The sequence below is a fragment of the Chelonia mydas genome, chromosome 1 (genome assembly GCF_015237465.2).
Source record: "Chelonia mydas isolate rCheMyd1 chromosome 1, rCheMyd1.pri.v2, whole genome shotgun sequence".
Taxonomy (NCBI): Eukaryota; Metazoa; Chordata; order Testudines; family Cheloniidae; genus Chelonia; species Chelonia mydas.
In genome coordinates, this window is record NC_057849.1 from 150052869 (window position 1) to 150197047 (window position 144179).

Consider the following 144179-nt stretch of genomic DNA (forward strand, 5'->3'; position numbering starts at 1 on the left):
TTTTGCAAACTGGAAACATTTGCAAGTGGTGATATTTTCCTCCTCTATGGTGAAAGAGCTAAACCTGTTCTGGCAGCGTTCAACTCCTAGAAATATATATGCATAAATTGTTTCTAATGAGACCATCTGCCTTTTATAGCCCCTTTGGAACTAAATAGTACCCAAAGACCACTCTGTCTTTTAGATAGCTGTGGTCAGAAAGCCTGCTGATGCCAGTAAAAGTATATAGGATTTTACAGATAAAGTAGCTTTTTTTTATTCCTACAGTTCAAGAAGGTTTGTGTGTGTCATACTACTCATGTTTATTAAAATTATTAGAAATCACTGGCCCAGATCTCTTCAGAGACAGTATCTAGTTACTACTCTGCTAAATTAGGTAGTATCTCAAAGCTTGCACACATTCTGATAGTTCAGTTATGGGAGGGGGAAGCTTTGTAAGGCTTCTTTATCATCTCAATATGTCTCTTTATAAATGAAAAGCTTTGTTTTAAAGGGACACTCCATTTAAAAATCATGGCCCAAATTTTCAAAGTGGGCACCTAAAATTAGGTGCTTAAGTCTAGGCACCAAAATAAAAGTGGCCTGATTTTCAGAGGTGCTGCTTATCTGCAGGGCCCCTAGAAGTCTATGCCTTTCCCCAGCAGTCAATGGAAGCTCGCAGGTGCTCAATATCTCTGAAAATCAGAGGTGCCTAAATATGGCTTGAGGCACCTAACTTTAGGGAACCAAGTTTGAAAATTTTGAACAAGATTTTTTTTTTAAAAAAAAGAAGCTTTTCTTGACTTGTGTTCAGAACTGTCTACCTGTGAAGACAGAAATAATTTCAGAGCTTACAATTACCACTCACACTGTTTGTCTTGTTTCTGCATTTCTCTTGGCTTGAGCAATTAAACTAGACGAGTCAGCTTTACTTTTGCTCACGGTTAATTTTTAGTGAGTTTCACGTGGAAGTTCTTACGCAGTAACAGTGCTGTAATGTTACCAAAAAAAGGGTGTTTATTTGTAAAAAGCTTCCACTGGATATTTTTGTTTTTCAATTGCGTAAATGTTTGTATTGATCTTAGCTTTTACAAAAGGTTAGTTTAAAAAAACTTAAATTTTGGTCTAAATTATACTTGGACAATGTCTCCCTTTCAACATGCTTTGCAGGGTTCCTTGGAGAAGATATCCATTATATGTTGGCTGTACCCTAGAGAGGTGATCTGGTAAGTAGAAAGTAAACATGGTGCACATTTTTTCAGAAGCTCTGAGAGAAGTTAATGAAGCCCACCAAGGGCAAAACACCGTACTTTCACTTAGACGCTTAAAACAATGCATTATCCTGGTTATTTGAAGAACCATGGCATCTGGTTTACGTGTAGCAGAATGCAAGTATCTTTGATTGGTTGGTTAGATGCCGTATACTGTGTCTGGTATTTTTCTTAAATCTCCTTTCCTCACATTTCCCCACATTGTCTTACCATTGCTTCTGTTCCACTGGTGGTAGCAAAATTGGAAGCATCAGTGGCTGGATTACTGTAATTTGCTGCATCTGAAGCTGAATGTGAAGAAAATGCACTGGCTCCAGCTGATACCGAATGCAGCTGCCCACCTCCTCCCTGGCCTAGGACCATAGTGAGCAGGTCAGGCCTGTGCTCAAATCCCTCCACTGGCTCCCTGTCCGCTTCTGATGCCAGTTTAAGGCCTTGGTCCCAATCTTCAAAAGCTATTAATGGCTCAAACCCCAGCTACATTAAAAATGGCATTTCAAGCAACAGACCACTGAAACAGTTGTGTTCCTCTAGGACAAGATCACAAAGCCCAGGACACAGCACGTGAGAGCTGGGGACAACGCATTCTCTGTTGAGGGGATCTGGCTATTAAACAAACTTCCACAAGAGATTAGGCAAATCCAGAGTCTGACCATCTTTAGAAAATGCTGCCAAACCTTCCTCCGAAAAAGCCTTTTCACCATTGCAAGTATGACACTCGCAACACTGACAGGCCCTTTTACCCAGACACTGTCCCACCGAAAAAAAAAATTACCCTTGAAACAAATACATTAACCAATCCACAAATAAATGCATAAATAGAAACCGGGCAGAGTTTGGTTTTTTACCCCAAAAAGAGAGAAGTTCCAAAGACTCCATGACGTCCACTAAGGACTTCACTATTGCTATCCATTTTATATGTAAAGAGCTCAAATACAATGGTGACGAGTGCAATATAAACCCCCAAAATAGATAGCATAGATAGACCATCATCAGTCTAACCACTGTGTCATCTAACTGCTCAGATCATGTATAGTGGTTAAACATTGGTGGCCTGTCTACACTAGTGCTACCACCAGTGACACTGTAATTAGAGGGACATTTTTAGAAAAATGGTAGCATAGACAAAGCCATAAAGTCCATTTCTGGATTATCTCTATTATAAGAGAGATGCAGACACTGGTAGGTATGGAAATGCACAAAAGTGGGTTTTAGGCAGATGATTAGTAGGTGATCTTCCTTGAGTAAGTCAGATAGTTCTGTGATACTCTGTGTTGTATTAAATATTACCTGCCAGGTCATGTTCATTAACATTCCATCTGTCATAACACAGCAGGATAGCTAACTGAGGGTGGAAAGATAAACACTTTTCATATTCACTGCCTGCTGCTAATTAGCGTCATTTAAAAAAAAAAGAAAGCTGTGTGTGTTTTGTGTGTTTGTGTGTATTGGTGCTGGGGTGGAGAGAAGGAGCTTAGCAGTAACTGAGCTTCCCTGAGCGAGTCGTGTATTTCTAGAACACCCATGATTAATTCAAAACTTTAGACACTGACCCTGGTGTGTGTCTAGTCTTACTTATGTAATGTGGTAGCCATTCTGTAGTTGAGGCTGACGCTAGCTCCCATCATAAGTGTGAATTTTCAGTCCTCCCCCCACCTCAGAAAGAAATGGCTCTCCTTGAAATTTCACTTGCCATATTTCATTCCAGAGTAGAATTTTACTGGGAAGTTTGGTAAAAGCCAAATAAAGGAGTTTTAAAGTTACAGTGTTTTAAAAAATTACCTCACCAACTTTTTTTTGGCTGATATTAACTCTAGAACAGCTTGGCCTAGGTGTGCGGGGGCGGAAGGAGAGCAAATGCTAATTAAGGTTTATGATTCCCAGTTCACATAGACATACCTGCTGTAGCTCTGCTGGAGCTAGTGTGCTGAAAATAGCAGTGTAGCTGGCATAGCATGGGCAGCAGGTAGGTACTTGGACAGCTAGCCCGAGCCGCTGCCCATGCTGCTCTGGCTACACTGCTATTTTTAGCACACTAACTCCAGCAGAGCTGGCCTGGGTACACCTATGAGAGCTGGGAAACACACCTCCCAGCTCAAAAGTAGACATACTCCAAATTATATTTGAGTGGCGCTACAAGGTATACTGGTCTACACTACGAGTTTAGGTCAAATTTAGCAGTGTTAGATCGATTTAACCCTGCACCCGTTCACACAACGAAGCCATTTTTGTTGACTTAATGGGCTCTTAAAATCAATTTCTGTACTCTTCCCCGAGGAGGGGATTAGCGCTGAAATCAACATCGCCAGGTCGAATTTGGGGTAGTGTGGATGCAACTGGACGGTATTGGCTTCCAGGAGTAATCCCAGAGTGCTCCATTGTGACCGCTCTGGACAGCACTCTCAACTCAGATGCACTGGCCAGGTAGACAGGAAACGCCCTGCAAACTTTTGATTTCATTTCCTGTTTGGCCACCTTGGCAAGCTGATCAGCACAGGTGACCGTGCAGATCTCATCAGCAGAGGTGACCATGGAGTCCCAGAATCGCAAAAAAGCTCCAGCATGGACCGAACAGGAGGTACTGGACCTGATCACTGTGTGGGGAAACGAATCCGTGCTATCAGAACTCCGTTCCAAAAGATGAAATGCCAAAATATTTGCAAAAATCTCCAAGGGCATGAAGGACAGAGGCTATAACAGGGACCCTCAGGCAAGCCTACCCTTAAGGAGCTCAGGCAAGCCTACCAAAAAACCAAAGAGGTAAACACCCACTCAGGGTCAGAACCCCAGACATGCCGCTTCTATGATGAACTGCATGGAATTCTAGGGGTGCCCCTACAACTACCCCACACCTGTACGTGGACTCCTGCAAGGGAGTCTCATGCAAAGGAGATGAGGATTTTGGGGATGAGGAAGATGATGAGGATGGAGGGAGGTTGAAGATAGTGCACATCAGGCAAGCTGGGAAACCATTCTCCCTGACAGCCAGGAACTGTTTATCACCCTGGAGCCAATACCCTCCCAACCCTCCCAACCTGGGCTCCTGGACCTTGAAGGTGGAGAAGGCACCTCTGGTGAGAGTACCTTTGTAAATATAATACATGCTTTAAAAGCCAGCGTGTTTAATGACAAATTTGCCCTGAAGACTTGGGATGCATTTGCGGCCGGTACAGCTACTAGAAAAGTCTGTTAACATGTCTGGGGATGGAGCGGAAATCCTCCAGGGACATCTCAATGAAGCTCTCCTGGAGGAACTCCCAAAGCCTTTGCAAAAGGTTTCTGGGGAGGGCAGCCTTATTGCGTCCTCCATGGTAGGACACTTTACCACGCCAGGCCAGTTGCACGTAGTCTGGAATCATTGCACAACAAAGCATGGCAGCGTATGGTCCTGGTGTTTGCTGGCATTTAAGCAACATCCGTTTTTTATCTCTCTGTGTTCTCAGGAGAGTGATATCATTCATGGCCACCTGGTTGACATAGGGAAATTTTATTAAGGGGACATTCAGAGGTGGCCATTCCTGCTGGGCTGTTTGCCTGTGGCTGAAAAGAAATCATCCCTGCTGTTAGCCACGTGGTGTGGGGAGGGGTGAAGCAATCATCCCAGAGAACTGGGGTGGGGGGTGTTAGTTGGGATTGTGCTGCACCTTAACCCGAAAATATCAGCCCCTCCTTTTAATTGGCCAATGTGTCTTTTTCAATTTTACTCTCCCTTTTTTTCCTTCTGCAGCTGCAAATGTTTCAATGCTGCCACTAGCATCTCCGTCCCAGAGGCTAGCACAGATAAGAAGGCGAAAAAAACGTACTCACAATGAAATGTTCTCTGAGCTCATGCAGTCCTCCCGCACTGAAAGAGCCCAGCAGAATGCGTGGAGGCAGACAACATCAGAGTTCAGGAAAGCACAAAATGAGCGCAAGGACAGGAGGGATGCGCGAGAGGATAGATGGCTGGAGCAACAGGAGAGGTGGCGGCAGCGTGATGATAGGAGGCAGGTTGCAATGCTGAGGCTACTGGAGGATCAAACTGATATGCTCCGGCATATGGTTGAGGGGCAGAAAAGGCACAGCCCGCCACTGCAGCCCCTGTGTAATCAACAGCCCTCCTCCCCAAGTTCCATAGCCTCTTCACCCAGATGCCCAAGAACATGGGGGGGGGGGTTGGCCCCGAGCACCCAACCACTCCACCCCAGAGGGCTACCCAAGCAACAGAAGGCTGGCATTCGATAAGTTTTGAAGTGCAGTGTGGCCTTGTCCTTCCCTCCTCCCCTCCTCCCCCACCCCTCCTGGGCTACTTTGGCAGTTATCCCCCTATTTGTGTGACGAATTAATAAAGAATCAATGAATTTGAAACAACAATGACTTTATTGCCTCTGCAAGCGGTGATCGAAGGGGGGAGGGGAGGGCGGTTGGCTTACCGGGAAGTAGAGTGAACCAAGGGGGCGGGTTTTCATCAAGGAGAAACAAACAAAACTGTCACACCGTAGCCTGGTCAGCCATAAAACTGGTTTTCAAAGCTTCTCTGATACGCAGTGCTCCCTGCTGTTCTCTTCTAATCGCCCTGGTGTCTGGCTGCACGTAATCAGCAGCCAGGTGATTTGCCTCAACTTCCCATAAACGTCTCCCCCTTACTCTCACAGATATTGTGGAGCACACAGCAAGCAGTAATAACAATGGGAATATTGGTTTCGCTGAGGTCTAAACAAGTCAGTAAACTCCGCCAGCGCTCTTTTAAACGTCCAAATGCACATTCTACCACCATTCTGCACTTGCTCAGCCTATAGTTGAACAGCTCCTGACTACTGTCCAGGGTGCCTATGTGTGGCTTCATGAGCCATGGCATTAAGGGGAAGGCTGGGTCCCCAAGGATAACTATAGGCATTTCAACATCCCCAGTGGTTATTTTCTGGTCTGGGAAGAAAGTCCCTTCCTGCAGCTTTTGAAACAGACCAGAGTTCCTGAACATGCGAGCGTCATGTACCTTTCCCGGCCATCCCACGCTGATGTCGGTGAAACTTCCCTTGTGATCCACCAGTGCTTGCAGCACTATTAAAAAGTACCCCTTTCAGTTTGTGTACTGGCTGCCTTGGTGCTCCGGTCCCAAGATAGGGATATGCGTTCCATCTATCGTCCCACCACAGTTAGGGAATCCCATTGCAGTAAAGCCATCCACTATAACCTGCACATTTCCCAGAGTACTACCCTTGATAGCAGCAGCTCAGTGATTGAGTTGGCTACTTGGATCACAGCAGCCCCCAGAGTAGATTTGCCCATTCCAAATTGATTCCCGACTGACCAGTAGCTGTCTGGCATTACAAGCTTCCAGAGGGCTATCGCCACTCGCTTGTGAACTGTGAGGGCTGCTCTCATCTTGGTATTCTTGCACTTCAGGGCAGGAGAAAAGAAGTCACAAAGTTGCATGAAAGTGCCCTTACGCATGCAAAAGTTTTGCAGCCACTGGGAATCATCCCAGACCTGCAACACTATGTGGTCCCACCAGTCTACTGCTTGTTTCCCGGGTTGAGAATCAGTGTTCCATGGCCTGAGCTTTCCCCATTGCCACCAGGATGGCTAAATTGCCGGGGCCCGTGCTTTGAGAGAAGTCTGTGTCCATGTCCTCATCACTCTCGTCACCGCGCTGCCGTTGCCTCCTCACCTGCTTTTGCAGTTCTGGTTCTGCATATACTGCATGATAATGCATGAGGTGTTTACAATGCTCATAACTGCTGCAGTGAACTGAGCGGGCGCCATGCTTGCCATGGTATGGCGTCTGCAGGCGAGCAGGAGAGCAGAGTTGCAGGGGAATCGGTGGTTGGATGACCAGTTTTGCAGACCTACTGCACCGTCTGCTGCCAGGACACAACAGCTGAGCAGGCTGCACGCTTGCCGTGGTATGGCGAGACAAGAGCAGCCGAGCAGAGTTGCAGCGGAAGCGGTGGATGATGACAGTCATATAGAGGACCTGCGAGGTGGATTCATAGCACCAGGAGAGCAGGAGAGCAGAGTGGCAGCAGAAGTGGTCATTCGATGACGACGGTTTGCAGCCCTACTGCACCATCTGCTGAAAGCAGTATGGCGCCCGCACGGAAAAAAGGCACAAAACGATTGTCTGCCGTTGCTTTCACGGAGGGAGGGGCAACTGACGACATGTACCCAAAACCACCCGCGACAATATTTTTGCCCCATCAGGCATTGGGAGCTCAACCCAGAATTCCAATGAGCGGCAGAGACTGTGTAAACTGTGGGATAGCTTCCCACAGCGCAACACTCCGAAAGTCGACACTACCCTCGGTACTGTGGACGCACTCCGCCAACTTAATGCACTTAGTGGGGACACACACAATTGACTGTATAAAATCGCTTTCTAAAAAATCAACTTCTATACATTCGACCTAATTTCGTAGCATAGACATAAGAGCGAGTGATAAAAGATTGGCAGTGGGAAACAGGCTGGATCCCTTAGCTGTTCATTTCCAGACAACAGGATTTTTTAAAGGGGCAGTATTGTTTAAAAAATGGAGCATACTGATGGTGGTTGTAGTTGCTACCCGAATTCCATCACAACACACTTTCAGTGTAATTCTTTTTTTAAAGTATTTTTTGTTTCTGAACACACTGTAAATATCAACATGGTAGGCCTGCTGCAGAAATGTACCTTAATGCGTCTGAAGGCCATCCATACACATGCACAATGCCACAAATATTGCCATCCGGTTTGGAAACCGTAACTGCTGGGATCAGAGAGAAACTTCCCTTGCAGCTTTTGCCTTGGTTCCAGATTGACTTTGCTACAACACAAAACGGCAGTAATTTTGTTTTGCACCTTTTATTTTTAAATTAGAGAGGGGAGGAATTCACGCTTTGATCAAGAAAAGAGGCTAACTCTCAAAATAAATCAACCTGTGCAAATTGTTTCATTTACATTTAGCACATTATGGGCAATGTAACTGTTATAGACACTAATGAAATACGGGCACCCAGAAGCTGTGGGGAAGAATTAAAAATAAAAGCTCATGAGAAAACCCCAGTAAATAGATTTGAAGGCCAGAAGGTGTTAGCCCTAGACAGCTGGAACTAGGTTTTCCTTTACAGAAGATGAGCCATCTGCAGTGTTCTACCCCCTCCGCATCTATCATCAATAATTGTGTAGTTAAGACAAAGGCAGACTGAGGTTGCAAACAGTCAGGTGGTATTTTTATTAAGAGTAACAATAACAGGCTAGGACTCCTTGCAAACTAAGATAATATAATAACAGCTCGGTTGTTAACACCAATGATGTAAATGGGGGTGAACCCCAGAGCCCCAAACCCTATACAAAATGGGGAACACAGTCAAAAATGTGACTGGGGGAGGCGTAATGATGGTGCATCTTTATTATTCATTCATTCTAACTGGGATTTGTGCATGTTAAGAGGGGCTTTTCCTTTTAAAGACTGCTAAAGCAGGTGAACATCAGATAATAAACACCGGGTGAAATTCTAGCCCCATTAAAGTCAATGGCAACATTCCCATTGAGTTTAGTGGGGCCAGGATTTCACCCAAGGGAACATTATCAATGGACAAGAGACACTTGCCATCAGAGAAAGTGTTTAGCACTCTTTTCAAAAAGAAGGAAGAAATGTGAGCGCTCCCTTCCAGACAAACCATTTCACTCACTTCAGTAGGTTTAGGCACTGAACAGTGGACTCCAAATTTGGGGGTAATGGCTATCTCTTGGTATTTCAGTATTTCAGAGGTATACACTGCAAGTATTAATTTTGACTTCCTACCATCTCTACTGCCTACCAGAAAATATTTACTGGAGTGTCAGTGACATCGTATATTCTGGGAAGTGAATAATATAAAAATGTTTTAAAAAATATTTCTCTCTTATATGGTGCTACAGACAGGTTGGCAGTCTTACACTGAAAGAAGTATAACGAATACTTCTAAGTAACAGGATGGCTGTGGCTGTATACTTCTGGCAGGTAATATGATGCAAGATTACAATTCTACACTTCAGCAAGCACTGGACACTCATTGTCTTAGTGAATCCCATACAGTGTCATCTGAATACCAGAAGGTGAATTCCTGAAATTAAACAGACATCATGGAATGTTAAAATTGTCTTCATCTAATACCTTTTGTATTAAGTCCTGTTTTCCAGGCACTAGATAAACCAAAATGGCCAATGTACTTAAAGTTCTACTTAAATAGTCATCAAGCTGTGGACAGATAAAGCAAAGCAATCACAGTCTGGCTAGCAGTATTAATGGGTGAGCGTCCTTAGAATCAGCCTTTTTAAACCTTTCACTAATAATTTTGACTTATATTCAACCAAAGACATGGTGTAAGAGCATTGTGTATAGTGTGCTTCATTTCCCCTCCTTCACCCAAGCCTCTTCTGCGTATGTGCAATACATATGGGTCAACTTTTCCAAAAGAAAATTATGTTCCTCTCTAGCATCCCTGGTCTGTTCAAAGCTGGAGAGTGTGTGTCATGGCCCCTCACCTGCCAATGCTGGCAACATTTGCAGATTTATTTTTAAATCCTAAAAACAGCCAAGCCCCCATTAAATCATAGCATCAAAATATTGCATAAAACAAACCCTCTATAAAATGAAGTACCCTCTATAAAATGAAGTAGAAGAATGTCTCTCCTCCATACATTTCCTTTTCCCTTTCTCTTCCTATTCTTCACTTTTATCTCCATCGTGATATCTTCAGTGTTTTCAGTGTCTCTCCTACAAATTCTTCAAGAATTTTTCATCCTCTTTAAAATGTTTGTCTTTGTTCAAAGACTCTTTTCTTTTCTCATTTGTCCCTTCTCCCCTAAATATTTTTACCTTTGGTGTTTTCTCTGTTTTGCACTTTCCCCTGTGAGGGAGTTTCTCCTTCCCCAGACCAGTGTTGCCTCCAGAGTCTCACAAGCACCCTGGGCCTCTTGTGATGGAGGTCAGAGTGTGATCAGCTTCTATAAGCAGGTAGTGAGTATTTTGGAGAGTGAATGGCTGACAGTGGATTTGAGAGTGTCATCCTCCAAATGCTGATCTGTGCAGCCCTTAGTATGGGAAGTACTGACCCGAACATCTCATAATTTGCGACAGCCTTACAGCTTCCATGTTTGGTGGGAGATGTGTCCTTAGCTTTTTCTCTTGCTCCAACTGCACTGTCCCTCTGAAGCTAGCAGTCTACCAAAATGGACTGGGCACCAAGCTCGACCTGACACGTTATTGACTGCTACTTGTCCAAAGGCAGGTCAATGGCTTCTCCCTGGTTCTAAGGTGGAACTTTATTCTTCTCCATGTTCCTTTTACCATTGTAGATATAGAGAATTCACAATTGCTTTCCCCATTGTGCTAATAAAAGAGCACCAAATCTGTTCATTTAATAATTCACTATTATCTGAACAGATTCCAGTTGGCTCTTTAGACTCTCAGTTTCCCCTGGGACTTTGTGGACAGCAAAGAATCTATAAAACACATTATTTTAAAACATACATGCTCACACCTGCCATCAGCCTTGGTAACTGTCCCATAACTGCTCTTTTGCTTGTTTTGCTCAGACTGCCTGTCAGCACCCCTGCTTCTGAAGCAGTGTAGCTGGTGCAGCTACCCCTTTAAGAGCTGCAGCCTCTTACGGCTGCCTCCTCTTTGAGGCTATACTCTCCCTCCTCGAGGCCTTAGATTCTCTCTCTGCAGGATGTCAGCTGTCCTCCTTGTCTCCTCTCTTCAGTGGGATGGCCTCCTTTGCTCTAACTGTGATAAGAGATTTTGGTTTTTCTTTCTAATATACCCTCTAAGAGGCTGTTACTGCTCTCTGCATTTTTCTGATTTATATCTGCATTTCTTTTATTTCTCTTAAGGTCACACTGCCTTTCTTTCTTCACCCAAAGCAGGCCAGAAGAGCTCTGCTGTAATACAGTTACAACTAATAATATTCTGCTGGCTAAATGAAGCAGTGCTCAGTCTACCCCTTACAGTACAGGAACTAACTGGTATTTAGCATAGGCAAAAAAATGCTAGCCTAAGATTTACTTGTGACTTTATTTGTTTAAGTGGCTTCCTTAATTCATTATTTCCAGGGAACTGTCAAACTAAAGAAGTGCATGCCCTGTCTGACACTAATTCTGATTCCATTAGCAAGCACTTTTCACATGTTACATTGACAGGTAGATCCTAGAATGGAGTTTGTTATACTAAATGTGTTCTAGCTGACCCTTGAGCCCTGTGGTTGTACTGTGTTTGGTTCTGTTTCAGAGTTGAGGGAGAAACGATGGACCATCAGGTTTGTAATGCCTCACTTCTCCAGTCTGAACAGAGGTAGCTCTTTTTGCTCCAAAACAGAGTACAGCAGCAGCAGATTCACATGGCTGTGATGTAGTTATGGTGGTGCACAGAACGGACTTCTATCTTGAACAATCCCTTGCAAATCTTCTTCCTTTGGCAAGGGTCAGTATGGGAGGATTTAGGTTTCATAAATCTGTCAAAATTGCATCTTCCAGCCTCAGTCATGCTTGGCCTTGTGCTCTACTTCCTTGGACCCCTTCTGCACAGGGGGCATGACCCCACCACGGCAGTCATCTTGTTCAGGATCATCTAAATATCTTCTCATTTGTGACAAAATCAAACCAACAGATGGTGAGACTACGCCATAACTGTTGACAGTGAACATTGTTTAGTTTACTCTCCTCAGCTGTTTTTAATGGCCATGTTTCTGCTCTGCTCCATATAACAGAGTTGTCATCACTACTGCACTGAACTCTCATATCTTATACACACTCATATCTTAGTTGTCACATAGACATCCCGCCACCCAGAGGCCTTTGAAGAGTCTGAAATATTATTGATGCAAGACCAATCTGATGTGTGACTTCTTCAAATATAGAACCTCCTGCTGTCAGCCGGCTACCCAGATAAATAAAACTATTCATCCACTCAGTGTCATTGCCAGCTACATGCAGTGTTGGCAGGTCATTCAGTTCCATTTTGTCGGGGGCTTGCATAGCTTTGGTTTGATCACCATTGATCTTAAGTCCCATAGATTCTGCAGTTTTCGCAGCTCTTCCAGCATTAGCTGTAGTTGGCCTCTTCAAATAAGGCAATACTCAAGATCCTCTAAATTATAAATGTCACACCTCCTACTTTGGCCTCAATCAGATTTGTCATCAGTTAGTTTATTAGAACATGAAATAACGTAAGTGAAAGCACGCATCCCAGGCGTACTCATGATCCTACTGAGAACCTGTCTGTAATACATCCCTTGACCCTGAGCCAGCTAAGTGTACTGTGAGCGAGTTCCACTCCACTCCTCACATGAAATCCTCTGGCACACCAGACTGGCATAGCAGTTTCCAAAGTCCTGGTCAATGCACTGTACCAAAAGTGGCTGCACAGTGTATAGAAGCTTCCTTTTGTCACTCTAGTCCCTTTTCAGTAGCATTCTGCAGCGCATACATAGCATGGACTGGTTGTGGAAACCGCACTGGTTGTCTCTCAGTTTTGGGTTGAGACAGTATTTCAGTCAGTTCAGTAGTCTGAGCATAAACCCCTTCCCTGGGACTGACAGTAGTACTGTTCCTCTATAATTTGAGCAAGATGATCACTCTCCATTTTTTTAAAAAGGGATGATGCAGTCCCTTATCCAATCTTCTGGAGCGTGAGCTGTTTCCCATACTTTTAAGACAGCTCTATGAAGCCAGTGAACTAAATTCAGACCTCCACTCTCATTACCAGGCGCTTTATCATTTTGTAACTGTTTGGCTGCAAGCATCACTTCCTCTGATATCACTGGTCTATTTTCCACTGGATTCATTTTTGGATTAACTTGTGAGTTTACATCTTGGTGGGGATCTGTTCATTAATTCACAGAAATGTTCATCCAATGCTTAAGTTGTGCATCAACAGCCTGGCAGAATTCTTCGTTTTTGTCCTTAACTGGCAGAAATTGTGAGAATGGATGCCCAATTAGCATCTTCAGAGTCTCAAATACACATTTCTGATTATGTCTTTCAGAGACTTCTTCCATCATACTATTTCGCCATTGATTACGGTCATTCCAACAGGCCCTCTTGGCTGCTTATTCAAGACATTTATTTTCTTCTACTGCCCATTCTCTCCTTTTTTCACTGACTCAACTCTGAGCTTGTTGTGCATCTATTCTGCACCACACTTCTTTTTCTTCTGCCACAGTTAGATGGTCTCATCCGTAATCCAGCATTGCTTTTTCAGTCTTCTTTGCCCCAGCTGACCTCCAGCAATCTCTGTGATAGAGTCCTGAAATAAAGTCTACTCTTCCTCTGGCATGGACAGCTAGTCATCCGCTATAGAATATTTGTTGGAAATCTCTACTGCATAACTATTAGCAATCATCTAATCATGAAGCATATCAACACTGAAGTGTTTCTATGCAACTGATACCCATCTCTGAAACTTTATTAAACAGAATATCATTGTTTCTATTCGGAGTCGACCAGATTCCAGAGCAAGGTCAGCACTACTAAACACATGTACATCCCACATGACTTTAATCAAGGGCTTCCAAACTAGAATGTGAGCCAAGGTTGCAGTTTGTCACCCAATGGATATCAGAATGTATTCTTATGGCAATTCTTGTGCTGGAACCAGGCAGCCATTAAAAATAGTCCATCTGTGAAAGCAAATTCTGTAGATGCACACTACTATGTGATCTCAGACGCACAGACTTTTAGGTCAGAAGGGACCATCATGATCGTCTAGTCTGACCTCCTGCACATTGCAGGCCACACAGCCTCACCCACCCACTACTATAACAGACCCCTAACCTCTGGCTGAGTTACTGAAGTGCTCAAATCATGATCCAAAGACTTCAAGTTACAGACAATCCACCATTTACACTGGTTTAACCCTGCAAGGGACCCGTGCCCCGTGCTCTCTTCTATGCAGCTCTGTGATCCCAGGACCAGTTCATATCTAGTTCTGTTATGGCCAGTTCTTGCATTCACATCTCCTCAAGGCTTAAATGACAATACGAAGTTGGGAAGACGTCCTAGTTACGCCACCTAACATGGCACAAAAAGTATCTTTTTCAGCATCAAGCCTTGCATCATGTGGCACATATGTGCTAATAACTACCTCACATCCTATTTTCAACCTGAAAATGGCAGCTATTATGCGTGGAGAATAAGCCTGACAAGCCAGTTGTGCAGGTTGCGCCCTCAGGGACAAAACCAGAGCAACTGCAATGTGTCCATCAGCTGTATCACAGGCAAGCAGCAATCAAAAGTTCTGACCACTATGAGTCGGAGTTGTGCTCTCAGTGTTCAAATTCCACCATGTCTCCTGCACACCACGTATATCAACGTTCAGTCATTTTCCCACAGCTCTTAATGATTGAACATTCCACAATCCCATCTTCAGATACTGACATTGCTGAAGACGTAGACAGACGCTCTTTATAGCAGGCATTTTCCCTCCTCCCGCATCACCATCATATAGTCCAACTCCTCTACATATCACAGAATAGATGAATCTTGGAGCTTAGTGCTGCTGTGAGTAGCAGATGAAACTGCCAAAGCAGATGAAACCGCTGAAGTTTTATGTCCATTTTTTCCAACGTTGTCTGGGCTTGGAACCAGCACTAGGAATATGGAACCCAGTGGTGTGGTTCCAGACCACATGGATTTTGTGCAGGAGTAATACAGCAGTGAGCCACAGACACACTGAGATTCTTGTAAAACAAAGCTCCATTAGAAACAAATCCACTTTTATGCCTAAAAGTTAGATATTTTGAAATGTGTACAAAAGCTTTTGTGGCCTGCAGCCAATAAGTGAAATAGCCCTGGATTTTACTGTGCATATATTCATATATTCATATTAAAGGATACATTCAAAATAATGAAAAATAGACTTGCCTTTATAAGAGTTCTATAACAAAATTAATTGAGGGGAATGTGTTAACTTTTGTTGTATTTAACTTTGCCAACTTTCAAGTCAAAACTCAAGCACCCAGAAGGTTTTAGAAAATGTTTAATCTAGCTCAGACAATTTCCTGTACTCCCTTACTAGACCACCCCATTTTCTGAAATGTTGCCAAATCGTCTTACTTACTTGATGGTTCCAGCTTGCTATTCTTTCACAACTTCTTGTGTCCTCTAACCTCCACTCTTAAACTGTTGTGTGTTCCTTAATATAGGCCAGAAAGAGGAACCTCCTACAGTTCTCTGTAAAAGCCTGATTAAACAAACCACTAGCAATAGCCACCAGTTGTCACACAAGGTGTATCTGCTAAAGAATTGTACCAGCATAATAGCATGACAGTCTGATTAAACTGGTGCAGGTCTGTCAGTGTAGTGTATCCACACTAGCCATCCTGTTTCAGGTAAACACAATGCAGCATGGCCACCCACAGCTCTCTCTGCCAACACTGTAGGCCTGTGAATTGTTGCATCTATCCCATAATGCTTGGCAAAGCTCCCTTGAGCATGTGCATAGTGTCTGGTTCAGCAGTCCTTATTTGCACTTGTTCACTTTCGTGGTTTTTTCCAACGGATGCTTTGAATGGTTCTGTCCTGTACCAGAAGCCACGCATGTGCTGTGACAGACAGAGGCTACACCTGTCTACCTCACAGTTTTAGCACAGATACTCTGGTGAAGAACCACTTGTCTGGCCTGTGGGCCACTGCAGGCCTGGGATATATAATGAGGAGCACTACTCTTTTGGGTAGCCGGGGTCAAGGAGAGAAGGGGCCTGGTTTCATTCTTTTTGCTCTTTTAATCAGTAATCCTTATCATTGTGTTTGGTATGCTGTTGTTTGTTTTGCAGTTAAATTAAAAGCTTCCTTCCTTCCCCCTCCCCTCCCATCCTTCCTATTAGCCCAGGTAGGTCCACTTAACTCCCCAGGTGTGTTACCACCCATTTGTCATCCCAAGTCCCCCCTGCATTACATGTGGGCTGGAAGAAACGGGGAGAGTTCTGGAAGGCGGGACTCCCTCCAAACGTGGGCCTGGCTCACTCCCCCCTTTGGAGCTTAGAAGGAATTACCAGAGGGGAGGAGGGATAGCTCAGTGGTTTGAGCATTGGCCTGCTAAACCCTTGAGGGGGCCATTTAGGGATCTGGGGCAAAAATTGGGGATTGGTCCTGCTTTGAGCAGGGGGTTGGACTAGATGATCTCCGGAGGCCCCTTCCAACCCTGATATTCTATGATTCTATGGAAGGGCAGTTGGTTCAGCTGCAAACCAAACTAAAAACTTGAAAACACACCGTTACAATTAAAAGAATTACTGAAGAGATGAATTAAAAGAATGAAATTAAGGCCCATACCTCTGCAATCCCTGCCACCCAAACCTGCTAGCCTCCCTTCATCATAGCAGGTCTCCAGGCTCAGAGCCAGTGCAGCAGGGTGTCCAGTGACCCTCTACCAAGGTGTCCGCAGAGGGTGTAACTCCTGCCCTGCATGGCACATTCACAGCTCCTCATGCAGAACAGAAATAAGCACTGAACCAGTGCAGTTTGCACCAGTTCATTCCCCAGTACAGGCAGGAAATGGTGCATTTCTATAGTGAGATGCAGCCAGAGGAGGACAATGGCAAGGTGGGGTCCTAATGGTGAGCTGCCCTGCGGGGGCAAGGAAGCCACTGGCAGCATGTGGATTTGTGGCCTCATATTCAAATACTCAAAATCCATAGATTTCCCTTTGGAGCTATGGACACATGCACTATAAGATGACCACAGCCCCGCCTCTTCCATTCATCAGCAAACCTCTCCCCTGAAAAGGCTGGTAGATTGGATTTGCAAAGCCTTGTGGGCTTTTTTAAATGTTTATTTTCTCATTCTGCACAAAATTTGCATGAAAGGAGATTAGCAGATCTATACTTTATGAATATAAATATAAATAGGCTTGGCAGAATTCAAGTTTCTGTTTTCAACATTTTGAAAGAGTATATTGCTGTTTATTTGTAAGCATTTTTTCAATTTTTATTGATACACATTTTCATAATTATGAGAAATTATGAAGAAGGTCAGACAATAATTATTTAATGACAGAAGCTGTTGAGATTTAAAAAGTTGAAGCTTTATAACCGTTAAAACACAAACTGTCAACATTGCATGTCAAAAGATACAAAATAAATGTCCTTCCTTCAACCTCTGATAAGCAGCATTATTCTTCTTTTTGCCCAGCTCTAAATTTTGATCATTATCGGCTGAAATGTTTTTTCATTGGTTTGTATGTTGTATGTGCGGTGAAATAGATGTTTATTAGCGTTTACCAGTAAAAATTTAATCCTTCCCAGCCTATTTATAAAGCATGTTTGGATGAAGGCTATGGTAGATGATATTACTGTATTATTACTAATCAAGCTATGAGATATCTTTAAAAGAAATTAGCATATTTAATAAATAAGGAACTACCTTCCTCCTTTAATGGATTAAGGTGCACTATTCACGAGGTTTCCACATTGATACTACATAATCATAGTCTAAGTCATTTAATGCCTATCCCTAGTTTGTAAATAAATCTGATTTTAATTACATGGATTTTTGATTTAGGTCTTTGTATTTGATCAGTCAACAATGTTGCAAAACTGATGGCATGGTAAATAAGACACTTTATCCATTGTATGTGTTCCTAACGCTCCCATCCCGAGGAGCCACATGTGAACATTCTTTTTTTAACTCCACAGTATCCAGAAAACCCTAAGCCCATCCCCAGTTCCCGCTTCTGACTTCAGAAAACAGTCTAAATTGTATTCGCACAAAGAACAGGAGGACTTGTGGCACCTTAGAGACTAGCAAATTTATTCGGGCATAAGCTTCAGCTCACTTCATCGGACGCATTCAGCCGACTAACCAACTTATTTGAGCATAAGCTTTCGTGAGCTGCAGCTCACTTCATCGGATGCTGTAGCTCACGAAAGCTTATGCTCAAATAAATTGGTTAGTCTCTAAGGTGCCACAAGTCCTCCTGTTCTTTTTGTGACTACAGACTAACACGGCTGCTACTCTGAAACCTAAAATGTATGTTAGTGAAGAGCTAATGTGGACCTGTTTACAATCGCATTATTGTCAACTTTTACTTTCACAGGTCTTGTATATCATGCCAGCCCACAGAGATATGTGTAAAATGCACTGTTAAAATGAATACCTGGAATCTGTAGCTGTTGCCTTGAAGTTACCCGGGATACATCATTAAACCTGTAGCACTGGGGTTAGGATTTGCGGACTCTGTCTGCTATGGTTAGTAACTCTGAGAGTCTACATTTTAAGGTTAGTACCAGGAAATCAACTCTCCTGGTGTCATGGGGTTAAACAAATACCTGATAAGTAAATTTATTTGACAGGTTTATTTCTTTTACAGAGAGGCCTGGCACTGGAGGAGTCTTCACTGTGTATTTTAAAAGTATATCTTCCATGTTCACTCACAGAAACCGACTGAGATGCTGAATCACTTTGGGGGTTTGAGTGAATAGTGACAAAAAAGGTGAAGAATTAAGATAAGTAATAAACTAGCCCTTTTTGTGATTAAATAATAACTATTGGGCAGGGTCTATCTTTTGCACTATGGCAGCAGTGCCTAACACACTTTGGGTGTTTCTGAAGTATCAGTAATAACATTGCAAATGTTGTGCTGCAACACACCATAACCTTGTTAAAAAGCAACTTGCCCCCTCAAAACTCCACTGAATTTATATATATTACACACATATACATACACACAAACACACACCTGGAAAGGGCAGATTAGTGTATTTTAGCCATGAACACTCATCTCAGAAGTAAGCCCATGCTGGAACTGGGCTTTTTTTGGGGCTCAGTCTTGTTTTGTTTTCATTGAAACTCCTTATATATTCTGGAAATAATGAAAATATGAACATTTCAACAGCCTGATGCCCAAATGGGTAGATTTTCTTTACTTCAAACAGCAGTTGTGTGCTATGAAATAACCTTGGTGACAGATAAACTGTTTTGTCTACATCAAGATAAGATCTGTTCTGAATCGCCAGTGTCTCCCAAATAACACACCCTTTCCTTTTCTGTGCTTTCCAGCACCAACAATCACTGCTTGCCTCGAGGAAGGGCATTTACTTTGAAAATAACAATGTGCCTTTATAATGCATTGTATTGACATCTATGTATTGACTTTGCTAATCAAACTTACTTTTAAGGCTTTGAAAGCAATGATAATCAAAGGCCCTTTGTTCTCTGGACACAGCTGCCATTTCAGTCACTGTAGAGACTGCACACCTTACACCACTGGAACTCTGACAATTTACACCAGCTGTAATTTACACCAGCTCAGGTCCCTGCAACACTCAATGTCTAGAGTCACTTGTGACATGGTTCTGTTTTGATCCCTTGGTGTTGACAATGGCCATCCCCTGGTAAATTGCCTTTAATGGTGAGGAAAACGACGTGAAGCCAGCTAGTGTTTGATGTCACTGGTGAAGTGGCTGTGCTTAACTCTATCCCTAGAGTTAAGGATGTGAATTTTGAAATGGTTCTAATAACATCCAGGGTAAGGCTGAACTGTAATTGTAGTTCTCCACCATGATGAGTAGGTTAATGAGACCAGCTGACAACTTGCCAACTCCACCTACATAAAGAACTCAAATAAGACCCCCACACCACAGTTTACCAGGAACTTAGAGATATCATCAAATCCTTCCCCAAACAACTGGAAGAGAAACTCTACAAACTCATCCCCCACGAACCCACCCCAGGGACTTTCTACATGCTTCCCAAGATACACAAACAAGGGAACCCAGGCTGACCCATCATATCGGCCATGACACTCTTACTGAAGGAATATCAGGACTCGTAGAAATCATCCTCAAACCACTCACCACACAAAGGGTCAGTTTCCCCAGGACACAACTGACTTCCTCCACAAACTCCTCAACATTAACAACCTCCCTCAGAACACCAGCCACACCACCATGGATGTCACCTCCCTATACACCGACATCCCTCACAATGACGGCATAGCTGCCAGCTTCAAATATTTACAAGACAATGGACAATCTTCAGATATCCATCCCAAACACATCACCAAACTCATCCATTTCATCCTCACCCATAACAATTTTACATTCAAGAACAAACACTTTGTCCAAACCCTGGGAACAGCCATGGGTACTAAGATGGCTCCCCAATATGCCAACCTCTTCATAGGTCACCTTGAAGAAGAATCTCTGGACAAATGCACCATAAAACCAATGATCTACCTGAGATACATGGATGATATTTTTATCTTCTGGATGGACGGCTTAAACGCTCTCATAGATTTCCACCACAATCAGCTCCCACAATGGAGCCCTACAAACAACTGTATAAAAGAAACCCACAGATCACCACATCTACATGGATAGATTCAGTAACCACCCCAAGCACACTGAGAAATCTGTGATATACAGCCAGGCACTCAGATACCATACCACAGAATATGCTTCAAGGAGAAAGTCTGGGCTATACACCTTAACACATGTAAAACTGTCTTCACCAAACAGGGGCACGCCACCAGAGAAGTAGATCACACCATGGAATGGGCCACTCAAATACTCTGCTTCAACACAGAAATAAAACCTTTTCCGATTGCATACCCCTAGTTGTCACCTATCACCCCACACTGGAACCCCCACGGAGTAGCATCAAACAACTACCTACCCAATGGGGGCCCCATCCTGAAATAAATCTTTCCTGAATCCCCTCCTCTGGCCTTCAAACAATCCTCCCCCCTCCCCTAGCCCCCTAACCTCTCCAAGCTCATCCTCAGAGGCAAGCTCCACACAGCCCAGGATGCACCAACTCAGAAATGCACCAGCTCCTGCCAGAACAACAGATGCGAAACCTGCAGACATCTCTCCACTGCTACAACAGCCCCCACAACACACCTTTCAGGACCCATGAGTCCTACACATACCTGTCACAACATGTAGGGTACCGCATCCAGTGCGCCAAATGCCCCAATAACAACTATGTGGGTAAAACCAGACAATCACAACGCTCTTGAATGAACTCACAGTAAAATGATAAAAGACAAAAACCCTCTGGCCTGTCTTTGAACACTAATCACAATGCGATCATGCTATATGTGACCCATTATTCCTCAGCCTCAAAGGAAACCTGCACAGCATTTTTGAAAGATGAACCTGGGAGTTTAAATTCATAACTTTGCTAGACACTAGAAATCATGGGCTGCACATGGACACTGGATTTATGGCTTATTACAACAATCTGTCACCCCAACCCCTGCTTTTTGTCCTAGAATTGCAGTGGTGTTAATGGGCCCCTCTACCTTGAATGGGCTCTTAGGCTATGTGCTATCTACTTACACTAAACAATCTGCTACACCTTGCATTTGGCTGTGACACTGTCTTGAAGAAAGAGTTGTGTGTGGCTCAGAAGTTTGTCTCTCTCACCAACAGAAGGTGATCCAGTAAAACATATTACCGCCTGGATCTTTGTTTCTCTAATATCCTGGGACTGACACAGCTCCAACGGCACTGCATACTGTAATCACATAAGGCAGTGTCAATCATCTGCTGAAACCTTGCGGCTGTATCTACAAACTCATCACTGGCATTGTGACTGAGAAGAATAAATAAATATGAATAACTCAAAGCCTCACTTTAGGTTCAATTTTTGTACTTGACTGTACAGTGTCCTGTGGTAATATGGCCAGGTGCAATATAGGAGGGGTGAAGTGGTACGCGTAGCTATGGTCTTGGACCTAGCCATTGGTGGACCAAGTGTTGAGAAGCAGGATTTTGGGGGCTAAACACAAAAGTATTTGGAACTGATAATCTCAGGGCGGGAGGAGGGAGGGAAAGGGGTGTCATGTGATGTCTCAAACAGTTTAAAGCCAGGTTTATGCCTTTGTAATGTTATAGCGATTGCCAGCCACTGATCTCAATGCAAACCATCATCATCACCATTTTACAGAAGGGGTATCGGCAGGACAGAGAGGTTACATGATTTGCCCAAGATCACACAACAAATCTGTGGCAAAGTTAGGCTTAGCAACTAGGTCTCCTGACTCCCAACACCATGCTATATCAATAAAAACATAGATGCCCTTTACTCAGACTATTTAAGAGCTATTCAAGACTAAGCCAGACTATTTAAGAGCCTCATCTTTTGAGCATTCTAGCTATGGAGTTACATTTGCATAGTATATTTGCCAAGGGTTATTAATGTTGATGAGTTGTTAAATAATCTGCCGTTTTCATTTCAGAAGGCTCTCAGGACAGGCCTTCATGTAAATTGTACATCAACAACGGTTTTACGGCACACAGGCACAGGGCTTTCATTACAGAGCCTTTTCCCTGAAATGTCTACAGCTACAAACGCTGAACTGTAGCTCTGAGACCATGAGTGTCTGGTCCCTGTGTTGACTAGCTCTACATCGACACCCACAGTACATTAAAATGGCTCCAACCAAGAAGCCCAGGAATCAGCCCTTAGAACCACTGACACTGAACAGTCCCGAGGAAGAGCTCTGTGTCAGCTCGAAAGCTTGTCTCTCTCATCAACAGAAGTTGGTCCAATAAAAGCTATTACCTCACCCACCTTGTCTTTCTAATAAACAAGCTGGAATTCCTACCTCTACTGGAGAAAAACCTAACAGATTAGATGAAGATAAAACCATCTGCACTTGAAAACAAAATTATTCTCCGTTAGAGAAAGAGCATGGAGATGTAAAGGTTGAAAATGTTCTTTAAAACTGTCCCACCTTGCACCATGCCCCCGGGGATACAACCTCTGAGGGAATGCCTGCACTGCAACAGCATACTAGACACTTCCTACATAGATGGAAGGGTTTTTTTCCATCAGCGTAGTTAATCCATGTCTCTGAAAGGTGGTAGCTAGATCAATGAAAGCATTCTTCCATTGCCCTGGCCTCATCTACACTGCAGGTTAGGTTAACTCAAATACAGTGATTAGTATGTACAATTTTTCACAGCCCTGAGTGATGTAGCTAAATAGATCTAATTTTTAAGTGTAGGAGAGACCTGAGATTACAGTTCTAGTATATGTTCTTCACAGAGGGTGAAACTACATCCCACCAAGGCCATAAAGTCCTTGGGTATCTTGAGATTAGTCAGCAATAGAAAACCTCAAGCTTGAAAGATTTGGGAGTGCAGACTGGGCTTGGTTTCATGTCCAAAAGAGACTTCACTTCAGCCTTTGACCTGTGACCGGTACAAAAATGGTGGGGGCTAAGCCAGAGGGCACCAGAAAAAGGAAGAGCTGTAGGGACCAGTTTCCAGTCGAATAGTTGGATAGCTCTGCAAAATCATCTGGAAATTCTAAAGACAGAAAAACAACATGTGACAATTGAGCAGAACTTTGCAGTAACCGATGTGTTCCCATGTGCCCAGTAATATTCATTACCTTATCAAAGTCACAAAGCCAGAAAGAAACTCAAATACAGGTTTAATGAGGCAATGGTGAATTTAGAGTTAGTGGGGCCCTGTGCTCAGCTTCACTTTTGGGGCCCCTCCTTGGGACCTAGCCAAGAAAAAGAACATTCTCTCATCTCTCCCCAGCCCCCGTTTTTCATTTTTTTTTTCTTCATCCTCCTCCTATAAGTAATAGCAAATAATTTAAAATAAAGTGAGGTACCTCGATTGTTCTTGTAGTCTAACTTATTTTTCCACAGACCACTTGAAAATCGCGGAGGGTCTCGATGGACCACTTAATGATCTTTCCAAATATTGTTTGTACAGTTAGCTAACGATTGTAAAGCGCTTTGGATAAGAGTACTTGATAAAAACAATGTAAAAAGACACTGGGGTCTGGGGTCTGGCCAGGAGTTAGGGTGCAGGAGGGGGCTCAGGACTGGGGGTTGGGGTGTGGAGCACTTATCTGGGGCAGCTCCCATTTGGTGTGAGGGATGCAGGTTGGGATGGGGGTGTGGGCTGGGGTCTTCGGGGTGCTCCCAGCTCTCTGCCCAGAGTGGCTCACGGCAGAGGGTGGGGGGGTATGTGTAGGGGGTACGTGGAGGCCCCGCCTTTGCTCTGCCCTGTCCCGATTCCGCCTCCTTCCCCAAGGCCCCGCCCCCGCTTCTTCCCTGCCTCCTTCCCTGAGAGCGCTATGACCCCGCTCCTCCCTCTCCCTCCCAGAGTGACCTGAGCACTGGCAAACAGCTGTTCGGCAGTGGGGGAAGTGTGGGGAGGGAACGCGGCATGCTCTGGGGAGGAGGCGGGGAGCTTGGCTGTCGGTGGGGGCAGAGCCTGCAGCAGGAGCCCCAGGACCAAGCTTCTGTCCCCGCAGCTGCCCGGCCCTGGGGCCTCCTGTCATTGGGGGGGGACATGCCAGGGCACCCTGTGTTTTACTGTAAATCCGCCTCTGTAATGAGGTATTTAAGAGGGATTTCAACATGCACCGGGGCAATGAAGGAACCATCCCATCACCCTCATTTCTCAACCTCAGCTGAGTCAATTTTGTTCTTCTTTCTCTGCTTCTAAAATGCTGGCCATGCTCAGGGGAAAAGAAAGCTGGTGTTTTTCTGTGTTTAAATCGGCCCACAGACAAAGAAAGTGTGAGTAAGCTGAAAGTGACTACCACAGATTACTAGCTGATGAACCACAATACAACTATTCAATACATAGCCCTTCATACGCATCCCATCTCCTCTCCCCCAGCATGGGCCAGTAGAGTTCAAGTGGCTATTGAATTTCTGAGTTTTTAAATTGATTTTCTGCAGAGCATAAAATAATAATGGTGCTTTAATAGCATATTCTTTGCACATGGGCATTTTCCCTTATTTCGCTCACCTCCCTGCTTGGCATGTTATCGATGGTCAGGGATGAAACACAATTACCCAGCGCCCTGCGAGTTAGATGGGACACTGCAGCTAGCACCATCTCCCCAGTCCTGACTGGTGTATAGGCCTAAGATCCTACCTTTGGCTGAACCTTAGATTTCCGAATGGCCAGCCACTCTAAAAAGCGGAGCTTTATTTTACACTGAATACATGGCCACCACCATAATGGTGGTCTAGTCATATGTACCGCTCTCCCTATGTGGGACTGACTTAACAGAACAATAGTAAATGTCAACAGGTTCCGTGGGGGGAGTGCCTGACTGCAGAGATACGGGTGAGTGGTGCAGGTCCCTGCATAGCTGTGAGTGAAACGGTTCCCCATGCCAGCAAAGGACAGGCTATGGTGAAGCGAGAGTAAGATGAAACTGCGGAAACACACAGTGCCTGCTGAGCCAGTCAGTTCAGTGGTGAGTAGCTTCTCATCAGCGGCGCTGCGTGCTTCAGTCAGGCTCCTGGATGGGTGTAGCTGTCTCTCTCCATTTTAAAAACAGACACCACACTGAACATCTGTGAGAACCCTGACAATTGTTTGACAAGCGAGATGGACGTGTTACACTTCTCTTCCTCTACCCTCCCAGCACTGATGTACATTTTAACCACCCTGGACAGGGCAAAAGCAGTACCAAACTTTTGATAGTAAGTTCAGTTTGCTTGTCTGAACCATACAGTCCAGTAGCAACTAATCTGCCTATTGCTCACCCCACTGTTGAAGAAATTCTGCTGTACTCTTGCTGATGTTGCCTGTATAATATTCATTAGCCAAAGTTAAAAGGTATAAATTGATTCTTGTATTAAATAGATATTCCTGTTCAATTACTGACAATTTTGTGAATGGCTTAGTATTTCAGTTATTTTGATTTTTTAATATTACATTGTTTTATAAATGCATATTTACTTTAAAAAAACTGCACACAACTGCATCTATTAACATATTTAAGAGAAAATAAACCATCCAGGCTGGTGTAATGTACTGTGTAGCATTACTTTGGGTGCTTCCTAAGCTAGGAAAATCTTGTTTAATAATAATTTCCTCATGAATATGTAAATCTGCATCAGTGCAATACTTCACTTCTGTCACTATTAATGAGTTGCAAATTAATGTGACAACAAAAGGAAAATCTATTTAGTGGCAGAACTGTACTGCATACCTGGTGAAAGAGAGCAGCCGATTCCCATCACTTCAATCTCATGGAGTGTATGTGTGTGGGTGGGTGGGGAAAGTTAACATCTAGACTAACACCATACTACACTATTTACCCAACTGTGAGTTAACACTTGTATAGCACTTTTCACCATTTTCAGAGCCCTTTACAAAGCATTATCATTCCCATTTTACAGATCAGGGAAACTGAGGCACAGACATTGCTGGGAGGAGAACAAAGAAATGTACCATGTAGAATGAGGTAAGAATTGTAGCCGTATAAAGCATCAGAAGTAGCAAAAGGTTTCTAAGAGACTTCTGAGTGAAATCAAAGTTGAAAGGCAATGCTTCTTGTACCAGTTCATCAAGGTTGTTACTTGCAAGAAGATACAATCTCTCCACTCTGCAGTCAAAGTGAACCAGTTTGGAAAACAAAACTAGCATGATTAACCTAGGAGTGAACATATACACATATACACACACATATATACACATATACACACACACACAAACACACTGAGAAGCATTACATGCAACAATTCTTTTAGATCTGTTGGGGTGTTTTTCATCACCTAATGAGCCAACCTAATCTCATGGTGTGTGTCCAGTCTGATTCCTCCCCGAAGCAGGCGTATCTCCAGAATATGTAGAAATGAAATAGTGTAAATACAAATCTGTTCCAATAAAATATCAAATATTATATCAACATATTTGTGGCATCAAATCTTTTACCATAAATTCCCCTTTTCTGCCTGTGAATCAACACTGACATAAAAAGATAGTGCTCACAGACATAATTTTAAACAGACACTTTTAAAAACTACTTTACATTGTACAAGTTAAAAATAGTAATGCCTTCAGTTTTCTTTTATAAACTGAAATAATCTGAGTGTTTAAAGACTGTTTCATCAAGTATTACAGAATCTGTAGGGGACTAGAGCTACTGCTGTCTATATTTACCTTAGTCTGACTTGCTGATCAGTTCACATTAATGCTTCGTCCACAGATCAGTTCTCAAGTACATCTTGTGCTTGGCAAAGAAATGAAGGGGGGTAGCCATCTTCATACTTTCTCTATTGTAGGATCAGCATGGCCCCTAGTAATGGTTAGAGCAGACTCAGGGCTGCTCTGTTTTACCCTCTGCTTCCTGTGGCTCTGTTTCCTACACTGGGAGCTACTACAGGACTGCTTCAATAGCTGTGTTGTGTGGGTACTCCCTTACATGGAGTGCACTCCCCAAGGGCCATTTTCACCACCACGAAAGGTATCTGGTGGCTTAGATCTCAGATTCTTTTGTGCCAGTTACTATGTCTATAGCTAGAAGTGTTGCTTTCAAAGCTCTTTGGAACAGGGCTTCCTTCAGCCAGGTGGCAGGATTCTGGAGTGTGTACGGATGAAACAAAACCCCAAGCCAGCACTCTTTTAGGGGGGGAAGGCCCCAAATGGAAGATTGCATGTCTATCTGGGGACCTAAATAAATATTCAGCCCTGTTGGGAATCGGAGGAAGCAAAAGGTAGGTTTAAGCATCACAGAGCTGAGCTTTTTGCATCACTCAAAGGAACCATTTCCAAGATCAGGCTTGCTCCCCACCTAGCCTGGAGCAGGGTGTTTTCTAGACTTCCTCAGCTATCACCAAGTAAATGCCAACCCAAATAGACTGTACATTGAGAGAGCTGTGAGAGCAAAAGTAGCCACAGGCACCACCACAGTTCCCACCTGGTTTGTAAGCAGCTGAATCTGACTAATTACTGATGGGAATTGAGGGAAACTGTCATGGGCAATGCCAGATTCTGAGCAACATGATTCCAGACAAGCCGGTGGGCAGACTCGCAACTAGAGAGCAGCTCCACTGCCTCCGAAAGATGTTGATCGAAGACAACTGGGCCAGCAAGGTCACCACAGCACATTCTGGCAGGTGTTTGGAAAGGAAGTAGTCCTACATGCTGCATCATAAAAGAGAACAACTATTTTTTTTTAAACCGCATCAGGGGATAAGTGTTGTAAGGAACTCCCCTACCACTGCTGTATTTACATAGCTTAGACAGGTCCTTAATGTGCACAAAACACTTTGTTACAACAGTGCAGGTTTCTAACTGAAATTGAAAAAGTCCTGATGTGGACAAGGCGTGGGTGTATATGAGCATTATGAAAGGACCCCATTGGCTGATGCTGAAGGTTCTGACTAGGCAGATATTTATTCTGAGCACATTTCAGACCATTCCGAAGGAGGTGGTTCAGAAAAGGAAATATACTTCCATTTCCTGTTTACCCACTGAACATGAAACCCACAGAGGTTTCCCTCCTTTACGCTCCATGCCCAGAGATGTGGTCTCTGCCAATACACCATAAAGTGGTATACTGCTGATACATACCCAGAAATCACCAGCCAATCAGCAAGCAGCTGACCAGAGAAAACAGGTCCAAGAAACATGTGTTTTAATACTTGCACACAACTTAATTTCTATGCTTAAACCCTACTCTTGCCATGGAAATGAGAAGAAATGTAACCAGCAATTAAGAACAAGAACTTGCCACTTTCAGTTGCTGGCAGACAGCTGAGCAAAGCAAAATGCCTGTTTCCAAAATCCAGCTGCAGACTATGCATTCAAAAGAGGAGCTCTAAAACGTGTACTTTTTTTTTTTTTTTTTAATTAAACAGGGGAACTTGCATTTTAAATTTAATTTGCTTTGGTGCAAATACTGTAAAACTGCTTCAGTGAGTGCGTTTCTGCTCTGACCTTCTACAAGCATCTTGGCTTCCGCCACATGTGGGTGTTGGGCCTATTTCTGATCTCACATTGTCATAACTCCTCTGGCGGGAGGTAGTCTAGATTTAAATTCGTGCCCAGATCAGAACCTGCCCATTATGAGTAACACCACTCCTCGTTGGGGGGAGGAGTCAATGGGGGAAGGTGCCAGAAGACACTTTAACCCTAATGCTTCATGTATTCTGGGCCCTTTTAGGAGTCAGCCAACCTCTAGCATCAGTTAGTGCAACCTCACAGATGCACTAACTTCACTGCTTCTCAGGGACCAGTGGGCCCTGGGAAGCAGATTTCACTTGCACACAGTGAGCCAGTCACAGCCCCTGCATGCCCCTAGTCCTTCTTCCCTGTAGATCTGGGGCTGACACTGAGCTCTGTGGCAATTGGAGAGAACACTCAAGGGCATAGGAGGTATTCTCAGGGATCCATTTCTGACCCCCTTTACAGTCCTCATGCATTTGGAGAAATTTAGGTATTCTTTTACAGGAAAAACACTCAGTTATAACTTGCAGCTGGCACAATATGAATCTTTGCTGTATTTCCCCAAATCTTAATACAATGGAGGAAGTGTCACAGTGCAAAAGAGAGAAAACAACCCAAGAAAAAATAAAAACCTGTGTCTATAGAAAGTCAGATGTTTGTATGACAGCCCTCTACAGTTCCTTTAGATTTCAGTCCTGTAGGCATTTTACTTTGGCTAACTGCATTGCTTCTAAATCTATTTAAGCACATGATGGTAGTACTGGTCAGAGAGAACATCCAATATATTGCAAAACTGACGTATAAGGAGGTTTAAGTGTTTGGTTTTCAAACAGGGCACACTTTAATATTAGAGATGGATCTGAAACAAAAAACTCAGGATCTGGTTCACAATGGGAACCTGTTCATCTAATGTACCAAACTTGAACACTGAATCAAAAGACCTAGACAATTAGGAAGGTTAGATCCACATTTGGAGGCCAAAACCCCCGGATCTGGAAGGATTTGGTTTCAGGATATTTTGGTAAGGCACTTTATAAAGGTATGAAGTTTAAAACCAGGAATTTGGTTCAAGGCTGTCTCTTATGTAACAGGAGAGCACACATGAAGTGCCCACAGTGTGCCCACATACTCGATGCCTCTATACAGAAATTATCTAACAGAACATCTACCCTCTCTCTTATTTTTTTCCCCATTAGGAACCACTGAGAAAAAAAAATTCAAGTCAGTCCAACTTTAAAGATGACAAGTCGGAAAAACATAGTAAATGGATTCACCATTCTTTAACGAAAATGTACTCCAGAAAGTCTTGTGACTACTGTTTTTTTAAACGTCTGTCCCTGTAAAAGGCTCATGAGATATTTTTCTTTTGACCTTGATCGTAGAAGGCTAATATAGATTCAACATCATATTTTATAAATGGCTCCCCAGCACCTGCGCCATTCCTGCTTGGCTCCAGTAAATGATATCAGATCCTCCTTTTACAAACTTTAATAAGCTAGTTTGTTTTATAATCGTGCACAGAATAAAACTCATTTCAACATCTTCATTTTCTCAACAGTTTTATTGCCTTTAAGAAAATTTTTGTAAAATATAAATACAAAGGCAGGAGAATTTACTTACAAAGTTAAAACACAGATTTCAAACGTAAACACACAATTCAGAAAATTTTAGTTTATGTACAGTTTCAAGCAACTTCAACATATGTTAGTTTTTCAATATTTTACAAGATACAGAAAAAATAGTTCAAAGTCTTCTTTAAATAAAGAGCATAAAATGTTTAAACATATATAAACAATCCGGTTTGATGTGTGAAAACTAAATTTCACAGCTTTTAAATTAGGATATAAAAGTTCATACAATTAGTTGGTGTATATGGATATGGTTTTAATTTATATTACAAGCTATTGAATTATATTCAATAGTGCTTACCTGGCCGAAGCAGGTAATTCTGTAAACAAAAATAATATCATGAAGTGCCTTACCAAATTCTATCTCCCAAACAAGCCACATGACTTTGATCACATCACCTATAAAAGTATGTTCTGTGTAATCAGTGCTTTGTATGAAACAAAGTCAATGTGTGGGTGTGTTATATTTTTTAAATGTGTTCCAAGTAAAAACAAAAAGTATCCCAAAGCCTGTGTGCATTTAAAGAAACATTATATAACAATTTTGTAAAAACTGATTAAAGTTCTTAAAAAAAAAAAAAAAAGTCCCAAAGTCCATCAAAATGGAATTCAAATCTCTTATATAAAGGAAAGATATTTTAATATTTAATAGTGTCCTTTCTTTACAGAAACAATTGCATTTTTAACACATATACATAAAGAATTAACTTTATATGGTACTATACATTAAATGTCCTGGTGGCTCACCAATGGATATCAGAGAGATTATCATCATCTGGATGCAACCACTCAAGTGAAGATCCAAGTAAAGTCTGAAGTTCACTTGTAAACTCTACTAAGTCCAGGAGTTCCTTGCTTTCTGGATTAAAAGCTTCAAGGTCCTTAGCACAAGAGAACAACTGACTCAAAGACGTCTGTTTGTAAAACTCTGCTTCGGTGATCGTGACAACTTCTACATTAGGGAAGTTGCAACGGAATATGCGGGATGACATTTTCAGCCTCTTTACTATGTCCGACAGCAACAGCCAGTTTCGTGGTCTGCAGAACAAAAAAAAGGGCTTAAATAATTGACATGAAGTTATAATCATCCTGGTTATGTAAGCAGTAGCTTTACATCGTATGTCAAATCCTGCTCACCATACTCCTGCAAACACTTTTATTTGCATCAATGAGACTAGCTGTGGGATTAGAATTTAGCAGTGTCCAGCTGCATGTAGATAGACATACACGAATACTAATGTCATCCACGGCTTTTGGGCGACAGGCTGGTCATATGATATATCAACATAGGCCCTGACCCCGTAAATTGTGGTTCATAATTTTACACAGGTGAACAGTCACACTGACCACTACTCACATGTGTAAATGTTTACACAATGAAGCCTTGCTTTTTATTTAGCAATCAAGAGTTAGCTTACAGTTAAATAATCAGTATCTTGGGCAGCTATGAATTCTAAAAAAGCAATTAATGGGAAAAAACAGTGGATTTTTCAGATTAATATTAAATACTAAATATTAAATTCAATTTTTATATTTGTCAAATTTTGATTAATGAGCATTATTTAACCACAGTCAAAAAAAGCTAGTCCGACATGGCTTATAAACTCTTCAGAAATAATAGGTTCTGAAGAAACACTGTAGGTTTTAAGTTCTGCAACTGTTGCAAACTATGAACAGTTGTTTACTGAGCTGATTCACATTTAGGAGATACTACACAACTAAAACAAGTCCAGGTTTCTGCTTCTGATTAACAGTGTTCCTATATCTGTATACAACCAACATGCTATAAGCCATTTCTCGATGTGTTTGATCCAATGCATTATTCATGGGTCAAATCCAGCTTTGCACTGGAGCATTAAAACTGTAGTAACGCTGCCATGTTGTCACGCATGAAGTGTCTATTAAGTGATAAAGAGATGCAAATTCACAAGGAAAAATTTCAAGATAAAATGTTAAATTACTTAATATTAATCTGCCAGAAGCAAATGTGTTATTTTGGGACCGTCAAGATCCTTTTTTGGGTGGTGGGAGGACGTTTGATATGTCTTGGGTTAAAACAGTAATTCACTCTTTTCTGGGATGTAAAACCAGCTATCTATGCTAACAGCATTTTGTAAAGCACTTTATACTATGGCAAATACAGTCAGCACAAGCAGAATGTTTAGACTGCAATTTCTTTGCGTACCCTTACACTTTTGGAACTCCATCCTAGAACTGACATATCAGCTTTCTTCCCTACCACCTCACACAGTGGCACATGGTATGAATAACTCGACAGAAATACAACGTAGAGTTTAAATTGTGCTATTCTTAAAGCAGCATTCAGGCATCGACTCCTGCTACCCCAAACAGATTATTTCATAAATCGGTATCAGTTCTTACCCCTGAGAGAGACACACTTGGATATTGTAACATGGCAAGAGAGGCCCATCTGAAAATTCAAATTCAAACACATCGCTATAGCCATCTTCATCCTCATCACTTGGGCCAGGGGGATTTGCCAGGATGTCAAAACCAGATTCATCTTTTGGATCTAGTTTAAAAAAAAAAAAAAAGGCGGGTCCAATCAGCATTAGGTGTATATTGCAAGTCTTGCTTGATCATCCTGTAACTGACTCAGTAAATAAAACTAGACACTTCCCTTCAAAACTTCCTCTGGCATATAGCAAAAGAAACCCCCCCACATGCTAGATAATGTTTTGAAACTTCTTCACATACAAAAAATAAAGGATAACATTTGCTCACCACACACAGAGCTGCCACAGAAATCCCAGTACAAACCAGGGTCATCCACACTTCGACCTTGTAGGTCAGTTAAATACTCTAGAGAGGGAAACAACAACAAAAACAAACTAATCAGAATGGAAAGCTGTATGATACACTGCCTGCTAAGCTTGCCAGAGTCACAATATGCATTCTTCATACCTCCCATCTAAAATCCACAACATATTCTTGATGCACATACTATGAAGAATACCATTCTTGTGACTATTCCTGGAATACACTTTTCTCATCTCCCCCCAAGCCCCAGGGGTCCTTTCCACCCCCCTCAAAATCCTCAACAAAACCCAACTCTTTGCAGAGACAAATTTTGACCCATGAATTCCTGAGCTTTACACTGCAGCACCTTAATTTTCTGAGAGATGCAATCTTGAGCCCTTGAAAAAAAATCAGATTTTTCCATTCTCCACAATTTTCAAAGATAAGGAATTTGGGAGGTGAGTAGCAGACATGAGAAGGGAAAAGGTTTTCACACTACAGGCTGGTCTTCACTGGGGATCCAGGCTGCTGCGATCGATGCAGCGGAGGTTGATTTAGCAAGTCTAGTGAAGACCCCCTAAATCGATGGCAGAGCGCTCCCCGGTCAACTCCAGTACTCCAGCTCCCAGAGAAGAGTAAGGTAGGTCGATGGGAGAGTATCTCCCATCGACGCAGTGCAGTGAAAACACCAGGGTAAGACGACCTAGGCTATGTTGACTCCAGCTATGTTATTCAGATAGCTGGAGTAGCGTAACTTAGATCGACTTACACCGATAGAGAACAGAAGCCCTAAGGTTACATAACTGTGAGGCAGTATTTAGTTTGTGAATAGCCTTAATTCTGGGGCATTTACCAGTGAATAAGACAGAAGTACATTAGGATTAATTTGGGAACGCCAACCCATTGGACTCCAATACAGTCCTAAAGCAACTAATGATTCCGCAAACAGTACCATTTTGTATTTATACACAAGTACTTAAACTTGTTTGTTACAAACAATAAAAGAATAGGATATTTTTCAGTTGTGAGCCAATGAAATGACCAAAGGATTTTCAATTATGTTTACCTTAACAGGGAAAGGTATTAAAGGTGAAGGTATTAAAATAATTCCACACACCCCCACTCCATTTACATATTCAACTCCTTCATATCATAGTTTTTTAAAAAATAAAATGTTAGGTTGAACTTTTATAAAGGTGAAAACTAAGGGGAGGAATAAAAAAAATTCTCTAAAACTTGACACTAAAAGGTAAAAAATCTGTATCACCTGAATAGCTGTAACTAATTATACTTAACATATTGCTATAACATTTGGTAATTTTATTTTAGTTTCAAGCAAAATTTTATGTACCAATAGAAACTACACTGATCAATGTCCAATTAGCTGGTCTCCAAACCATAAAATCTGATGGCAGCATATCTCACATCCCACGCAGCATATAAGACGACAGTATCCATAGACATGCTTCTAATTTCTACCACTCAGTGTTTTCTTGGCAGGCAAAATATAAAGTCACTTAAGTGTGTTCTAGTAATTGTTATTTACATTGAACAATAAAACTTTGGTTGTTTGGCGCCTAGGAGGCAGAGACAGGAAATGTCACATTACATTCACAATAGCAGACAGAGTATAGAGTTACTCACCGGTTAGAAACGTTTCCATCAGTTCACTGTGTGTCATTTTCACAATAGTTCTACCTGAGTAGGTAGCAAGCGTTGGATCGGCGCCATAAGAAAGTAACAAGCGGACAATTTCTAAGTGATCGTTTTCTACTGCATCATGGATCGGCCTAGAAAAAGATGTCTTAGTGTTAAAATTTTAGAAATAGTGGGCCAAGTTTACCCCCTTTACCCAGTGTAAATAAGGAGCGACTCCACTGACTTCAGATTATATATGGTATACACACAAGACAAATTAAAAAATCAACATAGAACTATCAAGAGATCTACCAGTCACTACCTTGCACCGTTTGCTTGTGCATCATCATTTCATCTTTCCCCACAGTTTCTTTTCAGAGCAAAAGCAATTTGGAAAAAGGCACTTTTGCTATATGCCTGTACATTGCCTAGCACCTCTCAGTTGTTACTGTAATAATTACACTGATATAATGGAGTGCAGAATTTGAACAAATTTGTATCACCACAATATACTTCACTATAGGCAAAGCACAATAACACTCCAAATTTCAGCCAATTTAACTTAATTGGATGTGCTGGGGAGGACACACTTACATATCTACCCAGAGGATAGCTGAAAGTCAAAGTTACCCAAAGGTTCTAACTTAAGTACATAGGAGCCATCTGTGAAAACTTGCCATGAATTAAAATGTCACAGTATATTTATTTAAGTGGTAGTTTATATATATTCACAGCATGATTAATAAATTCCACTTGCAGAATACTATTAATCTAAAAATCAAAAATGCTGCATTAAGATTAATATATAGTGTAAAGTTAAAGTTAGAAGTTTTACAGCAACAAACATTAAGAATGTGAAAAAAAATTTAAAAGTATCCTTTGAGCCTACAGAAGCAGTAAACTATTGTGCATGCCTATAATTCTAAGTTAAGACACCCCCGCCCCAAATTGTAATTAATATTTGTCTTTAAAAATACCGAGTCAATGTAACTGGAGTTATTTGAAAGTCAACATACTACACCATTGATCTAATGAGCAATAGGTCTTAAAATCCCAGCTTTTAGAAGGAAGTGAGTAGAGGAGGCATGTAGATCCAGAAGAGGTGTTTACATTCAACAGACTCTAAAGCAGAGTAAATTCACTTTCTCCAAGAGGTAAGAGTCCTTTTACAGACTTCCACTTTTAGGCTACCAAATAGGAGCATTGTTACCGCTAAACATGACACACAAGGGAACTTAAGCTTTCAAACTCAAGTATTTCCAGACACAAGAAAAAGTAAGATACCGTTTACAATTACAGGTTTCAGAGTAGCAGCCGTGTTAGTCTGTATTCGCAAAAAGAAAAGGAGTACTTGTAGCACCTTAGAGACTAACCAATTTATTTGAGCATAAGCTTTCGTGAGCTATAGCTCACTTCATCGGATGCATTTAGAGTGTAACTATCAAAACTGTGCGTGCTTTTTATTCAATTCTACCCTATACAGTGTCTTATACTGCCCTCATCACGGTAGCATCCAAGTACCTTCTAGAAGCAAACGATGCAATGTGACTAACATCCGTCATATGTGATTCCATCTTGGTCTCATTCCCCAAATAGAAAATCGCGTTAGCGTGGTGTCTTACTTTTATAAATTTTATGAACACTATTTTGTGTGTTGATATTAGACACGCAAGTGGAAGATGTGCACCTTGCACTTTTGTAGAAGTTGGTGAGGTTTGAGGTGGTTCTTGGTTCCTGTGGAAGCTTGTCCCCCAGTTTTTCCACAGGCCACTGAGAAAACTCTGCCTCTACTATACAAACGAATTTACCCTTTCAATGGACAGCTCGATTGTGCCGGAGGAATGGAGTTGTCACGTCTGGTCCTCATCCCACAGCTTTATGAGAACTTTTAGATATCCTGGCCCCAAACCAATGAATGCCTTGAAAATGAGGATTAAGACCATGAAGTTGATATGGTATTTTAAGTCATATCATAGATTTTTAAAGCCAGAAGGGACCATTATGATCATCAACTCTGACCTGCATAACAAAGAACACAGAACATCACCCAGTAATTCCTGCTTCAAGCCCGTAGTGTAGTGAGCAGAGAACCAGTCCAATCTGCTTCTGGTGGCCCATGCAGCTGAGGCGGTTATGGACAAGAAGAAATTTTGGAGTTCCTTGCTTCTACACTCCTCTGGCACAACAGAACTCTGTACAATAAGGGCAAAGCCTGTCTGTGCTGGAGACAGAACTTTCTCAAGGGCTGGTCTGAGACAGTGGAGTGAACTCCCCCAGAAAGCAAGGATCACCACAAACCTCACCACTTTCCACTCCAAACACAAGGCGCATTTCTTTGACCTTGCCTTCTCCAACACAAAACACATAGCAACATGCATTAAAAAGAGACAACCAAATATAAAACCCTACCAAAACAAGACACTCCACTACCCACGCTTTTCCTGCTGGGGAGGACAAGAGAAAAAACAACATGTGAAAGATGTGTAGCCAAGTGGCTTAATGTATTACTGGAAGGCATTCCAATACTATGGTGATGAACATGGTGTAAGAACGTACATAGAAAGAAGAGAAGCTGAAGTCTGAGTCACTGGCCGATATGTGATTGCTGAGCTATTGTATATATTTGTATTGATAATAGCAGAAGGAACAACCTCTGAACTATGTTGAAAATGCACACAAGGTCTGGTACCTGTAGGGGACTAAAGCAGATATTTGCTGGCTAGAGGGGATGAACACGATAGCAGGTCAGAGTTAGACTGTTTGCAGACATTAAGTACAAATTTTCTATTAGTGACATTTATTGGAGCCTTAAACTTTGAATTCTTTGGCTTTCAGTGTCTTATCATTATGATTTTCTAACAATTATTTTTATTGATATTTATTTACAATCTTAACTATGTTTTAAAGAAGTGGTTTGTCTGAGATGTTCCTCAAAGCCTCTCTACACAAGGAACATTGTGCAGAAGTTGCACTAGTGTTACTAAATCAATGTAGTTGCCCTGAGGGGGCCTCCGCAGGGGAAGCAGTATCAGATCTGCTGTACTCTTCTATGGAGGCGTGCTGCTCCTGCTCCATGGGTCACCCAGATTGTGAAGAGGTCTGTCACAGCAGGTCTGACTGAGCATAGGACAGAGATCAGAACACCTGCTGCATTCAGTGTCACTCCTCTGGGGGCAGGCTTGGCTGAGGCTATGAGCGATGGGCTCAGAGGGCCATCCCTGCTCCTCTATCTCCTCCCCCCTACTGGCCTGTGATGATTGCAGCTTGCTGTGCAGAGCAGCTGTCTAACTCCCCTCCCCTCCCCCCAGCAGCAAGTGACCTGGAGGAACTGCTTCCCCTACTTTAGTGCAGCAGGAAGCCTGCACAGGAAGCAGCTGCTCTTCAGGGCCTCAGAACCCTATCTTCTTTACGCGCACACACCCCAGTGGCAAGCAGAACTGTCTGAGCTTCCTTACCCACCCTCCATCCCTCCCTGCCACGGAGAAGCGCCCCTTTTTTGTCTCCCTCGGCTGTCCGCAGTTGGGTGAGAGAGGGGGAGGTGAGGAGGCTGCTTTTTTCAAAAAATAAAATAAAATAAAATAAGTAGCAGGAGTGACAAGTTAAGGTGGCTTGAGAAAAAAAATGGGAGATACAAGACCATGAGGAAGGGGAGGGAACAACACAGGGAAAGGTTGAGAGAGACACAGGAGGAGGAGGAAATGAGAAAAGGAAAGAGTACACCACTCAGAACAAGAGGAAAATATATCTAGAGATAGGGTAGATAAAGAGGAGGAAAGATGGGAGAATAAAACAGACAGTCGTCGCACTGTAAGCATACGGGGTTAGCAAATGAAGTCCCTACCAAAACAGTGTAAAGGCACAAGCAGGTACTAATATTTATACTGATGAAGGGGAGATATAAGGAGATTTCCTGTTTCAAGTGGCGTTTATTGCCCTCTCTGTACGCTGCTAAAGTACTTCTGCCAGGGATGACAAATTTTACCTCTGGTCCATAAAGATACACCAGAATGCATGAAATAATAGTTATTTTACAAAAAGTTCCCTTGGAATCCCCATACAGGGCTTTATTCACTACCACCTCCCACAAAGTATTTATTTTATGGGAATTTCAAAAGGAATTGCTACTTATACCTACGGGTACAATTAAAGTGGTACAACCTGTGTGTAGACAAGCCCTTACAAAGGCAGGAGGCCCCTCCTTGGGAACAGTGGTGGGCTGCCAAAGCAGTAGCATCCTACACAAAAGCATGGATTCAGATTCTCTCCCATGTATCACCTCTTCTTATCTCCTCTTAAATTAGGAAAATTTGCAAGCAGGGGTTTATAATTCCATCACTGGGTGCTAGCAATACACATGCCATTCAAGTTTTGTGCTCAGTCTTTATGACGCCATCAGAATTCCCTTGCTGCAACGGTAGCCCTGTAATTTAGTAGTTTGTTATTTTATTAGGCACTGTAATGTCTCCATGCCAGATTTTTATTTAAATACATACCTTTATATAAGGGGCTACCCTATAAGAGCATATGAGGTGCAACCTGCTTGGAGGGTGGCTACTCCAGTTGAAGTTCCTCTAGTAAAATTAGCTGTTACAGGAGATCATCTTGTCAAGATTAACACAGGAAAAAACATAGGAGGACACCAGTTTTGGCTTGGTCCTTAGGAAGAGGACTGACTAAATTCAGCTGCTAAAAGAACAAAAAACTGACCGTGAAGAGTGAGTCTAGTGTCCTAGAGAACTGACCACAGAATCTGTGACAAGAGAGAGAGCCTGGTAATAGAAATGTATGGTTGCAATGTGCATCAGACTTCAGCATCCCCAGCGTAAAAACTTTTAGGTTTAAAACAGCCTGCATCTCAGCTGAAGAATGTCTGCTCATCATGAAAAAATGGAATAGTGCACATTCGTTGTTACAAATAAGAAGGAAGAGATAAGGCCCAACATGCCAATAATGGTACTTGCAAATATCAGATGGCTGTCTTACACCCGTTGTTGAGCAAATACATCTCTATCTGGGAAAGAAAATGTTTATCAGAACCCCTTACGCACAGTCTATCTACTACTAGTATTTAAATGGAATACAGTTAAGAGCATCTTTGAGACACAACTTAAAGATCTCAATCTTTTCTACAATAATCTTTGATTAGCCAATAATTTAGCAACAAAATAGACATGTATTCGCAAAGGCTGACACTACAGCAATAACTAAGTATTCTAGTGAACATTCACCTAGCACTGGATTTCTAAAACCACATTTGACACCCAAGATCACTGTATTCAATACCGGCTGGATTCTGCCACCTTTGTTGTCACTGAATTAAACTTTAATCCACAAGTAGTATCACTGGTTTAAATTATTACTCAGTGGGAGTATGGGTAACATGACTGTGCCCTACTCATGACGCCAAAATGCAGTTGCACCCTCTAATTTCTTCTGTTACTCAGGTTTTTTTTTTTTAGTTCAGCAATATTTCATAGGATTTGGACCCTTCAAAAAATATAAAGGTAAGTAATAAACAAGAACACCCAAGTATTACTCAGGAAACTTTCTTCCATTCATGTACTTTGCCTTATTTTCTATCTTAAATATGCATATCTAAAAACGCCAGAGACAAGAGGAGACCGCCCAGTGACTTATCAAACCAAAGTTATTTTTTGAAGTACACATCACTACAGTACCCAGGCACTCAACATGAGGAAAATTATATGCATGACAATTATACATAGCAGACTTTACAGTGATTTCATAAAACCCTCAGATTTCAGGAAGCCACAAAGACAGTGTCGTATCGTTCAGACTCCAGCAATAACCTCAGCTGTCACATCTTTTCATTGACAGAGCCAACCAACAGAGCTGACCAAAGGTAGAAGGCAATATAATTCAGATCCTAAATTTGGTTAACTGGGATCAATTTGAAAGCCAAGACAGGCAGACCAGAGAAACAGATAGTGCACGTAGATGTGTCACTGTGGGTTGGCTTTAAACTCACTTCAGCAATCTGATGGAACTCTGAGAATCATTGGTTGGCAACATCAGCGTTCCCCATCAGAGGGCAATAATGTATATTTAGTTCAGTAAAAAATAAGGCAGTCAACATTTTGTATTTGACTGCTGTTCCTTTGATCTGATAAGTGGAGAACATACTCGGTAGCAGAAGAGATGAAAAACACAAGGTGGCTGAGAAAACCCCTCCCCCCCTCCTTTTTTTTTGGGGGGGGGGGGGGCACATACAAGCTTACAGGAGAAAATACAGTTCAGGCTCCAAGGGAGAAACGGTATTTGTCTTATGACCAGCACTATCTTATACTCAGATACAGGCTTGGCTATAGAAGCCAAAACGGAGGAGGAGATGATCCTCCTTAAGGAATCCTTCACAGAAATTTGTGCTCTGTATCCTGCTGAACTCCAAGAAACAACCCAGGCAGATCTGATTTGGAATACGCTGTCCTACTCAGAAGCCTTTGAAACAGCTAAGAGAATCTGCCACCAGGAAGCAAAGGGAACCACAGGATGATTTCTGAGGGCAACACCTATGAGTGAGCTGTTGAACAGACAAGATGATCATAAATTGTATTTTAAGACACATTTTTTCCAAAACACGTCAAAGAAATATGACTAGCTCCTGAGTGCATACGTACTAATATTTCTTCCCTGGCATGATTGGAATAATCTCCATTTGTGAATTTGAACTTATACATACTAACAACTGTTTGGAAACTTTCTTAACTCATTTTTCTATACGGATTATTCTGGCAAGTGAGCTAGAAGCCATTTAGGATTCTTTTTTATGGCAACCTTACTTATGCGTGACTGATTTAGGGAGTCCCAGAGATAGCAGAAAACAGTTTGGTGGAGGGTTTTTTGTTTGGATGTTTAAGATCTCTCCCTTTCTCTCCCCTTTGTATTTTTAAGAGGTGGGTCATGGGAAAGGAATTTTTTACTATTCAGCCCTAGATTAAATGTTTCTCCAGAAACATCTTTCCAAACTGATGGGCTGGTAATGACAGACCATCATGGACTTCTAATGGACCATCTCTAGCAGGACTCTTGGAGCTTTGTTTTTCTGAATCCTCCCACCAACTATTTCAAGCTGATATGCAAAAACTTTTAAAACAAAAAAGAGACAGAGTCACAGTTATGCTAATTTTATGTCCTGGGTAGAAGGTGGGATCTGATAAAACATTCAAGTTAACTAACTGCAGGAGCACCTTCCCCCTAGGGATTTTTAAAAGAAGTAGAATATAAAATAACCTGCCCCCAAGAAATCATGTTCCTTAATATATTTAAGAAAAGTTGTCACCAGATCAGAGGATGAACCATTTATGATTAAATTAGATAAAGAACTTTCTTAGCACAAAGAGATATACATTCAAAGCTTGAGAAATCATGCATGGCAACTTCCTCAACCCCCACTTACAGAAAAAGGCTCAGCATCTTACTCAAAACAGGAACTAAATGCATATGGGGATTCTGAGGAAGGCAAAATATGCCAGCAGAGGAACCATCAACTCAAAACACCAAAGGAACAGACCTACTTTAAAAATAATCTTGTTTGCTGAATTAAAAGGAATTTGTTTTAAATTAAAAATAAATCAAATTAGCGTATCAAGACACACAAATATAGCTAATGCAAGAGGGGCTCTCAAATAGAGTGTTGCTGGGCACAAATTTTAATGGAGCAAAAACACAACTTTAGCAAAAATAAAGGATGTGGAACGTATAAAGAGGATCATAGCCTTCAGGTATCGTTTCCTCTGGCTGTTCAATAAGAAACGTCATAAAACTCCAGAGAGCCAAGTATACTATTTCCTAGAAAAATACCAGTATATCAAACACTTAAAATTCATAGGTAAAACAAGCGGTAAATCAAACAAGCCACAATACAAAAATGTGTCTCCCACAGTGGAAAAGAAAGTGACAGGAGTGTGAAGATTCTCTCACATCAGTTTTGGACAACAGAAAAAAAAAAATGAATTGGCAGTTAGAGGCCAGATGTGCTAAAGAAACATGAAAAGGAGTACTTGTGGCACCTGTAGCTCACGAAAGCTTATGCTCAAATAAATTTGTTAGTCTCTAAGGTGCCACAAGTACTCCTTTTCTTTTTGCGAATACAGACTAACACGGCTGCTACTCTAAAGAAACATGGTGTAACTACTTCACAGGAGTTCTAAATTTTCCAGTGTATAAACTTTGGTCTTGTAAATTCTGGAGTTAGCTAAAGAGTGATAGATCTAGAAAGGACACCAACTTTTGGAGAAATTAATTTTCTTTAATCATTCTTTCAAAACAGCTAATACCATGTATGTGATATTTATCCCATCATGTGTTATTTCATTAATGTGCCACAAAGCACTAGTTATTTTATCTTAGTAACTATAACATTGCTAACCTGGTTCCATCCTGAGCGCTGCAGTTAACATCAGCCCCATACTCTAGGAGATGTCGCACAATGCTCAGCCAGCCTCTGGCACAGGCCTCATGGAGGGCACAATAACCTGCATTGTCACGATGATTTACATCACAGACCTTGTTTTCCAAACAATACAGAACCACTTCCTGAAAATAGAGAAGGGGGGGGAGAATAGATAGGTCATGTTATTTGTTGCTGTGGAGATGTGCATACCTTTAACATGTTTGGGTTATCTCTCTTTGAATGGGCTGTCTCAGGTTGGAAAGAAGTGGGTGGGGGGAAGAATCATGTGGTTCTCAACCCCATAGAAGTAAAATTTTAAAAGTCAAAGACCGCTGTTTTTTCACAAGCAAGGCAGCATTGTATTGCGCAGCACTAACATCTCTATGCACACCAGTGGGATTTTCTGCATTAACTAATGGTAGAAAACACAGAGAAAGGATGTACCCATTTCACACTAAATTATGGCTTCTGTTTCCTCAGAATTTGCTTGATGTAAACTGTTAGAAAGGTTATTAATCTTATCCCCGTGTATTAAAATATGTATATGAAAATGTTCCAAGCACAGCAGCTATGTATTCAATGTTAGCTTGATAAAGAAAGTTTGTAAAGACATGAAGGACAATGGTTTCCATTAGAAAACTAATCATAAGAAAATCCTAGCTCCAATGAAGTCAATGGAGCCAGAATTTCACCCATAGTGATTTTCTTCATTCAGAACTAGAGCCAGATGCTCGTTTCCAATAAATAACCTATCACTGTGGGAAGCCATGTGGATTTAACACAATTCATCTTGCAGTCAAATGTACCATGGTTGAAGGCCTAGGCCATCCTCAGCTCTGTGCTCTCATGCAACCTTGAAACAATGACTGCTCCATCAGTCAACCAAAAATTTGGGAACAGTGCAAGTTTCATTTATTTTTGTGGGAGGCACAAACAAATGATGCAGTAAGTAAAACAGCTCATGTGCTCTAAGATTAGCTGCAATCCATTAATTTTGCATTCTCTACCTTTAAAGGTCAAGCAGTGAACTACCCGCATGTTTATTTGGAAGCAATGTGAGGTAGTTTCCTTTCTCAGCCAGGAAGAAATAAAATGCTGGGCTCAATGCATAATATTCTTTCAGTTTCAAAATCTACCAGAAACCCTACAATAATCTGTGCTCTTGGTATACCTGACCTGAGAATTGGTATCTAGGATACAGCATGAAGCTGTTCTTTTAGCAGACCCTCACTAACCAAACTAAAGTGGATAGCAGTAAGCTAATGAGCTGTCTATCCCAGCCAAGGAAAGAAACCCAGTCACATGACATTGGGATCAAGTGCATCAGCCACTTACTGCTGGTGCACTGATCAATTTACCTCGATCTCAGCAGTCTGGTCTCTCACCAACCAAAAGCTTTATTGTTCCTATTAATAATTCTGAAGGCCAAAATCAAAGAACTATGGTCTTTACCTGAATTCCCCCACGCCTACCTGAAAGGGTCTGTATAATTAATTCTGGAACCTGAATTTGCTTTAAACATAAAAAATGTTGATTGAAAATTTTCAGACTAAGGGATTTTTACTTTGGTAGAAATTCATGTGTGCGTGCAGACACACATTTTAAGGGACATCATAAAAGGGACTGATAAATGCTACAACAAACCATTTTCTTTTATAGTAATTTTTCACTGCAACAGGAAAATAGTTAGTAATGTTGGTTTCAAATATAGTACTGCTCAACTGTATATAGTTAAACACAATGGGCCAAATTATGCACTCAGATTTGCATGTGCTTATTCGAAGGTGGAATGTGGCACAATCCTCTTTAAAAGATGAGTAGCATGTAGCCCACTTACTGGACTAAGCATGAAGCCCTTATTGGTTGCAAACTAGCTGACTTTTAGCTAACAGCAGTTCCTATAATATTGAGCTGTAGTTTTAAAATGCAGTTACCCTTTAAAACAATTTTAAGCCTCCAAATTTAGTTTTTATTAATTTTATTTTTATTTTTGTAAAAAGGAAAGACTTTCTAGGACAAAACATTTACTGGACCAAAAGCTAATTTTGTTGGACAAGTTCATCTTAAGAGGCAACAAGAAGAAGGTTATTAACCACAAAATGTAAGCATGAAGACCATAAAACTCTACATTGTTAATTAATTATATGCCTCATTAACATTTTTTTTTTAAAGATGATTTACTCAACTCGTAGAAAATTTAACCATCACTGCGGAATGTATGAACGTGTGGCAGCACAAACATTTTGGATTCATAAGCCTCCTTCTCTTTAACCTTAGAGAAAGGTTGTGAAGCTCACATGGGCTAATTTAGATATATTCATGTGGCCCATTTAAACCAGTCTGAACATCACAAGCTTAATAAATCCAAAGAACCAGCTAGCTTGCCACCAGCAAAAGCTATACCATAGCTGTTTTCACTGCCTGCAGTTTCTTTAGCTAAATAGTAAATAGTAATGTTAAGGAAAACACCACATATTTAAAAAGCTTTAAGTTTTAATTCTATCCTCATTATAAAATGTAAGATGCCCGCCACAACTTTAACATATTTAAAATAAAGAGGGCAGATCTTCCCCCCACTCCCAGATCTTAATGGGAATCTCTCCCTTTCCACATGAAAATGCAGGTCAGCTTTCTCTGTGCAACATGTTCTCTCGCCCTAGACCCACAGATGGCTATATGGATTATCCTCCACCCAATCCGGTGTGGAAACCACTGGATAAGATAAGATAACACAGCTGAAGTCTGTATTCCCTTTTCTGCTGAGCCACTCTGCACCATGGAGGTAGCCTCTTCTCGACCTTACGGGGGGAAACCCAGGGGAAGCGGCCAGTGCAGCTCCAATGCAGCCTCGTGGAAAGGGGTCTAGGGAAGAACAACATGTGGCTGGGAGGTGGCACAGAAGCACAAGGCTCTGGGAAGATGGTCCTAGCCTGCAGGGCATCCTGGGGATCCATGGATTGTTCAGGCCAAGCCTCCTGCATGATCCATAATGAGGCAAACCCCATCCTCGATCTCCACTGAAACAATGGGGAGAGTCCCTGAGGGGAATTTCAGTCCTCTTCTCCCAGGCTCCTCCTGCATTTATTGCTCTCCCCTCATCAGCTATCAGGGGTCTCCCTAATGCCGCTGCCTTTCCTGGCATGATGTAATCCTGAATTGACTTAGGGCAAAGACTGTTGAAAACTTTCAGGTACAAACACTAACTAAAAGCACCAAGCAGAATGAAAAGGAGTATTTAAACTCAAATCAAATACAGTACGTAAGCCTTTAGTGTGTGGCTTTCTGCTCCCTACAGGCAACAACAAACGAGTGTACTTAAATATTTATTTAAATGACTTAAGTACAATTTTATTTAATGGATCCGGTACAGAATGTACTTATAATACTAATATCCTAGTTAACTAAGGGCCTGATCCAAACCGCCTTGAAGTCAATGGAAAGACTCCCATCAGTGTGCTTTGGATCAGACCCTAAAGACATAGGGCCAAAGCCTACTCCACCCTACTTGCTTACGTAGCCCTATTGGCTGCAGCCAGGCTACACATCTGCCCAAATGAGAGCCAGATTTATCACTAGATACTTTATCCCTGTTTCACGCACACTCACATACACAAACAAATACTCCAATCTAGGGTAAGTGACAGTCAGTCATCTACACTGTACTACGCAAGAATTAGAACTGAAAATGTTCAAATATGGTCAAGGAGGTAAAGTAAGCCTTCATTTGAAGACAAGTAAGTGGACAATCTGGGTAGGGGCTTGCAGAGATTCTAGAGCTTCCAGTGCTACTCAGCCCTATTGCAAAAAGAGACCCCTTTGCTGCCTAACATAAACCACTAAACTTTCTGAAATTCCAGGCATGTTCTTTATACTAGTCATCTACAACAGGGTCTGATGGCAGGATTATAAATCATCATTCAGAATGGCAAGGTGTTGTGGGAGAGAAGAGACAAAAGCACATTACCTGCTAAGAAAGCATAGAGGGAGAGAATAGTTTTATCAAAGGCTTGTAAGCAGTGTCAGATACATTGCCTTCATTTAAAACACTGCATCAGTGTTGTACCCCCCTTCAGTATTATTTGGATGTGTCTACACTGCAGTAAAAAAACCCTACCACATGGCCACGGCTGGCCTGGGTCAGGTGAATTGGGCTTGTGAAGCTCAGGCTGTGGGGCTATAAAACTGGACATTTGGATTTGGGCTGAAGCCTGGGCTCAGAGACCCTACGAGGGGAAGAGGGTCTCTGGACTCAGGCTGGAGCCCAGGCACTAATGTCTGCACTTCTATTTTTAGCCCTGAAACCCAAGACCGAGTCAGCTGACCCAGGCTCTGAGATCCGATGCCACAGGTTTATCATCGCAGTGTAGACATACCATTATAAACCTGAAGAAGTCCTCCCCACTTTCAATGTCATGTGGCTGTGCAGAACTGGCAATGGAATGAGTAATGACAACTGAGAGCCTCTATCTACAAGGACACTGAAAAGGGAGTTCCAGTAATTTTTCTGGATGAAGCTAAATTCCGATTTTCCAATGAGCCTCTCCCACTGTTTCACTGAGTACAAAGAGCAAATTAGAGTTAGATGCAACATAAACATAATGGGGTTCTTAGACTTATGCTATGCATCATTCAACTATATGTCTACTAAAGGCTCCCTGCATGCACATATAATTTATTTCAGCAGACGCAGCCCCAGAACATGGACTACAAAAGGAGGACCTGGTCCTAGGTGGAGAGGAAGCTAAAAAAGGGCCTCATTGTCTTGCTTTGCACAGAGCTCTGCAAATCACAGAGCTAGTCCTGCATAGAGAGACAGATGAAGTGTCTTTTAAATATATATTTGGAGTTATTTGCTGGGGACCTACAGAATGATATACTGAGAGAGCTCAGTGTACTTGGATATATGCTCTCTAGATCAGGGGTGGGCAAACTACAGCCCGCAGGCCAGATCGTGCCCGCCAGCCATTTTAATCTGGCCCTCGAGCTCCAGCTGGGGAGCGGGGCCTGGGGCTTGCCCCGCTCTGGCACTTCAGCCGGGAGCAGGGTCGGGGGCTGCTCCGCGCAGCTCCCTGAAGCAGCAGCATGTCCCCCCTTCAGCTGCTATGCATAGGGGCAGCCAGGGGGCTCCACTCCACATACTACCCCTGCCCCAGCGCCGCCCCCACAGCTCCCATTGGCCGAGAACCATCTGGCCTCGCCTCCACACAGGAGCTGGAAGCGGCGGGACATGCCACTGCTTCCGGGAGCCACTTGAGAAAAGCGCTACCCGGAGCCTGTTCACCTTACTATGGGAGAGAGTTTTAGGCTCTGATTCAGGGCCATCCTTACCCATACGCAAAGTATGTAGCTGTGTAGGGCACTAGGAAATTTGGTGCACCAAATTTCCTGGTGCCTTGCGCAGCTGCGTATTGCTCCAGCCCCTACTCTGGCCCAGCCCCCCTCCCCTGAGCTCGGCAGCTGGGCTAGGCCAGCACTCACCGGCAGCCAGAGTGCAGCGACCCGGCCTCAGCCGCACTGCCAGTGAGTGCTGGGGGGTGGTTCCTCCCTGCCCCCCAAGCCAGCCCCGCTGCACCCCCCGCTCCGCAGAGACCTGGAGCCAGCCCCCTCACTTCCACCCCCCCTCACCCCCCCGCGGCAGCCTGGAGCCCCAACCCCGCAGCTGGGCTGCATAGGGCCCCAGAATTGCTAGGGACGGCCCTGCCCTGATTCTACCCAGACTTATGCATTTGCTTAACCTTATGCACTGTGTGTAGTCCCATTGGCTTCAATGAGACGACTCAGAGCGCTCACGAGCATCACACAGCAGTCTGACATGGGAACTGTGGTTCAGACACTCAGCTACTCCAAGAGCAAGAAAGACTCTGGAGCATTAAAAAAAACCCTATGTTTAAATTTCAGGTCCCATGGGAACAGAAGTAATGCAAATTATGAAGATTCCCACAGCAACTTCATAATAATATAACTTCTAGCTAAAGTAAGAAAACCCAGAACTAGAATAAGTGTTTGTCTAGGCTAAACGAAAGATTTTCCAGACTAAATTCAGCCTTCCAAAGTTGGAACAGGCTTCTGCCTAAATAAAGGTTCCAAACAAGACAAAATCTTTATGGGCTAGAGCAAATCTTTCAAGCTGGACAGGCCTCTGCTGAAACCTGGCTTCCAGGCTGACTCAATCTTCAAAACTGGAGCAAGCCTCTGTCTAACCCAAGCTCCCAGGCCAAACTGCCTCTTTCAAAGCGAGGGCAAGTTTTATAGCTCCTTATCCCTGCTCTGACGAATACCATCAAATCAGTAATCACACTTGTGATGAACCACTTTTGTCACAGCAATACTTTGTAAGATTGAGACCCTAATAGGCTATTACAAAATGCCACTATATTTTCCCCTCCCCCAATAAATAAAACCATGTTTCTGAGACCTCAGAGATGGTGGATTCAGCAACTGATTTTTGTAGAAGCCAGGTCTGTTTGTTTAGAGACGTATAGATGCTGAGAAGCGTCCAACTCTAAAAACATTCAGAACACTTTCTGCAATATATCCAAACACGCAAGTAGACACACCAAACATTACGTTCTGGCTCAAACATCAAAACTGTCCATTTTCTTTTGTAAATTACATGTCCTTAATATAAAAGGAAAGCAAAACCACAGCTCATTAAAGCTCTCCATACACCACACGGAACATTAATTTGTGATTTTATACAGTGTCAGACAATATAGTGATGGGGTTTCAACCCCTTATAAAACCTTCCTATGAAGAAGTCCAGTTCTCAAGGCACTGCATGCCCTCCACTCCCAGCAGCTATGACAGGAGTTCAGGGTGCACAGCACCACAGGTTTAGGCCTGTCTTGAACACCCTATAACCAAGAGAGTTATCCAGTTTTGCCCCTCACCATCACTGTAAACATTCAAATTAAATGATGCTTTAATGCACAATAATAACAACAACAACCACCACCCCCCAAAGAGTAGAAATGCATAAACTACAAATCTGTTTGTAGCTACCTCATCAGTGCACCAGGATTACATAAACTAGAATCACAAAGTGACTTTAGTCCTGTGTACAAAAAAGAGGTTTTTTTAAAAACAAAGCAAACAGCTCCCGCATCTCAATTCAGAGTATTTAAAAGGGATTCTTGCCTCATATCCCAGACGAGCTGCCCTTTGCAGAAGAGTTTCGCCAGCATTCTTATTGACAATAAGTCTTCGTGCTTCAGGCGGCATGGGACGACTTGGGGTGGTCTCCTGAGGGGTGCTTGCAATCTGCAACTGCGAGGGCTGAGAGACAGGTAATAATGAGGAAGTCTGCTGCAGGCGATCATACAGCTTCTGCTCATATGATTTGGCTGGTGAAGAGTCACAGTCTGAAGTAGGCTCTGGTCGCTTTCTGAATCTTCTTGTTACTGTGACCTGTCAAAATCATTATTGGATTTTTTCCCCCCTTTTTTTAACAATACACTGATGGGAATATATTTGGCCAGTTAAGAATTACATTTCTGTTCTCATTACAAAAATCTACTACTGTTACTAAATGTACAACTGCTCAGTCTTTATGCCCGCACTAGGCTTTATCTCAGATAGACAAAGAGAACAAATTCATAATATGCAAAAAGTAAAAAGGGGGAGGAGTTTGAATAAAATTACAGTCCACCTTCGCTAGAACATCCTTCATAATAATGACCCTTTGGCTAGAACGACCCCAATCCCTAGATCCACCTCGACCCCTGCCGCTGCGGCGAGGGCTGACAGCATAGCTGGAGGAAATGTCAGCCGCCCTCCTGCCCCGGAGGCAGGACTTTTTCGCTATAAAGAACGCCTAGCTCTAATGAACAAATGATTTGGATCCCAATGGGTTTGTTACAGTGAGGGTGTCCTATATTTGTACATGGCACCATAACATGTTAGCTTGAGTAGGCTGGCTCTGTTGTACACTCAATGTGGTTAGTGGATGATTAAGTCTAAATAAAGATACCTTATCTTCAGCGTTTTCAATATCTGTGGTGTCATCGCCTGTCAGGGATGACCTCCTTCTCCTCTCCTGTAGTGCCAAGTGTTTTGTTTTACACTGACGTTTCCCTGATGGCTTCTCGCACTCAGAATATCTCTGCAGCAGGGATGTAGCTTGGAAATCCTCCTCTTCATCTGTGCACAGCACATCTGTATTCCGGATCTCTTTAATTTTCTGCTGTTTGGCAGCCAACCTCGAGGCTGGAGTACAGCTTGACTGAGTCTGCCTTTTGCTGTTTGCATTGGTGGATGAAAGGCTCTTCACTGGCGGAGAGACCATGAATAAAGGCAGTCCTAAATGGGAGGAAAGGCATTACATGTTGCATGGTGTGTTGAGAGGAAAATGCATAGTTAACACTTAACACTAACTCCTTTCCTGTTTAAGAGATTCACCAATTACATTTTCAAGTCATTTTAAATTTCCACATTCAAAATGTAAAAATGCTAAGTTTAAAATAGTTGTAATTGTCTGATAAAACCACTACAGGAAATTCTCTATCACTATTGTGCCTAGGTACTGCAGAGGTCTATCAGAGCACTGATATGCAACCTACACACTGGAACCTCTAGCCCGAAGGGCAAAACAAGGAGCAGAAAGTCTCAGCTGTGAATTTCCTGGCTTTGGTGGGTGTAAATGACAAAATTAGTTTCCTTACCTGTAATTGTCTTATCTGAATGGGAACTCACCTTCTTCATCAGGCTGGGAACTGCTGGGCTTTTCTGCCTTTTCCAAGTTTAAGTGGCAGGCAAGAGGTTTGTTGTTTGGTTGGGGTTTGGTGTTTTTTTTTTTTGGGGGGGGGGGGGGGAGGTTGGGAGGGGAAGATATTTTGTGTTCTAGTTAAAGAAAATAAGAATGGGCATACTTGGTCAGACCAATGGTCCATCTAGCCCAGTACCAATACCAGATGCTTGAAAAGGAATGAACAGAACAATTATCAAGCGATACATCCCATCATCTAGTCCAAGCATCTGACAGTCAGAGAGGGTCTTTGGCGTAGACCATTGAGGGAAGACTCAAAGGACTCTATCCTCAAAGACAACAAAGGATGAAGAAAGCAGCATGTCAGTGTTTTAGCGCTTTCCAAATAATTCTGAAATAGGCTTGCTGTGACTTTCTGCCTACAAAGTAGATGGATTCCTAGTGGAGTGAGCAACTAGATCTTCAAGACAACTTCGATTAGATGCCCTGTAAAACTGGAAGATGAATTAAATAAACTATCTACATACAAAATATCATGATGCTTTATCCCCTTTCTACATTTCCCAGAGCATTGGGCTTCCTCAGGCTTTAGTTCTACAGAAGTAGAATTTCACATGTAAAGTCTGTAGTTTTTATAGGGTGCAAGGGGGTCTAGGATAAAGTGAGGGCAAAGAACATGATAATTTTAAACAGAAATCTGAATTTCTCTTAGGAACAGAATTGGGGCTGACCTCTGAACCACCTTCTTTGGGAAAAATTAAAGCAAAGCTGTCTGATGAAAGGGGACAAAAGTTTCCCATCCTAATGGCTACAAAGAAGGAAAACTTCAGTCAGATTTTATTGAACCACTTTCTGAATCACTGGGGGAAGTGAGAGAGATTGCCGTTTTTCTTCCTAGATCCACAGGTTCTAATACCAGAAATGACCATCGTGATCATCTAGTCTGACCAACTGTTTAGCACCGGGCACAGAACTTCCCCAAAATAATCCCTATAGCATCTCTTTTAGAAAAACATCTAACCTTGAATTAAAATTTTTCCGTGACAGAGAAGCCACCACAGCCCTTGGTATATTGTTCCAATGGTTAATTTCTCTCACAATTAAAAATTTACACCTTATTTCCAGTCTGAATTTGCTTAGTTTAAACTTCCAGCCATTGGATTGTGTTATAACTTTCTCTGCTAGTCTGAAGAGTCCATTATTAAATGTTTGTTCCCCATGCAGGTACTTACAGACTGTAATCAAGTCACCCCTTCTCTTTGTAAACTAAATAGATTGAGCTCTGAGCTCTATCACTATAAGGCATGTTTTCTAATCCTTTAATCATTCTTGTGGCTCATCTCTGAACCGTCTCCAATTTATCAACAAACTTCTTGAATTGTGAACACCAGAACTGGACACAATATTCCAGCAGCGGTCACACCAGTGCCAAATACAGAGGCAAAATAACCTCGCTACTCCTACTCAAGATTCCTGTTTATGCATTCCAGGTCTGCATTAGCTCTTTTGGCCATGGCATCACACTGGGAGCTCGTGTTCAGCTGTATCTTCCATGACCCCCAAATCTTTTTCAGAGTCACTGCTTCCCAGGATAGAATCCCCCATCCCGTAAGTATGGCCTGTGTTCTTTGTTCCTAGATACATTTATCCATATTAAAAACATGTTTGCCTGCACCCAGTTTACCAAGTGATCCAGATGGTTCTGAATTAGCGACCTGTCCTCTTCATTATTTACCACTTCCCCAATTTTTGGGTCATCTACAAACATTATGAGTGATGATTTTATATTTTCTTCCGAGCCATTGATAAAAACATTAAATAGCATAGGGCCTAGAACCGATCCCTGAAGGTGCCCACTGGAAACAGACCCACTGGATGATGATTAGGGCCCTACCAAATTCACGGCCATGAAAAACATGTCATGGACAGTGAAATCTGGTCTCCCCCTATGAAAGCTGGTCTTTTGTGTGCTTTTACCCTATACTATACAGATTTCACAGGGGAGACCAGCATTTCTCAAATTGGGCATCCTAACCCAAAAGGGAGTTGCCCGGGGAAGGGGAGTGGGAGGGAGGGGAGTGTCCCGCAAGGTTATTTTAGGGGGGTTGTGGTATTGCCCCCATTACTTCTGCGCTGCCTTCAGAGCTGGGTGGCCGAAGAGTGACGGCTGCTGACTGAAGCCCCAGCTTTGCAGGCAGCAGCGCAGAAGTAAGGGGGGCAATACCATACCATGCCATCCTTACTTCTGTGCTGCTGCTGACTCCGGTTCTGCCTTCGGAGCTGGGCTCCCAGGCAGCAGCCGCCGCTCTCCAGCTGCCCAGCTCTGAAGAAAGAGGAGCACAGAAGTAAGGGTGGCAGTACTGCAAAGCCCTAGCACCACAGCTCCTTTTTGGATCAAGCTCCCTACAATTACAACACTGTGAAATTTCAGACTGAAATCATGAAATTTACGATTGTTAAAATCCTATGACTGTGAAATTGACCAAAACGGACCCTGAATTTGGTAGGGCCCTAATGAGGAGTCCCCATTTACAGTTACATTTTGAGACCTAACAGCTAGCCAGTTTTTAATCCATATATGCCATGTTAATTTTATATTGTTCTGGGGTATTCTTCTAATAAAAATGTCATGCGGTATCAAGTCAAACGCCTTACAGAAGGCTCAGTCTATTGCATCAACATTAATACCTTTATTAACCAAACTTGTAACCTCATCTAAAAAAGATATCCTGTCAAACTAACAATGTTGATTAGCATCAATTACATTGCTCTTGTTTAGTTCTCTATTAAAACAAATCTTGTATCAACATAATGGAGGGGCTGTCTGGGTTCAATGTTATTATTATTACTGGGTCATCCAATGACTGAGGCTCTGTTGTTCCCAAGGGCCTCAGATCAGGGCTCTCTGAAGTGATGATGCTTTCAGAAAGGGAAATGTGGATGAAGCAAGCTGGAACTAGAAGAGAGAGGACATGTGGCACCCAGGACAGAGACCTGCACTTCAATCTAGAGTCTCAGGAGAGCCATCTAATAGGATGTTCAGAATCTCTTTTGGGATTTGTCTTCCTTCAGTTACCCATATAAGATCAATTTGCACAGGGCTTTCTGGATTTGAGAAAAGTCAACCAGCTCTTTAGAGTAAATGGCCAAACATGTGTGTCAAACATATGGCCCGGGGCCAGATCTGGCCTACCTGATGTATTTATTGGCCCATATGATGCAAAAATCTATGCTTTTAAAAAAAAAAAAAAAAAAAAATCATCCAAGTTTCTAGGTTTCTGGGCCATGAAAACCTTCCAAACATGAACAGCACATAACCGATGTGGTGGTGTCTTCCTGAATTTGCAGACAGACTGAAACAGTAACTTAGGTACAAACTCACCTTCCCCTAAATAGTCTCATTGGTGTAACGTGTAAAGCCCAATAACATCCTTCAATGTTGTCATTATCTATTTAATCACCAGTTGTTTTAATAGGGGAAAGAGGGTGAGAATAAAACTGAATGGGGATGCAGTGGGAAGATGGTGGAATTAGGAGTTGCTGCAGATAAATAAATAGAGATAGAAGAATAGAGAAGACTCTAAGAGATGGGGAAGAAGGAGAGAAACACAAAAAGGGAGGACAAGAAAGGAAAAAAGAGACAGAGGCTGAAAAAGCAGTGGTCCCAAAGAACAGAAGGTCTTCCCACTGAGTGATGCTGAATGCAACAATAAGGTGCTGATCAAATAAAGTTTAGTTACTACATAAAGGCTAGGTTCTACTCTTTAACTTGCTTGAGATCTATGAATCATGAGAAAAGTTGGGGGACTATTGGATCAGAAGAGCTAAGGCCGACTTCCTCCTCATGCAACTTCTGAACATGGAGAAGCCTATCTAGATAATGATGGGGAAGAATTTCCAAGCCCTGGTAAATGGAGAAAAACAAATCAAAGAATTTACAGTTCAGTGGGGATGGAAGTAACAGTTACAACAAAACGACTTGAAAGCCCTTAAATGTCTCTTGAGAATGGGTGGGCCGGGCATAATTTAAATCATGTCTAAGGTGCTATTAAGGGCTTATTCTTGTTTCACATTGTCAAAGGGTGCCAGGATGCCTCTGGAAATAGCACTGGAATCTAAAACCACATATTTCTTCAAGCCAAAATGTTAAAAAGAGAAGAGAAGATCTGGCAATATCATATCAGGCATTGCAAAGGAAAGCTAGCATCAACATTACAGAATCCAGCTTTCTGGCCTCCCCTCTTTGGGGTCCTACAAGACCTCTTCTTCTGAGAGCACAAGAAGGAGCAGAAGATGGACAGGTCTGTCTGAGCCAGTGCCACACACACCATGGTAGCTCACAAAGTAATAGAAAAGAGGTTTTGACTCTTCTAAGACAGCTGTCGATCTTTAGGTCCACTAAAACCTACCCCATCGATTAACATCAAGATCTCCATCCCCACCGTGAACAATCCTGACTGAGATGAACGATAGACAAGATAATTTTTGGGACAATTTGGTAATTTTATCCAATCGGACTGGATACCATTTTAGAGATCATATTGACTGGACTTCTTTTTGTTGGGGTTGGACCACCTGGCCTCAGCAATTCTCAAGAGATTCGGTATGGGGCAAGTGGAGCAGCTTTTCCTATGCCTCATCGTGACGGGGTCCTGGCTGAAGGTTGGATGAGTTGCAGGTTTGGCTATCTTGAGGGTGAAATGTATCAAATCAACCAAGTCTGTTAGTGAACAAGCAACCTGGGACATCTGATTCAGAGTGCTCAGAGCAGGTGGGAAGCTCCTCTTCATCCTCCAAGAACTGGGGCAAATATTAGAGCTTGTCTACGTTTAAAACACTGCAGCTGTAGCACTTCTGTGAAGACTCTACTGACGGCAATGGCAGGGATTCTCCCATCGCCGTAGGTAATCTGCCTCCTGAGAGGCAGTAAGTACTTAGGTCAGTGGCAGAATTCTCCCGTCGACATAGTGCTGTCTACACTAGAGGTTAGGCCAGTTTAACTACGTCACTCAGGGGTGTGAAAAATCCACACCCCTGAGCAACGTAGTTATATCGACCTAGTTTCCTCATGTAGACCAGGCCTTAGTTACATCTAGGAGAGTCCTCAAAAAAACAGACTAGATTTGCTTGGGGGCGGGAGGAGGAAGGAGACAATACTTACAGCCTTTGATCTGCATATCGTGAAAGGGAGAAGGAGAGCTTCATCCTCTGCTTTTAAGAGTGGGATGGAGGGAGAAGGAAGATGTGGAGGGTCTGTGAGCAGAAATAGCCACATGGTTTGGGTTTGCAGGATGCCAGTCAAGACAGCACAAAGCATGTTGAGGATATCTAAGTGCAGCTGAGATTTTAAGTTGTTTAGGTTTGTGGGAGCAATGCCTCCTCAAATTACTGAGGTAACTAATCACCTGAGGTTTGACAGCCAGGGAAGGGGAGAGAGAAGACAAAAATGAAGCAGCAGGTGAATGGTGGGAGGGAGGGGCAGTAAAACAGGGAAAGAGCCGTAGTGCTTGCCCCTCCCTGGAATACTGTGGGCAGCTGGAGCTGGCCACTGTGACAGTTCAGGGGAGGTCTCTGGGAGCACACCTCTTCCACCCATTGGCTCAACACTTGCTGGCTGCCATGGTGATGGAGCAGAAATAACAGAAGCGAGCAAGCTCCAGACTGGAGTAAGTGGGGAGACAGTCCTGCTTAGGAGAAGCCCCCAGAATGAAGTAATAGAACATCAGTAGAAGACTGCCAGCATGTGGAGCTAAATACAGGAACAGGAGCCTTTGATGCTGCTGGTTGGGCCTTGCTCAGCTATTGAAGCAGTTGTGGGGGTGGGGAGGAATCATACTGTTAGTCAAGGGGAATCCCTAGATTCGCTCAACCCCCCCCCCCCCCCACCACCTCCCGGGAGCCCTCTGACGGCAGGTCTACACTTAAAATGCTTCAGTGATACAGATGTAGCGCTTCAGTGAAGAGCTTCTCCCGCCGGCGTACTTAATCCACCTCCCTGAGAGGCCAGTAGCTATGTCGACAGGAAAAGCCCTCCCATCAACATAGCGCTGAGGTCAATATAATTGCGTCACTCAGGGGTGTGGATTTGCCACACCCTGAGTGACATAGTTATGCCGATGTAAGTTTACAGCATGGACCTGGCCTGAGATGCACAGTGAACTAGAGGAGCAGGAGAGAGAGAGAGAGAACCTAGCAAAATATCCTGAAGAACAGAGCCCTCAGCGCGTGCGCATGGAAGAATACTGGGGAGCAACGTCAGGGCAGTTCATCAGGCGTGTCTGTAGAGAAAGCAGACAGGCAGACTGCACTAAGGGAAAAAAACAGGGGTAACCTCTTGACAGCCTCTAAGCCTTTGAGAAAGCAGAAAAACTCAGCAGTTCTTAACCGGATGGAACAGCAGATTCCCAAGATAGAGAATCAGAGTCTTCATGGTACTCATACTGGACTTCTTGTTTGTTTTTAATTATACCCAAAAAGCACTAATCCATTTAGCTATACATGCAGTAAGTATTTTTACATGGACTAACAACCTGAGATTTTTTTTTTTCTAAATCAGAACTATTCCTGAATTATAAGAATGCCAAAAGATCTGCAGACACAAAGCTTCAATTTTAAAGTCATTTAAACCACAATTTAAAAACAAACAAACACACACATACCACATACGCACCCCCGCCTGACAAATTTTAGCTAGTGATTTTTTTTTTTTTATAGTGGAGCTGTAAGTCCTTATACATGTGGACTTCTATAAAAACTGCTGACGATTCCTTAACAGTGGTGGCAGCATGCATCACTACTAATGCTATGCCAGCTGATGTTTCCCTAGTAGTCTCTGCATACCTTGTTCATTGTCACTTGTTTTGAGGGACTCTTCAGACCAACTTCTATTGCTTTTGACCTCTGACCTTTTCCTGGTGTGCCTTTCTTCTGTGCAGTCTTTGACCTTTGCAGTGGCCTCTGGCTGAACAGCCTCAGCTAAATCTTTCCTGCTTTGCCGGCCCAACTTGCCGGACGGGGATCTCTCTGGTGACACCTGCTGCTCCCATAGTTCCCTAAGATGCTGCAGGTGACGCTGCTTTTTGGGATGGAGCCCTGTTAATTCAATGCACACCTTCAGGTTGGTCACCTCATTACAATTGGGCTCTTCTAAGTGGTTAGAGGAATTGTTTGTCATTTCCCTCTCAGGCCAGTCATCTAATGGAAAAATAACTAAAAATTAATCAAAAAGCCCCCTCAACTTAAAACAAAAGCTACATTTCACTTGCGGGGCATATAGTCTCAGCTTTACCACCACACTATGCATTTTAAAAGGTTTGGTCATTAAGGATCACATGCACTAGGGTCATTTGCATTGCTATGGCTACAGTGTCCAATCACTAGTGCTTTACCCTCAGATACCAAGAGATTATTTTAAGTGAAATGACAGTGCTCAGATTGGTAACTATCAAGTTCATAAATGGAGACGTTAATTCATAGGGATGCTCCTTTCACAAGAAATTCCTTAAGGGAGACCAAAGCAATGGGGTTACCTTTGGAGCTCCTCCTCTTTTTTGCCTTTGACACAGCTTCATCCTGCAGTTCATCCACATAGTTTTCGTTTTGGCTGGCCCCATTCTGTACTTTCTCGCCAGAGGGTTTACGCTTTCTATCCAGACGTGGGCATGGATGCTGACCGATATCGTCTGTTGACTGGTCCCCTATATTTTCATAGAGAGAATGTCTCTCCAGATAATATTTCTCAGTTGGAGGGTCTCTTTCCTCTGAGGTTTCAAGAAAACGATCTTGGTTGTTTTCTGCACTATTAAAATCACCTAAAAATAATTTAAAAACAAAACTGAGTCTATTGTGAAATAACTCATTTCTGATCTCTTCAATTTCAATCTCCTAATAATACATCCTTATGATTTCTGAACCAAAACAAGAAATAGTTTATTTTAGATCTAATTTTGCTACAGTCAGCTGTAAAACAGCAACTTTCCCAGCAGTCAAGTTGAAAACCAAGCACGTCTTCAAATTTTCGGCCTTCAATTTTTAGCCAGCATCCAATCAGGCACTTCACCATATAAATAGCCATAGAAATGCCACAGTATACTTACCTTTCTCTTTAATTCAGGGTTTTTCCAGGACTTTAAAGAATCACCTTTAGATATCAAAAGCACATACTCTTTTGAAAGAGTAACCTTAAAAATCAGATAGCAATGCAAGCTTCATTTCTGCAATGGCTTTTATAAAATTAATTTCAGCAGCTCTGATACTTTAAGTCAATGCAAGACTAATCACGCCAAACTGCAGGGCCTGATTACAAGAATTCAACCCCGCTACTGTGTGTCCTTGGATGTACAAATGGAAAACACAAGTGAATGCACATTCTAGCACTCACTCTTTGATAGGAAAAACACTTCAAGAATAGCTGTGAAATGATAAGACACTACCTGAATTTATTTTAAGGCTATATGAAGCCCTGTACACCCGTAATAATCTCCCAGTCACCGTATAGCAAGTTCCCTCCATCTCTTCCTTCAAAAAAATCCAGCACTCACTTATTCCATGAAACTTTGCAGCTACAGTGACCATATAAGCCTTGAAAAATTTACCTGATTCTACTTGGGTAAGCAAAGAGTCCTGTGGCACCTTCTAGACTAACAGTCTGTTAGTCTAGAAGATGCCACAGGACTCTTTGCCGCTTTTACAGATCCAGACTAACATGGCTACCCCTCTGATACTTGAGTAAGATTACTAGCCAAGGAGAAAAACCCTATGCTACCATGTCCCTTCAAATTTAAGAACCTGATTCAGGATCTTAAGCGCATGCTTAATTTCAAGGGGACTTAAACATTGTACAGGGATTCTTTGACTAGAGATTATTTCCTGAAACAGAACCTAAACAAACAAAATAGGTGCGTACTACTTATTATGCACTATAGAATCATAGAAGGTTAGGGTTGGAAGGGACCTCAGGAGGTCATCTAGTCCAACGCCCTGCTTGAAGCAAGACCAATCCCCAATTTTTGCCCCAGATGGCCACCTCAAGGATTGAACTCACAACCCTGGGTTTAACAGGCCAATGCTCAAACCACTGAGCTATCCCTCACTTAAGTAACACATCAATCAACTTTGAATTTTTAATATTATATATATACACACTTTTATATATTAGAGTTTACATCTCTCATAAGTCTTACCCTTCCTGGCTCGCTCTTCTGTTGTCTTTCCCCCCTGCCCAAGTATTGTTTACAGTCCATTTCCTCTTTTCTTTCTCCCCATCTCCCAACATTTCAAATCCCTTTTGCTTCCATATACATTGTCGTGTCTTCCTCAGTCCCTCTCCCCTCAAAACTGCTCTCACGCACACACACAAAGTCCACTTAGTTTCTCATTTATCCCATCAATCTCTTCTCTTCAACCACATCTGCTCACCCACTACCCTCTTCCTTTCACTCACCCTGGCCCCATTTACTCATCTCCACCCATCCCATCTACTTAGTCATGCTTGTCCCTTCTTACACAGGGCTCGACACATTTTCCAGAACCCCAACTATCTGTGAACTAGATTAAGGGTCCCCACTCTCCTTTTGGCAATGCCCAGGCAAGAAGCAAAGCCAATCTCCATTGACTGGGAAAGGCAGAGGGTAAATTGAGCTGGCTCACCACCATTCCATTTGCCAGTACTTCTCCTCGGTGCCTGCCTCCTCTGCTCCTTGAACTTAAAGACAACCTTCAAAATGTGAATCAGCTACAAACCAATGCAATTACGTCTGCGTGAATCTGCAGACAGAATGAAATAATTATGTGTAGTGCACAGTATTTCCTTAAATAGGTGCTGGTTCTGAAGTCTCTTGTTGACATTTACATTGTCCTCATTATTTTCTATTTTACTGCTGTTCAAAGCTCACAAAAGGAGGACTATCCTATTATGAAAATCTCAAAGGTCTTCTACAAGCAGCATCTCATTGTTCCGGGGTAGTCAATTTGTGTGTGTCAAGGTCCAAATTTCTTGGTCAACATATAGTCAAGGTCCAGATTCCAGAAAAAAAATAATAAAAAAAACCCAACAATGATAATAAATAAATAAATAAATAAATAAAATAATAAATGAGTAAATAAGGATTTCAGGGTCCGTTCAATCTGGGGGTCTGGACTTTGCCCACGGTCTACCTATTGACTACCCCATCATAGTGTGTCATAAGTGACTAGAGCTTGAGAAAAGTTTTCTCCCCCCGAGGAGTTTATGCTGGTTTTCCTACCAGAATGATAGGAACCTGGACCCTGCTTGGGGCATCATCTTTTGCAGCCTTGAGCGAATAGGTTCCTGACAAAGCCAAGCACCCAAATAGTCTGGCTGTTGGAAGGAAGGGGGTGGGGGGTAAAAAGTGAGCATGTTCCCCCAACCTCTCCTCAGACCTCTCTAACTACTACAAGGATAGTATCAAGTCCTTCCTTCGGCTTTGTCTATGTTCTGCCACACCACAGAGCAGCTCCAAAACCACCACCATCCCCTGCTGACCACAGTTCTTCCCAGCTGAAGCAAAGCTAAATTGACCTCATGTCTGTCAGTTTTACTGCTGCCCTTAGGGTTTCCTTTAGCAGCAGCGATAGTGAAGCAGCCTCTGGTCAGTTTCCACTTACTGCAACCTGGAAAAGCTCTAAGCAGCAGTTAAGGCATTTCAGCTGTCTGCAGGCTCCAGAAAAAACACTGCATAAAAGTTTAAACTCCATTTAGAAGGTTACAAACTCAACCAATAAAAGGACAAGAGGTAAAAGCCAGAGGCACTTTCTCAAGAAAGCACTATATTTGTCCTGTGGAATGTTTATGCCCTGACCATACCTCTCTGTGGCTGTTTGGTACTGTGTGAACCCATTTTTTAGATTGTTCATCTTATACATAACACTGATATGTCTTTTTCTTTTTTTAAAAAAATACAAAGATTGGAAGAGTGGAGCAGCGACATTAATTTATTATACTCTTTCTCCAAAAAGTTACTGTCCAAAATCAAAATGCACTTGTAAATATTAGACACCTGCACATCTGATAACAATGTACTAAGAGTATCCAGCCTCATATAACATCAGCACATAAGATTTGTTCTGCGCAAATTTAAAAGAAGTTGGACCGGCAACACTTTAAGTTATCACTTCAAAAATGTCTCTAAAAACATAAAATAAAATCTGATAAAGTGATCTACACACTCTCTCTCATCATTTTGTGTTTAACTCCCTGAACAGACAAGGTCAAAGGGCATTTCATCACATTTCTAGTAGTTACATTTTTTAGGTGTTCACCCATACCAGAAATTATGTAGCGTCTTTCAGATTGAAAATCACTGTTGTGGAACGGTCTCCCTGTTGATAATGCACTTTGGAATGAGAAAGGGCAGGAACACCCTGATTACCTCCTAGAGATCCCTTGTAAGGACCTGGAGGAGGAGCAGTCCTTATTGTGAGCATCCAGAGACTGCAGATGGGATCTGCAGGGAACAGCCATTTAGCACCCCCTCGTTACTAATGAAAAAGTGACATCAAATTAATTCAACTCCCTAATTCTTTTATTTCCAATCAGGATCTGACCTAGAAACCCAGAATGCCTTGCAAAGAATAGTCCCAAGAATGAAGAAGTGGCGATGTTCACTTTAGTCTCATTATCATCAGTCCTTCATTCACATAGTTTTTCTGATGCATTGTTTCTAGAGAGAAGAGCAAAACTACCACCAATGCCAGTCCACATGTCTGTGGCAAACAGCTGACGGGAGTAGTTCCACTCATTCCTGTCCTCTCTCAGGGTCTACCACATAGGCAGTAGGAAACTCAGTGATGGCAGCATGATAACCTATTACTGTCAAGCTAGCAGGCCAGTTCTTTACTGACCCATTTTAAAAGATTAGGAACATTAGATGCTCAATGTATATAAAACGTGACACATTATAATCTGCCTATGCCAATGCTGCAAAGTGAGGGAAGAGATATTCAGGCAGAATTGTAAAGTTATTAAAATATTTTGGGAAGCATACTGACTATACTGTATTTGCAGACTACCAAAAATACACTTTTCTACAATTTCACTGGTAATGCCCTTAAAAACTAAAGACTCATTTCTGTTCAGCAAAGTTCTACAAGTGCCTAAGTGAATGACAAATCCACAGGAAAAACCAGAAACAAAGTCTGGGCTGTCAGATGGCCCATAGTTTGGCACTGTCTTCTCAGGCACGTGCCCTACATCAAAGCATTATCGTTATGGGATCTAGTTATGCCAAATGCCAAGAAGTTGTTAGTTTTTTGTTTTTTTGCTCAGAACAACTGCAGTATTTTCACAGAACACAACTCCTGTGAACTCTATTCATATTTTACCACCAGATTCCACTCTGTCCTGAATCTGGTTTGGAAAGCCATCTGGACCAAAGACACAGGACTCCCAAAATCCAGGTATGAATATCAAAGAAAAGTGCATTAGCACAAGGATAGTCTCCCCTCTTTGGGCCCATACGCAGAGTTTGGTCTTCCTCAGGCACTCATGCCTCCCCTGTACCCTTTACTCTGCTAAGAAAGCAAACTGAAAACGCACTTTGGAGTTTTCAAATCACCACTACTATTCAAATAATAAGCAGCAGAAAGAGACTAATATAATAGTAAATGCTAGTTTTCATATCAAACACATCACATAAGAAGGTTAACTCTAAAACAGCAAATGCTGCTACAGTGAAGGGCAACACATTCCTGACATCATTTGCTAACCTCAGTCCAGTCATACTAACTCAGCAACAAAAGCCACCTTTTACTATCCTTTAAGACTGGAAACTGTAAAGAATGACGACTCTACACGTATTGTTTTCCCACCTGAAGCAGTATCCCCAGTGCACTGGTCACACTTTGTGAGAAAGAAATGATTATTAAAAACTTTTCTTCATTTTCTTCTCCATCTTCCTTTTCCTGCCAGCACAAATTCTATTTAACAACACATCTCCCATACAATGTGAACAGAAAACACATACCTTAGTTTTTAAACTGCAGTTTTTTCTTTATAGATAAAGTGGCAACTAGAACCAGTTTTTCCTCTCCTCTTCAGTGACTTCTTACTGCAGGCATTTAAGTAAGATGCCTTTTAGTCCTCATCCCAACTTTTCACAGGACACTTTATCTGAACATGAACTAGCATTCATCACCAAGATCGCAACAAAAATAGAACAATTCAGCCAAGCCACTTGTCAAGATAAAGCAAGCCGTATTCTGACTATCCCATAGGGGGGAAAAAATTCACATTTTCCCTCTCTGGATGTCTTTTCCCAGATATTTTCCATCCTTGTTCCCTTCACCTAAATCCATTATATTCAGAATCATGAGGCTTTTTTGCACCACTGCCAGTCATTGCAAGGTAATGCTGACCAAGCCAAATGGCAACAACAGAATGTTTGCTGTTTTGATCTTTCATTACTCAGCATGCATACAAGCAAGAAACTGAAGGATTACCCATGCTGTGTGCTAAGAAACAGACACCTAGCAAAGAGGCTGCAGATCAGTTCTTAACATCTGAATTTTAACCTCCTTGCAAATAAAAGGCATTATACTTCCATGCACAGAATTGCCATAATCTCCTCCTCACACCCACATTCCCCAAAATCTCTGAACATACCAGTTTTTATTTTTCTCTATTAAAGATTAAACAGTATCTCTCTACTGTAATATCAGAGGAGCAAAACTACCAGTTTGTCTATCAAGACATTTGCAGCTTGTAGAATTTTATTTACTCTTACATATTTTTGTATGATTTTAGTACTGCTCAAAAATTGTGGTTGTTTACCAACATGCTTGTGTCACGTACCTATCTGTATGCTTAAATCACTTGATCACTGAACATTTCTATGACTCACGACACACGCATCCCATAATTTATTGTGTTTGTGCTATGGAAATGCTCCATAGAAGCATTGCCACAGCAACATTTACTAGTCACCTTAGCAACAAAGCAGCTTCACTACTGTTCGCATATTTCCCACTGAGTCCTAAACAAGATGGAAGAGTATTAAGACACTTACAGTTTATCCCTCTATTTAACCACGTTTGAATCTTTGTACTCTTCTGCAGAGAGAGAGAGAGAGAGCCTATTCCTAGCAATAGTCTGCATTCTAAAACACTGAAGAAACGTCTTAGAAGTCATTAGACAATGTGAAGCAGTTTATTATGTTATCATGGAGTTTTGGGGGATGGCAAGGCTTTACCCATGTACCACTTGACTAAACCCCCAAGACAGCCCAGAAAAAAAACTGGGGCTGTCAGATGGCTGTACGAATTCATTTAAAAAAAAAAAAAAAAAAAAAGGCAGAGTGGCAAAAATATTCATTATACTCTTATTATTGCTGTAGGAGGCAAGGGTTATAGAAGTAGTGTCTGAAACTGCCACTAGATCTTAAGGCAATGATCCTGTATTATGTTCTATGCACAGACTACTGAACCCTGCACAGGGCCCCACTGACATGACTGGGGCCTTGCAAGGTCACAGCAGTTGAGCTGCATACCACATTACAGGATCAGGCTTTAAATTGTATTTGTTTTTCTTTCAAATTCAGGTTAGCCAGCTGAAGGTTCACAGCAGGGCTCAAATTTAACATTTTACCAAAAATTACTGATTAATCAAATAATTTTGTTCGTGCATTTCCTGCTAGCATCTGGAAGGCCTACTGCTGTAATATTAGATAGAAATTTATGAACATTATATAAAACAAAATGTAGCATCTTTTCAGCATCAAGATCCAACATAGGAGGCAGAGCATAAGCTAGGAGAAGTTCTGAAATACAGTTGTTTAAAGTTCTATTCAATTTTAAACCTTGCAGCAGAGATTAGGAATTGGATGGGGGGGGTGGGGGGGGAGGAATGAGAGTATTTACATTTTCTCCTGTGAGCATGGTTGTTGAAAGCCACAGCTGGTAAATTGAGGAGAACACTAGGCAAAGTTTATCACATCTTTGCCAGTTGTTATTCGGTTAGAGAGATGTGTCAGGATTCCCAGCAATTCAAACTGCACCAGAGCACCAAAAATACTATGCTAGAGGCATTCAAGAAGTGCAAAATTCATATCCCTGATTTAATCAGCTGCTATCCCAAGGAGCAGAAGGTGAAACAGGGCCGTAAAAATTTTTTACTGAGACCAGGTCTATACTATAAACTTACACCGGTATCACTAAGTCACTCAGGGGTATGAAAAATCCACATCCTTGAGCAATGCAGTTATACTGACCTAACCCCCACTATAGATAGTGCTATATTCTCTCATCAACATAGCTACCGCCTCTTCCGGAGGTGCATTAACTACACCAATGGTAGAAACTCTCACGTTGGCTAGTAACATCTTCACTGAAGCTCTACAACAGTGCAGCTATGCCGCTGCAGCACTTTAAGGGTATGTCTCACTACAAAAATGATGTCGACTTAAGTTACATTGATGTACGCCAATGCAGTAATTAAATCACTTTTGCATAGCCACACTATGCTCCTTGTGTGGGCGGCGCACAACCTCACCAGGAGCACTTGTGCCGATTGTACTGTGGGGCATTGTGGGATGGCTTCAGAAAGTCAGCAACAGTCCATGTAAGCAATGCATTGACACTGTGTCAGCCTAACTGCTACGCCTCTCACAGAGGTGGAGTTATTAAGTTGGCATAGCGGACCGAGTTACATCGGCAGGGGCAACATTTTTAGTGTAGATGCTTACAGAGTTAGGTTGACGTAAGCTGCCTTGCATCGACCTAACCCTGCAGCGTAAACCAGGGCTAAGTGCAGACCTGCCTTGGGAACCAAATTAGTATCTGCAAGCATAGTTGCTGCAAAGCCCATCACGTGCAACAGAAACTTGCTAAAAGAAAGCTGCATTTTTAAAAGTTTATAGATTTTGCAATTTTAGCAAGCCTATAAAACTTCCCATTAATTCATAGCTAATTAATTGCGCACAGGAACATACTCACAAAACGTTATAATACCCTCCCCCACACCCAGCAATTCTTTACTAGTTCCAAATGCATTTCATCCAATGGAGTCTCATGAGCCAGAACACTGCTAAGTTATGGATTTGAGACAACTGCAAATTGTACGGTTTGGTTTTATTTTTTTGCTATTTTCTGCATCATCAAAAGTGTAATTTTAAGATTACATTTATAATAGTGAGGGACAATCCTCAAACAAGTGAGATGTGCATCTGAAGAAACTTTTCTCTCTCCTTCCCTCACCCTTCGGACTATTCCCTGGTTTCTCTCATTAATCAACTCCGGCTTGATCTACTTTTGGCAATAGCCTGTTCTTCCCTTCACCCTACCTCTGTGAGAACTTATGTGACCTGCCCTCCCTCCAACAGTGGCATCCAAGTGGCACGACCCAGATGCTGCTGCTCTTACACCACTTTGATGTTTCAGAATGTGTGTGGGATTTAATGGAGGCCATTACAAGTGTGCAGTGCACTCTGAGGTGCGAGTAGTGCTGGGAACTGAAAGCTCTAGCAGTAGCACCCTGTAGAAAGTCTACCATGCTTATGACCAGGCAATGGGATACTGTAGAACAACAAGGCCTCATTGCTCCTGAAAACTCACTCAATACACCTCAGGAATAGGAGGCTAGAAGCTAAGCTTGGTTGCCATTTTGATATTAGCTGTAGATTAAAAATGAAATCTTCGCTGTTACTTTGCCAAGCTACTTTTTTGTTCACATATTTTATTTTAGTGGCCGCAACACCACAGTAACTTGGCTTAGGTGAGGAACTGAGCAGGTGCAGATCATCCTCCTGTCCACCAAAATTATTAAACAAAGACCAGGACAATAACTCACAATTATTAAATTGCTTAGATGACATTTTCTACCAGCCCTACTCATAAGTTCCCGACTATGCACATCAACCCAACAAATTATGCATATACTACAGACCATCCAGTGTTCTACTAACGTTTTTCTTGAATTGCAACTTTGAATTTTCTGCAAATACGGAATAAAACAGCGATCAGCTCCTTAATTACCTTGTTACAAGCTGTTGCAAGGAAAACAGTTTGGAGACTGATGGAACCCACACCACTTGCTATGAATTAGAACTAATTTTACAAATATACATTAAAAAATTAATATGACTTAAGAAAAAAAGTGCTTTGTGCTTTTTGCAATAGAGCTCAATGACAGTATTTCCATACACTGTCCCACGCTACTGCAAAGTCTCTTTCCCTTGGTCCAAACAACAATGGCATCAGCAACAGACAGTTTCACAGCATGGTGACTGCCCTTGAGGACTTCTGATGGTCTAACACATACATACCCTGCCACAGTAATAAGTGGAGGGGATGAGATAGTTACACATGCATTTTCAATTTCACAGCTACAGTTTATTTATAAATAAAGTAGATGTGGTAGATTATATACTTGACTTCCCCTGCCACCCTTTCATTTTGCCTGCCCCCATATAGTGAAGGAAAGCTACATTATTGGAACTTAACGGCGCCACCCGTTTTTAAAAAGAACGTCACAAAAGGGAAAATCGGAAAGTTCTACTTAAAAACTTATGGTGCAATAAGAGCCTGGGTTTTTAGTTTAACCTGTTAAGGTACTAGTTCATCTACTGCAAAGTAGATCCATTTAGAGCGAGAACTACTATGACAATAACCTGCCGAAAGGTGCAACTTTCAACCGACATTCATAGATCAAAAAATATGCATGGAAAACGGTAGAGGTCACAACTCTATATATGAAAAGGTGACTAGATACGGTTATGTAAATTTGTATTAGTTACTGCTGTCACTGTTAATCATTCTTTTATTTACAACATTCTGTAGTGATAAAAATTCTACTAGTTTCCATATACTATGTAGTTTTAGGACAAACTGCTACAGTATACATACATACACACACACTTCAAAAAGCCTTCTAAATGTGCTTACATCTATCATTGTCATTTTGATCAGCAATGGCATCTTCCAGAGTGACAGACTTTGGCTTCTTTTCATTATTTCCTTTCAAGTTTTCCCAGTCTGCCTGGTTGAATCTGCAGACCTCTGAGTCTTTGGTTGCTGTGTGGCCTTCTCTCTCTTTCATCTCCAACTCTGAGAAGCGCATCATTGCACGCTAGAAAGAGAATTGATATGAAAAAAAATCTCACAATAAAAGCTACTCCATTTACCTTACCTTATATGAAAGTATTTCCAAAGAAAAATCTGCTCAAAACCAAGGTTTGAGATATATATCTAATATATAAAAGTTTAAAATATCTCAGTTGTATAAAAATATTCAAAATTTCTAGTATCTATATGTAAAAATCCACACAATTCTTTCATATATAAAGATATACTGTATATAAACAAAAACATTCTGTTTTGGAGGTATAAGAAACAAAACAAAAACATAAAAACAGAAACTGCACAATGAATAAAGACGACCATGGCCCACAAACTTCCCTTTGTGTATTTGGAAATGAAATTTAACTCAAAGGTTTATGTAAGATTCTAGTAATAAAAATTTGAAGAACTGACCTCACAGTAAGCAGCAGGTAGACATAAAATACTGTCCTCTTGTAATCCTTCCATCTATGTAATTAAAATGGGCACTCAATGGATCATTTAAATAATTTCATCCATTTTTATAAGCATAACCAATTCTTTTCTTAACAATGCACAACAATTTGGTTTAACTCATCTTTTAATTAAAAGTAAAGTATCTTAAGGAAATTCCTATACAATATCTGTCATCGCTCAACATCAAATTCAATACTGCTTCTATTCTTTTACTACGTTCTTGATTGGTGAAAAGGTTGCATAAAAGTTGCATAACACCCACCAACACATGGCTGCTACTCCTCTCCATCAAATGTCATGTATGGTATACTAATCAGAACTTCTGGATACCCTTTGCTATCTTACAGTACAAGCCTACTGAGAAGCTAAAGCAACCACGAGTCTAACATATCATGCATTCTTCAGCTTCCCTAACTGCACAATATTTAATACTTATGTTATCAGCACTTTATCAGTTCTCATTTAAAGCATTTTTTAAACTGACTAGTGAATACATATAGTTCACATCTACTACTATTCACATAACCTGGCTTCACAGTTTTATAAACAAAAAGTTATTGTTACCATTTCTGGCAACATCTAGACCAAATAACATATTCCCCACCTGTGTAGGATATATCAAATTTAATACTTGACTGTGACTTTATAAACAAAACACACAAACAAATGCTTTGGTAGTTAAACCTCACAGACTCACCTGCAGTGCCCGCTGCTCTCGGCTGAGCTGACTAGAATCTGCATACAGTTCAGTTGTAACACACTTGAATCGATCACCTACATAGCCAGCAGAGTTTGCAATTCTTTTTGCCAATTTAGACGGCTTGGGTTTCAAAATTTTGCCATCAGTAGATTCTAGATCATCAGTTCCATCTTTGGTATATGTCTGATTAGATTCAATATTTGACTGTATATTTCCCATACAAAGTTGTTTTGCACCATCCTGTACTTTGCCAAAACACATAGCTGGACCATCACTCCCATGAGTATTCTCTAAGAAAGCAGAGGAAGGCTGAACTGGTAATCTCTCTTTATTTTGGCTTCCTGATACATCCTCTTTCCTTAAATTGAACAGCGATGAATTCTGAGCCTGTTTAAAATTATAGGTTTCGTGGAAATCAGTATTTCTTCCAAACTCTTCTCTCATTACAATAAAATCTCTGTGCTGCAACACTTGTTCTACCTTGCGCTTTGTGGAGTCACTAGTCTGATTACTGCTTTCAGTAGTAAAGCCAGTTTTTGCTACATTTGTTTCACTTTTCACATCTTGTTCATCTCGCAGAAGATCTGAAAAGATGTGTTTGTCACTTTTGGCCGCGTTCTTACTATGACTTGAACTTTGGTGTGATTTTGTGTTCTTATCAATAGGTACTTCATAATGTGTCTTTGTACTGGTTTCCAGCATCTCTGGCAATCTGTTTCTTGTAGCAGGATCCTCATAGCGGAGCCTTTCATGTGACCTAGATCTTCTTTCTGATTTTTCATCCTTATTTATTTCCAAAACTGAATGCTGTAACAACATAGGATGTACCATCCCCATCCCCAGGGCATCCTGATAGGTCATAAACTCTCCTCTAGCAGCTGGCAGGGTGTATGGAATGCCAGGTTTTGGTGCCAGATGCCCAGGGAAAAGACTGCCATTGGGTAACAAAAGTGGATGAGGATACACAGGTCCTTTTCCATGTAAAGATAAAGGGCTTATAGCTATGCCCTCTGGAACAGGAAACGGGAGATAACTTCTTGGATATGGCAATGGTGGAGATCGGAATGCCTCATTTGGAGGTAAGAACATGGAACTTGATGCAAGGGCATTCTCATTTGCTTTGAAACTAGATTCTTGATTATTGGATTTAGTCACTTTACTGTTATGTTTTGCAGATGTTGCTAAAGGTTGTCCTATATGCTGTATGACAGACGCAGTACTTTCCATAGCACTCCTGTTTGTCTTGGTGCAGTCTACATTGGCGTTTGGAGCTGGTGAAGCAGATGCGGGCCGACCTCCACTTGACACAGACCCTGAAATATTACTGACTACTGCTTCTGTTCCACCCATCCGAGGGCAAGAAGAGCTTCGCTGTTGTGGTATCACCCAGTCTAATGCTTTGTTTTTCAACTGCATGTTTTTACCACTGGTATCTTCGTTCGGACTTGGACCAGGAACAACCCAGGATGAGGGTGCAGTGCTAATTATTTCAGGTCTATAAAGAGGACAACCATTTCCTGAAGGAAAAATAGTTTCTTTCTGAACATCGCTTCCAGGTAAAACTAATCCACTTCCACCTCGGCTATGAACTAAAACAGTTGGTGCCATTTTTTTAATAAGGTCAGATTTGGTTGTCTCTACATCAACCACTTTTGATGACAAGTCTAGTGGTTTGTCTATGACATCTTTGGCAGTTGTTTGTTTTTCTAGTGGCAGAGGTGACCGGCTGTCCTTTCTATCGTGACCTGTTTTTCTTACATGTGTTGTAGCTTGCTGTGAAATTTCACCAGTGTCATGGGTTTTGGGAACTTTTCCATTAGACAGTCGGGAAGGAGGAAATTCATTACTTACACTCACATATGGCTTTGGGAGCGTAACTGAAGAAGGAGACGTCGAAATTCTGGAAAACTGTTTGTGATACTCTGAGTAGGTATCCCCAACTTGTGTGGGCAGATGAACTCTAGGGGATGGTCTCGGCGAATGAGATAACAAGATAGCAGGGTCTGTTGACATATTACCTGCAGCTGACTTTGCAGATGGGACTCTGGGCTGTTTGCTGTTCTGAATATGTGGATAGGCATGAGAGTCAACAGGATTTCCAGGACTGACTCCCATCTTCCAAGACAAGCTTTTATCTGGACAGTGTACTAGTGGGGGAATTGCTGGAGATGCTGAAGCAGCCGAGATCCTCATTGGTGAAGCTAAAGATGATGGAATGTGGGGAGTAACGTAGTGAGAAGGCGGCAGGTATAAAAAACGTTCACCATTTGTACATACAGGTGAATACGTCAGATGTTGTGGTAAGCTGTATGTGGACTGCTGAGGTAGCAATGCCTTATACATGTTCAATGAATACTTATTTGGTGAGTCAAGAAAAGGATATAGAGCGGGTGTTGCACCCTCCATATAAGGATTTACCCAGGGAAGCCTTAGGTAACTAGCACCATTGACAGTAAGAGGACTTTGTTTGTCACTTGAAGTTCTGTCCAAGCCTAGCGTTTCCCCTGTTGGAACAGAATTTTTTTGTATTCCAGGTGGTGTTTTATATATAGCACTGAAGCCATTTGGGGGTTTTCCAGAGACAGATGCACTTTCTATTGCTTCAGAGGGATTCGATTTGAACTGTATCTCTGGATTTCTTTCAGGAGTAAATCCAAGACCAGCTATAGAACTTGTAGCATCCCGTGCTTTCTCTGAGCCAAGTCCACATAAACTGGAATAGACAATACTACTGGGGACTCTAAGTCCTTCCCGCATAAGTCCAGACCTGTCCATGCTCAGAGCTGCAAGACTGTCAATGCGATGTGCTGTGGTTGCATCCACCTTTGTAGAATAAGAAATGTGTTATTTTTGCATGTTGTTAAAACAACATTACTCAAGACTATAGATACATCTTTAATTTTGAAGAGAAACAATACTAATACAAATACATTGTTCATTGTTAAAATGTAGGTAGGTTGATTGAACTGGTGAACACAACAGCCGGAAATAAATCTAATTAATTAAGATGTTGGCTGCTTCGTTTTTGTCTTGGAGATCCTGACTAGCTGTAAAGGGGCACCATTTACTAAAACAAGTTTTTAAAATGAATAATTTGACAGATGTGTTGACCCTTTTACACTTGGAACCTAACTTCGTTAATACTGCCTTTAAATAATCATCTCCTTAAATTTCCACTGCTCAGCAGAAACCCTTTCTACAAGGCAGATGACAGCAACTATGTCATCCCAAAATGCAATCCCTTCAGGGGCACAAGCCTTTTGAAATATCCAACAGGCATCACTTTTATAAGTCTGTCTGCAAGGGAAAATCCAAGATAGGAGGCTACGTGTGCTCCACACCCAAACTCGCCACCCCTTTTCTACAACAGTAGTAGTGGGAGAAAAAAAAAAAAAAAACAATCTTAACAAATTTATTAACAGAATTATATAAAGGGGTTGCCAGTGATAGCAAGGGGCTGGACTCGATAACCCACGAGGTCTCTTCCAGTACTGTGTCCCTATGAAAAGTACATCAATGAAACAGTGCTGAAATTTTTTGATTTTCACTTCCAACTTTTTAAACAGATAAATCAAAACACCAGCTATTTGGCTATTTAGTGACTTTATAAACTAATCCTGCCAGAATCACAAGTGTGCCACAACACATTATTCCTAATGACTTAGAAATAACAGTGTTGGTGTTGTACCACTCTGCCTAAAAAAGAATTAACAAGATAACAGAACAGAATGAAAGAAATTATTTCTACCATGAGGCCTTCTTCACACCTTTGAAAAATAAAAAATAACCTTTTACCACAGCTTGAAGAAGGCCTCTTACCTGAAGGAACCTGTGTCTTAACTGTAGTCCTTGCTGCACTTAAAATATTTTAATCATTTATTTAAATGAAATGTCACACAAAAATGAAATAAAAAAAATAAACACGTTATTTCAGTCTAAAGCTATTAATCTCTTACCACACTGTGATTCAGGTGATTTTCTTCCCTTAATTCCAGTCTGCTTTTCGGAGCATCGCCATCATTTACTGGAATTTTCCTATTAAAAATGTAAGCTTACTATTTGAAAATATTCCTTGCATATAATATTAATAAAAGATTGTAAGGCTCCATATTTCAATTTCCCCATAACAATCCCATATGAAATTGTCTCTATCCTCTACATTAACTCACAAAAAATAATGGTATTTAAATACTGCCTGAGAACAGATTCAAGGTAAAAAAGGTTTTGACATTACATTAAGAAAATGTTTCAGTCCACTTCAAAAGAACGTATCCCAGAAGGCAGGTGACTTCTTTGTTAGTTTTTTTTTTTTTTTTTTAAACTACTTCATATCTAGTGATAATTATGTCATTTAACGTACCATATTCACATACCATCTCTAAGTGTTAGCGAAGAGAAAATTACATACACACTAACGTCATACAAGTGTCACCTATTCCATGCTAAAGAGGAAGCTCCACATCTGCACCACACCAGTGTTACAGGGCTGGGACTTTTTATCACGGAAAGCACTGATAAAGAATATACTTTACTGCCAACTTTCAAATCCCATGAATAAAACAGCTGACATGAAGCAGAAGGAAAGTTTCATCATTACCCAGAAGAGACAGTTTCAACCATCTGATATTTAAAGAGCTAACAACAACTTGAAAAAAACTGAAATTACACTTCTGATTTTTTTTAAATTGGTTACTGATACAAATAACCCCTAATATTACTATACCTGGAAACAATTAGGAAAAACAATAGCAAAACTTTTTTCCCCAGTTTCTTTACTGTGTGTTTGCACAGAGCTGGCAAATAGTCACTTTCACTGTTTCCCCCTGCATAGATTGCAAACCCCCTGCTTCTGAGGGGCTGTCAGTCAGCAACAAAGAAGAAAGTCGTTTAAAAACAAAGGAGGAGCGGGGAAGAAACAGGAAAATGTTATTGTTTAAAAAAAAAAAAAAAAAAAAATCACAAAACTTGGCCGGGCTACTCAAAGCTAAGTGTAGTCTCTGAAAGTACTGTTGAAGCTTATTATTTTTAAATAAACTAGATTTCAAGTTAGTGGTGTTCCCTTTAGCCATAGAGTCCACTTGGAAAATATGTATTAAGAAGCATAACTAAGATTCTTGAATTAATAGTAGTAGGAGAAAAAAAATAACATATGGGATGACAATAAGGAATCCAGTACCTAGATAAAAAGGACATTGTTTCGATTTTTAATCACTGGGCAAACCATTTGTTTTAAGGCACTGAGAGGCAAATCAGATGGGACTGGCATGCCTAGCATTTAGAGTTAAAAGAGTATGTATTTGGATTAATACTCCTTCATACAAATGAAAAAATAAATTAAGTGTAAAAGTGCATTTAAAGGCTGCTTAGGGGAGTAATATTTTTTAAAGGGCGCTACTGCTTCACTGAACCAGGTGCCTGTTAAACAGTAAATCACGGACTGGTCTACTGCTGTCACGCACGTGTCTTTTTTCCCTCCTAATGCTGGCCTGATGTCGATGCAAGAAGGCAGCTATCTACTCGGGCATTAGGAAAGCGAATGAACTCTGAAATCTCACATCACAGAATCTCAGCGTGGTTTAACTTGCCAGAAGCTTAAATATTTACCTGTCTTCATTAATTCCACACATGCGGACCCTTTCATTGCTCATCCAGCTATGAACGTTGCCATACAGGGGAGTTGCAGAAAGCATGTCGTCGTCTTAAAAGCGCTGCTTTTTCTTCAGGGTTTTATATTCTATTAAAACAAAAGTTAAGAAGATTGGTCTAGGAGGAAGTGCAAACAGCACAGTGAAGCAGCCAGCCAGCCTCCCTCCGTGTAATTAATAATGAATGCAGAATTGGTGTGGGGAGTGAGCTGCCTACGCTAAACGCTAAGGGACAGCTACCCTGCAATAAAGGAGCAAATTGAGGGCATTTATAGGTCAGAGGAGATGGATCTTTTCCCTCGTGCACAGCCACAAAATTAAGAATCATTCCAGGCTATCGACAATTTAAAAAAAAAAAAGTTTCTCCAATGCATTTAATTTGAACTGAGAAACAATTCGGCTGGCAAAGTCTACACTGATCCCCAAAAGTGCTCCATGCACCTTATGTACACCCAAATAAGGAGAGATTCTGCGCGCTGGATAGTGCGTTTTAAACTGAGGAGAAAAAAAAATCTACGTTAGGAATACACAAGAGCAGAAAGTGCATTACAACAACAAGTATATACCTTCTATATCACCCACCCTACTAACTACTGAGAAAGCTAGTACGGTACGAGTTAAACTGAAGAGGCGCTTCTGCGGAACGGAGCTAAAGGAAAACTCCCTTCTAACGTTTGCACATGGGTTAAAAATAGCAAGTGGGTTGCTGAGCTCCCCACCCCTTGATTTGATTAAGCACCAAACCCTGATGGCTTTTGCATTGGAGCTGCTGCGAGTGCTTTCAGTAATTCAAATGACTCCTGCTTACTCCAGGGAAAGGAATCATTAGCAGGCTCGCTGGAGAAGTATTAGCAGCCCGAGAGGATAGGCGCGGTGTGGTGCAGCAGCAAAGGCAGGTGAAAGGTAACCGGATTGTCGCGTCTAGCGACGGAGGGGGAATGCCTTTTCTTCCTTTCTTCCCTTTCTAATGCCATCGCCACCCCCATTAAATTCTAGTTTGCTGCATGAGTGAAGTGTCAGGACAAGCTGCGTTTTATTAACAGGATTATCGCGGCGCATGATTTATTCCAGTGCAGGATTTTAATTGCTCTTTGGAGGTTGAGTCGTTTCTTTTGACTGAGCTTCAGCCTGCATCCTGCTGTTAAATGCTGGGTTAATAAGTAGGGGGAGACTGTAATGCACAGGATATCCCTCAGCTCTTCCTCTCTTACAAAAATAGAGTCCTTCAAACGGGAGGCACGACATTCTTTTTACACATGCAGACAAGCCAGTAATGGATGGTTGACCATGGGGAATTTAATCCATAACGTTTCCCAGAGCATATATGCTTCTCGAGTAAACTCATTTCCTTTGTCCGAGTCCACGATATGCAAATGATTACTTTGCTATTTAATGGGGAAGAACTCCAAATTATGTGTTTAACACACCACTTCACACCCGTTCAGAGAGATTCAGGAAATAACACGGCAGGAAAGCCCCGTGTTCTCAAACATTTTTTTCCTCCTTTCCTTAGAGAAGTCTTTTGTGTAAAGCCCTATGCCTGGAACAAATGTATATTAATGAAATAGCATGTTTCCCCTCCTCCCTCCAGAACTGTTAGCTTTCAATAATGAAGTCCACAAAACCTGCAGTGAGGACACAAAAATCTGTAGAGATTAGATAGCGCACTATCATTCAAAAGGAGTTATTTCACTGGAAAGACGGTTTCTGGACAGATTTACTGGTTTCCAGATGCACGGCTCGTAATGTTTTCAATAGAGCAGCAGCATGGAGAGAGTGATTTAGGGTTTTACAGACGGTTAGTAGCCGCCCCGTGCGCTGCCTCATCTGTAAGGAATGGACACAAAGTCCAAATAGATATGGCTGTGTGTAAAGGGGCCCACTGCTCTCCCTTTTTTAAACGGAGGGCACGAAAGGCAGACTGATATTACTCATTAGCGGAACTGCTAATGCTCCTCGTTTCCTCACTGGAAGTGTATCATTAACATCAGCTGCGGTGCCTGAATTAAAGCCTGTCAAGCCCCTGCCATTTGCAAAGAATGAAATACTAAAAATTACGTTCGCGGCTTCAAGGTTCACTCGCTGGATCCGGCAAGACGAGACATCAAACTCAAAGGGCCCAATAATAAGGCAGCCAACGCCCGAAGTATTTAAAAAACACACCCTGCTTTTCGACTGCAAGCCAAGAACCTCCCCTCATCCCCCAGCTGCACGAAGTTTGCCTGAGGCCGAGGTGTCTGTGCCGGCAGGCTGCGTGCGGCTGGAAGCACAGACCTGCTACTGAGCGCTTGCAAAGAAATATGTTGCAATCCCCTCTCCAAAGCACCACTGCAGTCCCCTGAGTGAGCGAAGACACGTCCCCCGCGCGCACACACACTCGTTTCGCGTGTGCAGCTGAGCAGCTTCTAGAGGGCGTGCAATATTAATGCCCTCTAACAGTGCTACACTGATCCCAGTTATCCTTTCGGAGCGGAGGGGGGAGGCGGTGGCGTGGCGATCGCTTTCGGGGTCGCGCTGTGCTGTGGATACGTACGTGTGTATGTATTTATAATCGCCGCCCTGATGAACTTTTTGTGAACTGTTTAAAAGTGGAGGTCTGTTGAACAAACAGCGGCGCCACTGCCAGCCATAATTTCATTGCAACAAGCAAGAGACTTTAACTCTTCCGACTCCTTTTTTCCCTCTGCGGACAAGGGGTCGCAAGATGAAGGAGGGTGACCCACCGCCCTCGGGGCTGGCTCCCCTCAGCGTTACAAATAATCCACCTCCCCCCAGCACCCCATTATCAGCGGGCAAATCCCTCTGTCGCTTCCACCAACCTTGAAGCATTTAATGCGCAAGGGGGGAGAGGGGGCTCCCGCCCTCCATTTACAGCGGGTCCGCCACCCTCCCCGCAGGGAGAGGGAGAAACGCGGCTCCTTTGGTCTTTTCCTCCGCGGATGGCCCCAATCTCTAGCCTGGAGCGTTCGCGGCCGCGCTCCAGAACACAGAACTGTGCGTGTGTGACTACGGCCAGGGCAATAAAGGACGCGTTTAAACCCTTGCCCGCCCAACTCGGATCCAGTTTCCCGAAACATCCACACCACGGCCGGCTACTTCCAAGCTGGTTTATCCAGTCCGGAGTCAGTCGGTGCGAGACCCCGCCGCCTCCGCACGAGAGTCAGCGCTGCAGCTGCTGCCATGCCGCTCTAGCGTACGTACCAGCACGGACTGGAAAGCCCGTTCCCCTCGGGGGCAGGAATTACCGATCGCTGCTCCGCCAACTCCTCGGAAACTAGCCTGCTACCGGGGTTGCCCAGCAGAATTCAGCCTCATGTGAGACAGGGTGGAATTTCCTCCTGGAGGTGTCTGGCGGGTCGAGCCCTTTGGTGCTATATATAGAGCGTGATACACACGCAATGTCAGAGCACTACCGGCGAGTGAAAAGCACTTAAAAACACTAACCTGGCTCCTTTTTTCTCTTGCCCCCTTCCCCTCACTGCCAGGCAGCCTGAGACGGCAGCGCTGGTGCCCGGAACACCCAGTCCTCGGCGCTCTCCGCACGCAGCCAGAGCTCCGCGATGCAGAGACAGGCACAGACACACACAGCGCTGTTTGGGCATTTGATTAAAAAAGGGAAACGTTTGGGTCTCCCTCGCAACGTCAACAGACTTTTGGCAGCCATTGACGCCAGCAGCAGCAGCAGCAAAGTTTTGTTAACACACTCCTGGCTTGGAAACTAGAAAAACCCGATGCCGGGGGCCAGCGGACGCCGCCGCTCATTCTTGCCTCTTGGGCAGGGAAGCCAGTGTAAAGTGGTAGCGCCTTGCCCCTCCCCCCGACTTCCCTTGAGTCACTATTGTGAGGACGTCTTCTTGATTAGGAACAAGTGGAAAAGGTGAAAGCAGGGTAAGGAAAGGAGAGGACGCCCGGCTGGGGACTGGCAGCTGCAGAGAGCCAGGAAGGGGAGAGAATGCAGCGGCGCACGAGTTCCCTTTTGGCGCCTTTACTCTTTCCACCTCCAGCTCCTTCTGGCAGCTCGCCAGTTTCCACTGCAAAAGCCACAGACCCACCCTCAGTGGGACTGCAGGCGGCTAGAAAGCTTCATGGGTTAAAGTCTGCAAGTAATGTAGTAAGCAAGTGGCACCGACAGAGCAAGAGGTAGTTAAACAAACAATCTGACCTTCGGAAATGAAAATAGTGCAATAAATTACCCCGTCCTGATTGTCTCCAGGCCACTGGAATGATCCTTTCTAGGTCTGTGAAAATCCCTAAGAGAAGTGAAAAGGGATGGGGGATTCATAGCAATCGACTTCGATTAGACCAAACTGTTCAGCCGGACTTTGATTTATAGAGCAGGACCCCTACAGTATTTAGAAGCCTAAATACGGACAGCTGCTTGTAAAAGTGTTTAGCCACCTCCTTTCCCTTATACCTATGGCTAACATATTTACAAGTTACACAATTACCGACACCGGTGTTAGAAATTACTTTAAAGACACCATATTGCACATTTTGATACCGAGTATACAGCTTTGGCAGCGGCGGTCCAATATTAGACCAGCGGTTAAAGGGGAGGGTTTTTTTTAACTAAAAAATACCCGAGGTATATTTTGAAAGATCTACACAGCATCACTGATTTGACACACATTTTGCAAGCCAGGCTAGGAAGCAGCAGGCTAAGTAGCCGCCGCATGGATCTGGGGATTAGAAAAAGAAGTTTGACCTTTACCCGTGACGTGTGGCATTTCATTTAACCATAAAGCTAAGTACAAATGTGCCAGCTAGGTCTCTAAACCGATTTAAAATACATATTGAGTCATGCATAACACTAGTGCATTTCGGTTTAAGAAACACACACACGAGGGTCGGTGTCTATTTTAAGATTTTAAAACAACCTCTTTCCTCTGCGTGTTGACTCCTCTTTCCTGCCGAGGCTCCCACACAGTCACGTGTAGCGAGGCTATCAGGACTTTCTACAGTGTAAACAAAACGCGGCGGAGCCATCTGAGGGCAGTCAGAGCTGCTGCTCGGCATCAGCTACATTGGGAAGAGGACGGGGACAGGGGTGCGCCCAGAGGGACTCCACCCACAGACAGACAGACAGACGCTGCAGCCGCGGGAGGGGGAAGTGGGGAGGCAGAGATGACTGTGGCCTCTGTCTGCGGCTCTCCAGCTGCCAGCGATTGGATTCGCGGGGGAGGGCCGCAAAGGGCAAGCCCCCGGCCCTGGGGCCGACAGGGAGGATCAAAGGGGGGGAGGGGGAGGAGGCATTAGACACTAGGGGGCCGAGGACGGTGTTTCCCACTGGGGCGAAGCATACGAGGGCCTCCCGGGGGCCGGGGACACGGGGCAGGAAGGCAACGAGGACTTCAATCCCTCCCCATTCACGGCCAAGCACCGTCCCTCCATGCCTGGCCCAGTGACGATTCCCTGCCCCGTGTGGGAGCCCTCCCGCACGCACCCCTCTCTCCGCCTCGGTGCGTGATCAGGGGCGCGGGCAGGGGACGCTTCACCGCCAGACGCTCCCGGGAGGAGGCAGAGCAGCGGCGCTCGGTTCACGTGCGGCGGCTCCGCTCGGTCTCTCTCGCGCGTCCGAGCCTGCCACAGAAAGTAACTCCGCGGCGCGGCCCCGCTCTCTCCCCCCGTCCAGCCCCCAGCAGCTGCCTACGCTACCAGGCGAAGCGGTGCCGAGTTCTCACCGCCATTTGCAAACAAAAGTTTTAAATTAATGATAAACCTGGGATCGGAGGAAGGGCGGCGGAGAGGAGGCCAACGAGGGAAAGTTAAAATGGCTGGCGAGCCTTCAAATAACCCTGGCCGTCTCGCCCACGTACGCGACAGAGTCCCAGCCTTCCCTGCCAGCGCTGATCCGCTGGGGAACCACCCCACCTATTTTAGGGAGAACCCCCCCGGCACATGGGGCTGGGAAGGGAGCACCCGGCTCACTTTGGTGAGTTCACAGAGGTGCCGGCGTCTGCAGGTTAATTAGATCTGCTTCAGCGTGTGGCACATGCTTGACCCCCCCCCACACACACACACACTGAAATACATCGAGGAGGTGGGGGGAAAGGAGGATATTTTATTTGCTGAAGCAGAGACACGGCTGGCACCCAAGCTGGGGTTGCTTAGGGCGAAGAGGGGCCTTGACACAGGGGAGCTGACCCTCCCCGGGCCACCCTGGGAGAGTGTTAGAAGGGTCACCGCTGAAACGTGTACTTGGCAAGCGGTGAGTGGCGACACCAGTTCCATTGCGCTTCTGCGTCTCTCCCCCCGCCCCCGCCACACATTTCCCTTGTGTGAATGGCGGAGCTGAAGCGGAAAAGGCTTCGGCTCCACGGGGGAGAAGGGGGGGGGGGTGTTCTAGAGTATAAATCGCGAAGGGCAGCTTCGCATTTCATCCTGCCACTTCTCCAGCAGCGACATTAATAACGCCCCCTCCTCCTCCTCCGGGGAGGAGATGAGCGGGGGGGAGAGGTAGCTAGGCGGACATGCTTGCCAGAGAAGGCAGCTCCTGCACCATACGCCACAGAGCCACTAGATCTAAACCCCTTTTATCGATGGCCCTTAGCCACAGTCTTGCCCCCCTTTCCAAGCGATAGTTTAGGCTCCCTCTGTCACCGACCCCCTCGTCTGCATCTCTCACTTCCTAGACCGTCCGCGCCATTTTAGAGACACACAGAGGAGCGAGGGTTTCCGCTGCTGCTGCCGCCAGAGACAACAGGCAGCAGCCGAGCCTGAGCTGCGCAGAAGGAGCAGCAGGAGAGAGATAGATACAGCCGGCCTGGCACAAATGTGCATTTCAGGTAATTAAGCGAACGTTGCATCCGCCGAGCGGAGTCTCGGGGAGAAGGGAGAGCGCGCAGGGCCGGGCTCCCTCACCCCATTAACCCTTCAGAGTCCTTACAGCTCAGGAGCTTTCCATGTTGGGTTGATTTAGGATGGCTATTGCTTTTAAGAACAAACACACACACACCTTTAGCCACCTTTCCCTCCACACACACGGCTGGCTTTGGCCACGCTCGCTGTGCACATCTAACTCAGCTCCCTGAACAAACGCGTTTTCCATCCCACCCTTCCCACTTATTTTGCCGACAGGAAACTTCAGGTTGGAAAAAAAAATACCCCTACACATTGAATAGATAAGTCCGCCTGTTTCTGTGAGAACCGAGCGAAATGGTGCACTCATTTCCGCAGCATTATCTGGCTATAAATACCACCGTTCCGGGCCCCTTCTCCTCCCCACACGGCACCCCCTGCTAGAATGATTAATGGGACATACGCCCTTGGTTTTCCTCTGACCGCCCCTGATCCACGTTGCTTTCTCTCGCAGTCACCAGCTCACGCTGTACCGTACGGTGGGGGAGCACCCCCCCGACCCCCCGCAGTATCCACAGGGGACGTTAGCAGATATTGATCACGGACGAGTTGATTTTGCATAATTGTGGCTGACAGTGCCTGTGGTTCCCTCATTTACGGAGCAACAGCTTTGAGAGGCTGATTGATTAGGAGCAGCTCCCTCCCCCCTTTTCCCCAGACAGACACACAACCTATCACCAGGAGGAGGCAGTTTGAAGGCGATTCTCTCCGGAGAGTAAAGCAGCTACTCATTATACAGCAAATGGCCGGCGCGCCGGCAGCGAGATATTAAACTTGCTCCTCTGTCTAACGTTTTATCTAGCTTAACTAGCCTGAGAGCCTTCTGCTCCCCGCAGGACTTTGTCTATGCAGCAAGGTTTGTTTGGAGGAAGAGGGGCGGGGGACTCAACTGCACCGTTTTAGACACAAGATGGACAGTTATATTCAGCGATCATTTAAGAAAAGCGCTTGGGAAGTTGGAGCGGCTTACAAACAACTCAGTCGGCGTATGCTTAGCAATACTTGAAGAGTACCACCCTGCCTCAAAATATGTATAGTGCTTACAATGCGAATGTTTCCCCCTCCTGGGAAATACTTTCCGAGTACTTCTGAAAATCACGGAACATTTTAGACAGCAGTTACAAACAAGCAGCTGCGCGCACGTCTATAGGTTTCTACATAACTACTGGTCCCAAACCCTCACATCATCTTCTCCAGACCGTTTAAAGAAACAGTTATCCTATAGAGAGCAGGTAGGCATGTGCCAGTCATTTGATTTTAAGACTCTTCTTCAAACAGCAGAATCGTACGTTTATTACGTGAATCCGAAAGTTACTGTAAAAGCAAAGCCAGGCTTTCTATACAAAGTTTTGCGATGTTCCTCTGGGTTAATACCCCACAGTTGTAGGAAGACTCACACAGACATCGGTCGTACAGGGAAACACTAAGGACCATTTCCATCTCTGCTTTTTCGTCTTAGAACTCGGCACCAAAACAAAACACTGAAGCAACTGCTATGCAGATGGGCGGCTATGAATTTTTGCTGCTGCTTAGAGCTTTAATTACTCGCTCTTGATCCGTGGGACTACGGCACTACACCGCCAAGGTTAAAATGCCCTGAACAGCTCTGAGCAGATGTGAGCGAGTTGGCAGACGCGCAAATGAGGTCTGCCTCTAAGCACGATAACAAGTGACTAATACATTGCATATCTCTGAAAGAAAATTATTTTTCTCTAATTTGCATTAGCTTTTTTTAAAAGCCAGCGACAGTCCCTCCGCAGAGGCAACACTATAATCCTGGAAATACTGCTCCGTGACTTTAAAAGATTTGGAAGAAGGAAGAGAGTGCCAGTATTTTGGCGACGTAGACTTGTTTATCTTTCCGCCTTAGCTTCAAGGCGAAACTAGTTTCGCAAGCAATGTTCCTACAGAAATGGCATACGTCATATGAAAGATTAATTTATAGCATTGACGCTAAGATTATTGAATTACTATTGGAGTAATTTCCACCGTCAATAGCACAACGTTATTCATAAAGACTCAACAGCATAAGAAGAAAAAAAAGGGAGACTGAAGAAAGATAATAAAGGTGGTCACCCTTAAACAAAAATTATACCCACTGTGTGAAATTAAGTCTTTCTAGAGAGTTCCAGGCCAAAGGAAAATAGATTTTAGAGGTTACTTTGTGTGTAAAAACATAACGATTCTCTGTTGCAGTTAAAACTATCTAATTTGAAAATACAGGCCAGATCCTACAGTTCTTAATCATACAAAACTCCATCCGACTTTTGGGAGACTTCCATAAAGGCTGCGGGCTGAGTTTGGATACATAAGGAAACCTTAAGGACAGACAGAAATAGGTAGTGAATTTCTCTTTAAGTTTCAAAGGCCTTTGTTTTAAGAGCAATAGCCTGATCAATTACTGTCTCATTTTTACTTGTTTGGAGCTGTTTTTGACCCAGAATCTTACACACCTTCCTGACAACATACAGTCTAGTTGAGCTGAGAATGCCTACAACTGATCTCAGAATAACAACTTTGTTTTACAGCAGCACGTGCATTTAAAAACAAACAACGCAATTCAGCATATTGTTTTTGAGAAATGCTGTCCAAGCTGGAGTCATCTCACATCGTCAGCTCAGTCTAAGGGAAATTCAGAACATCATCCTCCCATGTGTACAATCCCCTGCACCACAGGGCCTGCTTTTCTTCTCAGAGAATGCAACGGGAACTTTGCTATTGCCTTCAATAGGATCTGGCCCGGTATATGCAAATTTCAGCACTTCCAGGAAAGGGAGCACGGCTTAGTAGCCAACATATTTTTTTGCCAAATTCCGAGCTCGTTTAGACTCCAAAGCAGCCCGCTGTTGTCAGTGCGTTTGCCCTTGCTGAAGGCCAGGGCAGAATTTGACCTTTAGACTCTCTCTCAAGTCTAACAAAAGGAATTGAAGTCATATCTATAGTCTCTTGTTTTAGAGAGACCCTCCACTCCAGGAAGAGCTTTTCCCCTACAGGTGAATTACTCAACTGCGATATCCGGGGGTCTGTCTGAAATTTAGCCCAGGTCCGTGCACACAAGTTGTGATGAGAAAAATCACACCTCTCGCGAACTATTACATTAAAAAGCAACTCTCCCCCCCCCCAGCTCATTAGTTCTTAATCCGCGCGGCCGCTATCTGTGCGAGCGCTCTGCCGTGCTACTGCTGCCCGCATAGTGAGAGCTTTGTTGTAGGTGCCGAAGAGGCGCGGGCTACTCGCGCTCCAACAGCTGTCACATTATTTGCACTAGCTGTAAACAGCCTTCACATTCCCCCCCCCACCCCCACCGCATAGTTAAATCCAGACTAACAATCCACAGTTCGAGATCAAACCAACAACAGCAGCATTGTGTCTGCCTTCAGTGCTGTAGCATCAACTACTGCAGCTGGTTTAGTCCAAACAAGGAACCCCCTCTACCCCACTCCTACTGTGGAGAGAACTCTGTTTGTTTCATCCGATTTTTCGAACAGAACCTTGCTGCTGTCCGATACAGTGGAGTTCCTTTTATTAATTTCCCCACCAGACGATATTTCGGTTTTTCTCCCAACTCGAGACAGACCAAGCACGCGCGCGCGCACACACTCTTCTCCTTGATAATAAAGTTTTGTCACAACTTCAATTGTTTCTGATTTCCCGTCACAAGAAGCCCCAGAGTACAGCTGCAGCTTTGACTTTCTCGTGTAAAGTACGCCGTGCCCCTCACTATGTCTCGGTCATTGTAGCGTTTGGAAGCTGAAGGCCCCTTGTTCTGCTGCAGAAATGTCACGACTGAATGGATACCAGTAACTGCCCCCATAGGGGTGAGGACAAGTTTCCTTTATTTTGTATTAAACTGACTTTCCATAATCGTCAGTATCGGTGCAAATTGCACCCCAGCTCGTCTTTTATTAAGTATAAACCTCACTTTATGACTTAAGATATTTTTGTTATAAAGTTTCCCCATCATTAAGGCCTATAGTAAGGAACAATCCGCTTTAGCTGCATTACAATACCGAATCTACATAATGGACCATTCCAGATGGCTTTGCTCAGGTTGATATCCCCAGTGAGTTTTTGGAGTGAGTAAAGTAACTACGATTAGATTTTAAGATATTGAGTCAAATCTGTTTGCCTCTAGTTTGACGTAGCAAATGAAACGGGCTGTGCGTCATACTTACATGACTACCCTTGGGTTTCCTGCACCCTTCCACCTCCCTCTTGCTTTGAGCTCTGCACATTTATTTATTATCCCACAATGGACATCCCTTATTGTCCCAAACACTTGAACAGAAGAAGTACTTTATTTTCTATCTCCATATATCCAGTTAAAATAAACGGTCACTTCTATTGATTCCACTCAAGTCTTAATGTTTCCAAACTGAACCTTAAATCATGCACGTGCAGTTTCTCTTTTCCTACTTTAAAAATCTACTATTCTGATGCAAATCAAACGTTCCTTGTGAAATACTCTGTACAATAATTAAACAGCAGGTTAGCTATAAGTTGCCTGCTCTTTCATTGATTACACTTGTGCTAGTATCTCTCCCATTCTGTGCAAATTTTCTGTTGCGAAGGGAAAGGTGGAGATTTCGCTAGAACTGACTGAAAGTATATCTTCTCCCTTTAATTTATTCTTGGCTAAATTATGTATGATTAATTGGAATGTATATCTTTACAGAAATGTTTAACAGTAAGGGTATTCGCCTAAGAGTTTTAAAATAGATTAAATTTGATAAAGAGACTATGAGAGCCGGCACGGAAATGCACAATATATAGCTTTGTGACCGGCTGCCAGAAAAGACTGACGATTTTTTGTTTTGTTTTAAAGAGCATTTTCATCTCGGCCCAAGTATTGCTAAAGGTTAACGTTTCTCAAGGCAGGCACAGTGGCTACTACTGACGTGGTAGGTCTGCACTGAACTTCCCAACCAGCTTCCCCTGTAAATTATTCCAATAGGTATTTGCAGGTTGGTGGCATCGACTATTCATTGCCTGTACGGAGCTAAGAATCTGCTTGCCTGGTAAAACCCATTGCTAACAAAACAATGTCAGCAAAGGCTGCAACACATTCTTGTGAGAGACCAGCGATTCGTGCCTACTGAAGCTCTTTCAGCACAAAGGCTTTTAGAGGAAGAAGAGAGAGAGAGAGGGAGGGAGGGAGAGCTCTCGTGTTTCAGGGCTGCTGTCCCCTGGGAACGAAGAACCAAGTGTAGCTTCAATCAAATGCTCACTTCTCCTCCGGGAGCTCAGTCGGAAACCTGATCTCACTAGCTTATGCCTGCCTCCCTGCATATAGGCTTGCTTTCCTTTCATACCAGCAATTTGTATAAAGAGGAGAGCCAATACAGTTTATTGAAAATGCGATCTCATAGTAACGGGTTCTTTCTATAGCTAAAATAAAACAACCTTGAAATGTCTGCTCAGGAGGGCTCTCTCCCCACCTCACTAACTTACGGGGAAAGTGATAGTTTAAAACTTAACATTTCACATATTTTCTTCCCGACTGGATCTTCCGACTTCAGCTACCAACAGCTACTTTTTAATGGGCCCTTTTAACGTCAAGTCACATAGCCATTATAGTGTTTACCATTAAACACATTACAGCTCTTTTTTTAAAAAAGGCGGATGTATTTTGGGTCAGCATTAGCTGAAGTCTACCTCAAACATACCTAGGCCAACCTTCCACTCAGGCCCCCTGGCCAAGCTGCGGGAGCTCAGACCTTGCCCATCCTCCCGCAAAGATGTAGGCCTTGGGGAGGATGTGCTAAAACGGCTGAAGCAAATGTTGGCCACACATATGGTAGGTCACAATTCACTGGACCAGAAGAAGTGGAGAAATGAGGAGAAGACCACTTCCTGCTGCATAGTACTGTTCTGAGCTACCGAATTGCTTTGGCTGGAATTGGGACGTCTTATTTCCCCTGATTTTATATCCAGGCAGACCTTGGAAAGGGAAGGTATATGGGGCTGTTTTGGGTACCAAATGGATACCTCTATGGTTAATTGTGCTAATGAAGCCCCGACATAAACCTGTAAAGTGTTTTGATTGATATATTTGGGGATGTATGTAAAAGGTATTGCTTCCTGAGGGGCCAATTAAATTTGACCCTAACAATGTATAATGGCTGGGAGTGACATGTTAAAAGTAGTTCCCACAATGAGGGCTAATACATTTGGATACAGGGATGAATGAGGTAGGGAGATTGAGAGTGCAGTTTGTGTGCAGGCACATACACTTCTGTTCACAACTATTTTAGTAAGCACACTATGGTACCCAGATTATAGGTGATTTTAAATACCCTCCTAAATGTTCAATAGTATGACTCTAAAAACATGTTACTGTCTGTCTTAGCAATAATATGTGCATTAAAAGGTCCCTACGTCTATGAATTTAGATTCCATAGCACCAGTGGGTGGATTCAGGAACCCTGGTGGTACCTATCCAAAGTCCTAAACTATCCCGTGGAAGATGTTTGGGTCACAGCAGCAGCAGATCTTCCAGTGAAAATGGATTTCTCTCTGTCCCTTCTAATACCACTCAAAAGTTTTCTGAGAATTCAAAGCAATACTGAGAATCTGCCTCTCAATCCTTAATTCACTTCCGTGTGTCTATATGCTGCAGCATTAAAAAAAAACACAGATTAACATCAGCTAATATCCGACCTTAGCAGAGGAAGTACAACTAACCAAATATAAAACTGGATGAATTTAATTCTTTCCTCCTTCCCTTTGGTGCACAAAAGAAACCCCCACACAGGTAGTGTTTTTGTTTGGGTATTAGTTCTAACACAAAGCATGAACCTAGATGTAATTTTAATGTTTTCTTAGTTATTTAGGTAAAATGTCTATACGGTTTAGCTCCTATGCTATAGAACTACTGAGTGGTTGGACTTATACAAAAATATGAAAACATTCCTGATGATGTGTGAATGCAAACATCAATTACTTTGGAGTACTCATTTGTTCAATTGTCCCATTGTCTGGACTTTTAAAACTAAGAACACAAGCCTAAGTATTTTGTGGTATAAAGCTATTTAAAGGCAAGGGTCACTAGGTGATACATTCCAGAGTATTTTAAATGAACACTTAGGGTAAGAGTTTAATCTATTTTAAAAATTGTGACAGAACTCTTACAAGTAACTGCTAAATGGAAGTATTGACATACTTACACCATACTAAAATACATTGAGACATCTGTAAAGTGAATGATAGCATATAGCTTTGTTATGTTATTGCAGTTTTCAGTGGCATGGGAGTTCTACATGTTTGCTAAGCATAGTTTAAGGGAAAAGTTAATTTGTGGCCTACTAGATACAGCACTGGACCTAGGCTCTAATCTTAATCTTGTCTCTTCCATTAATCTGCTGGGTGAGCTTGGGCAAACCACTTCACCTCTCTCCTACCTCAGTTTCCCCAACTGTAAAATGGGGATAAGGATACTGACCTTTTTGTAAAGCGCTTTGAGATCTACTTATAAAACACACTATATAAGAGCTAGATATTATTAAAAGTGATCTTGCTGATATTAAATTAAGGTGATAAAACTTGCATGAAGTACTTATTGGTGTGAGTGCTGAGGTAGAGTGGAACTTTTAACCTACTCTCTTTCCTAAGGGTCACGCTCAACTCTATACAAAGAATTTCCAGTGTAGTTGGTGGAGTCTGTACTTTCTACTTCAATTGTCCTATCCAAATAAAGCTTGTGTGTGTGTGTTTACTGTCACACTAACAAAACAAAATCACAAAAGGGTTTGGGGGAGGAGATTAAAAAAAAGCAAGGATTTTATTATACAATTTAAAAAAAAAAAAAAAAAAGGTAACAATCCTTACATGAAATAGAATTGGCATATATACTTTCACTCAGAACTGGGCATTTACATTCCACTTTCTAAGAATATGTATTTTTTAAAGGGACTAGCAATGTAAATATCTTTCCCCTCCAAGTTTCAGATTCTTAAACTCTACCTTACACTTTAACAGATCTTTTAGTTTGTACCTAGACAATAAATTTAGTTTAATTTAGCTTCCGGTCTTTAATTTTAACAGGTCTCCTCTCTGCATGCAAATCAATATGGCAATTACCATCTAAAAGCTCGCCCAGCCCCAGGTCAATGTAAATTGATCATTGTCCGCCTTCCACAAAATAACACCAGGAGTCTGTGGTGCATAATGAGATTATACTGGAAACTGTCTTTCAGATCACAAATTATATTTTATGCTGTCAGGGTCTTCTCCAAGCGGACTTCCTTGCATGCCTAATCACAGGGCACCAAATCTATTAACGTATAAAGGTAAATTTCATACAGAAAAATAGCACCAAAATAAGCCCTACATCATCTTAGTATGCTAGTTTGCTATTTCTAAATATATATGTGGGCAGGTAGTAATGAAAGAATATTAACTTGTCCCACTGGTAAAAAATAGTTTGAAAAATCTTAATACTAGTTGAAGGTTGTTTTGTTGTCCGGCAAAAAGAAAAAATAGAAGCGCCTCCTGCAAACCAACAGAACTTCTCTCAGGGAAATATTTTCTGTGAGCTGGTGGCCTTCTTGCTTTCTGTCCCTAACTAGTCAACTCATCCATTAAAAGGTGCTACACATGACAGAGAAACCCTTGTGAAACATTCATTAACTTCTGCTTGAAAGATCGTTCGAGCTAAAGGTTCAAGTCCTGACAGCCGAACAGGTCTGAGGGAAAGGTCGATTCAGAGTAATACTCCATATCAGCCTCTTCGGTGAAAGGACACAAGGATTACATGTAGCCAGTGCTGCTCACGGACAAGGGAACTCCCCCTGTCTGCAGATGAGGCCTCCTCTGCCTCTCATTATACACACACGGGGAGAGCTTTTCGATGTAGTTAAAAGGGGTTAGTCTGGCTCGCTGGAAGGAATCTACTTGATCTCTGAGTGGTTAGATTACTGCAAAAAGCAAGAAGCATAACATTCATTCTAGCTACCATTCATTTTTAAACAACCTCAGTTTAAGGAGGAAGTATTAAGCCTGCTGTTCCTATCCTGTGCACTGCTGTTTAAAGGCCCACACTAAAATGTGCTATAGATGTAGACGTAAGAGACAGTATCACATGTCATCCGTGTAATGAAGTGTATTGCACTATCCAAGTCCTACAAACAGATAGCTGAGTGGCCTTTTGTGTACATCAGCCAACATTAAAAGGCTTGAGTAAAACAGGAATTAACTCCCTTGTCAATGAAATTACAATATTTTACACCCTCACTACCAGGAGTAAGATGAGGCCTTTAGACTGAATTAGTCCTTTAACCACTCAATTTTCAAAGTCTTATGGTTCTCTGGAAGACAAAAAAGTCACAGATTTTCATTCCTATAATTTAGACTTTAGTGTGGGTATTGTTTAATTTTTTTTAATGGCAGCCTTACATTTTTTATGTCCACAAATTAAGGACCAATGTGATTTAAACCTTGTGTATTGTTTTTCAATCCTAGGACTAACCAAAATTCTCCATCGATGATTCTACCCAATCCTCTAAACACTAGCTTAGAATGGCTATGAACCGTCCTGATTTTTTTAAAAAGCCCCTGTTTATGAAGAAAGTGAACTGTTTTGGGCAGGGTTGTTATGAAATTTGCCAAATCGCAAGGCGTCTATAGATGAGGATCTCATCCTGGTACTGAAGGATAGGGACTCAGTGTGCACAGCACTCTAGCCTGTGTCCACCAGGCTAGTATAGACCCCAGAAATATATTAATAACCACTCAGTACACTGCAGTTTGGGCCCTCAGTTCTCATATGTTAAGTACTTCTTTAACATTGGAATAACCTCAGAAGAGATCTGTGTGGTTTATTACGAGGTTATTTCAGTTCAGTCTCCAGATTCTTGGCTTGGTTTTCATGGGCTCTTTTTGTGGTGGTGGGCGGAGGGGAGGGGGAGGGGAGAAGAAGGAAATTCTGTAGGGTCTATTGGTACTCGTCTCTATTAGATATGCAACCAATCTACCGTTTCCGGTGTTGCTTCTATCTAATTAGAGATGTATTTAGATGTGAAGTGTAAATAAACGCTGAGCTGCCTGCTGCCCTGGCTCCGCGCTGACTCCTCGGGAATATTTCCAATAAGGCTGGAGCGCCCTGAGCCAGGGCTCAAACAAAGAGGAATGAGGATGGTCTGCGCTGCAGGCAAATCCAACACAAACCAGCTTTTATCTACGGCTCTGGAGCCTTAACTCCTTTTAATCTGCACCGCATAGGCTTACACAACACGGTCGCCTGTATTCCACTGACAACATCTTATTACAAAAAGGAAAACCCATACGCCACTCAAAGTAACCCAAACAGGAACGCAAGCCTTAGTCCCTGTTTGCCTTTTCGGGCCACGAGGTATGACCCTCCCTGTGAAGTCCGCTGTGCTTCAAAACAACCTGAGGTAGGTTTGCCTGCCTTTCCGTGTATACATTAAACAAACCGAGGGCAGCCCGGTGCTATAAAACAAAGTCGACTCCCTCCCCACCCCCAGGTCATTAGGGCTCCGGGGTGGGAGGGGAGAAGTTGATCCGATCTGAAAAGCTCTCGCGGAAACTCGCTTTCCTTTCGGTATTCGCCCGGAGTGGTTGTGAATCTCCGCTGTGGGTTTTCCATCGTGACCCGGGGGAGGGGGGCGGAGAGAAGAGATGGGGAAACACGAACTGCGTGCTCCGCTCGCTCGCTCGCTCGCGGGGCCCCTTGCACGCCAGGCTCAGCCTTTGTGCGCCCCTCTGTGTTTGTCTGGCCCCGCACCAATCTGACACGGGGTTAACGCGCTCCTCAGAGTTTCTAAACAGAGGAAACTTCTGGGAACGAAATAATCTGGCACTCGCCTCGTAAACTCTTTTCCTGTTGTGGGAAACAGCTCTTAAAATGCAATTAGATGCATGGGGTAAGCCCACGATCCACAGCGCTGCCCCTTTTCCCTCCGGGCTCCTTCCAATCGCTTCTCGGGTTCTTTTAACTACACCAGCTATCTAGAATTTCCTCATCTTTAAGGGTTAACAAAAAATACCGCGGTGACCTTTTCCTCTCGGTCTCCCCCACTCTCCCTTTCAGGCTCCGGTTCTTGAGCTCGCAGGGAGCCTGAACGGCTGTCTAGACCGATCTATCACAGACGGACAAACAATACCAGGAGAAGCCCTTTCCCGGTCCCTCAGCCTCCGCCACTCACCTTAGAAATGGCGAAGGAAATAAAGAAACAGTGTCCGCAACATAATCCTTCACTGTACATGTGTAGCCTTCAAAACAGCCCACCTTCATGCCTGACAAATAGGATTTTGTCTGCTCTTTTAGCGTTTGCTACGATACACACTTTTTCTATTCCACGACCATAACATTTAGCTCAAAGTGCCAGGGCCTTCCCCGCCCTTCGAGAAAGACAGGGTCAGTGTGGAAGGCAGAACAAGAACAACCCCCTCCCCCAGTGAACAAACCTATTAACCTGAAAAATTAAATGTTTCTTAATCACGTCCTTTCACACCCATCTATAGTCAACCGAAGTGTTGCTCTGTCTCGAGCTCTCCCTAAGAGTTGCGTATTCAAGAGGGACGGTACTAGAGGTGGAGGTCCAATCCTGCAAAAAGCTGGGGAATAGCTAATGAGCTGTGCAACTCATTGATCCAGAGCATACTCTCAGTCACATATTTGTGACAGCAATTCAAAGAGCTGAACTGCAACCCCTGCCTGAACGCCCCCCGCCCCCATACACCCGCCTTCCTAATCCCCCCAAAAGCAGTTACGGTGCCCGTTGCCTTGTCTTCCTCTCAGAAAAACCGACGGCTTCCACTTAAAAACTGAAAGGAAAATTAATCCGTGTGCACAAATGCAATTGCACCGAATCCTAGACAAATATATAAGCACCAACGTCTCAGTGAAGAAGCTACATTAATGGACTCGCGTGACAGAAGCAGCCAGACACGATTCTCCAAGGTTAACAGAATGTAAATGTTCTGCGATATGGGGGGGGGGGATGCAATTCTGTTGGCAAAGCTGAATTAAACACCCAGTAACAATTGATTTCGGTGGCTGGTGTCTGTTTCCAACGCCACGGCAAGAAATACTCAAGACTGCACTTAACACCACCTTATGGGGAGGTTTCCTCCTTTTTATCTTTGTTCCCAGATCGTACTAGTAGGGTCGGCTACGCAGCCCTTTGCCAATCCCCACTTTATAGGGAGCGATGACCTCTTCACCACGGAAAAGTTAATAAAGCCTTGAAACAACCAGGCTTCGCTACCACATTGTGGGCGGGCTAGGCTCTTTTCGTTTTTAATACAAAACACGAATGCAAAGCTGCAGGCTCCGAGGAGCAGATGAAAGCAATGAGCGGACTTTCTGCAAAAGATTCATTAGAAGAAATTAATGCTGCAACAAGCTCTGAGGCGAGACCATTAAACACAATCCCACAGTTCGTCAGTGTTACACCAGTCATTGGTTCCCCCCTCCCCTCCTCCCGCCCGCAACCTCGGATCCTACACACATCGCGGAAAGAAGAAAGGAAGGAAGAGAGAGAAAAAAAAGAGGAACGTGAAACCTTCGCAAATATCGCCCCCGGACTCGCTTCACGAACATCAAATACATGCCCCATATGCTGCGCAGACCAGCCTCGGAGTTGGCGAGGGCTTGCAGAAAATAGACCTGTCTGTCCTTCCCTGATCAGCCTTTGATAGCAAGTTCCTATCGTCCCTGTAGTTTTCTTTCCACTAAAAACTAGATTTAAAATGAATAAACTTCTACATCAGACTGGACCCCATACCAGCAATGATCTTTGAATGGGTAACCACGGTGACTGGCTCCCTTTCCTCCTGCCCCCCCCCCCGCCGCCCCCAGCTTCAGAGAACAAAACCCCTTTGCATTCGCAAATCAACGAGAAAACCTCACGCAGCAGCTCCTTTAAAAACAGCGTTAAAAGTCCACCCTTTACCTGGCCCTGGAACAACCAGCGCCCGAAAGCCCCAGCCTCTTCCCCATGAATGTGGCTCTTCTCGCTTGGGCTTCTCCACCAGATGCACTGCCGTGGAGGGGAAGCCGAGTACGTGCCCTCCCTCTCCCCTGATTTAAAAAAGTGTCCCCCACCCCCTTCCCTTGGGAGCAAGCCGTGGCGGCTGCCAGAGGTGGGGCTTTCACAGCCCTTTCCAGATCGGAAAGCGAGACACGACGGGAACCCCCCACCTCCTCTTTCCTGCTGGGGCGCAGACAGAGCGCGACCGGCAGCTTCCCCTTTCCTTACCCCACCCTGCCTCCCCGGGGGCATCTTTACCAGCCAACTGCCGACAAACTTCCACTCCGCGGCACCCACGCCCGCGAGGCTCGCCCCAGGAGGCCCCACCGCCCCCAGGCGGCCAGCGACGGCTGCCTGCCACCCCCTCGCCCCGCTGGGCTCGCTGCCCATTTCAGCCCTTTTGGCCCCGCCACACAGCGAGCCCTCGCCCCACGTCCCCCAGGGGAGCGCCAGGGCGGGCCGGGCCGCTCCCCAGAGCCCCGCCGCCCGCCGCCCGCGGGGAAGGGACGCTCCGGACTCCGCGCAGCAGCGAGGTTTCGCGCAGCACTGACCTTGTGCTCCGGCAGGGAGAGCAGCAGCGCCGAGTGCGGCCGCCCGGGTCCCGGGGCTGTAGTCCCCTCCTCTCCCCGGAAGGGAAGCTCGGGCTGGGTGGATGCAAAAAGTTTGCTGCTCCCCTCCCCCTCTCTCGGGGCGTGTGTCCGCGCTGCGGCGCTGGGCTGGGGCGCTCCGTGCCGCGCGGGGGGCAGCAGCAGAGGCTGGCGGGGCAGGTGGCCGCGGCGAGGGCTACGCTGCTGCTGCTGCCTGGGCTCCGCAGCCCGCCAGGCTCACTCGGGCTGCGGGCGCTGGGCTGGCAGCGCCATGTTGCTGGCCGCTCCGGGCTGAGTGTCCCCTGCCGGCGCCGGCTGCCCTCCTACATCGCGCTCCCGCCGCGGGGCCGGCGTCTCCAGTGGCCTGGCCGCGGCTTTGTGTGTGTGGCTGGGGATTTAATCCCCCTCCGCCGGGAAAGCCGCTCTTCCTCCCCTTGCCGCTGGGAGCCCGGGCTCCGTGTGCTGCACGCCGCGCTCCCCTCACATCCCCCCCCTTCCTCCTCCTCCTCCTCCTCCTCCTCCTCCAGCCGCCGCCTCCGCCTCCCCCCAGCGGGCGGGCGCTGCGCTCAGGGAGCCGCCGCCAGCAGCAGCAGCGCCGCCGCCGCGCTCTCCCGGAGCAAGTTACCCCCCGCCCGCGTTTCCCTTCCGAGCCTTTTCTCGTCCCTTAATTGATTCTCTCCCTGCCCCCGGCCGGCCGCACCTCGGGGCTGGCTCCCCCTTCCCGTCCCTGCGGGCGGGCACGCGGCCCCCCTCCCCCCGCCCCAAAGCTGAGGGCGTCCCGGGGAGACTCCGCGCTCTCCTCAGCCAGCAGCGGCTGAGAGGAAAGTGTCTCCCCCGCCCGCGCCGCTGCTCCCCTGCTCGCTACCCAGAAGGCCAGTGGAGAACCGCAATTACCATAAAGCTCCGCTCACTCCGCTCCGCCAAGCTGTCAAAGCCCGGCGGCGGCGGCAGCAGCTCGCTCAGCCAGACAGCGCGCCGGACGCCGCTCAGCCCCAGCACGCTGCCGCCGGGGAGCGCCCGGCCCGGCCCGGCCCGGCCCGGCCCAGCGCGCGCTTCCCGGGCTCAGCCCAGCTCCCGCTCCCGCGCGTGGCGTGGGCTCTCGGGCCCTGTCTGAGCAGCCCCCGGCTCGCCGGTCTGCCTCCAGCCGCTCGCAGCAGCCCCCCTCCCGAGTGGCTGTGTTGGGGCGGGGGGGAAGCTGTTTATTCCCACTTGCCAGCCTTACTCCGAATCGCCCCCGCCTGCTCAGGTGAGGGGACTCCCCCTCCCCCGCCGGCGAAGCGCTCTCTTTCTTCAGCCCCTCAGCCCCACCCGCAGCACCCCTTCCCCAACTGGAAGTGCCCCTTTGTTCCCTCCCGCTCGCTCTCCTTGGCACTCCCGAAGTACACGGGTTCCTTATCAAGCCCGCCGCTGCCCCATCAGACTCTCCATTCTCAGTCACACACGCCCCCCCCCCCCCCGCAGGCTTTCCCGGCCCTCCCCCGCTTTTCCGTCCCAAGTGCTTTCCCCACCTCCCCCCACGCCACAACATAGCCCCTTTTTAAATTCTCATTCACAATCGTCCTCCAGTGGAAGATTGCCTTTATCCCCCCCCTCTCCAAAACACACTTTCTACTTCGCTCCCCCCCCACCCCCTTCCCGTACTGCGTCCCTCGCCCGGCAGCCCTTGTCCCAAAAATGTCTTTCTCCACATCGCAACGCTCAGCTTCTCCTTCTCATCACACGCACCCCTCCACTGGACTGCTCTACTTCTCCCCACATTTCCCCTCTGATCCCTTTTTTTAAAAAGCACCGTTTCTCAACGGCTTCCCTTTCGGCGTGGAAACGCCACCCCGATTATAAATCTGTTGCCTGATCCAAGTCGGAGACTCCTTAACACATTTTCATGGCGTGTGAATTGTTTGGAAATAGTGGGGTGGGGTGGCGCTTGGAGAACGCAGTTCTCCTTCCTGGATTTTCTGCTGCTGATTTAAGATTTCTGCATAGGTTTTGGAGCCCTTTAATCGCTGGGTTGGTGGTTATCTACTGCATCTATTTACTTTGGCAGCGCAGCTTTTGGCTCATGCAGCTCAGCTGGTAAATTTCATGTTCTTAACGCCCGACTTGACAGATACTCATACATTTGGTTGCTCTACGTTAGCGGTATAGGTATACAAAGTGCTCCGTCATTTTTCATAGTGTTAGTAGCTGAAATTAACAGCAGAAGAGAGACTACAGCATAACCCTACCCCCATTTAAGGATGCTGACGGGGAAATCCTGCTCGCTTTACTCACACAAGTAATCTTTGGATCCAGATACTGGTCCCATAAAAGTGACTTGGAGTTTTGCCACTGCATCTAATGGGAGCAGAAGCGGGCCTTTATTAGTATTGTTCTTTGTTAATTCTGTCCAGATAGAGCACGGTTAACGTAGGCAATTTAACCCATTGTATTTTTCATCTCTACGTGGAGGATTCAGTGTGAGAAATTGAATAACGTGTTCACCTTAGTACTTTTACAAACCCTTAACCTTGACTAAAAAAGGTGTCTATTCAATAGGGAGAACAAAAGGTATTGGTTCATAAAGGTGTATTTTGTAATGACAGGAGTGACTTGTCTTTAAAGGTGGAAAAACAGAAGTTCCCTAAAGAAGACTAGACTAAAAAACAACTGAAGTCGTGAATCTTAGAAACCAACAGCGTTTTACCAGGCAGATAAAAAATTAAAAAGTTCTGACAATAGAGTTGGTATTCTGTGAGATTTTATTCATACTGTTTTAGCTTTCGGTATGTGTCTATTTAAAAATATCGTCCCTTTCAAAGCAGAAGTGAAATATCAACTGTTTGAAACCTGAAACTCTAGACACACAACTGAATTGCCTTGCCTTCAAGCCTCTAAAAACAGCTGATGCAAATGAAATGGGATTTTTAAGCAGTAGGTAGATATCTAGGCTTAAGAAAAGAGTTGCAAGTGCCGTAGGCATATACTGAGCATCTGAGATGTTTTCCACTGTTATGATACCAAGGGTTCACATTCAAACACTGAAAAAAGTTTCTATATTTTATTCCAGGTTTATTGGGTTTACATCTGAAAACTATCACACAGGTTTTTTAATCTCGGATAACAAGCAGAAGGACACCTGGCCTATTACCTTGTAAAGCTATTTTTTTTATAAAGACGTTTTAGGGCTAGACATTAAAAGTTATTAGACTGAACACACGTGAGTTACAGACACAGAGCTGGAGGAAAGGCCTCTGGTATTTTTGTTCCCCTGGGGAAAAACCTAATTAAATTGCTTTTTTTTTTTTTACTTGAAAAGTAGAACTATAGGTTCCCCTCTCCTTGTGGGTAAAGTCTGGAATTGGATTGAGTTAATTCTCTGTAAAAAATATTTTCTTCTTTACATTTCCTGATTCACAGTGTATATGAAATCTACATGTTGTAATGAAACAGTTACCCCGTCCTTAGTTTAAAAAGGGCCCTGTTTCACACGTATTTTTAGAACTATTCCTGTTCAAATTATCTTGAGAAAAGACCAAATTGATCACTCTTTTATTTTTTTAAAACTACTTTCTTTAACTTTGTTCGTTGTTCGGAGGAGCAGAAACGTGTTTGTTCTTCTGTCTGCTTTATTGTTGTTTTTTCACGTCCCAAAGCTTTGCAATTGGAGAGTGGCAGATGTGATCCACACTTCCCTGTGAAGCCATTGGAGCTGCAGTTCAATCCCTCAACCGGGTTGGCTCGGTTCTTCTGAACACACAGGGCTGCATTTCCTTCAAGCCGATGAAGGCAACGCCTCGGTAAATTCAGAGCCTAGTGTTGCCTACAGACTATCAGGCCGCCTTTCCCCTCCCACGAGCCCTTAAGGGAGCTGACCCGGAGGTCAGGCCGCTGTACACTGCACTCAGTGAAGGGAGGATTTCAATGAAAGCTTAGAGAGAGCGCCGCCGTACACAGACTCTGGGGTCGTTGCGCTGATGTTTTTATAAAGTATGGTGAGAATGCGTTCACAAACACAACTGTTCCAATAACGTTAAGCACTTAACAACCTCGTAAAGACAAATCCATTGTTAACGGTAGAATGGGACTTCTAACATGAGGCCTGAAAAAGGAGGTTATTTCACTCCCTCTTTCATTTACCTGCCATTCCATGAATCACAATAGTAGAAATAATACCTTATTCTGAAATTTGTGTGTACCTCCGTTATCACTCTTACTTCTAGACTAGAAGGTGACAGTTAAATCCCAGACCAGCCCTCAAAGAAAATCTTATGGCTAGTGCACTAGATTGGGACTTTAATCTCTGTGTGCCTCAGTTCTCCATCTGCAAAATGGTAATAATAATACTTCCCCACCTTACATAGGTATTGTGGGATACATTAAATAATGCATTTGTGGTGCTCAGAAACTATGATGATTAGTGCCATGAAAAAGCCTACAAATAACCGATCACTATCCTGAGCTTTGAATTGTCCTGCCAGTGTGTGTCTTAAACCAGACCTTTATCCTTGCAAATTGTAAGTCTGTTTTTAATGGACGTGGAGAAATCTGAATAACAAAGCAAGACAAGCTTCAGTCAGCCTTATGCAGAGTCTGTACAGTAGTTCTTTCAGGCCTGACACAATGCCAGCATATTGTTACAAAATCCTACAGACTCCCATTGAAATCAAAGTGAGTTTTCATATTACAACTCCTATAATTGTATTTCGTAGCACAGGGCAATTCTGTTCATATTAGATCCAGTTTTAGTTCCTTATGGCTACTGTCTGAGATTGTTTCCAAAGGGAAATGACCAAAATATTGCTTCACATCCTTCCCCCACTCAATAAAACAGTATCGGTGGTTTTGATATCTCCCAACTATGTTTTAAAACATCTTAACTAACAACAAAAGATTCAGTTTTATAATTTGTGTTCCAGGTTTAGGTCTGATTACTTGGTACCTCACAGTTAAAAACCCTGAATAATAACTATTATAATGGAAAAGTCTATGGCTTGTACAGATCAGCATCATTCAATAACCAAATAGGAAAAATATGTTTAGGTTTTATCAAAGTTGTGACACTCATCCGCATCAGAGAGAAAATTCAAAGTTGAGGCTGTTTTTCAATCCTTAATTTATAATATTAAGGAAACAAACCAAGCAAATGCGTTAAGGATAGTGTGTCAGCCTTGTTTGTCTGTTTCCTGGCTGTTTTTGGTACATGGCAGAAACCACACAAAATTGTAACAAACTAATTTAATAATTCCCACCTTCCTGAAATATCTGTAGTCACCAGACTAGTACACTTATCCCTCCATTCTCTCTACTTAGGCAGTTTTATGTATCATGTACCTTATCAGCTCCTTGAATAGGTAAATTACATGAAGATACGTGCTTCCTGGACAAAGAAGGCTGTCCCTTCGAGTTCTTCTTTTAGGAAGCATATTGGGAAAACCATGATTAATATCTCCAAAACAAAACCATATATAGCGAGTGAACAGTAGCCACCTCTTGAAGTTTAATATTTCAGCCATTTTGATTGTTTGTTGGTTCAAAACACTAGAAATAGTTAGGGAAGGCACTGGTGAGCAAAGAGTAGCTTTTTCTGCTGGCACACTGGAGAGCAGAGTTGTGTTATCAGACTCCGCCTGTCACTTCTGGGGTGCCGGGGAAGCAGCAGCATGCCCATCCCGAGGGGGAGGGTTCGCCTCCCAGTGCTCTGACAACCAATCAAGGAGCGATGTTGACAGGTTCTGAAAGGACTACTGTCTGAAATCCTGTCCAGTTTTCCTAGCAGGAAGATGCAGCTGCGAAGCAGGGGGCTGAAGGGAGGCGGGGGAGGAGAATTCTTAAAGGGAATAAAAAATAGAATACACTATTTTGGTTTTACAGCCCTTTTTATACTCTAGGTCGCAACGCAGTGATCTAAACATTGGTAGCATACACGGACTGTGCATGCAGACACTGAAACTACTACGGAGAGAATCTGAGCTCTGAACAGAGCAATTCAATCTCTGTGCGCCCTAATCGCTTGCTAAAATTCGTGTTTAAATTAAAGCCCTTTGCGTCTGAGTCTGCAGCTAATTTTTGCAGTTGATTTATAAACCCTCCATGATGGGGTTTTATCCTGAAAACACTGATCAGACCCTTCAGTATGTACCAGGCATCTCTGTAATGCGCAATACACAGCGCCTGGAATCCCAGCCATTAGCGGCCTGCATGTGACACAGACAAACGACCAAATATCCACCAAGCTCCAGAGTTTAAATATCATACAATGGAAGGGGGAAACGCCATTATTTTAAAGCGTGTTTTTGCAGACACTAGCTTGTATGTTAATAATTTGATACAATCGGTGAATCACCTCCAGCTACCTTATTTTAAAGGGGGAGGAAAGCCATGAGCTAATCCTGTTTCTGAAGAGCCAGTACAATTCTGCTATTGGTTTGATAAACAGGGAGTTTATTCTATCTGTTTTAGAGGTGACTGTAAGTTCATACTTTAGAATTAAACGTGAAAACGACAGAATGCACCAATGGCTCGTCCTTGTGGGCTGACTGGTATTAAGTGACTGGATTTTCAGTTCAGCTGCAAGCCCAGCAGCAGCGGTTTTCCTAACTTGAATGCACACGTTTGAGATGGATATGTGCAGCCTTAAAGCACGGCGGAGGGAAAGCATAGCAGGGTTTCTGTGTTTGTACAGAGAACATCTCCAAATTTTTAAATATAATTATTTTCATGGAAGACACCGAGAGATTCCTTAGTCCTGCACTTAACACTTCGCAGTGTTTTTAGCAATTAAGGCAAGAGGGGGGTGGGTACAAAGATAAGCCACTTTTTTCGCCCTGCAAGTGTGAAAGATAAGATATCAGTAAGCTGGGGCAGAACGTCCGTTTACAACCTCCCCCCAGCGATTTGGATCTGTCACCTCTTATCTCTGAAATGTTCATTTCGAAAACAGCTTCAAAAAGCCAAAGGAAAATAAAAGTATTTTCAGTTTAAAAAAGGCATTCACAACCAAGTTCCCTTCCACCGGTTTCTATAACTAAAACAAAGCAGTAGCTCAGTCAGTAAAGGTTTTCGTCTAAATGTGGCTGTTGGAAGCCAGAATTATTCACGTAATTGATTAAATTAAATAAAACTAGGAATAATTAAGATTTACTGTGCATCAGAGCTTTTGTTCTCACTCACTACACTGAGCTACTAGTAAGCCAGGCTTTTATTTTAGTAGTTAAGGGACTTGTCTTTGTTTTACTAACCACTCACTGAGTTGAAACTAAACAGGTAGCTGTATTTGGGAGGGTCACATAACAGTGTCAACATATGGTGATTGTTAATATAAAATAAGAGCCTCTACTGACTTTTTACAGGCCTTTTTAGAGTTAAAAACGGGGGAAATGCCATAGGACTGGCTTCAGATTGAACTAGTGCATAAGTAGATTTAAAAAAAAAAAGTCGTTCACAAAAGATAGGGCTTTCTCAGATTTATACATCTAGTTAAGTTCTACAATTTCACCCTATTTTATATGCTATCTGCTTCTCATTGGAGCTAACACAAGGCGGCTTCTTCCCATCCCCTGTTGTAGGCACATCCCCAGACACCGCGGTCTGGAATAGAAGTAGAAGAACATGCAGCCCCTTTCTCCAGCCGGACAGGCCCAGACACACAATTTCTCCAATGTAACCTTTGGAGACATTCAGCACCTCTGAACTCGGAAGACAGTGCGGAAAGACGCAGGACACACAGCCCCCACCACCAGACACACAGGCATAGGACAACCAGCCTGGAATATGAAGTGACACTCCTCAGAGCACAACCACCCCCATTCCATCTTTCCACCAAGACAGAATCGGGACATGTTTATCCCTTCACTCATCCCCTAGGACCAGACTCTAAATCCAGGAAGAGCCGCACACTGCACATCCAGAGCCAGGCGTCTCCTCCACCTCCTCCCCTTCCCACACACGCTGAGAAGAGGGCCCAGGCATGAAGACACCCTCTCCCACCACTCCAAGAAACCGAGGCCACAGGGCCTGGTCCTGCTGAGTCTCCGCCTTCGGCAGCTCCTCTTCACTTCTCTCCCTCCGGTCATGCCCCGCAGGGTGCAGCTCGCAAACCCTGGCTCAGCCTAGACAGACAGCGCAGCCCTCCGCCATAACACACCGTCCCCACACCCCGTCCCCTCCTAGTTGGGAGCGCACACGCGGAAGCACACCGGGCCCGGCCGGCTTAGCAGCCCCGCCGAGGCAGTTGCTGAGGGCGCAGAGCTGATCTCCATGCGGGGAGAGGGGAGTTCCCTGAGGCCAGGCGCAGCCCCAGGCTCCTTCTCAGAAACCCGCCGCAGTTATTTTCTCGTAGCGAGTGGGTCAGCAGCTGATGACAAAAAACCACCTCGCTAAGCCCTAGCCCTAGGCGATTAGTCATCCCCAGAGTTCCCCTAAGTCACAGCAACTTGGCAAGCCCCCAAGCCCAGCCGTTAGCAGGGTCTGCGTCTCCTGGCTCCCCAGGCACCCTCAGCTACTGAGTCTGGGGCGACTGCGACAGAGGATGGCGGGGGGCTCCCCGGGGGGCAGGAGGGGGTGTTGGGCTCCTTCCCAGGCGTTTCTCGCTCTCAAATGATTGCGAAGCGTTTTCTCTTCACAGTCACATCAGCAGCTAACGAAGCTCGGCGGCTGCAACCCACACGACTCTTGTTCCCTGCATTTATCCTTCAATAAAAGCCGGCTCCTTTATTAGAAACAGGAGACTTGTCTCCTACCCTCCCCTATCAAATCCCAACCGGCAAGGCGCAGCCGACACCTCCCCACCCCCTGACTCACACACACAGCCCCTGGCCAGGGGCAGCCCGCACTCCCCATCAACTCCCCAACCTGGGGCAGCCAACCCTCCCCCCATCAAATCCCGACCACCAGGGCCAGCCAACCCTCCCCCATCAAGCCCCCCACGCAATCAGGGCCAGCCTACCCTCCCCCATCAAGCCCCCCCCCCCCGCAATCAGGGCCAGCCAACCCTCCCCCCATCAAATCCCGACCACCAGGATCAGCCATTCCTTCCCCCACCAAATCCCCCCTCACCAAGGGTAGTGGCTGCCCCCGTCTAATCCCCCCCTCACCAGACGCAACCCACACTACTTTCGTTCCCTGCATTTATCCTTCAATAAAAGTCCTTTCCTTTATTAGAAACAAGGAGCTGTCTCTCCCACCTCCTATCAAATACCCCTCGGCAGGCGCAATCAACACCCCCACACCACATCCCCCCTCACGCCCAGGCGCAGCCCTCCCCTCAGAAAAATTCCCCAGCATGAGCGGCAGCCGCCCCCCCATCCCCCTTCACCAAGCGCAGCCAACACCTCCCTCCCCTTCTCTCTCGCTCTCAAATCCCCCATCACTGAGCGCAGCCAACCCAACCCCCCTCCTTCCCCCGGCTCAGCCAACCACCCATCAAATCCCCCTCACCAGGCTCAGCCCCCCCCCCCCCCACCGCCCCGTTTAAATTCCCCACCCACCCCCAGGCAGCAGCAGGTCCGCGAGGCGGCCGCGCGCTTGGCTTGTGTGGGACTCGTCGGAGCCAGAGCCGCCGCTGCCTGACCAGGCTGCGCCAGGCTTCCCCGGGCGAGCCAGTGTGCGGGGCGCCCGCGAGCTGCCTGCCCCTCCTCCCGCGCCCCGGGGAGAGCCGGGCCCCCCGGGCCGGGCCGGCGCGAGCTCCGTGTGGCCCGGGCTGCCGCGCCCGGCTCCAGCGGAGGCAGGTGATTCTGCCAAGCACAATGAGGGGTTTGAGCGCTGGATAATAAAGCGCTATTCAGGGGGCTGTGGGCGGCGGTGCCGGCTCAGGGGCGGTAGCTCTCGCCCGGAGAGGACCCCCCTCGCCCCCCCCCCCACACACACAGGGTCGGGCCCCAGAAGCGGAGATCTCGGAGGCACCCCACCCTCGCCCCGCGGGGGAGGAGGCTGCAAAGGGCTGGCAGCAGCCGGAGCGGGGCCTCGGCTCCCCCTCCCCTAGGAGGGAGCGTAAAGCTCTAGGGTTGCAACGCCGGCTCCTCCTTTCCCTGCTGCCTGGCTGGCGGGCGGGCGGGGATCGCCCAGCTGCTTCCCCGCGATAAGGTGCAGGGTGTGAAAAGCGAGAGGAATCGGGCCTTGGCTCTCCGCCCCCGCTGTCGGAAGCGGTGACCGCGCAGCCCACCCCTGGGTACGGCAGGGCTAGGGCTCGCCCCCGGGGCCAGCTGCGCAAAGCAGGGGGCGCGGAGCTCCCGCTCCAGGGGCGAGTGCCCACGCAGCAGCGCTGTGACACGCAGGGAGGTCGGGCCCGCAGCTGCCCCCCACCCCGGGGCCTGGCTGGCCGCGCTCAGGCTGGGGCAGGCGTTGTTTTGCGATCCGGCTTTGCAGCGAGAGGCTGCGCGCCGGGATCACGCGGAGGGAGGGGGGAGCGAGCTGCGGGCTGTGTGGGCGCGGGGCTGGGAGGGCGGCTCCGCCTGGCTGCCTGCTAATCGCACGTTTTCCGCTGCTAAAAAGAAACCGAGAGACACCGTGGCCGAGCCGAGCGCTGGCTGTGTGGCTGTGCCAGGAAAAGATGGCGCTGTCTCCCCTCCCCCCCTCGCTCGCTCGCTCGCTCGGCTTCCTCTTCCTCCCCGCCAGGCCAGCTGAGCCGGGCAGGTTTCCGAGCCCCCTTGGTCGGCCGGACCCCACTAGCCTCCCAGCCGCGCGGCGCGTCCCCGCCTTTCCCAGCCCGGTATTGGCGGGTCCCCTTTTCTCTGCAAGGCTCGCCTTTGTCTGGCGCGGCTGCTCTCTGGCCGGGGAGGCAGTTTGGACCGGGGGGGGGGACTCCCCCCGCAGCTTCTTCCCTCCCCCCATTTCCTTCCTCTCCCCACGGGCAACAGGGAAGGGGAACCTTTGGCGGGGGATCTGGCTGGGTCTGAGACACAACGTGACCTCGCTGGGCTCCAGCTGGCTGCTGCTGCTGCCCTGGGCTTTGGTACGTGACGGGGCTCCCCCTCCTCCGGTCTCCATGGTCTCCAACACCTTTCTTGACGGGGGAAAGATCTAGTGTGCGTGGGTGCGCGCCTGGGGGGGAGTGGGCAGGAGGTGCGCAGCGCCGGTGGCCTGCTGGTGCAAGAGGCACGCCAGGCTCGGAGGAGTTTTACCTGCCTGGAGTTGTTTTATGGGGCTGCACACAAAAGGCGGCCCTGGCGCTTTGCATTTGGCCCGGTTAAACCTGCTCTGCTGGGCGGACTCGCGGCAGGACGGTGTCACCCTCCCGGGCAGACGGGCTCGTTGATCTAACAGTTCTGGGATCTCTCTCCCCCTCTGCGGCGCCCTGAGAGTTGCCCAAGTGCTAACTTTTTTTTTTTAAGTCTGCACATTCAATTCAGCGTTGCTCTCTCCGAGTCCTTTTCTGTTAATTGCACATGGCATTGGGGCGCTGCTCTCCAGGGAGGCATGAAGGCCTCGGAGATTAGTTGCAGGCTAGTTCCAGCCCTTCCTAATCGGACTTTTCTTAAAACAGCCCTGAGTTGTGACTGATTTTTCAAGGCGTTTTCACGGATAATATCTGCTCTAGGGACGTGGGTTTTGAGTTAGCCGCTTGCCCAAGCTTATAGCTACGAACTATGTAGGGAGAGGTCAGGTCTGCAGGGGCTTTGTGAGCCTGCAAATCTATTTGTGTAAAGATGATTTGCATTAAAGGAGCACATATTCCCTCTCCCCCTTAGATGTAAAATGCACAATCAGTGCTGGTGTTTCTGGGCAGAGGCTTTGTACCACAGTGTGATCTCACTGAAGGTGTCTATTTTGCCTTCTGTATACAAAGAGAAATAAGACACTTTATCAATTATTTCTGGCGCCATTATCATAGCTAATTGTGTTTTATCGTCGTTTAAATCTGGATAGCATGTGATCGTTCTCACATTCCCTAGTCTGCCCAAAGGTTTTTTATTTTTTGTGCGTGGTCAGTTGTGACTTTAAAATTAGCCTGTCTAAATCGGCGGCAGCGAAAGGGTTTGCATGTGGCCTTTTCAAATGTTTCCGTTAGCCGACGCCTACTTCATCTATTTGGTGATCAAGAAATGGTGTGTGGAGTGACTGAACCTAGTAACTTGTCCACTTGTTCATTTCAGGGACATTGATTTCTGGTTCCAAGGCACTCTGTTTTAGCACTGGCTACAGCTGCGGGGCATTTTACAGATGGCCTTTAGCCTAGATAAATATAAGCAAGAATGTGAAAGTTATTAGCCAAATAAATAAATCATTAATTTATGCACAATGTTATTTTAGCATAATTTCCAAAGAGAAATTATACCCAAGTGGCAGAAGAAAAAGCAGCACTCCGGGATACTTTGTCCTATGTGTTGGGTGTTTACTTCCTCCATTTTAAATTTTGCCAAGAGCCTGACTGGCAAACTCAGTTGCTAAACGAAGGGAAATTCTACATCGTCTAATCATGCGCTGTTTAGAAAAATCTCGAGACGTTTCACTAACCTGGTCTCTCATTCAAGATTGAACATTAACAAATCTCGACCCCCTGCGGCACACCCGGAGGCCTTGCCTTTCAGACCTTTGTCTGCTTTTGGCAAGGCAGACACCAAGCCCTTTCCTCCTTAAATGCAGTTGGGCTAATACGATTACAGCAGGGCTAGTTTTAGATATTTTTTGAGATTAAAAATCATGCGGGCTGACCCTCGGAGCCATATTACTGAACCGATAAGCTTACAGGGGCAAGTGCCTTGTCTGTTGACTCAGTTAAATGTTCAAAATCCCATTTGCATTTGCTTCTCGGCATATCATAAAGGTTTGATCAAACTCCCTGCGCCTAAGGAAACGGGCAGTAAATAGCAGAAGTTTACACAGCTAAACAAGCACAGGATAGGCAGGTTTTGCCTGCAAAGTGGAAGGAGAAAGAGTCGCCCAAACCTTCACTTAACTACGCTGCACCCTGCTCAAAAGTCTCCAGAGAGCTGCAGTAAAACCATGATTTGGGAGGATTACCAAGCCGATCTCACTTCGATACTCCTCGCCACGGGGGTTCCTCAACTGATTTGTACCAGGAAAATGGGAGCTGCTCTACGCTCACCATCATAAACAGCGAACGCATTTCTGCGGGCTCCCAGAGTAAATATTGCATAGAAAACAGACTGTGTTGGAAAGCAGAAATCTTCCACTTCTTAGCAACCGAGGGAAGCGTTGTACGTTCTCCCTTGAGCCAGGCTCGATGTGATTTACTTTCTGGTTGTGAGGCAGATATTCACTTGTCAGTTCAAGGGCAGGACAGAAACGGTGCGAGCGGAGTTTTCTGGACAGAAATCTCTCCTTTCCAAGGCTCTGCTCTAGCCCCAAAAGCCACTCTCCGTCTCCAGCACCTTTGTTCTGCGCGCAGCTGCCTTTAGTTTCACCGTTCTGCCCTTCTACCTACGTTTCACTCCCTCGACAGAAGGGTTCAGCGGGCTGGGGCGGGGGGGGGGGGGGTTGATTATAAATGACAGGGGAAATGATAAGAGCTGAAGCTACAGCGAGCAAACAGAAGCGGGCTCTGCTTCTCTGAGGGCCCAACCCCGTTTTTTGCCATGGCAGTTTTGCCTGTGTCATGAAAGCAGGATGGGGCTCTATACGCAGACTGGATTTCCCAAGCAAGAATAAACATATTTAAGTCACTTGGCCTGGCAATTCGGTGCCAGGTTTATCTTTGTGTTACAGGGCTGCTTCTAAAAAAAAATGTCGAAATAAGTGCATAATGACTTATCTGTAGGGCCCTACCAAATTCATGCTCCATTTTAGTCAATTTCAGGGACATAGGATTTTAAACATCATACAGTTCATGATTTCAGCAATTTAAATCTGAATTTTCAGGGTGTTGTAATTGGAGGAGTCCTGACACAAAAATGAGTTGTGGGGGGGGGGTCACAAGGTTATTGTAAGGGGGAGTTGTAGTACTGCCACCCCTATTTCTGCGCCGCTGCTGGTGGCAGCCTTGGTTCAGAGCTGGGCAGCTGGAGAGTGGGGGCTGCTGGCCGGGATCCCAGGTCTGAAGGCAGAGCCACCGCCACCAGCAGCAGCGCAGAAGGAAAGATGATATGGTAGGGTATTGCCACCCTTACTTCTGCACTGCTGCCGTCAGAGATGGGTGCCCAACCAACAGCTGCCGCTCTCCAGCTGCCCAGCTCTGAAAGCAGCACAGAAGTAAAGGTGGCAATACCATGACCCTCCCCCCCCCCAAAAAAAAAATAACCTTGCAACCCCCTGCAACTCCCTTTTGGGTCAGGACCTCCAATTTGAGAAATGCTGGTCTCCCCCTGTGAAATCTGTATAGTATAGGGTAAAAGCACACAAAAGACCAGATTTCACGGGAGGAGACCAGATTTCACGGTCTGTGAGACGTTTTTCATGGCCTTGAATTTGGTAGGTCCCTACTTATCTGGTATCACAGTCACTTCAGGGCTTGTGCTAAATCTGAATACAAGAGCACCCTTTAAAGAACACTAAGGTTATGGCAAAAGCCAAGGAGCTAACATTTAGGACTTAACCTCCTTATCTCATGCACTGTTGTCTTTAAAAAAAAGTCTGCTTCCAAAATGTTGAGAAATTAAAATTATTGGGATTTTTGCCTGAATGAGGTCTGCAGGAGGGACCAATTATTTAGGGACTGACTCCAGCTTGAGAGAAATAGTATAAGGCTTCCCAGTACACTCATTGACTTGAATGGGACTAATCACAGACTAAAGTACTAGTTCAGCAATGAGTAGGGCAGAATCACAAATCTTCAGCAGGGCTGGGCTTTAGCTACCAGAGTATGACTTCTTCCAACTTTTACATAAATTTCTTCTGGGGAAAGCATGCAAGGTTGAAATGTCTCTGCCGCAAGTACATAGACATAGGCCAAAACCACACTTTTAAATAATGGCTAAGGAGCTATTATTGGCTGTTCATCTTTCTTTCATGGGTTGTTTTGTTCTTTTGACATCTGTAACATGGCTGAATGGATTCTAAGCACTACATCTGGGGTGCAGAGGCACATAGAAACACACCTGGTAGGAAACACCCTTTTGAAGGAAAACCTTCAACTCAAACTGTTTTTTTCCAGCTATGCTTCTGAACAGGCGAGTTTGTTACGAATACAGTGACCCGTTAACTGTAGCAGGGAAATCGGGATTACATCAAATATCTGTTCTGGGGTGAAAAGAACAGGAGTACTTGTGGCACCACAGAGACTAACAAATTTGATAGGCACTAACTTTATTCATAAAGCGATGCTCAAAGACCAGTTATGGGATCGTTCCTTAGTAGATTGTTACAGACGAGTTTAAAGAAAGTGGCAGCGTGACGCTGAGGTAGCAGAGATCCTTGGGTGAAGTATTTCTCTGCACTAATGCGAACCTGCTATTTAATCCATTTATACAAGTCTTCGTGTGATTGTGTCAGCAAAGTGGCTGGTGAGGACTGGGAGGCTCTGAGCACTGGCTAGGAGGAGGCTATGTTAGCAATGTGTTTGCTACGTGACGCATATGTCACCTAGTAAGAGCACAGAGTAATCCACAGAGGTACCAAATGGATAGTGACAGCTGGGGGGGAATGTGCTCCAGTGTCCTTTCAGCACCGGTAGTCTTCGCTGGCTTGGCAGCGATGTGTCTTGCAGCAGGGTGGTATATAGCTAGCTCTCACTCTGCGGCAGGAGGCTCTGACTGGCATTTGCCTCAGTCTTCGCTGAAAAGGGAGGACTCAGCTGGCATCCCAGAGATGACACACTCAGACTTCTAGACTTTTGTCGAGTATTTCTAGAAACACGGCGCCTTAACGAATCGACTCTTTGGAGCCCCCCTTGTTGGACCCTGAAACTAGAGGTTCTCGCCTACTTCTTGCACCATTGAGTTCTGAGAGAAACGTTTGACTAATTCTATGGTGCCCCACGGGGCGACTCTTGGGGGAAATGATCTGCCTTGTTTAAACTGCATTTGTTGCCGCATAAACACGAGATGTTGCTGACTACCCCGCCCTCTGCTATCAGCAGCTAATTCAAACTATGTGCATTTAACCTGGAGCCTTTTTCCTGAGCACCCTGATTATGGTTTGGCATTCCAAGTCATTAGCAACAAATGGAGCTGGTTCTTCAACAAGGCAATGGCCCTCAATGATCTAGCCTTCCTGCATTTTCTGGGGCCCCGACGCTATGCCCTGCATAAGGCTTGCAGTTCTCCCAGTCAGGCCTGGAGTGCTTCGGAGTAGAAACAGCTAGCTAAGCTAATCTATTTTTAATTCTTTTTGTCCCATGAGGTCAAAGTTATTTTTATAGCCACAGCTCCAGATCTCCCTCTCTGGACTCCAAGGAGGTCTTAGACCAAGTAAGTAAACATACACCACTAGCCCCAGATGTTAAGTCCAGTTGAAGGCCTATGTCATGCCCAGGTTCTTAAGCAGCAGGCTTGTCTTATTATTCTCCAAATCCTGCAATTATGCAAATGTTCAGGATGTTTTCCCCTTTGATGTGAACTTCCTCAAAATTATCCCTTCTCATTATGGAGCATGAAAATGCCTCTTGGACATGTAAAATGAACTACAGAGCTCCTTTCATCCTCTTGTGTTGTGTTCCTAACAATAGTCTCTCAAGCCCTGCAATCTCAAATTCTTTGAAATTGAATGAAATAAGCTTCCCCAAGACTTCTCTGCCATAACTATGTTAGGGGCCACTCTGTGCAGCCTGGAGGTTTTGTTTGGGGAAGTACTGAAGGATCGTGTCCTGACCTAGGTCATTGACTTGGATGTAAATTTTACTTCCTGCTTACTCCTCCAGTTCCCAAAGGGCGTGGACTCTTGCATTGTTATTCTGAGAGCAGCATAGATTTATGGTAGTATGTTATGACAAGTTGATCTGTGTTCTCAAATTATGTACAACTAATGGGTTTACACCCCTATCCAGCTAGGAATTCACATTTGCTTGTGCTGTTTTCCATCACCATTGACCTCCCTATCTCTCTCATGTGCAGTGAGTGTAAGTTGATACCCTCTTATCTACTAAGAGAAGCTCATGAACAAGTCACTAGAGAGCATGAAGCTGACCAGAAGTTGGTGGTCAGTCATATTAATTTTATTCAAAGTGGACAATTTGCTTGGTCTGCCTGCCTGGTGAATTTGCAAGGCTTCCCTGACATCATTCCTTACTTCACTGTTTGCACATGAAACACTCCAGTGTGTGTTTAAGACATCAAATCACAGAGCTCAGTCTCTGAGACACTTTTAACTCAGTGTTTTGTTGCACCAATTACAATCTCTGGTTCCATTTCTGATTAGGAAGATTAACAAGGCACTGAATGTACCTTATATTTAGTATCTCCACAGAACAACAGGTATGATTTACAAGACCCCTGAGAGTCATAGCAGGTTTTCTTCATATAAGGGACTAGAAACCAAGCTGTGCCTTGAAAACTTACCTCCTTCCTCCCCCCTGAGAAAAATATTGTGGTTTAGTAAAGACAATTGGCTGGAGGTATTTTTATGAAACCTCAGGAAAGTTAATAGCTTAAATAATCTCAAGAATATCTAGGTGTCTCTCTAAACCCCCTTACCCTTTCCCCTGCCATTCATTCAGACAAGTTGCAGGGCTCTCCTGTGAGAGAATGGATTTCTATCTTTAAAACAGGTCAAATTGCCTTTTGCCTTTTTCTGCTTCTTTGTGATGTATAAAGAAGGGCTGGAAGGAGATTTTATGGGGCAAAGGGGTGGCATTCAGGGGTGTTGGCTGCTTATGTATTTATTTATTTTCATGAACATTTCAGCTCTTACGTAACCTGTAATATTATGGCAGTTAGAGAACTAGTGAAATTGTGGCATCACAAGACAAAGCTGCACAACTGGGAAGTGGTTTTTGTCAGACCGTTCTAGAATTCTTTGTCCTGTTTGTTAACCACTATTTAACTCCATTGCCCAATTAATGTTTGAAAGAGAAGTCTATTTTAAACAGATGTAACACCCTTGCCTATTTACAATTAAGATCTGAGTGTTCACAATACACATCTTTGAGACCTTTGGGAATATCAGGGATTAAGAGACTTGAAATAGCTAATTCACAGATATTAAGGCCAGGAAGGGCCATTATGATCATCTAGTCTGACCTCCTGCATAACATAGGCCAGTGAATTTCACCCAGTCATCCGGCCCATAACTTTTGCCTGAACTTTTAGGAAGACATGCAATCTTGATTTAAAGACTTTAAGCACCAGAGAATCCACCATATCCTTAGGTACATTGTTCCAATTGTTATGTACCATCGTTATTAAAAACGTGCCTCTTATTCCTAGTCTGAATTCATATCATCAGCTTCTAACCAGTTTATCTAATTATGCCTTTCTCTGCTAGAGTAAAGAGCTCTCTAGTACCAGAAATCTCCACCTCTAGATACTTGTAAATACCATGTCAAATCAGCTCATATCCTTCTCTTGGGTAAACTAAATAGATTGAGTTTCTTTAGTTTGTCACCCTAAACCAGGTTTTCCAGACCACAAATCATTTTTGTAGCTCTCTTCTGAACCCATACTAATTTCTCAACATCCATTTTAACATGCAGACACCAGAACTGGTCACAGTATTCCAATAATGGTCTCATTAATGCTGGACACAGAAACAAAGACACCTCCTATATCTACTCTATATTCTCCTGCTGACACACCCAAAGAGCTGTAGCCCACGAAAGCTTAAGCTCAAATAAATTGGTTAGTCTCTAAGGTGCCACAAGTCCTCCTTTTCTTTTTTCCAAAAATAGTGTTCGTCTGTTAGCCATGTTATCACACTAGGAGTTAACGTTCATTTGTTTTCCAGCATGGCCTCTAAAGTCCTTTTCAGAGTCACTGCTTTCCAAAATACATTTCCTCCATGCTGGAGCTGTAACCTACATTCTTTGTCCCTTAATGTATGGCATTGCATTTGGCTGTATTGAAACATGTCATTCAAAGTGAGTCCAGTTTACCAAGTAATCCAGATCGCTGTGTAGAACAGACCCATCCTTACAATAATTTATCATGCTGCCAATTTTTGTATCATCTGCAAACTTTGCCAGCAATTATTTTATATTTCCTTTCTGATATTACTAAGATTTAAAAAAACCCAGAAAACAATGAAACAGAAAAAAAGCCTTGTTTTGAGAAATAAAGTAAAGATAAAAAGAAAAGGAGTACCTGTGGCACCTTAGAGACTAACAAATTTATTAGTCTCTAAGGTGCCACAAGTACTCCTTTTCTTTTTATGGATACAGACTAACACGGCTGCAAGTAAAGATGTCATTCAGACCTTCTTTCCCCAGGATAAAGAAGCAAATGAGTCCAAATCCATGTTTAAAGTTCTTTAGAGATCACCTTTAATAGTTGTTCTCTGCAATATAGTCTATTAAAAACACTGACTTTGTTTACAAGTCACCCATCTGCATGCAGGATATTGTTTTCAGCATATGGGGCATCAGTTGATCAAACTAAGGAGCATTTGTTTTGCGAGGTAGGCATTACTTTACACAGGTTGACCACCATAAACTTTCACAGTGGCTCCAGAAGTCTTACAGACAGAGTGAAGTGCTTTTTCCTCAAAACTAGCTATTTACAGGGCTTTCAGATTAGTGCTAACCCATGAGATCCGTTAATCTATTGAAGCACAAAGAAGCGACTGCAGAACTCCTGCATTTTCTGCCTTTCCTCATCAGTAACACCTGAATCCAGCTGTAACTGTAAATTATAAACATGAGAAAAGAAGTGATAGTTGACATTACTCAACAAACCCTCGTTATGTTCATCCTTTTTACATTCTGGGTCATCTTCTGGACCTAAGGATGACCTTATCTAGGGGCTCAACTTGCCTGTCCAAGTATGTGAGAATATCAGTCAAAGGTTCCCGGAGGATAGATGTCTTAACTTCACAGCACCTACTTCCCTACTCCCCTCTTTATTCTCAAGCTACACCTGCAGTTTTAACTCAAAGATGGCTGAACAGGTCACCTCAATGGATGCCAAAAGATTAGATTCACCTACATAAAATAAATTATGATTGAACGCCAGCTTCCTCTTATTATTTGTGTAACAGTATTTCCTAGACACTCTTATCAAAAATCAAGGCCACAATGTGCTAGGCACTGTACGAACATACATTGAGAGAGTCTCTGACCTGAAGAGCTTTCTTATAAATTACTGTCCTGAGCCTCATAAACAGGCTTTCCTCTCTGCCCTCATCCAAATGTTGCTTCTTTAGCATACACAGCTTGGACATGCATTAATATTTATATTACCCTTTCTACCAAATATGATGGAGATTAATTTTTGTTCTAGATTGGTTCTTTAGATCTTTTTAGAAAAAGTACCCATTCAGGGAATGAGTATACACTCTTATATCATGGTCATACACCATCCTAGAGAGATGATTACAATCAATACTAACCTTATTGGCCTAGGAATTGCAACCTAGACCAAGAGTTCATATATTCACAATGGACCAATAATGCATATATACTATGTCAGAGGTCATAGTACAGATTGGAGACTTTGGCCAGATTAGTTGGTGTGGTGTGGCTGCACCACTCACACGGTCTGGGGGTAAAGCTGGTTTAGCTGGCACAGGAAAGCTCACCCTACATAAGGGTGATCATCCAGCGGCTCAGAACTAGGGTCTCCTCTGCAACTCATCTTCCCTGCTGCTTGTGTATCCATGTAAATGGATGTGGCTACAGGAGAAGGGACATGGCACTGATACACCTGCATTATGCAAATCCCCAGATGCATCTTTGCCCCCTGGCGTAAAGTAGAGGAGCCTCAGGCTTCTGTAACACAGCACAGGGGGATCAGCCAGCACCGGGCAGCACCAGGATCAGGGCAGTGCAAATGTGAGGTTTAAGCCACCTTTTTGTACACGCACCTGATATATGCTCTGTGCAGCATAACTACCCCAGAGGTTCTGGGCCCTTATATTTGCGCATGTAGGGGAAATTACTTTTGCAATGACACATGGTACAGCTTTCAGCTCCTAACAGCACCAATCATTCAGATACCCACAGTTTTGGATGACTGAGCCATACAGGTTTGATCTTTCTACATACAGCCTAAACTTTCCTAGCTAAGAGAAAGGTTGTGTCTATAGATATATTTGTCTATCCTGATCATGGACATCCTCTCACACAGTTGTTATCACTGCCCTCTAAATCAGTGCTACTCAAAGTGGTGGTCCGTGGACCAGTGCAGGTCCGCGAGCCATTGGCTGCCGGTCTGCGTGCACATTGGAAAAAAAAATTCCAGTCCCCCACATCAGATAGCTTGAGAAGCACTGCTCTAAATGACTGTTATGTAGACCTCACATTCAAAGTCGGTTCTTAGTTTGCCCTCTCTATAGAAAGTGAACATGGAGTAGTCACCTTTGTTATAAAGCACCATTGGGTTGGAGGTAAGTCACATGGGCTCCACATTAATTTCAATGCATCAAAATGCAATTTGTAATTTTATAAAGCTAAAGAGCTAAAAACTAGAAGACGTGCAGTTTTGGGTCACTGTATGCTCAGGATCATTTCTATCCTTTCTAGTTTACCTATCACTGCACATAGCGAAACAGCTCATTACAACATGTTCTTTCTTCCATTCAGCTCTGAGGAAAGTTATTCTAGTCTGATGTACTGTTTCTGGGCCTGCTCCTGCTCCCATTTGACTCTCTGGAGGTTTTGTCAGTTTCAAGGAGAGCAGGATTGGGATACATGTGTCTAAAGCCAACATTGACATACCCTTGTTTAAATATCTTACATCAGAGGGGAACAGGTACCTAGGCCAGGAGAACTGTTCCCCTACAAGCTATTGTTTCCTTTTTAAAAGCACTGGAGACCCAACAGTCTCTATGAGGTCTCACTCATCCAACACAGATCTGTACTGTTCTCTGCAAGCTGTTGGCTGGCTGATGTAGGTGCCAAGTAGCCAGTACAACTTTGCAGAACTTTAGCCTTCACTGTGAGTGAAGCTCACCCCTGAAGACTAGCACTAGACCTATGCCTCACTGAAGTCCTGTTTTGAAGGTGTAAGTGGGTCTTAAGAGATGCATAGGCCATGTGCTTGCTCTCTGAACAAAAGTGAGTTTCACCCTGTCTTTATTTTTAAAAATGTTCAGTGTTCTCCTACTAAATATTGTATAAATAAATAGTACTCCAATTTATCTTAAAAATTAATTAAGATACACATCAACAAGTTCAAAGTTTTTCTGTGCCTATGGAGGTGTCTGAGCTTAATCCAGTCACCTCATAAGAGAAATTAGGCCAGAAAGAAACTAATCCTCCATTTAAATAAATGGGGAAGCATTGGTCTTTGAACACCTCTATTGAGACTGGTTGTACTTTAAGTTGTTTTTCTTTAATTTAGGGCCAGACAATGTCCACAGGCTTCAGAAGAAGATAGACTGTTCCTCAAAATGGTGTACATCTGATCTCCATGCTTCTTCCCTTCTGTTTTCTCCCTATACTGTGAGATCAGACCACTTCAGCATGAGGGTAGGTGGGGCCTCAAGTGGAGGAAACAATGGGCTGGGCTGGGAGGAGTGGGCAGAAGAATCAGAGAAAGGGGAAGGAGATAAGAAGCACATGTTCCTTGGTGTGGGGATGACTGCAGAGTGTCTGTCTTCATCTGAAACTCCTGACTGGATCTGGCATTAAAATGAAGGTAATAGCCCACAGTTCCCTGCACAGATCTCAGAAGAACCTCAAGGGAGATTTGAAAATGCCACCAGGGTATCATGGGACAGTAGTGGAGGACTATATGAACCACTCCATTCTGAACCATTGTAGTACAATCTGCACTGGCATTAAACCAGTGCGGGCTGAACTGGATCAGATTGAACTGGCACCCTGTTGAAAGCATGTTTAATCCAGGGATTTGGAGCTGTGCTCCAGCTCCGCTCCAGCTCCAGGCAAAAACCTGCAGCTCCACTGCTCTGGAGCTGCTCCGTGCTCCAGCTCCGGGCTCTGCTCCAAAGCCCTGGTTTAATCCATCTAAAGCATGCATATAAACCAGGTGGATCTGATGTGTTTTACAAGTGTGCTAAAAGGACCAGGTGATTCTTGGCAAGGTAAATTTCTCTAGAGTAGTCAAGGCCCAAACTCGTGGTATAGGCTAGGGTAGTTAGGTTGGACTGTGAAGGCCGGGGCAAGAATTTTGAAAATTTTCTGCCTCTTAGTCTGCCATTTTCTTTCTAAATGCTACTTCTTTATGATAATCATCATATTTAAAAAGAAAATAGACAATTTTTATTGTATTGGTGCAACCCTAGTTATTTCTGATGATGTTGAATGTCCATGGCAAAATAACAGCTCTCTTCAGGAGGCCAGCACAAGGTGCGTAGACCGTAGAGGTGAATTTCAGCTGTAGCCCTTTTCATTACTCAAATGTTCAGCTACTGTCTTATCAGTGAACACTGAGACTTGGAGTGGACACTGCCGAGAACAAGAAAGAGGGGCGCTGTCTTCTACCATCTTGAAGAAGGTTCACTGCTAGGGACTTGCTCTGTTGCTCGTTTACTCTACCTCCAGATTCTTCATGTGCTCCCTTGCTCACGGGTGTGTGTTCTCACACTCTAATATACACAATCTATTTCCGTGTCAACATACACACGTTTGTTTCCATGTCATAGATTACATTACATTTTATCCCAGATAAAGTTGTTTTAACACCTTTTTTGTGTTTATGGCTCTATCTTAAATTGATGCACATAGTCTCTTCCAGTCAGTGGCAGCAACATATGATCAAGGATCAACTGTTCTTGCAACCCTTTCAGTTACATTGCACACCTGGTCTTTGTGCTTTGGACAAAGTCAGTTTTCTCTCCCATTACAGCTATTTCTACAGCTCTGGCACAAGACACATCTGTGGCACAAGCGCTAACCTGGGGTGCAACGAGGGCCCTTGAGTCATTTGTCTCTTAGCCAGCGCTGTCTGTTCTGCTCTGCTGAGGATGACCCACTCTTGCTAGGTGTTCTTAAGCAATGTACAGAGATATGGGGCTGGATATAGATTTTTGCCTCTCTCTCTGCTGGCTTAGGTTTAGTAGCTGTACTCATAAGGCCCTTTTGTTTGTTCGTTTGCAAGGATTTGTCAATGGCTGATGTCTTCCTTGCCTCCAACCGATAAATACCCTCCATTCTTTAAACGGGACCCTCTGTTATATAGGTAGCCTCCTATGAAGAGGCAGGGATTTCTCCCCTTCCTACAAAAGGGCTCTGAAACACAGGGAGGAGAGAATCCCCCTCGCAGCACGGTAACTGCTGGGGTGCCAGCCGGTAGAGAATGTTGTCCATTCGCAGCTAATGATCGCCCCAGGCACTTGGTGATGGAAAATCCGGGAAGGCTGCAGAACTTGCACAGCGCTGCCCAAAATAATTGTACGGACCAGTTCCACGTGTCCAATTTGTGCAAGAACGTTCTCTCGCCCCCCCCAGCCCCCCCTCCCCCCGCCAGGAGAGTTTTTAATGCCTTTATGTGGTTCAGCAAAACTAGGAATTTTAAACAGGATTATTTGTAACAAGTGCGAAGCTAACCAGCGAGCTCCTCCAATGTGCTAGGCAGGCATGAGAAGTCACTTTGCAAGGAACAGATAATTCACACGTTCTGCGCTTTCCCCCTGAACCTTCGCATATGGAAAGAGAGAGGAGCGCGGATAAAACTGTAATCGACGGAAAGACGGGAGCCGGGAGCGACGTTAGCAGGAACACTTGGGTGCCAGACAAAAAGGCTGAGGGCAACTCTCTGACGATGTTCAAGTGAAATCATAAGGCTAAATCTTGCCCGCGTTACTGCAGCCAATGTGATTCTTTGCAGTGCTGGAGCCAGCTGAATTTGGCCCTGAGTCTATTTCCCCCGATATTTTTCTTCTGTCCAGTTTCTTTAAGCCTCAGCAAGTTAACATTACAAATTAGAAGACCCACCCCCCACCCTATAGCACTTTCCTGAAATGATCCAGTGGCCTAGTTTTTTTCCATCATAATCCTTAAAACCATTAGATTTTCAGTGATGCCCTATCGAGATAATCAATCAACAACCAGAGAAGTCCGGTTTGTGGCCATTATATCTGCTTGCCTGAGTTTCATAGCAATAAGCCGCCGAAGGAACATGCTGTTATCCTTTGATGTGTGACACTGTCTATGAGAGAAGCCAAACTACTGTCTGTGCATGGAGTCTTTTCAAAGGAAGCGTTTTGATTGTACTAGTTCCTTATTTAGGTAGCTAAGAGGAGGAAGTAGCAAGCTTGGGCTACCTCAGAGGTGTTTATTTTAATTATCTTTTGGCTGTAACTTCCATCCTTCTTCTTTGTATTATCGCTGCTAAAGTTTATTTGCAGAACTAACTCGAATTATTTTTTGTTTTTGTTCTCCACCGTGTGCTTGTGTTACTTTTGTACCATGTGCCTTTGTCAGTGACCACCCCCCCATTGCTGTATTTACTTTAGCTCAAATTAATTCTTAGTTCAAGAGGACAGTGTGTACATTAACCCTCTGGGTGTTTGTCTTTTTTTTTTTTAGCCGGAAGACCCTTCTGATCATGTAGAAATTCACAGATGTTTAGGTCAGAGTGACCATTCAGTCTGACTCGTATCCACAAGCTGATTTCACCAAGTGATTTCTGCAACCAGTTCAACACTCTGTAGTCAGATGGGGTCTGATTCTCCTCTCACAGAGATCTAAATCCGAGTGACATCATTCAAGGCAATGGAGTCACTCCAGTGTAGAAATTGGTGTGAAGAGACTCAGGCCTTCAGTCTCACAGGAACTCCTCTCCAGTTTGGCTAGTTTAAATTCTACATGAGGTTGAGAACGTTTACAGATTTGAAACAGCTGCTGGTCTTGCTTTGGCTTGCCTGCTAAAATATGCCGATCTCCTTTTAATCTGTTTCATATTCACAAATTAAGCACTTAGTTTAGGCAATAAATCATTAGGCAGTTTACGAGACTAGCATGAGACAAACAAGTGAAAAGGGAAAACAATCACCTACAAGTATATTAAAGGTAACTGGAAAGACGCGTTTGGAAAACCCTGCCTGCATTCCCGTGGGTATATAATGCACAGAGCAAATCCTGTAAATTCTGACATCCTGCCAAGAAACACTTTCCCGCGCCCCTTGGACGGCGCTCGTCCTAAGAAAACTGCAAGCAAAGAAAATGTGGCTGTTCCAGACAGTTGTCCCCCGCTTCACGCAGGCTCCATAAATTTAGAAGATTCCAGTCTCCTGCTTTGTTTGCTCAGGTATTGTCTCCCCGGGATTGTTATACCTGAAATGTGCTATCCAAGCAGCAGGCTGGAAACAATGACTCACTCGAAATGCGCAGATAACCTTGCATGACACATTCAGATCAGACCGGCCTATTCGTTTTTTTCTTCTCTGCAAAAGTGCAGATTTTTCTCAAGATTTCACGACATTGCTGCATATTCCCCTCCGTGGTTTGCATCCGAGGCGCTTCCTGATGCCCAGGGACCCCTGTGCAGCAATTGTCGAATCGATTAGCTCCACTCTTAAAGGAACCCGAGAGGAGACAGAAACCGAAGAGCGAATTTCTCTCCGGAAAGAGACCTCCTTTTGAGCCTGCTTGCCGGGATCGCAGCGCGTCTTCTGGACTTCTCAAAGTTCCCTGCGCAGGAAAAGCCTCGAGGCAGAGATGTGGCTTACTCCGGGAGCCAGCCTCACGTTTGGCTGCCTGGCCACAACACAAAGGCTGCCAGGAAATGTGCTGGGAGGAGGACTTGGAAGCAGCACAAACCAGGAAAGGGGTCAGATTTTCACCTCAGTACATTTGCTTCCATTATCCGATTCAACCCCGCACTGTACAGACTGGGGCGCCCCTTTTACACCCCAACATTGTGTAGAAAGACGGGATCTCAAGCCGAAAGGCAGCCTCGGATGGTGAGTGCGATCTCCTACAGGCTGCGTGATTTCCCGAACCGCAGAACAGACCCTCCCCTCCAAGGGGAGTCCGGGCAGCCTGCTTTGCCTGGCCAAGGTGAGGAGCTGTCAGGCTCTAGTTTACCTGAGCCAGAATCCGGCATGGGGAGAGATGCGCACTAGGCCGGGCTCAGCCTCGCTCCATTTCCACGTAACCCCGTGGTCTCCCCCCCGACGCCGACGGCAAATGTGAGGGGCAGGCGCCCAGCACCATTCAGTTTGGAAAGCTGAAAGCTGATTGCCCTTTGCAATCAAATACGTGCCTGAGCTGTCCGCCCGCAGTACCTCCAGGGTTTGCGTGGACCTGTGACTTACTCCTAATCAGCCGGTTTCAAGGTGTGAACAAGTCTAATCCTATGTACCTATCTGAGCCACCTGAAAGAACAACCCCCTCCCCCACCGCCAGAGCCACGAGAACAGCCTCCTGTCATACTTTTTCAATATTTACGCCATCGTCCCAGGGTAACGCTATCCGTCTAGCTCAAGGACGGGTATTTCCAGAAATCTGCCACTGACCAGGGATCCCTGCCCTTCGGCCCCAGACAAAAGACCAGTGGCAACACTCTGGTTCTGAAACTATTTCAACAGAGACCTGGGGGTTTTTTTTGTTTGTTTGGTTTTTTTTTTTTTTTTTTTAAGGGCTCCGTGCTGGGTTAGCCTTTTAACCCCGCATTTCCTAGTTCAATCCGGACTCCAGCACGCCAAGCACTCCGAAGGCAAATACTGTACATGGTTCCCAGCCCCGACGGAAAAACATTAAAGGGAGGGATGAAGAGATCCGGGGGGGGAGGGGGGGTCGGCACAACAGAGAGGGAGCGGGAGGGGAGAGAATGGCGATTTAAAGGGACTCACATGAAAGAGAGCAACACAGACCTGTGAGCGTCCGCCGTGTGAAATTCGATGAGATCTCTTCGCGGAGAGGCGCTGTCACAGACTATTTATCTCTCGCCAGAGTGGAGGCTCCGGTTCCCACATCGCCTGTGAGTAACAATGGCAGCGATCGGCAGCTTTTCACGCGCTTCACTGAATGAATGGATTGCGGAAGATGCCTGTGCTCCGCTCAGATGGCTTGACTGATTCATCCCTTTCGTACAGCGCCCGCTCGCTCCTGCCTCTCTGCCAAGGGGTCTGACCCGTTGGCCTGAACAACCCCCCGTCCCAATTTTCCAATTTCTTTGACTTTGGAAGTCTGCCAGAAATGTCGGTGTGGCTGAAGCTTGACACAGCGATCGCAGCCCGGAGTGCTTTCCCCCCCTCACCCGCCTCCACCTCCCAGCCCGATCGCCTAAATTAACTTTAAGCTAGTTTGGCCATTTTTCAGTTTGAAAAGAAGGGGAAAGTGCAGGTCATTGGAGCATATTGGGGATGGGTGAGGGGTTTTTTTAATTGGAAACGACAGGTATTGGGGCTTGGAAAGCATTTGCTGCACAGTGCACTTGGGCTGCTTTCCCCCCAGGCATTATTTCTTTAATTCGTGTGTTTGTTGTCTGCGTGCACTGGAAAGCGAAGAGTTATACCGACTGTTTTGTAGTTGGGGGTATGCAGAACTCAATGGACAACAAGGGTCTTAGAAGCCCTTCCAAACTTTGTCCTCAATATTTCACAAACCAAAGATTCGACAATACACACGGACCCACTGTGGTCTATAGCGATGGTCCTCGGCTCTAAAATACGCTTAATACGCTGTCAATGTACAATAAATATTTTTTCTTTACATAACATTAATTAGTTGGTGCCTTTAAGGTAATCTGAGCATTCATTTCCTCTGGGAAATGGGATCTGACTTAAACCAACTACATCAATAAAAGTAAATTGCTATGGAGCCCCATCATTCCCATTAAAGGCGGAAGGTACATGACAAGGTGGGTGAGGTAATATCTTGTATTGGACCAACTTTTGTTGGCGAAAGAGACAAGCTTTGGAGCTTACACAGTGAGGGCAGACAATGGAAGATCCCAGCAATACCTAGGCTCAGAGGACAGTAGATGAAATCCTAAACCTCTACCCAGTGGTTATTAGCTTGGATGGATTTAAAAGAGCCCCCCCCTTTATACTCAGATTGCATGTTCATTTTATTCACCATCAAAACTTGGGGTTCCCTTTCTGAGCCCAGCATAACACTTTCAAACGTCCTGCCCATTTTCTGCTGAGTTTTATCATCCGGTGGGCTTGTGGCTGGCTAAAGCAGTATATAGCGATTAGGCCCCTATGGTGGGAGTACGATGATCAAATGCTGTCTGTTTAATTAAACGGAATCCTCTGTCGACACAGATTGAGTTGTATTTCACTTTGACATTCCAGTGACACTCCTGTAGCCGCCTTTCCCCCGCCCTTTCTTGATCGGTGAGGGGGAGGCGGGGCGGGGGTCGAAGAGGAGTCGCAGATGAAAAAGAGACAAATCGAGACCTGAAGCCAGGAATAGGGGATCAGTTACAACCATGAAACAAGGACGCCACAGCACTTTTTCTATTCTGTGTTTCCAGCACAAGGAAAGCTAAATCCTCCGCTGAGGGCCTCAGTCCAGCATTTATTTGACACACATGATGCATGGAAGACCAAACACTATTCTCAGCGCAGCCGTTAGTTTTCGGCTGGCAAAGGTTTTGATCCAGGTGAATTATGCTGATTTCCGAATTTCTCAAGTTCAGAAGAAAAAAAAAAAGGAGGGGGGGGGTTGTAACTTTTTCAGACCGATCTCCGATACAACTCTCCTGCTGGAAGCTCTATCTAACGTCTCCCCCTTCTCCCCCCCTTCCCCCCAGGCACACACTTTGCCAGAGACCCCCTCCTCCTCCTCCTCCTCCCCTTGTTTCCTTCCTCTCTGCCCCCTCCTCCACTCCCCGCTTTGTGTTTCCCTGCGGCGCCGCTCCGCATGTGCTGGTGGCCACAGAGTGAAACTGACTAAAATCTGGAGCTCGGCAGCGCTCTGCGGCAGGCGCTAGCTTCACCGATCGCGACGCTAGTCACTTTCACTGGCGGCTAGCAGCGCCGAGCGAGCGAGGGAGCGAGCCCGCCAGCCACGCAGCAGCGGCAGGAGGGAAACACTACCTAGCGGGTGAGAGACATAACATGGAGAGGGGAGAGTCACCGAGACAACATGGAGGGGGGGAGGAGGGAAGAGACCATATGGAGCAGGAGGGGGAGGGAGGCGACATGGAGAGAGCGAGAAAGAGAGCACAGGAACGGAACGGGGAGCGAGGCAACATGGAGGGAAGGGGGAGAGCGGAGCGACAGCACCCGGGTTAGAGAGCGGAGCCCGAATTGCCAGGGAGAGCGCCAGGTTCAGGAAAGTTTGAGAAGTAGCCTACGTGCCCCCTGAGCTTGGGAGGATGGTGACTCTGGTTGCGCGGTGGTGGCTGCAGATTTAAAAGGGTCTGGGGGCCTCAGCCAAGGCTCACTGTTCTCAGCGAGGAGGAGTGTTTTTGTCCCGTTCCCCCCCCCCCTCCGCTGTTCCCCAAATACAGCCTTTCATCCCCCCCATGGAGAATTTTTCACTTCCTGGCCTGTTTCCAACTGTTGTTTCGTGACAGAAACATAATAGTCAAGTGAGAGTCTTGACTTGTGATTTGCACAATATCTTCTAGACCAGGAGTTCTATTTTACAGCACATTTAATACAAACATTAAAAAATCAATACATCAAGGGAATTGTTAATGAAATAGTGTGCAGTCATCGGATAGAAGTTCTGCAGGAAAAGTGTCTCATGTAGTAAAGCTGAACAGAGTGTTGTTTTTTAATGACAGGTTTCAGAGCAGCAGCCCTGTTAGTCTGTATCCGCAAAAAGGAAAGGAGGACTTGTGGCACCTGAGAGACTAACCAATTTATTTAAGCATAAGCTTTCGTGAGCTACAGCTCACTTCATCGGATGCATAATTGTTCTCTTAAAACAAATCATATCAAATCAAAACATATTGACATGTCCTTACAGCAGAACAGGAATCTGAATAACTTGACTTATCCTTGCACAGGAAAATGACATTAGAACAGGAATCAGAACATACTGAAAAATCAGAATGCTGCTCTAAATCGCAATACAGGGATTAGGCAGTATTTACATAATTTTACAAGAAAAAGAAGTGTAGAATCCTGCTACATTGGCATACATGGACACCAGAGGAGGAATCTAGATTTTATAAAAGATAATCACATAAAATCTCTGTGTATGGTCTTTCCTTCCCTCTCATCCAGAATCTCATCATCTGCCATTTCACTGCTGCAACATCCTATACTCTGGCCTTGACAAACTCAATAATAACGCTTGCTTTCCATTCAAAATGCTGCAAATGATCATTTCTTTAGCTCTGGCTTAGACCATGTCTGCCCTCTCTTTGCATCTCTCCATTCTCACCTTTCTCCATCCCATCAGCCATAAACTATTTTCACTTTCAAAGTCTACCGTGGCCTATTCCCACCAAATATCATCTCTCATACCCTATGGAGATTTTCTCCAATATCCTCATGATAGCAGCCTTCATCTCCCACTTCTTAAATTTTCAAACAAGCAACTTTGTGTTTTCTCCCACGCTATCCTTCTCCCTTGGGAAGAGCTCCCTCTAAACATCTGCAAAGCTCTCTCTTCATTTTCTTTCAAAGCCCTCCTTACAACTCTCCTTTGCCAGTGATGCCAACAAAATAGTTGACAACAGTTTAGGCTACTGATGAGCAGCGACTCCTGCCAACCATACTGACCAATATTGTTTTCTTGTGCTCTTCCTGACTGTTTTATCCAGCTGTTGTCTCGTCTTCTTAGTTTGTAAACTCTTTGGGGCAGGGACTATCTTTTGGTTCTGTGCTTATACAGCCCCTAGCACAGTGGGGTTTTGTTCCCCGACTGGGAATCCTAGGTACTACCCCCATACAAATAATCAGATAATAACAACTAGGGTAATACTAAAGTCATGGGCTCCTAGCACATTTTTTAATAATCCTTATGAGAGCCAAGGATACACAAGTTAGTGCTTTCCTGATCAGAACATTAAAACACTTTAAAAATAGCTGAATATTGAAATTGAAGGCATAATTTCGACAGCATAACTACAGACCACGGTATATCTGGAAGTGTAAGGCACAAGACATTTACCAAATAACTTCTGAGTACATGTAAATAAACATGTGGCATTATTCATCAGAACACACTATGCCGCTATCAAACTATAATGTAATATATTACCAATCCGGCCAAGGTGCAGTATACATGATAATAAACTTCACATCAATACTGATCGACTTAGGAAATAACTTTCCATAAACAAAAACACCAACACACGATTACCAAGTTTCTTCAGTTACTGCATCAGTCTGAATTTCTTTGCCCTCAGAACAAATGTTTCAAATGCTTCCTCAGCAACTTTGGAGCTTGATAAAACATGTTAGTAAAATGATTGCTACATTTCTAAAGTATTTACCAAACACAGGCACAGTTCTTTGCAGTCTTGCAGTAGTTTCTCTCATTTTTTCCAAATGCAAAATAGCAACTTGTAAATGGAATGGTTACAATGTTATGGTTCTGGTGTGGTCCAAAAAGTGAAACACAAGGTTTATCGTGGTCACTACCGATTCAGATCCCCTGGGCTCATGGAACCAGTACCTCTCCGCGCACAGCACATGGTAGTAAAACTGCTTTGGATCTCTTCTGATTCCATATTTTGTAATAAAGGACTACAGGAAGTTTTGAACGTGCATACATTAGAACAAGGGACACCTTATTTCCCGTTGAGACAAATTCACTTCGGTTTAGCAGTCAGTTTCACATTGTGCCATGATGGAGCGAGATTCCGGAGCGAGATCGGCAGCTTGGTCAGCTAAGTAAACGATTCCAGCACAGCCGTTCCTTGACAGCCGCAGTGCGCAGGCGCAAAATTGCCAAGGCAGAAGAAGGGAATTCTGTACCAGCTCCTTATCTCCAGTATCTTGCATTACGCTACAGACTTTCACTTCTGCTTTTCTTGCACTGTACAATCATTTCCCTCCCTGCATTAACACCCCTGCATGTGTAGGTCGCTAACTATATGAGATTGCCGTCTCGGTGGGTACGCGGGTTGTAACACCATGTCCGTTTGCTACCAGGAACTACGGAGATAACCGGTTTGATATGAAAGAAACTTTTATTCCGATCTTAACTTGCAACTGGTCGTGTCCCCCACCCCACCCCAGCCCAGCCCAGCCCAGCCCCCGGGGCCATGACAGGAGGCTGCCAAGCACACGGAGCTTTTCTTTTCTACAAAAAAAGCAATTTTTATTAAAGTAGTCGCAAGTATTTTCATTTCTTTTTGACACAGATCATGGAACATAATGTTGGCGAAACAGGAGCGATCGCTATGTTGCTGTTATAAACGTTACAGACACGGCTACTATCATGTGCATGAAACCTTCTTCCCTGTTGTTCCATAACAAATCTCTCTGTTACGGCTCTAGATTTATAGCGTGGCTTTACTAGGTTATTTCCCCGACCAGTCAAATTATTTCCTGCCATTATGTTGTTGCCTTCTTGCTCCTTCTCGGGCTGGGGGCTGCAGCAGGGAATTGTGTGTGAGAGAGAGAGGGAGATTTGGTGGCCGTTTCTTCCCTTGAAAGGCATTGACGTTACGAGCAGCTAACAAGTTGCTCATTATGGGCTGGGGGGGGAGGGGGCATATACAAGACTAAATGGTTGCGATCTGGAAAATTCAACAAGCAGCTGATCCAATTAGCAGAGCCAACCAAGAAACAAGAGAAGCCCTCAGACAGAGGGTCAATGCCGTCCTGCAGGAAAGGGGGGAGGAGTGGGAGGGGTGCCCGCAAAGCTGGGGGTGCAGCACCAGCTAAGAGTGCCGAGGCTTTGGGACATCCCCGTCGACTCTCCTCCCTGCCGGGTGCTCTGTGAAGCACCGCCAATGCCCGTCCAGAGAGAAGAGCTGCAGCCACGTTTGCCACCCCCTGCTTCTCAAGCCCATTGCTTGGCAAAGGCTCTGCTGCCGCTGAAAGCACCGCGGATAAAGCACAAAGCTTCACCGAATCTAAGCGTCCTTAGTTGGCAGGTCTCTAATTCAACAGCGCCACAAAGTCACCCAGCGCCCTCATCTCCCGAGGCAGCAAAGAGTAGGGTCTGGGGGGTCACGGGGGAGGAGCAGGATTGGGAGGTGGGGGGAGAAAGTGTGTTGGGGGGGGGTTGCGGGCGCGCTTCTGTAAAATGCAGCGTACCCGCCCACTCGAGCGAGCACGCTGCCATACAGTGATACAAGCATTAAATCAGACGTTTGCCTCAAGAGAAAGAGCCCAGGGCGACGGCCTTTGACCTGCGGTACTCTCAGCTACCTGACCCTTGTCATTTCGCGCTCCAGCCGGAGCTCTGCCAGCTCCGGGCAAGGCTCCCGTGTCAGATGTGGCCTCTTCCAGCGGGCTAACGCCGACGGCGGCCTCCTCTCCGTCTCGGAGGGGAAGATTTAAAAGCCGACCAACCCAAGCTGCCTTTCCAGCAAATACAATAATAAGGTATCTTGAAATAACTCTGCGGTTGGTGAGTTTCCAGCAATGCCTCCTAATGGCGCTCACAGTACACAGTCTCTCTGTGTGCTAGCTGGGAAAGTCACCCAGACCCAAGCGCATGCCTCCCTTGCTAGGGCTCCCCGGCTGCTGCTACAGCTATTGCCTTCCTCTGGGGTAAGCCTTTTGGGGGTGACTAAGCTTCTCTTACAAAGAGCCCGCTGAGGAGCGCCCGGCTGAGAAGTTTCCTTCCCAGCAAGCGAAGCCTACGGCACGGCCAGTGTGAGAAAGAGACCGCGGGATAGCCAGCCCTCCGAAAGCAGGCTGTGTGGGCGGCCGCTGGACAACGCGTGAGCATCTAGTTGGGAGAATACAGCCCTGCCTTTAGCTGTCGCCCAGGGAAAGCCGCGGTGCGGCATGCGGCTCGCCTTGGGAGAAGGCTGGCGAGAGATTTGTTGGGGCGGCGGGGACATAAGGCGCAGAAAGGGAGAGAAAGAGACGGAGTCCTTGAGCTGCCCACAAAGCGGCGCCTACCCAGCCAGCGTCCAGACGATAAGCTTCCTGCCCACAGCAAAAGGGCAGACGTGGATACAACGGACAGGCGAGAATGGCCAGAAGAAAATTAAGACGGCAGACAATGGTATTGCACACCAATTTACAGAGGCGAACACACGCCTGCACCTCCTCCACCCAACACACGTACAGGTCCAGGTACATGCCACCCACACGTTCTCTATATCATACACCGCCATATACACACGTGTCCAGACACATAGCACGTCTATACGCAGACCCCCCCCCGCCCCCGCGTACCATAGACACAGAACCTTATCCCCACCGGCCACACACACACAGAAAAGCTGTCAGTTCCCACAATTAAAACAAATCGCTGCTCCGGGTCCCTTCGCAATATACTTGGCACACTGGGAAAGAAAATTAAGGACTCAGCGGAAATCGCCATTTTAGCAAACAAATCCAAGGGCTTCGCTGCTTGGCACCCTATTGTATCCAAGGGGCAGGAATCCTCCTTCACTTCTGCTAGTCGTTTGAGGTGTCTGAAGAGGCGATATGGTTGAATGGAATTTCCCCCATTAGAATGGCTAGGACTTAAAGTCCAATTTAAGATGTATTTACTTTGTCTCCCCCCCACCACGTGCTTGCTTGAGCCACATAAGTGAGCTTTTAAAAAATGAAAAGCAGTGCGCTGTAACTGTTCCTGCCTTCTCCCTGGCTTCTCTTTCGAGCTGGCAAAACCATTGTGAGCGAGCAGCGAGGCCAGCTAGCCGGGTGTAAGTAATTAATATGATATGTCCAACGTGGACCTTAGTGACATTGTTAAGGAGGTGAAAGCTTGATGCTTATAGGACCAAAACGCTGGCCTTTCGCTTTCACTCAGGATGTGTGTAACAGAGAGTCCTTTCTCAGCTCGCCTGATTTTAACTTCCTCTAAATCTCTTTCTTGCTCAGAAAACAGCAACGAGAGACCGAGAGGAAACACGCTGCTGCTGTGCAAAATGTGGACCATGTGTGGGAACTATTTACTCAGAGCGTAACTGCAGGCACCAGGCGCGGGGGCTGGGACGTCTGTGGGTGGGGGTTCATTTTTTCCCTTCAGGCCAAAAATGCAGAGCGTGTGTAATCGTGCTTTTAAAATACTTCTCTTCGGATGCGTGTTGTTTTGTATCACAAGGACTTAGAGATCCGTCTTTGTGCTCCCCACGCGCTGTGGCGAAGGGTTCAAACAACAAAACGTTTCCAGTCCTGCAAGGTAGCAGCTGAGTTGCAGGACTGGAAGCTCCGCCGCTTGTCCAATTGGCTGCTGTGCAATACTAAAAATAAGTAATAACAATAACAATCCCCAGCCTTTCCTTTTCATAGATTTCATTTGGATGTAGCAGGAAGTGCCTCTGGCCTTGAAGCAGCCTATTGCCTGTCCTCCTCCCCCCTCCCTTTCCCGGGGAGTGAGAGAAAAAGGTCTGCAGCTGACAAATATTATCCATTCTTTTCATCGATCGGAGCGTATACAGATGTGATAGCTCGATGCGCGCTGCAAAGCGGCTGATCCATCGTTTTCGCTTCTCTCGGAGACTCTGGTTCGTCCCCCCCTCCTCCCCCCTTTGTTCTCCTCCCCTTTCCCTCTCTTTAAATAGATTTCAAGGCGCTGCGCTGCCTGTTGGAGAGCAGCTGCTGAGCTCTCCAGAGAGAGAGCGAGAGCAAGAGCGAGCGAGCGCTTGCTTCCCTGTCAATAACCTCCCCCTTCTCCGATTTCCAAACAGAAAACAAGCCTCAGCGCTAGCAACCTGCGCTCTGCCTCCAGGAAGGAGTTAACCACAGCCACGCCGGGCGTTGCACCCCATCGTCCAACACAAGCTCACGTTAAAGGGGCAACTTCGTGGCACCCGCAGCCAGCGGCCTTTTAAAACGGTTATGTGTAGGTAGCAGCTTCGGGCTCAATGGCTACCGGAGGGAGCCAATGAACGGGCTGGTTGTGTGCAGCGAAAGGGTTAACCTCCTCTCTCGCTAGAGACTCAGCTCTCGCACGAAGCGTTTCTGGGGAGGAAGGATTTAACCAGGCCTCGCGCTATGGCTACCGCCACCCTGTCTGTCGCTTAAATTATGACCCTCCCTCGGTCCCCTGTGCGGGCAGTCCGACTGCTAACAGGCAGTTGCAATTAGTTTTCGAAAGGTTAGCCAAGGGCTCGGGCTCTGGCAGACGGGAGGCATTACGAAACCGTCTTTGTAGCTGCACTTACATACAAATTTTCCCTGAGCGCAGCAAGGCAGGACCAGGATCAGGGGCTCTTACTAGGAAAACGTGGAGAACCTGCACAGTAATTTCTGCTGAGTCAATGCAGGGCTTGCATTAAACGTGTTCCCTAGTTTGCTTTTTTTTTTTTTGGAGGGGGGGTTAAAAATCACCTGCTCCTCCAGGTCCCTCCCAGGTGTCGGCCGCTGTGTGAGAGACAGAAGGGTGCAACTCGTCCTCGGAGCTGCTTGGGCGAAAACGTAGTGGGAGGAACGAGAAAGTGTTACCCGGAGAGATGTTGTGACAGATGCTTGTCCTACGCGTGCTTGTGAGGGAAGGAGTTAAAGGCAGGCTATATAGATCGAGCTGTTCCCTTCCCCGGCCGGCTGTCTGAAGGAGCCGCTGCTAGAAGCCGTCCATCAGCAACCAGTCCAACCTGCCAGTGATAATGTGCGATCAACACCAAATCACCCCCGCCAGGCACGATCCATCATCGCTGCAATGCAACGGGCCCTTGTATGGATGTGCCTGCACCGGGGCGGGGACAGGAGGCTGCAGCATACACCAGAATTGAAATTGCAACAACCTCCTGCTCTCTGCTTGCAAAGGCCTGCGAGCAGCCCCCCAGCTCCCAAAGTTACCCGGCCAGGGAGCGCGCGGGGCTCATCCGCCAGCCATGCACCCCCCCCCCGCCGCGGCTGACTCCGGCTGCCAGCCAGGGCTCCCCTCCCCCCGCTCCTCCCGGGCGAGCCTGACTGGCGTAAAATTAATAATTAATCGGGTGAAATTGATTAAAGGGCTCGGAGCGCGGGGGCTTGGGCAGGAGAATAATAATAGTTATTTTTACAGCTCCGGATCCGCCTCCCCCGAGGAGCCCCCACCCCTGCAAGGGCCCGGGGCTGCGGTGCCTGCTCCGCGCTCGGCCAGGGGCAGACCCGCCACGTCCCCTCGCCCCCCAGGAAGGGGGAGGCGGCTGCGGCTGGCTCCCGACGCTCCCAGCCCCGAAAGCATGGCTGCGCCGAGAGCCGCTGCAGCAGCAGCAGGGGGCGGAGGCTGGCCCCGGGTCTGGCTCGCGTGTGTGCGAAGCCGGGTCACCACCGGAGCTGCCGAGGGCGGCGCTCAGCCCCACAAGGCCGGCCCCTCTCCGCCCCGTGTCAGCAGGGGACGCGGCGGGCCCAGGCACGGCTCCAGCCCGGCCGAGCCGGCGGGGGAAAGGGTTAAGCGGAGGGAGGGGGCCCGGCTGTGTCGGAGCGAAACCGCGCCGCGCACCTGGGCTCAGCTCGGGAGCCAGCCGCCGCCAGCCTCCCCCTCCTGCCGCTCGGTGCCTGCCTGCCTGCCCCGTATCTCGGCTCCATCTCTGCAGCGGCGGCGAGAGCCGGCACTTCCCCTTCCCTCCGCGCGGCTCCTGCGCGCCCTCTAACCCCAGTGACCCAGATAAGAGCCTCCCCCGCCCCCTTCCACCTCAGTCCGGCTCCCCACCAGCCCGCCTGGCCCGAGCGCCGCGCCCGCTCTTCGCACACCATGTGCGGCGGGAGCTTTTGTCTGCGGCCCGGGGGCTGGGGACGGGCTATGTTCAGAGCCAGGACAGGAGTCTCCGGGCCCTGTCCGCTCGATGGCAGGCTAGGCGTTGGTCCTGTTCGCTTGTGTCTGTGTCAAACCGCCCTGGGCTTGCCAAGGGAGTGGAGCTTTCGACACTTGTGTTTGTTTTATGTAATAAACCATAACAGTAAATCGTGCCTTCCCTCGCCGGGTAGAGCAGAAATCCAGAGCAAGCCAACACCGCCGTCAAAAGATGTTTGATTAATGATCGTTCTGTTGGAAATCTCCTTGACTCCGCCCCACGCAGCAGGCTGTCAGAGACTTCCCCTCCCTGGAGGCCCTTCCTGCCCCACTTTGTTTGCTCTTTTAGGTGCAAGTATTTATGGAGAACTTTCATCTTAATTTCTCTCCCGGATCCCTCCTCTCCCACAAGGTTTCAAGATGCCTCTAATCTTGTTACTGCGTCCTCCGCTGACTGCCAATTCTAGACGACCCACGATAACCCTGAGTCAAGACTATTCACAGAGTGTCTGGGGGCAATTTGTGTACATATTTTATGATTTAAGATAAAAGGGACCCAGACAGGTATAATGCCTCTTACAGGGTCATGCAACCACATGGGGTGATGAAAATGGAGCAAGCAGGCCTCACCCAGAGGGGTTGTGGAGTCATCTTTGCTGATACTGTGAAATAAAATAATGGAGAACATTCTGAATATGAAGTACCTAGATGGTGAAAATCTTTCACACAATAAATAATACCGGAAGACCTTAACACAAGTGTTGGTGATAATGCTCAAACATCCTTTTTAAAAAGAAACCCTTAATCTCGTGGTCAGACTGATAGTATTGAACTAACCCATTTCTAAGAAATGGAGACAGCCATACCTACAACTGGAACCAGTGACAAAACTAGCAGAAAAACCTAGAGTGTAAATCTGTCTCCCTAGTGGTATTTATAAGGGGGCTCACCTTAGTATGTAAATGCAGAGTAAAAGAATACTTTGATATCACACTTGGTTAAATGGGAGTTGTGGGGTTCCCTGAGGAGTATATGACCAAGCACAGGAGGTCATCTTGGGAGATGCAGAACTACCTTTAATGTTACTGATCCTGCATTCCTTGCACAGGCAAAACTTCAGTTGAAAATTTGTTTGTTTTTCTTTTACAAAGGCAAACAGTCCATTGCACTATTTTCATACTTAGTCGAGTACCCCGCACAATCAGTACAGTCAAGGGGATAGGCTGCAAGATGACTCTTCCTACTCCCAGCTGCCTACCTTGGCTATTGGGGAAGCCGCACTTCCTATCTCCAGTTATCAAAAGGCAAGGCACTATTTCTGGTAGGATGGATTATTTTTGTCTCCTTTCCTCCTTGGTTTTCTTCCTGTTTTGTTTATTGATTCCCCTTATCTAATACATATTGTCTCATCACCCTTATTACATTTCTTTTCTCTCCTTCATCCCATCCTTTCTCCCACTCCTTAGTTAAACCAGTGCAAGTTTTGTATATAGCAAGGCCTGTTCTGGTGACCTTGCTCTCTCCTTCTGTGGCACACCCTTATATAGCACTAAGGTGACTGCTGGAGGCACCATCATCTCCAAGGAGAATTGTTTCTCGTGGTTGGAGCCAGCACAGAACTGAGAGCCAGGAATCGCCTCTTCTGTTCCCAGCTCCATCACTGACTCCGTGTAGCCTGGCCACCTCTCTTGAACTCCTACCTCACTGTATTCATCTGTGTACAATTATAATAATTTACTTACCTCACAGGTGTGCTGTGAGGATAACTGATATTTGTTCAGAGCTTTGCAATCCTCCCAGGAGAGATGCTGAATGATTTAAAGGGTGGAAAAAATGTTGTTTTGTGGCCTCTGCAAGGCACTTCCTCCTCTTGTGTAGGTAGTTTGTATGTGTGCAGCTGATTCAGTGCCACACCAAGGTGCCTCAGCCCTATGACTCTGTGACATGACAGGGGTGGGGAGAGGTGCCTCTGAATTTTTGATACCATACTGGCCATTTATTTAGATCTAAGGTCAGCTCTGTGGAAAGATGGGGCCCTGAGGTCACAGGTCCATAGTTACTCAAGTCCTATATTCACTGGGAAATTTACCCCAAGTCAGGTATTAGTGATCTAAACGTCGGGGGGCCACCAGCAAAGCAATATATAGATACCCCACCCCAACCAACTTCTTACCCAAATTGACTGGGCTCTTCCCACAAGAACATATCTGTGAGACCTCCCCCGCAGCACTCTTTCTGCCTGCCTGCAGCTCCGGTCAGGAGGTGACAATCTCTCTCCCACATGCCTGCTTTGAAGGGGACTTCTGGCCAACCGCTCCCTTCCCCCATCGGGATCCCGAAGAGAGCAGGCAGAACCAAAGCCTAACTGTTCGCGTGAGAAATGAAGACAGGGCTATTGGGCTATTTATTGTGTGTCACATCCCTGCCGCTTGGCTTGAGGCCGGAGAATCTGGGCTGGCCCCTGGGGCCTTAACCCACCTCACAAGAGGCACCAGGTTATGGGCCTCTGCAGCAAAATAACGCCATTCTATTGGGGGATGTCAGAGCCCCCTGGTATGATGTCGCTTGAGCCCCCCTCCAGAGAGGTAGGTCCACAAAGTGGCCTGGGACCTCGACCGATCCCCCTAGCTGAGCTCAGGAGAAACAAGTGAAAATGAGGAAAAGAACGTAAGAAAAGTTCACGAAGTAAACAGCTATTTGGAAAAAAATAAACGAGCTGAGCGCTGGGTCTCTTCTGAAATCGACATAATTAAGGGCGCTACCATTGGGCTCCGTACAACTGATGTGACCTCCACAGAACAGTCCCAAACCTTCTCGTGTGGTCTCTGCGAAGAGATAAAACTTCACTGGTAAAGATGAGTGTCTGTGCTGGGTAAATGCAGTTCTTGGCTCTGCTCGAGAACCATGCCTGTTTTCCTTTTCCCTTCGCGATTTCATCCTTTCACGTTCTTCACCAGCTGCGTTTCCTAAAAGAAAACCCGTGCGTTTCTAGCTGCCCGCCTCAGTTTGCACTGTGCATACCTCAGACACAGCCAACGTGAATCCATTACGCCTCGATCCCATGACACAGGTTTATGCGGATACCCTCTGATTTACATTTTAAACACAGCAAATGCACTGTCTGCTAGCACGAGAAGAAAACCCAGCGTGTAACTTCAAACGACCTTCAAGGAAATGCAATTAACTGCTCTAATTATCAGTACACGCCTTGTCGAAAAAGACACAGGTGCTCGCTGCAACGCGGTTCCACCTGGTTAAACAGAATCGTCCTATCACTGGATGGACTCTTTCTCCCTCAATTTGGGACCTGCTACGATGCCTCTACATTTAGAAACCTCCTCGCTTCCTCTATCCTCCTCTCCTCCCCCTTGGCTGAGGCAGGAGAGCGATCGCTCACGGCGGCTAGGCTTTGTCACACGAACACACACACATACACACAGAGACCACATTGCTCGCTGCTGCCTGGGAGAGATGCATAGTGTTTATTTCCCGGATCCCACAAAGCAGTCACCTTCTGACGCGTTTCTTCCCCTGCTCCCCCCACCTCCACTTCCCTTCCTGCAGTCTGAAGGGAAGGACCGTAGGCCACAATGATAATACAACATTTAGGTTAATAGGGCGTGTTCTGATCTGTTTTCCCCCTCCGCCCGCCCTTCACTCCCTAACGACATCGATCTGCTACATTTACTTCTGCCTTTATCTGCCCCCGGCAGCCCCGCCAGGGCTCTGAGTCACTGTCTGAGCTACCGGATCTAATACAGATTCTGGAATAACCGAGCCAGGAGCAACCACTAGCCTCCAGCCCGGTTACAGAGGAGCGAATCTTTGTCCACAAGTGGTTCGCTTCAGACAGTTGAACGTGCAATGTCATAATGGCTCCTATTGCTGGTAGACAAGGGAGGTGCTCTCGGCACATGCAGATATGGCAGGAGAGACAGGACCGAGAAGATAAGGACAACTCGGGCTCCCTAACGGTCCACTAGGAGGCGCTGCAGACGCCCCGTTGCCTTTTGCAAGAGGATGGAGTCATCTGGGATTCGGTGGCTTCTCATCTCATTACAGGGCATTAGGAGAAACAGGCAAATATACAGCTATTAAAATTAATCGCCTTGCGCCGTCAGATGAACATAATAGAAATTATTTATAGGCTGCCTACAATGCGTTTATCGTCATGGAGGCTGGAGGTGCTGGGTGCGGGTGTACAGAGAAGAATATGCGCAGGCTGCAATAAAGGACAGCTGTACGGATCTGCGCTAGATCTTAAGGGAGCGCTGGAAAGTAATGAGCCCAGAGAGACTAACAGGAGCCCTTGTGGGAGATACAGCAGCTCAGTTAGTGACAAAGGACTTAGCTTATACTGGCTACAAGTCCAACTTTAAAGTTTAGAGTCCAAACACTGCAGGTCAGCAAAGGTTGTGAGTAGGTGACCTCAACCAGTCAGGCGAAATGTAAACTGCAGACATTTTTCGGATGACTATAGGGAGATCTACATAAGCAAATACAAAACCTAGGCTTTGTGTTAAGTGGTCTCAAATATCCACTCTAGTGGATTTCTCTAGCAGGCAAAGTCCCGGCTTGCTGGCGTGCAGCAATGCAGAAACTAGGAGATTGTAAGCATCTAAGAAACAAATTGCGTCTTAAAATGGCTCTAAGTATTTTGTAATTACCGTACAGTGCAGAGAAGGTGTGCATGCAGGAAGGAATTCACTTTTCTGACTGCTGTAAACTCTGAATGTTTGCAGATCTCAGATAACAGATTAAATGTTAATTGCTTGAGACGGCCAGGCATTTAGTTTAACACTCCTTAGAAAACTCTCTTACAGAATATATTTGCTGCGGCTTTATCTGGGGGGAAAAAAGTTCTCTCTCGCTTGAAGAATCTGTATTTTAGGTGCCAAGAGGGATTTATAACGTACTGCGTTTTTGAAGCAGGGAAAAGATGCCTATAGACCTCCCCTCCCCCTACCGTTCAGTGCTGGCGTTGGTGTTGTTTTGGCAAACAAAATTTATCTCGGTTTCGAAAGGGTAAACAGCTGTTAAATGAATCAAGGTCCTCTGGTGACAACATGAATGAATGCTGATCCACTGGCCTCGGACAGCCTGTGTAGCAGAGTGTGGCTAGAGGAGTCAAAGTACAGCTAGCTCAGAGAAAGAAGCGAAAACAGTCCCAGTTTACAAAGGCTTGCGGAGAAGGTGCGAGAAAGCCCAAGCAGACGGGAAGCCCTGCTCTGCCAGGCTCTAGAGGTTAATAAGTACACCGTCCCCTTTCCCCGGTCCGCCTGAGGCTAAGACTCGCAGCTCAGCGGGTAATTGACAGTCTCAATCCAAAATTGAAACATGTGTTAACAACGCCACGCATCCTAGGAGCTTCTCGGGAGATCGCCTTCTCATGGTCTTTATACAGTACTTGAATCCAGCTGAGGAAAGTGTCACGAGGCTCTTACAGCACGTTTCTCGTCTACCTGTAAATCAACTCAGCTGCTGTTTAGAAAGAAGCAGACTCTATTTTGTAGCAAAAGTAGCAGGGCCATTTTTTTTTTTTTACTCTGTCCTCCCAGCGTTGGTTTCAATGAGGGCCCAGAGGCAAAGCATGCTGGTATTGCCCCCTCCCGGTCCACTCCTGTCCTCCCTATTAATTATGCCTTGGAATGTTGGCACAGATGCTAAACACTAAATCGCATTAAATTGATTACGTTCTATTCTCCTTCTTTCAGAGCAAACAGACACGTTTTAAGCATAGCCCTTCGGCCGATGTAGATCGTTATACGTACCCTTTCAGGGCTTGTTTTTATTTCCAATGCATCCATTCTACACGCTGGACAAAAAGTGATTGGAAGGTGCTTTCTATGCGTTGATCCACACGTAGGGCCCAATTCTGCAAACGCTTTTTCTTGATGTGCCGTTAATTGACTCCAGTGGGATTACTGGCGTCAGTAAACTCCCTTAGGTAAACGTTCCTAAAAACCAGACTACTTTAATAACTACTTTATGGAGATGTCTCGTGAGCAGGATCGGGCTCATGGTATAGGTTATTAGAAGAACTCACTTGTCCCCCTGCATGTTTATTGAAGATCGTTGTATATACAAAGACTAATCAGTAAACAAACCCAGGCTTAGCAGAAATGAATTTAGTATACTAGCACCTCTGGGATCCTCATTCATTATGACTCATGCTACAGAATTCATGTTTTTCTTTTTCCTTTTCCCAGAGGAGAAAGGCCGCAGATTTTGCCGACGTTCTAACGTCCTTTATAAACAACAGTGACTGTCACGGGGAAGCAGGAGTGGTCGGAAGAAGAGAACAGGTTCAGAGGGACTTAGGCCTATACAGACAGCCGGGTTTCTAGGATTTTCAGGGAAGTGCAGACCCAAAGGGAGGGTTTCACCTCTCTTCCCAGTCAGTCACTCGGTGTTCTTTACATCTTCTCCTTTTAACACGCCATTTTCTAAAAGTAGAGACTCTATTCGCCAGCTAGAGGGAAATTCGGGGGCCCTATAAGCCCCCTAAAGAAGGAACTGATCAATTTTACTTTTGTTTTCAAGCTGCCCAGACACAGAACACAAAAGGTGATGATCAGCTGAAAAAAAGATGGACACCCCCCCTCCCTCTTTCTGAACAGACCCCCAGTAATTAACACGGAAGTGACCCCACACTCTTGCACTATTCTGCTGGGCCCTTACGCGGCTGTGCAGCGCGGAGACACCCCGGAGAGCCGACAGCCTCTGGAACTGCTGCAGCCAGGGCCGGCACCGGGCAGAAGAACAGCAGCTCCCGCGCCTCGAGCTTCCTCCCTTCTCCCCCAGGCGCCGGCAGCGACCTGCAGGGGCAGGAGGCGGAGCCACAGCGCGAGGCACCGGCGCGCAGGGGAGCCAACTGCACCTCATTACCGCGGCCCCAGCGCGAGCCGCGCTGCCTCTGCGCTCCCGGGAGCTCAGGGAGGGATTGCGCTGGAAGCGCCCCCTGGGGCTGGGCGGCTCTACACCGCCCGCAGCGCGGGGCTGTGACTGCGGAGCGCAAGCCGGCCCGGTCCGTGTGCGAGCTCTCGCCCTTCCACGGCAAGAATAATGCCGTTTTCGTGGGGAGTCGGACGCCGCGTAGCTTTTACCCGGGAATGAAAACACACCTTGGCTAAGCTGCTGCTCCGTTAACCGGGCAGCGGCTGGAGGGTGCAGGGAGCAACACGGAGGCGTTCGCGATAAGAGCGGCTCCAAGCGCGGTTTAACTGCCCGGGGAAGAGGGTTGTGCCCCGAGCCCTTGCAATCGACTGTGCTGCTTATCGGAGCATCGCGCGGGGCCTCCTCGTGAGCCAGCCCCATCCCAGCGCAGGGCTGGGGGAAAGCCGGGAACCTTCGCTAGGGCCTGCGCTTGAGGCCGTCACGCCCCGCTGCTCGGCCCGGTCGAGCCGCCTGCTGCCAGCCAGCACTGAGCGAATAGGTGCGTGCGGGGGGGTGAGGCCGTACAAAGAGCGGCTCACCCAGCGGGTTCCCTAGCCTGCCAAGGGAGCTCTTCCCCTCTCCCTCTCATGACTGCAAAGTTACAAGAGGCTTAACAGAGGGGGCGTGCAGAATAGCCGACAGCACCCCCAGGACCTGCTCCCGCTCGGCGACACACGCCCTTCCTCCCCTCCCCTTGGTTATTTAAGCCCGGACTGCACACAGCGGATTATGCCTTCGGCGCTCAGATCCAAGCGGCTCCTGGCTCCAGCTAGCTCAGCCGATCCTTTATCCCTCGCGTTCCCTTGGCTGGCGGTGCCTCCGGCGAGAAGCGCGGGGAGACGCGCCAACAGCGCCCGAGGCGCAGCGGCTGAGCCCACGCACGTATCTGAGGGTGGGTCTAAGGTCTGGGCACGTCGGCCGAGAGACCTGGCTGGGTCAACCTCCCGGCAACCCCCTCCCCCCAACACATTCCTCACGGACCGTGCTGGGGCGGACAACGTGCAGAGCGGCCGGGCAGTGGAGACAGCGCGAAGCCCGCGGCTGACGGGAATGGGCTCCCCGGAACCGCAGACACGCACGATCCTGCTCCCATTCAGGCCCGCGGGGCTCTGGCCATTGATTAGGAGCAGGGTCTGTCCCGGAATCGGAGAGGCGGATGGTCCCGGGCTCCGGCTCTGAGGCGGGAGCGGCGCCTGCGGAGCCCCTGGCTGAAGCAGCCCTTATTACCCTGCGCTGGAG

At 45.1% G+C, this 144179-nt stretch overlaps 1 protein-coding gene and 2 long non-coding RNA genes across 52 annotated transcripts; 2 read left to right on the forward strand and 1 right to left on the reverse strand.

Annotated features, from left to right (window-relative positions):
* Nucleotides 1-30461: 30461 nt before the first annotated feature.
* BCOR (BCL6 corepressor) lies at nt 30462-98411 on the reverse strand. Of its 50 annotated transcripts, none has more exons than XM_043538075.1 (16): nt 81810-82414; nt 81126-81182; nt 76892-77021; nt 75244-75322; nt 71285-74110; nt 70546-70599; nt 69958-70141; nt 59592-59873; nt 58903-59154; nt 51328-51656; nt 50496-50633; nt 43335-43501; nt 34952-35097; nt 33293-33370; nt 32930-33080; nt 30462-31585 (listed from the first exon to the last, which is right to left on the reverse strand). In XM_043538075.1, exons 3-16 carry the CDS (start codon nt 76975-76977, stop codon nt 31291-31293), a joined length of 5067 nt encoding a protein of 1688 aa, XP_043394010.1. In that variant the 5' UTR covers nt 76978-77021; nt 81126-81182; nt 81810-82414; the 3' UTR covers nt 30462-31290. The 50 variants fall into 50 exon arrangements, with proteins under 50 accessions (XP_043394010.1, XP_027682643.1, XP_043393985.1 ...); XM_027826842.3 differs by having other exon boundaries at nt 50496-50765; nt 58903-59256; XM_043538050.1 differs by lacking the exons at nt 81126-81182; nt 81810-82414 and adding an exon at nt 98267-98411 and having other exon boundaries at nt 50496-50765; nt 58903-59256.
* LOC122464060 lies at nt 82476-85824 on the forward strand. Its single transcript, XR_006287913.1, has 2 exons — nt 82476-83717; nt 84245-85824. It is a non-coding gene; the product is annotated as an uncharacterized LOC122464060 (long non-coding RNA).
* Nucleotides 98412-107344: 8933 nt separating the features above from the next.
* On the forward strand, nt 107345-126503 carry LOC119566624. Its single transcript, XR_005225903.1, has 2 exons — nt 107345-108299; nt 119674-126503. It is a non-coding gene; the product is annotated as an uncharacterized LOC119566624 (long non-coding RNA).
* Nucleotides 126504-144179: the final 17676 nt, after the last annotated feature.

What these genes read in the sequence shown, in the direction of transcription:
- BCOR (XM_043538050.1), bottom strand. Translation starts at nt 76,977, where the DNA reads ATGCTTTCTGCAACTCCCCTGTATGGCAACGTTCATAGCTGGATGAGC. An exon ending in TACCTGCTGCTTACTGTGAG is followed by an intron (nt 70,142 to 70,545) that starts GTCAGTTCTTCA and finishes TTCTCTTTCTAG; the next exon opens with CGTGCAATGATGCGCTTCTC. An exon ending in CTGTGGCAGCTCTGTGTGTG is followed by an intron (nt 33,081 to 33,292) that starts GTGAGCAAATGT and finishes TTTTTAAACTAG; the next exon opens with ATCCAAAAGATGAATCTGGT.